The sequence below is a fragment of the Strix uralensis genome, chromosome 21 (assembly GCF_047716275.1).
Source record: "Strix uralensis isolate ZFMK-TIS-50842 chromosome 21, bStrUra1, whole genome shotgun sequence".
NCBI lineage: Eukaryota > Metazoa > Chordata > Aves > Strigiformes > Strigidae > Strix > Strix uralensis.
In genome coordinates this window covers 1,987,943-2,106,153 of record NC_133992.1, presented here as the reverse complement: position 1 = coordinate 2,106,153, position 118,211 = coordinate 1,987,943, and the positions used below count along the sequence as shown (strand labels likewise).

General features: G+C 49.0%; 9 protein-coding genes across 28 annotated transcripts; 3 read left to right on the top strand and 6 right to left on the bottom strand.

Moving 5' to 3' along the window:
• Positions 1–652: 652 nt before the first annotated feature.
• Positions 653–28,664, bottom strand: FKBP15 (FKBP prolyl isomerase family member 15). 8 transcript variants are annotated; one of them, XR_012631818.1, is made up of 31 exons: positions 28,539–28,664; positions 26,891–27,000; positions 26,487–26,577; positions 25,783–25,852; positions 24,417–24,491; positions 23,322–23,420; positions 22,708–22,857; positions 21,675–21,743; positions 20,190–20,333; positions 19,612–19,757; positions 18,813–18,861; positions 18,013–18,132; positions 17,651–17,750; positions 16,797–16,900; positions 15,174–15,267; positions 14,242–14,351; positions 13,736–13,846; positions 12,987–13,081; positions 12,197–12,299; positions 10,333–10,365; positions 8,577–8,748; positions 7,936–8,072; positions 7,450–7,605; positions 6,625–6,777; positions 6,179–6,271; positions 5,637–5,747; positions 5,019–5,126; positions 4,045–4,814; positions 3,553–3,643; positions 2,070–2,503; positions 653–712 (listed from the first exon to the last, which is right to left on the bottom strand). XR_012631818.1 is itself a non-coding variant. In XM_074891011.1 (30 exons), the coding sequence occupies exons 1-30, from the start codon at positions 28,589–28,591 to the stop codon at positions 2,429–2,431; spliced, it is 3,792 nt and encodes a 1,263-aa protein (XP_074747112.1). In that variant the 5' UTR covers positions 28,592–28,664; the 3' UTR covers positions 653–2,428. The 8 variants fall into 8 exon arrangements, 7 of the variants coding, with proteins under 7 accessions (XP_074747112.1, XP_074747113.1, XP_074747115.1 ...); XM_074891011.1 differs by having other exon boundaries at positions 653–2,503; XM_074891012.1 differs by having other exon boundaries at positions 653–2,503; positions 26,487–26,574.
• SLC31A1 (solute carrier family 31 member 1) lies at positions 28,561–57,103 on the top strand. 13 transcript variants are annotated; one of them, XM_074891029.1, is made up of 8 exons: positions 29,009–29,940; positions 30,562–30,705; positions 43,269–43,376; positions 46,545–46,693; positions 49,446–49,601; positions 51,903–51,975; positions 52,364–52,532; positions 53,198–57,103. In XM_074891029.1, exons 5-8 carry the CDS (start codon positions 49,491–49,493, stop codon positions 53,397–53,399), a joined length of 555 nt encoding a protein of 184 aa, XP_074747130.1. In that variant the 5' UTR covers positions 29,009–29,940; positions 30,562–30,705; positions 43,269–43,376; positions 46,545–46,693; positions 49,446–49,490; the 3' UTR covers positions 53,400–57,103. The 13 variants fall into 13 exon arrangements, with proteins under 13 accessions (XP_074747122.1, XP_074747128.1, XP_074747125.1 ...); XM_074891024.1 differs by lacking the exons at positions 43,269–43,376; positions 46,545–46,693 and adding an exon at positions 28,783–28,837 and having other exon boundaries at positions 29,832–29,940; XM_074891025.1 differs by lacking the exons at positions 43,269–43,376; positions 46,545–46,693 and adding an exon at positions 28,795–28,837 and having other exon boundaries at positions 29,881–29,940.
• A 1,962-nt stretch (positions 57,104–59,065) lies between these two features.
• CDC26 (cell division cycle 26) lies at positions 59,066–59,632 on the bottom strand. The gene is made up of 2 exons (XM_074891132.1): positions 59,499–59,632; positions 59,066–59,411 (listed from the first exon to the last, which is right to left on the bottom strand). The coding sequence occupies exons 1-2, from the start codon at positions 59,577–59,579 to the stop codon at positions 59,223–59,225; spliced, it is 270 nt and encodes an 89-aa protein (XP_074747233.1). The 5' UTR covers positions 59,580–59,632; the 3' UTR covers positions 59,066–59,222.
• Positions 59,633–59,859: 227 nt separating this feature from the next.
• Positions 59,860–68,976, top strand: PRPF4 (pre-mRNA splicing tri-snRNP complex factor PRPF4). The gene is made up of 14 exons (XM_074891163.1): positions 59,860–60,016; positions 60,762–60,939; positions 61,148–61,334; positions 61,563–61,650; positions 62,402–62,481; positions 62,736–62,829; positions 63,730–63,824; positions 64,125–64,183; positions 64,828–64,951; positions 66,187–66,276; positions 66,570–66,692; positions 66,835–66,942; positions 67,649–67,767; positions 67,943–68,976. The coding sequence occupies exons 1-14, from the start codon at positions 59,945–59,947 to the stop codon at positions 68,134–68,136; spliced, it is 1,611 nt and encodes a 536-aa protein (XP_074747264.1). The 5' UTR covers positions 59,860–59,944; the 3' UTR covers positions 68,137–68,976.
• Positions 68,977–70,353: 1,377 nt separating this feature from the next.
• On the bottom strand, positions 70,354–79,977 carry WDR31 (WD repeat domain 31). The gene is made up of 10 exons (XM_074891104.1): positions 79,936–79,977; positions 76,963–77,081; positions 76,157–76,286; positions 75,675–75,749; positions 74,496–74,640; positions 74,312–74,412; positions 73,643–73,710; positions 73,020–73,161; positions 72,169–72,331; positions 70,354–70,678 (listed from the first exon to the last, which is right to left on the bottom strand). Exons 2-10 carry the CDS (start codon positions 77,007–77,009, stop codon positions 70,518–70,520), a joined length of 1,032 nt encoding a protein of 343 aa, XP_074747205.1. The 5' UTR covers positions 77,010–77,081; positions 79,936–79,977; the 3' UTR covers positions 70,354–70,517.
• A 31-nt stretch (positions 79,978–80,008) lies between these two features.
• BSPRY (B-box and SPRY domain containing) lies at positions 80,009–90,989 on the top strand. Its single transcript, XM_074891191.1, has 6 exons — positions 80,009–80,115; positions 80,778–80,876; positions 81,487–81,717; positions 83,483–83,508; positions 85,463–85,587; positions 89,685–90,989. Exons 1-6 carry the CDS (start codon positions 80,065–80,067, stop codon positions 90,209–90,211), a joined length of 1,059 nt encoding a protein of 352 aa, XP_074747292.1. The 5' UTR covers positions 80,009–80,064; the 3' UTR covers positions 90,212–90,989.
• Positions 90,990–91,382: 393 nt separating this feature from the next.
• Positions 91,383–92,250, bottom strand: HDHD3 (haloacid dehalogenase like hydrolase domain containing 3). Its single transcript, XM_074891192.1, has one exon. The coding sequence runs from the start codon at positions 92,248–92,250 to the stop codon at positions 91,534–91,536; it is 717 nt and encodes a 238-aa protein (XP_074747293.1). The 3' UTR covers positions 91,383–91,533.
• Positions 92,251–92,701: 451 nt separating this feature from the next.
• Positions 92,702–102,230, bottom strand: ALAD (aminolevulinate dehydratase). The gene is made up of 12 exons (XM_074891190.1): positions 102,172–102,230; positions 97,951–98,098; positions 97,720–97,770; positions 96,872–96,968; positions 96,355–96,490; positions 95,797–95,880; positions 95,093–95,181; positions 94,726–94,781; positions 93,935–94,022; positions 93,297–93,383; positions 92,936–93,065; positions 92,702–92,835 (listed from the first exon to the last, which is right to left on the bottom strand). Exons 1-12 carry the CDS (start codon positions 102,227–102,229, stop codon positions 92,753–92,755), a joined length of 1,107 nt encoding a protein of 368 aa, XP_074747291.1. The 5' UTR covers position 102,230; the 3' UTR covers positions 92,702–92,752.
• Positions 102,231–106,405: 4,175 nt separating this feature from the next.
• POLE3 (DNA polymerase epsilon 3, accessory subunit) lies at positions 106,406–109,052 on the bottom strand. Its single transcript, XM_074891419.1, has 5 exons — positions 108,938–109,052; positions 108,781–108,856; positions 107,913–107,998; positions 107,130–107,248; positions 106,406–106,631 (listed from the first exon to the last, which is right to left on the bottom strand). The coding sequence occupies exons 2-5, from the start codon at positions 108,844–108,846 to the stop codon at positions 106,471–106,473; spliced, it is 432 nt and encodes a 143-aa protein (XP_074747520.1). The 5' UTR covers positions 108,847–108,856; positions 108,938–109,052; the 3' UTR covers positions 106,406–106,470.
• Between the last annotated feature and the right edge of the window lie 9,159 nt (positions 109,053–118,211).

Genomic DNA, 118,211 nt, shown 5'->3' with positions numbered 1-118,211 from the left:
CAACCTGGATGATTCTGGCATTCTGTGATTCAAGACTGGGCCCATCCATCCCTCCCAAAGCCTGCTGTCCCCACAGGAAACCCAGAGCTTTCCCCCATCCACCCCTCTTGCACTCAAGGTAAATATGGTTTATTTTAGGTCCTGAGCCAGAAGGAGCCTGTGGGCTCCAGGCCTACATCTAGGGAGAGGCCGCCACGCAGAATGGGCTGTGGTACCTGCTGTACCTGTGTTTAGAGGGACAGGTTTCAAATCTCCACTCTTGCACCCCAATCCACGCCCAGTGCAGACCCCTCCTGCCTCCCGGAGCCAGCTCAGCAGAGAGCAGGCTGCTGCAAACCCCGGCGAGCTGCCCGGGGTCTCTCCCCTAAAGCCTGATGGAGAACCAGGCAAGGGACTCCTGCCCCCATCACGATTATCATTTGTACTTCAGCTTCTCCCCCCAACACACCGCAACGTGAGAGCCTGAGGAGCTGCAGTCACAGCACAAAGGGACCTTCTCTCCTTTCTCAGGAGAGGGGTGTAACAGCAAGAACAGTCCCAGAAGAGTTTCTAGACCAACTTATTCCTGATTTGAGTCAGAGCTAAGTCAGTTTTCAAGTGCCTATAGATAGATGAAGCCAGACTAAAGTAAACCCCATGCAACCAAAAAAGATAGGTTCAATTGCACTTTATTTTTCAAGAAGTGAAATGTAAATCCCTCAGGGTGTCTAATCTGTAATGGGAAACAAGAAGTGGAATTTGTTAGTACTAGCAAGGACCTGCACTAGGACACTGCCACAGACGGGGTCCAGAGGCCACGTCAGGGTACCCACACCCAGACCAGCACAAGGAACGAACCCCCCAAAAATCCATGTGTCACATACTGTCAATTCTTCAGAGCTCTGACTCCTGCAGTGGCTCCCCGGGAAACCCCAGCTAAGTTTACCCTGCGAGACAAGCGTGGGCAGGGCAGCAGGTTGGCTATTTCACAGGCTTTAGTCTCCTCCACAATTTCAGCTGCATTTGGCAAGTCACCACGCTGCTACACTCCAGAACAGGAATGCCCAGCGCTTTGTGTTTTTCCCTCCCCTCCGCAAAAAAAAAAAAAAAAAAAAAAAAAAACAAACCACATTTAGGACATGGGTCAAATTCAGTTCAGAGATAAGAGGCAGTTGTAAAAAGTAAATTGTAGTAGAATTATTTTAAGAGCTTCCAGTTTATTAAGTGAAAGGGGGTTTATTTGTTTTAAAGACACAAAGACCTGCTCCTAGTTTTAAGCTGCGTTAGTGCCAATGAGTGGAGAAGTAAAAGTGCTGTGAGAAATCCACTGTGTTTGCCCACCTGTCTGCCCTCACTGCTTTTCCCTCTTGGCCCACTTAGACTGGAAAGTTACACCCCAACCCGCCGGCTGCCCAGCAGAGCCCAGGTGAGCTTATGTCCCACCATCATGAAGTTTTAACTTCTGCTACAATCCTCACGCTTTAAACAGCAGCAGAGAAGAAGGCACAGGAGATGGGCTTGGCTGCCTGCAGTAACTCTTTCTCGAGAGGAGCAGCACGTTACACATCTGTACTGCTGCTTTCACTGCCAGCGGAACAACCCAGCAAAAAACCAAAACCCCTCTGACCTCCGAATGCAAGCAGAGAGGAGACAAGCTGGCTGCACAATGAGTAACTTTTGTGAGGTTTCTCCATAACACACAGCTGAGGATTTGGCTTCTTACAAGAGCAGTGACTAGATGCTACATCTGTGCTCAGAGCACGGTCTAACAGAGCCCGGACTATCCGTGGCGCCACAGGGTGTCCCTGCCCAGCTGGCCATGGGCCAGTGAGCACCACATGTGCCCCACGGCTCTGCTGTGCCCACCCCAACAGCCCCAGCCCCGGGGCTTCCCCACGCGGCCTCCGCAGAGCCGGGGGCTCGCAGGAAACACCTGCCCGGGGTCTCTCGGCCAGATCTCCCACTGCACATTGCTCTGAGATGGTGTAGAGTCCCTAGGAGCCACCCTGGGGACTAAGAGAAATACTCCAAGGAGATCTTCACTGGGCAAGAAGATGAGATTTTAGTTTGTTTTTTTAAAAAGTAGTTACCTACTGCAGGGTCCTGCCAGACTTGATCTTCTGAAGCACTTTACAAAGTTTATATTTGCATAAAGTTTCGGGTTAATGAATCAACGGTTCACAGAAGTAGGACAGCAATACAAACGTGCAGTAAGACTGGTTGGTTCCTTCAACTCATCCCAACCTCTGCGCGTGTTTGTCAGGTCAGAGCGATGAGTCTGGGTGCAACAAGAGCCTCCTGCTCCCAGGCCCCGTCAGCCTGCAGTACGAGGGCCTGGGAAGTCCCTGGTTGTTCACAACTGTCCCACAGATGCAGCTCGTTAAGTGCAAAGTGCCCAGGAAGAGGCCATGCCCAGAGGAGAGGGCTCACAGGCTCACCAGGCAGCTCTTCATCCCAGCCAGTCCAGATCATCATCATCATCATCGCCAAAGAGCGGAGCTGGAGGGGGACGCCCCTTCATGCTCTGGAAGTCAAACCAGAGGGAAATGTCAGTCTTAAAAGCTCCCCAGTATTCAGTAACTGCTGCACAGTTCCAGCTCTGAAATCTCCGCCAGCTTTAAGGAGATGATACCAAGAAGCCTCATTACTGAAGTTTTTGTATTTCTCCCATGATGGTTTAATATTCCAGGAGAGATGCTCAGAGGCTAAAAGGGACAGGAGAGGGGCAAGACACTAAACCCCTTCAGTTAACCTGGCAAGTCTCAGTAACTGCACGGCAGCAGGAGTGTCAGCACCATCTCAGCCCAGACAACCTCTCTGTCTGGCTTTCAGCTGGGATATCAGCTCATTTTCCTCCTAGTGGCTGGTGCAGTGCTGTGGTTTGGATTGAGGATGAGAATCATGTTGGTAACACAGGGTGTTTTAGCTCCTGCTGAGCAGTCCTCACACAAAGCCAAGGCCTTTTCTACTCCTCACCCCACAGCGAGGGGGGTGGGGGTGCACAAGAAGTTGGGTGGGGACACAGCCAGGACAGCTGACCCCAACTGCCCCAGGGATGTCCCAGACCGTATCACATTGTGCCCAGCACATCGAGCTGGGGGAAGGGGAGGGAAGGGGGGATGTTTGGAGTGATGGTTTCTCAAGTCACCATTATGCATGACAGAGCCCTGCTGTCCTGGGGACGGCTGAGCCCCTGCCTGCCCAGGGAAAGTGGGGAACGAATCCCTTGTTTTGCTTTACCTATTAAACTGTTTTTATCTCAACCCACGAGTTTTCTCAGTTTTACTCTTCCCATTCTCTCCCTCCATCCCACCCGGGGGCGGGTGGGGGTGGTGTGTGTGAGCAAGTGGCTGGGTGGGGCTTTGTTGCCAGCTGGGGTTAAACCAAACACCTCCAAGCTCAACAATAAACAAACCCAGATACTCATGATTTATACAGAGAACACACAGGAAGCCCCAAGCTCAGCTAGCAGGAGCCAGCCAGTCCCCCACTGCCATGGGAAGGATCTCACAGACAAGCTACAGGTTAAGGCCTGAACCAGTTTAGTAGGAGAGGAAAGATACAAACACGTACCACTTCCTCCTCATCATCCTCTTCAGAGGGAACGCGAGGCTTCAGTGGTTTATGAGATGCTGTTTCAAAGAAGTTGTCATCTTCAAAGAGGCTAGAAGATAAAGAATTAACGGCTCGCTTGCAGATGATGGGATCTTGGTTTTACAAGTTATATTAAAAAATGATGGAAAAGTTTTGTTGCTGAGGTAAATTTTTAAGGCACGTACTATTCACCAGTGCAGAGCGGTATCAGGACCCGACAGCCACCAATATCAGATCCTAGAGAACCGCACGCTCCCCTCTGTGCTCGGCTGGGAGTTGGTGGCACCACTCTCTGCACCCACTGATGAGCCCGTTCTGCAACTGCTCGCCCCGACAGCCTGGCCTCTGCCAGCAGCTGGCTCGTGTCACCCAGTGCTGGCACCGTGACAGACCCAGCGCTCCAGCCCTGCGTGTGGGCTGAGCTGAGCAGCAGGAAGTGGGACTGTGGCTATCCCAGCAGTCACACCTTACCTGGAATCCTTTCGCCTGGGGCTGGAGCCCAGTTCGGGCTCTCCTGAGGTTTCTCTGATGACAGCTACGCTTGGCTCTGCTGTGCTGGATCCTGAGGCAGGTCCCTTCTGGGAGCCAGCTCCATCTGACAGGTCTGTGCAGTTCCCTCCCTCGCCATTTAAAGGAGGGGGCTCTAAACCCCCCACAGGCTCCTCTGCCCTCTGCTCTGCAGCTGGCTTTTCTGGAAGCACTGCCACATCCACTTCTCCTGGCTTGGCTTCTACAACAGAAGGTTCTGCAACTTCTGCCTGCAAAGATACCCTGGAGGGACTGCATTCAGGCTCAGCTTTCCTGGTGGGACTGCTCTCCTGCCTTTGCTCAGCTGGGACAGAGTCCTCATCCACCTCAGGAACAGGCTGTCCTGCAAGTACAGGCCCCTTATCAGGATCCAGGCAGGATTCAGCTGTGGAAGAGAGATGCTCCCCCTGGACCTTCTCCTCTTCTGACACCCCACTGCTCTGTGTCACCTGCTCCTCCTCAGGAGTTCTGGGTCTGGCAGACAGAGGACCAGACTCGCTGTCCTGGTCAGACACCGTGGAGCCTGTGGTTGCTTCCCCAGGATCAGCTGGGAACGCAACACTCTGCGCTAGGCTATGCTGCATGGGCTCTTCGTGATCAGTCGTTGCTCCACGTGATCCCTCCTGTCTTGCCACTCCTGTTCCAGAGTCCTCCTTTTTACTGTCATGATCTGGTTTCTCCTGCTGCCTGTTGAGTAGCTGCAGTGTTACGGTCTAAAAAATTGAGTAGAGAGAATGTAGGTTATACCCCAAAGAAACTATCACAGACCCCTGTATCATCTTCTACTGCTGGGCTGCTTTGCCACCCACAACAAATTTCTGCTTCGTTTATTTCAGACTCACAAGATAAAATTGTGGTTTTAGCCCAAGACTCATTCTCTCACACCGATCACCTTGTATCTCTCATCATGGCTGTACCTTAATAGTGTTCATGACAACACCCAGAACTGTCCTGCCACTGTATGTCTCTTCCAGCTCAAATTCACCCCGAAGAGATTGAAACACACTGTTCATGATCTTCTTTACCTGGAAAAGAGCAAGACAGGAAACAAAGATACAATTCATTAACATGTGAAGCAGTGGACTCAACGTCAGATACTTCTCCAGGTGAAGGAACAATAAATTCAAACATGTGGTTTTCAAAAAAATCCACTTTCAAATCAGAAATTCCCATACCAAAGGAGAATACATCACACCATCTTAATTCAGAACCATTATATATATATATACACACACCAAACCTCTCCCTCCAAAACTGAGGCAGGTTGCACAAACCCAAGGCAGACACACTTAGTTATTATTCTTTCAATTTAAAAATCTAAATCTCAAATCTTAAGTTTTAACCTAAAAAAAAAAAAGCAACAAAGTGGGCAGCAGGAAGATCACATCCTTTTTTCCTCTATAGACCCTGCTACTAGAAACACAGGTCTTTTGTGGAGAAAATAAAAAGTTTTTCCTTCTTGTTTCTGCTCAAAGAAATAATTCAAGGTAAATAGATTTGTTTAGTAAGGAGAAATATTGGATAGTCAGGCTCACTTCCTCTGTGAAGTCTGCAGGTGAAGATCCATCCTGATCCCTCTCCAGGTCTCGGATGCGTTCTTCATAGCGAGCCTTCAGCACCACCACATCAGACTGCAAGGCCGAATACTGCCAAAGGGAAACCGACTGTTAGAACAGCTTCAGACACCACCCCAACCAACCCCTGGAAACAGCTTTTTAGTGAGAGGTAAATGGCTGAGTGCACTTTAAACAGAGCTTTGACAGAGAGTTGCAAAAGACTTGGCTAAAAGTACCAAAATAAAGATATCCAACCAAGCCAAAACCTTGGAGGTCCGGAACTGTGTCATCAGCTCTTCAAGTTCAATTAACACCAAAACCAGGCACAGCATTACTGAGATCCCAGTGAAATGAGGGCTGGGTCTTACCACTGGACCTGTTCTGGTTTGCTGGAAGCAACGTGAAGTTATTCCTTCCCTCTCATATTCTGAAACTAATGTTGTTATTCTGGACATCAGTAACCTGAGGCTAGTGATTACTGCATTCCAGTTCATATTTAGCTGCTGTGTTATTCCCTTTACCTTCTCTTTGATAGGCTCTAGTTGCTCCAAACGTTGCTGAAACTCGGACAATTTTTGCTCCTCAGCTTTTTTTGAGCATTTTAGAGCTGCAAGCTGCAAGACAAGAACTAGAGCCCATCAGTTTAGAGCCCCTTTCAGTGTCACCCATTTCAAAAACAGTTTCTGCTCAAAATCAGTCACTCAGAACAGTGGAGATAAGCAGAAGAGATCGTTGCTGTTGCTTTAGTCCCAGAGCAGTGTCATCTTGGCTCTCCCTCATTCAGAACTGCAGTAGCCCACCAACCCAACGTAACAGATGCAAGTACAGACACATCCCGTGGACAAGACCAAATTCCTTAGCAGTCAAGAAATTAAAAAGTCAAGCCACGATTAGGTGGGAGAGAACTCTTGGTTAGTGTTACTGCTTATTTGGCACCACATTTCAGCAAAAGAGAACAGCCCTTTACCTTCTCTTCCAGCTGGGACACCTGCTGCTGCAGGGAATCTCTCTGCTCACACACCTCCTGGTACTGTCTAACATGCTGCTCCTTGGCTGAGGCCAGCGTACGTTCACATTTGGCTTCCCACTGGGATTCCAGCTCTGCCTGGATCAGTGATAGCTGCCCATCACGTAAGAGATCATTAGGAACACACACAATCTGTATTTGCACAACAAGTGGCTGAAAGCTCGGGGCTGGACAACATCTCCTGCCCTAGGCTGGAATCCTACGTGCAGATGGCAGCTCTGCTGCTGTCACCAGCTCCTGCCCACACCTCTCAGAGTTCAATTCCAGCCACAATCCCTCAGGCCTGGCTCCATTTCAGATCTCTTGGCATATTCCTAAGCAGCCTTTCACTCATCAGCAGTCCTGTATTCTTCTCTCTACTGTGAACTCAATTTGGTGCCTCTCCTCTGCTCAGTTTGACCCAGCCTGAATGTGATGCTGCGTGCCAGCCTGCATCAATGCTGCACCAACACTCTGCAGCCACGCCAGTGGCCTGTGATTCGAGTCAGAGAACGGCTGGGACCCGGCAGCCTTCCTGCCTACTCAAATCATGCACTTCCTTAGAGAGACATCAGTGTCAATCCCAAAGTCAGAAGCAGGGCCAACAAACACCAGGATATTTTAGAAAGACAACAAAGTGAACCCTGTGTTAAAAGTAACCCCTAAAATCAAGCAGATAATGTTTTCATTCGCCCACTACCTGAGCGCTTTTCACAACTATTTCCTACCTGTAGGTCCCTACAAGCCTTCCAGCTACTTGTTGGAGAAGCTCCCATGACTCCTCACCTGCTCTGCTGCGGCCTGGTCAGTCGAAGTCCGTGCCTTTTTCAGCAACTGTCGAAGCTTGTCCAGTTCCTGCTGATATGATCTGCGTATTTCTTCCATCTCTTCCTCTGCTTGAGCTCTCTCTGAGAGGGATTTCTTCTTCCTCTCTGCAAGATTCTGCAATACAGAACAGGACCTAGAATAAGCCAGGCTGCACCAAAGTAGCTTCTCTTCCTCGTGCAGAAAGTTTCTTTGAGCAGGGAATCTTATCACTTTAAAATCAAGTGGAGATTATTTTAGAGGTAGGAAGGTTAACACATTACTGGCTAGGATATTAAAAAAATAAATCAATCACATAAGCACAAAGGATCCACCAGCACAGGGAACCTTGCCTGCAGATGACTCAAGATTTACCCAACTTGCACGTTTACAAGCAAGAACGTTGGGTTAAATTTCAGCAGACAACTGAAAGCCTGCACGTCTCTTTAACGCTGGCACTGGACATACCCTTTCAAGAGTCTCCTTTTCCACCTTTAGGTCCGTTAGCTCTTCTTCCAGTGCTGTAATCTTCATGTCCAGCTGTTTGCGGCTCTGCTTCTCAGCTTTGAATCTAGTCTGAGTGTCCTCAGAGGCTTCCTGGAGCTCTGCAAAAATACACTTTACTGTGGGTTTCAGCACTACTTATATTTTAGGTTAGAGCATTTGGGAGCTGATGGGAAGGAACAGTGTCTCTTGCACAATGAGACCAAAACCATGTCTTGAACCTGCAGTGAGAACTAGAATTTATCAAGAGCTTCTTCTGTGAAATGGCAGTGCTTATATCTCAGCTTTTATCTTAACTTTTCAACCATTGGAACATCTCTGGTTCCTCTACAAGATGTTAGACAGTAATGCCAAGAGATTGCTTCTACAAAAGGCTGTGACAGGATGATGTTGTTCATTGATTTGGCCCACTTTCCTTTTAGTGGCAACAAGGACGCACACACCCTTCAGTCATTTCAGTGCATCAATATCCTTCTTCGATACCCTCGTGACTGATCCTAGGGAAAGCAGGAATAGATACCCCCGAGGAAAGGAAAAACCTATGACTTATAAAAGAGGAAAACGACAGGAAGGAGCTCTCATGGGACAGGCACAAGAAGCTTTACCTTCTAACTGTGCATGCAGTTTGTTGAGCTGTGTCTCATGTCGCTCTGCCTCCTGCAAGGCAGCAGACAGCTGCTTCCTCAGGTCCATCTCCTTCTTCTGGTGGGCAGTCAGCTCCAGCTGCAGCTGGGAAACCTGTGCTGTGGCAGCTGCTAACTCCTCTGCAACTTTGGCCTGTACCACAAAACGGAGCAGGGAAAAGGGACAAAAAACCCAATGTGTGAGTGCGAGGAGGCACCAGAACTGTTCTCACAGGAAGAACTGATAAGGTACTGGAGACCTTATCGGGGAAGTGCTGGGGTCCAGCACCTCACAGACATCTCCAATTGAAGAGGTAACAGTAACTTTTTTGCCATGTTACTCTAAGTTGTTTGGCTGTAACCTGTCCAGGCTGACTAGAAAGTTGCACCAACCACCTCATCATCACATTAGTCCAACTCGGTGAGTTTTCCTGAAAATCTTAAACATGTTTTTAAGACTAGTACCAGTGCCTGGTGGCTCTGCTCAGAGTTTTCAGGCTATGACGACATCTATTCAAGTAAAAGCCTGGGCTCCAACATCTAGTTATCTCCAATAAGGTTACAAATCACTGAAAAGCCACACAAAACACAGGCTTGTTCAGCCAAAAGAGCACCTTCCCTCCAGAGCACACAGCACGTAGCCACCTCAAGGTGCCCACACGGGCAAGGCTGTCATTTTGGAGCATAGTTCTCACAGTAATTTGTTGACCTGTTTAGATTTAGCATTGCTCAAAATCAGTGACTCATGTAGAACCAGGTACTAATACAGCTTGTTAGACAACTTGTAAACAGTATGTTAGGAGCAGCTCAAGGCATCAAGACAAAGACACAAAGTCACATTCCCAATCTTGTTGCATGAAACAAAATCCAGAGGATGCTCTGCAAAGACAGAACTACACCCCTCAGAAAACCTCACTTGCTGCAGGGAATACCTAAACAGCTTTGATATCTACGCCCACATTCAGATTCCCAACAGGCTTTCATGTTCTTGTAACTGATAAGTTCAGGAGAACTGGAGTTTCTTTCTGCTTTATCCCCATAAGAGGAGGTAAAGCACTTCCCTTCAGACTAGGACCACCACCTTCTGGCAGAGAAGAGCTGTGAGGAAAATTGTTCCAACTATAGCAAGGATGATACTGGCTGGGATAGTACACTTAATTTTAAAGAGGAGGCAGCATTTCAACAGAGACTGGCTAAAACCAGATCTGCTTTCCTCTTATGTTTCTATAAATGTCTCATTGCAGTTCAAGATACTAACTCCTAGTATGCTAAAAACACCACAAAGCCCCATGGCATATCTAAAGGTTATTTTAACACTTGACTTTGTCTTTAATGGCAAATAAAGAAAAATCAAAAGGAAATCCTATGCCAGGAACTGTTACTAAACTTAAGTTTCTGCAGCGAATGCTTCATATCTAAACTAGCTCAGCTCCAGCCTCCAGCTTTCAGGTACCAAGAGTCTTGTGTGATCTGTATCTGCTCTGACAATTATATGATCGTGACCTATTTCTCCCATGGGGGAGATGAAACGAGCAGCAATGTGACAAAGCTCTTTCAAAGTGCTCCCCAAGAAAGAGGGGGCCAGTTACAAAGCCCTTTTCCAAGTTGAAGATCCGTGCTAATTAAAGAGGCAATTCTTTTCATGCCAATCAGCTTCTAGCTAGTTCAAGAGGAAGCTGGGCTGGCACTAGGGCACAATTATCTATCACCTACACAGTCAGCAGACACACTGCCTCACCTGGTCCCAGCCCCGATCCACTGGCAGCATGTGCTAGGAAGAGAAAGCAGTGACAGGAAACAGGAAGAGTTAAGAACACAACTTGAAAGGCAGAGGCATTAATCATCATCAGAAAAGCAAAATGCTTCATTACAGGAGCCTAAGGCATGCCAGAGAAGCCTTTAAATTATTCATAGAACTGTAAAAGCTTAGACAGAAAAAGGTAGTGAAGCCTGGCTTAAAAAGAAAGCAGCTAAAAGGCATCCTTACAGGTACATACACACCCCAGATGTAGGAGTGGTCCTACTGTTTCACTGCACTGGAGAGTGCGGTGTATTACTTATCCTTACAGTACATGAAGCCTTCAGCTAAAGCTGTGATGGGCTCTGCCAGGGTTGAAGATCTAAAACCCAAAAGCAGCAAGCTCCTAATAGCTCTTCTCAGTGATCCTGGGTACAGATGCCTGGCCTGTATCATAAAATAAATTGTGCATCCCTATTTTTAAGTAAAGAATAGATAAAATAGCTTAAAATTCTCTTCCCTGATTCTGTCTGTCCATAGTGATCTTGGCAATTGCAGTCACAGAGCAAGGTTAGATAGAAGGAAGAGGAAGGAATACCAGCCTTCATATTTACAGTCAACAGTCTCACAAAAATAGGGGAAATCATCTCCCAGTGCAAGTCTTTTCTGGTCTAGCCTGAAGTCTGTTCATGTAATAGTGTTATCACCTAGGCAGTGACTGTGAATCAAGTGGAGTCCTGTTGAAGATGAGGCTCAAAAGATTCCTGAAGATCATATCTTACACTTCCAAAAGATGCTTCCTCCCCAAGTTACTTATCATGCAAACTGGATGTTGTGCTTACTGACAGAAGGGAATTTTATTTATTATTTTGATCTGACTTATTCCTGGTTATAATCTCTCACACTCCCTATGCATTACAGGTACATGACCTGGGCTCTCAGTGGAAAAATACAGTCCTCCTTTACTGTCTGCTCACACCAGCATATAATTATCAGCCATATATTGCTCTATTGTTTAGCATACTTGCTAGCACACTTTGGAAAGCAGCAGTTTCTGTTATTTTTAGGTGTGCTGAGTTATTGTCCTCATGCAGAGTAAGCATTTATCATCTCACATTTGAATTGGAGAGATACAAAACCCAGCAGGGGAGCATGGTGCAAGACTGAAGTTGGTGTAATTTAAGAAGCCAGTGCTTGAGAAAGCACAGAAGACACCATGAGACAGATCTCAAAGCTAGCCTACCTGGGCTAGGCTGTCGTAAGTGGACATTACAGGATATGCAGCCATGCATAAGTGCATTTAACTGGTTTGAAAGCTATTTCCCAGCAGCCCCTTTCACAAAAGCACAACAGAAATAAACAGCTTTTGATTAGTATTAAAAAAGTGCAAAAGTGCAATGAAGAAACTCTAGTAGGAAATATTTTTTTCTTATAGCTACATTCACTCTTTATCAGTTAAACAGAAGGAATAAAACTTTTCTGAAACCGTCAGTGCAACTAAATAAGTACATTTTGAACCCAACAAAGCCCTGTGATATACACAATTCCCCAACATCTTGGCTCTATACCTACAAAGTTAACAATAAATCAGACACTTTCCTGTAAGATAGGAATATTAAAGCTATGACAGCATAAAGATCCACATTTATACCCTCCGTGCTGCTTTTGTCATGAAAGCCATGAAAATGATATTCAAATTTTTTCTCAAAAAAGCTTTCAAAACATAAGGTCAGAACTACAGTTGTCTTGTAAGAGAACTGACTTAAGCCTTGCCTAACAAGGCTTCAGCATGTTTTAGTGCAAGAACCAGCCCCTTTCCTGGCTGCAGCCAGAGGTCTATGGCTCTGCTCATCGTCACCATTACCTTCTCCTGTTCTGCATGCAACACCCTTGCCTGTGTGTTTTCATTTGTTGTTTGCAGTGAATGGTTCCTCTGCTCCATTAGCAAATTACTTTGTTCGACGTATCTGTGAACAGGGGAAGACTGCATGAGTGTTTGCATAAAGACATGGACTTGGAGCAAAAGGCTCAGATAGAAAAGGTCTATTTCAAAGCAGTTTTCTTCTGGGGCTTGTCATGACAATTCTGCACTAGAAGGAGCCTGATCTCAAAAGGGTGGAATGGGTGTGCCTGGCACAGCAGAGATTATATCAGCTTGGATAAGGGCTTTACCTCTCTGCCACACATCTAATGTTCCCATCACATAGTCAAGAGTTTTGATAACCTGATATCCACTCATCTTTTCCACTTCCTTAAACAAGTTATTCCCCTTCTCAAAACGGAATGGAACACACACCCAACAGTGAAACTAGGGACACCACATCCCCTAGAATTTCTTCCACCTTACTAAAAAGCTAGCAAAAGTAACTCCCAGAAGCAGAGCAAGCATGCTCAAAGAAGATAGCATGAGGGTTTTTTCCCCTTCTATACATTCATGTTTATTGTAAACCACTGTTATGGGGATGTGCCCTGTGGGGGTGTGTGCATATGTGTGTGAACACCCACACTTTTAATACCATAAAAATCCCCAATTATAACCATCAGAACATATCTCTACCCTAAAGAACCCCCCTCCTAGTTATGCCTAACCAAGTGTCATGCCTAGTTATGCCTAACCTAGTAAGTGCAGAGAGGCTGTACTTCCCACTCCTTACCTCTGATTTCTCTCAATCAACTCGCTGATCTTCTCATTCTGCTCCTCAATCCGACTGCTCTTCTCAAATATCTCTTGCTTCAGTCTCTCATTCTCCTAAAGCATAGCACAGCATGAATATTCACTTTACTTGGACTTCCTGGCAGCAGCACCTAAACCTTTGTTTTGTGCAGATACAGTACAGTGGTAAAATTTATCTTCTGTGGTAACATCACAGGAAGGCACCGTGCTACCTTCAGCAGCAATCCTGGCACAGTGGTTGCCAAACCACGTTCTAGAGAATATTGGTCTGGTTGACTTTTTCACCCACAAAACCCAAGATTGTAAGGCTGCTGCCTAGAAAAACTACAAAGCATAAGACTAAGTAGTGAAAAACAGAAGTAGTTCTTGCAACAGGGTACTTCAGCTGTGAAACTCCGTTCTGCAGGATGCTATGGGTTAAGTCTATAACGGTTTAAGAAGAGGCTGAATTTCTCCAGCATGAACCTTTTGCCAAGGCCAGTGTATCAACTCTGGCTCGGAAAGTACCCAAAATACATTCTGTTGAGAAGGGCTTTTTTCAGGGGCAGAGTGGTGGAAATCATCGTGTATCTCATGCTCTTACCTAGGCAGCTGGTTTTGGCCATGCAAAAATAGAACACATGGGTGGATGGGTATTTGGGCCAAGCCAGTACAGCTATCCTCATGAGGAATCACGCAGTGGGCTCCAGTTCCTTACAGAAGTAGCCCAATAAGGCTGGCCAGGCTCACCTGGATTATGCGTTGGATATTGCTCATGATCATGGAGGCTTCCATAGTAACAGAGGAGATACCAGGCAGTAGTGAGCTGTTACCAGCGTTTTGTTTCTTCAACTCCTCCACCTGCAGGAATAAGCCATTCTTAAACCAGATGAAATAAATTTATGGGTGTAGGTAAGAGTCAGACATCTGCAAAGATCCATTTGACTGTTCCATCTGATCAGCTGTAGGGTATACACCACTGTATCAGCTGTGACATCTCCTGAAGGGCAGCCAGTCTCCCCAAACACAATGCATCGTGTGATATTTAAGACTGCAAGAGACAGCACCTCCCCACAAGTCTAGACTCAGCTTGTTCATAGTAGCTGAATTGCTACCACTTCAAGGTCTGATAATACTGGAATTTCCATCACTTACAAACTTAATGCAGGCATTTAAATAGAGCCAACTCCTCAGACTACATTTGGAGAGCGAATAGCAGTAGGTTCATCAACAAGCCTGCCTATGCCATACATTACCTTGGCAGCCAGATGATCCATTTTATCTACTACTTTGCTAACGGCCATTCGGATTTCAGTGTTGTGCTGCCGAGCTTCTGTCATCAAAAAGGAAGTAACATCCCCAGGTGCTTGAATGGAAATGAGAGAGACCTATAGTCACAGGGGGAAAGCGCCTATATACAAACATATCAAAAGCAATGCTTAGCAGTTTGAAGGCTGCTAGATACAATAGCCACTCTCTTCCCAGAAATAAAAGGGACATGGTATCTGGGAAACTAATAATGTAGGTATTTTCCAAATAACATGAATAGGCAGGTTTATGACTACAGGAAATTCTTGAGCCACGTGACAGCCCTTGGGTCAACAAGACAGAAGCCCCCAGACACACAGAACACTAGTACACAAAGAGGTACAATCAAACAAGAGGAATGGAGACTGGCTTCTGAAGCTCTGAACTGAAAAAAATGTGCTCCAAGAAAGGTTCAGCTATACTCCAGTCTTCACCAACAAGGATTACCTAAGCGGTTCTTTAAATGCCTTTAGTCCCTCCTAGGTTGCACCTTTTTTTTTGGGCTGTGTCCTCTCACTTAGTAAAGGCCTCTACATGTACACCTAGACTATTTTCCTGCCTGGTAGAATAGCTGTTTAACATTACAGTTATATTTATAACTGGAAGCACCAGCTACAAAATACCTTTAGTAATACAGAGCCTTAGGAATACACCTAGAAATTCCATCCCCTTTCACACTGCATGAAGTTCCTTAAGGTAAGAAAAAGATGGGTATTTACTGGGAAATGCTTGCCCCTATTTGGTATTAAAAAATAAGAATTTGTGAAACAGCACGGCATTACAGACAGGATGAATATGTATGCTACCATTGCTACCTAAAATAAACAGTTTACTGCAGGTATTGCAGCCTTTTGAAAAGCATGTACTTTTTTAAACATACCTTGGTAAGGCGTGGGATACATCTGTCCTACAGGCTGGAGTTGAGAAGCAGATGCAGCAGTTTGGGGGTAAGCAAATGCCATTCCTGGATATGCCTGGCAGAACAAGTTCAGTAGATTAGAATATGTTTTTTTATTTCCCCCCCCTCCTCACACTTAAGTGGTTTTCACATTTTTTAAGCCCCAGAACAGGGATGATATTTAGAAAGAAAAAAAAGAGAATTAAGGAGCGGGCAGTCAAATTACACAACAGTCACAGTAAAGGGAAAATAACAGTCACTCTTCTTTCAAGGCTTAGATATGTGTTCAAGTTACCACAGCTTAGTACGTTACCTTCTTCACTGAAGTTCAAGCAAAGGCACGTTACCCTGCGTTTGTGAGAGGCAAAGATCAGCATGTGAACAGCTCACTCTGAAGTTATGCTAACTTGAACACAAAGCTATTCCTAGGAAGGGCTCAAAAAGTGCAACACAACTGGATTGCAACTTTACTGCTCAGTGCTCATCAGGAGCTAAACAGACTGAAGAACACATTAATGCCACAAGTACCCCACTCATACCAATTTACTCTCTCAGGCAAGGAAAAAAAGAAAAAGTACAATACAACTCAGGCAAAGTAGCTAGAAGAACTCGAGACATCGGAGTCAAATTTTCAAAACAATATATCCAAATCACTGTCAGATTAAAACTTCACTTTAAATGACTAGTTTCTATTTCAACAAACAGAAAAGCTTATCTTGTTACTTGCCACACCTTCCTCATTTTCAACACCAGGAAAATGCAAAGCCAAAGGAACGTAGTGCCACACCAGTTTTGGGTTTTGTGTGGGGGTTTTTTTGGTGAGGTTTTGGGTTTCCATTTTTTTGTTTTGTGGTTTGTTTTTTTTGGCCTTTTTTTAAACATAGTGGTTTTATTAATATCAGATGTTTTCTTCCTCTGCCTGAATGCTTTAAAAATAAACAGTGCACCTATGCCACTGATTTCCAAAAGCTCCAGAAAACAGGATAAGTGAAAATAACTACAGAAAGCAGACAGCAAAAAGCTTGGGTTTAGATTTTACAGAAGTGTTTGTACAATAGTTTTGTACTAAGTCTTTGCTACCTGATGTGGAAAATACATTGTGTGTTTAGCCCCCAAAGTTTCCTTGTTAGCAAGCACGTGGCATCACTTTACACCAGCAGCACCACAAGCCTTTTAAAAGGACTTTTCTTTTGCTGGATGAAAACCCATGACTCACAAACACATTAAGTGTGCAAATGAGCTCTCACAGAAAAAACAGACGCTGAGCAAGAAAAATTCCAACCTAAAATGCTTTTCTTTTCACCTGCTCTAGAAGTACTGGGAAGTTTTTATTTTATCCATTAGAAAAGCAGACATTCAAGTCTGGTTAACTCTTAGTTCAACTTTAAGAAGCCATCAGCAAACAGAAAATTAGCCCTTTTTGATTACATTCCAAGAGGCACGTGACAGAAACCTGAAAATGCCAAAGAACAGTCACAGGAAACAGCCTGGGACTCTCATCCTTACATGCTGCTACAAAGTCCTTGCTCCCAGCAACGGACAAGACAGTAAGACTTATGAGAAAGGACAGAAGTGCCAATTTTGTCCTTCATTTCATTTTGGTACCTGAAAGCCCTGTGCTCCTCCAGGCAGAGCTGAATGGGGTTGGATTGTTGCAGGTATTAAAGCAGCAGAAGATACTGGGGGTGTAGAACCAGATCCTTGAGGTACTGAAAAGGAAGAAAGAAATTCAGCATGCCATAAAGTAGCTAGAAATAATTTACCTCATCCAGTGGGAAATGGCAAAAAAAACGTCACTAAATAGGCAAAAATTAACATAAGCCTGTCTGCAGCCTTGTGAAAATTAAATCCAGTCAAGCAAGTGATAAAAGGTCAAGAAAAGAGTAATCTTTCACAGAAATTCCACTTCTAGCTACATTTAGACAACCTCTTTTCATTCAAACAAAGGTAGCTCTGAAGTTTACTGACACAAGATGTTATTCAGACTGACTCTAAAGACTGCTCAGCTGACCAGCAGCTGACACTAGTATTCCATCATGGGAAGACAAGTCAAGCCCACTCCAGAGCTGCCAGCCCTCTGATGCCCATCAATCTTACTTCCATCGTTTTCAAACAAAAAAATTTTTGTTCACTGGGAAAGGATTTTTAACCGTTGCATTTACAAGTCACATGTCCTAGAAATCTCAGAGCCACCCAGCACACACGATGACAGAGCAGCTCATGCATTGTGGTAACTAATGTGTGCACAAGCTCACAACAAAGACATACTCCAAGGTCTTCAGTCTTGTGCTTTATGAATTAGTCTATCTATGGATCTTTGGATCAGCAAACCTTATTAGAAGCTATCAGTTCCCATTTCAGTTCCTGAAGGGAATCCTTTATTCGTAGAGCCCTTGTACTTGAAACCTGCAAATAAGTGAAATCTCTCCATACCAAGCCCAGGCTCACCAGCACATTACCTTGTGTGGACACTGTGGGCAGTACTGCATGAGCTGGTTGTGATGGTCTCACTGAAGATGAAGCCACTGGCTGTGCTGTCCCTCTCAGTGTATTTGGATCCTAAAAACATTTCTGCGTATTACAAGGCATGCTAAAGAACGAGCAAACAGTTTGAACCCAAGATCACTTGAGACTAGGTATTACCCAATTAACCCAACTGAACTAGATAGGAACAGGGGAATTGTTAAACCCTTTTGCCACAGAGTATGCTTGCCCTGTACAAAGTGAGAGCTATTGCTGCGGACTCCACTTTAAGGAATTCACACTATAGAAAAAGCATCAAAAAAAAAAAAAAGTCACATTTATGTGATTGGTGATGTACCTCTATTTCCGAGTCACTGGAGTCAAGTTGACTACCTGCTGTCCCGGCAAGGAAAGGCAGCATGGGCTGTCCCATTTTAGCCATCCGAGAAATTAGCTTTGCCTTTGCTACATCTGGATTCTAAAAGAAATGTTTGCAGTTACTCTTCCTTTGTCTCTCAGCCCAGGCTTTTCAGATATTACAGACACATCTGTCAGGATTAGACTCTTCTAAATTACTGCCTTAATTCTGGTTCTTTCAATTTTTCAATGACTCTGAAAAACTGTTTTTCAAGCACACAAGATGACACTGAGGATTTGTTAATCTGGCTTGCTTTATATACTCTCCTTCTGGGATGACATTGCTGTCACTACGTAAAAAAAAAAATCCATTCCTGCACAAAACACAGCAACAAGAAGAAAATGTGTTGAGGAAGCTGCTTAGCAGCTTTTTCTACCCTGAGGCACATGCAAAAAGTCTTCTTCTCATGTAGGTATATAAACTTATACTGAATGTCCCAAGTACTCTTTGTTATCCATTTAAAATTTGTCCATTTATCCAAGACAACAACTAGCCTTGTGAGTATCCACAAGGTCAAGGTAATTTTGTATGGAAGAGCAGGAACTGGGACTGAGGTTCCCCCTGTTCTGCTAATCCCTTCAGAAACAAGGCCCTAATCTGCTGTTAGTAAGGCGAACATTTAAGAGTGTCTTGCTTGCATGACATTCACTTTATCTTCAGCAATAACCAAATGCAGAGGTGAAACCAACCAAGCTTCCCTACTGAAGGCTTCAAATTAGTTAGGAAAAAACAACACTTACTGCTAGCTGTTCACTGATGGAGTTTGACTTGGCCCGAACAGCTGGCTCCCTGAAAAGCCAAATAGGTGTATACTGATATCAGAGAGTAACAAAACTGAAATTCAAGATCCAATATTCTGCATTTCTAAATACTGTCAAATACATCTCGCCTAGGAAAGCCATTTTCTTGTATCACGAACATTCTTTTAGCTTACTTTTGGAAGATTCTTTGCAACATTATCTGCAGATTTCCGAACATCATTATGGGCAAGTTCCATGGCTGTGGAACAGCTGGTTACAGAAGGATGATTTTTGTTGATTGCTGTAATGACCACGTTCTGCTTCAAACAATTTTAACCACTTCCAATAACAAACTACATATGGCAACAAAAAGAGCACTTAAACTTGAACTCCCCAAAAAGGGTGACTGACCCATTTAGTTAAATTAAGAAACAAATGACAATGTAAAATTTGCAATTAAACAAATCAGCCATGACCCAAGACCAGCTTATGACTATACTGCCACCTGAGATGAGAAGTGCCTGTACAGCTTAATCACACTAGAGCTCAGTAATGCTACAGAGGAATTACTTCTTGCATCTGTGCCCACATCGATTTCGTTAAATCCGGAAGTCAGTATTCAAGCAGAAGATCTCCTGCAACTCTTGGTAGCAAGCATTGCCCTGCACTGACAGCACTAGGCTGGCACACAGGGGACCCACATTTACCACACGATGTGTTAATGCAGCATTGTGCCACATGTTTATGAATGTCGCCATCTTTTAATACACCAAGTTGTTTTAGCTGTGCTGCTTCTTACCCAGGCTTTGGAGGTATCGTAGATGGAGGCAATAAACCAGTGTCTGCAGAGAAGCCATCTGCATTGGGTACTGGAGAAGGTGCAGGAGAATCCCTTGAACTAACACTCTGTCCATCTGAACCAGAGCATTCCTTTACCAACTTCACCTTAAAAAGCACGTAAGAAAAAAAGATGGGTTCCCAAGTTTTCAGCAATTTGATTATTTCTGATGACTACTCCTTTGTCAAGATCACGCACCTCAAGTAAAAGCATACAACTGATTCACAACTGGAGAAGCTGAGTCTTTACATCCTGTCATTCCTCACTGAGACAACGAAAAGATCCCAAGACAGTTAGAACAGACATAGCTCAGTAAGCAGCCTAGAGGGATTTTTTGGGTTTAGGATTTTGGTTTTGTGTTGTTGGGTTTTGGGAGTTTTTTTTGTAAATTAAAGATATGTATCTTCCTGAGGTATATGGTTTATAACAGTTTCTGAGCTGTAGTTCTTATGCCAACAGGTTTTCACCTTGCAGACAGACACTGCCACCCAACAGCCACAAAGCAGATGCAAAACAAACACTTGGCAGGAGACACTCACCCGCCTAACTTCAACCTCAAAAACTAAAGTAGAGTCTGGAGGGACACGGCCAGCCACTCCCTGAGCCCCGTAGGCCCATGCTGGCGGAATGATGAGATATCTTCGCCCTCCCTTCTTCATCCCCATCATTCCTTCTTCCCATCCCTGTGGTTTTCAGAGACACAACAAAAGAGAAAAAAAAAAAAAACAGTTTGATCAGTGACATTACAGTTTCTTTTAATTACACTGACTAAGACACCTTCAGGCACCAGTTATAGGAGATTCTTGTAAAATCCTATTCATTTTCAGTCTGCAGCACTAAACCTTTGTCTTACAATGAATTGTAGTGGCCAGTTATAAATCGCAACATTAACTTAAGAATAAAGACACAGCTCCCAACATGTTCATAATGCAATTGGATACAGCAATCTCGAGCACGAAGGCTGGAGGCTTCCAGGTCTCCGTATGGTTCCAGAAATCTGTTTCAAGTTTTAAATACTGTAACTTAAGCAGCTATCACAGATCACACAGATATCCTGGAGAAAAGAACTGCATGCTGTGCTGTGTGCACAAATTCTGCAGTTGCAGGTGGCTTGCAGGGCACACAGTGGTGACCCCTCTCAGCATTCAGGGAAAGAGCAGGACTCCATATCATTGAGAGATCACTTCCAAATCGCTATGGTTAGATTTACAAAGCACCCACAGAAAACAGTTGTAGTGAAGTTAGAACAATGCAAACTGTCAAATGGATGCCGGCCTTTAACAGGAGGCAACATTAATAAGAAGATACACATTAAAACAAATAAAGTAGACAAATAATCTTCAATAAAGGACAACTTGTAATGGGTCATATATGAATTACTCAGATAATGGAAGTGACTTGAACAGGAGCATCTCTGATTCACAACCAGATTTTATGGAATAATATAAGGGAGTATCATATCACCTGGACTGAAAAATTATTACACAGCCAAAACCCTCATGATTTGAGTTAGAGGGTAAAACCATTCTAGGCAGTAGTACTATTTTTTACTAGATCATCCTAAAACTTGACAGTTGTCCTCACCCTCCCATGCCCTTCTCCCAGGTGTTGTATCAGAGCTATCTGATGCTCTGCTTCTGAGCCACAATGAGTGGGGAGGAATCTGAACTTCTGACATTAAAATCCTCCTTCAAAAATAGGGTTCCTAGAGAACAGGGTCATAGATTAAGTGACTTTCAGAAAAACAAAGACAAAAACACCACTCTGAAAAACCCAGTTCTTGAAGACAGGAAGCTTCCTTTTTACCAAACAGGACAACAACTTCTTTCTAACACTGCTATTGAAAAGGAGACTGGGCTATGCTGTGCCAATTATGAAGAAAAAAATATCAGTCACTGTTACAGAGTGTTTCCTATCAAATGAAACATGACAATCAGATAGCATGCATGAATCCTGAACAAGATTTTCAGTAATTCAAAGCTCTAAGACTTCAGTTATTATAATGAAAGTGCCAGAAGTTCTACCTTGATGACCTTTCCAGATCCCAGCTTCAGCCGCAACAGCTTGTCTTTGTTAACATTTGAATCAAACACCTGGAGAGTTGAAGAACAAACACAAAATACATGGATTTCCCATCTGTTTCAAGATTCTGAACGCTACTTTACACATTCCATAAACTCCTACAGTCTCTTATGTGATACTGCTACTTCCAAAATTAATTCTCAACAGACGTAAGACAGAGCATGTCTACAGCTTCTAGTCCATTGCACAGTACAGTTTCTTAAAGTGAATGGTAGCTGGAGACTCAGAGTTTAAAACTGCTTTGAGCTTGATAGTCAGGACAGGATCGGGCAAAGTAAAACACTACATGACAGATTTATATTGAGCAAACAACTGTCTAGAAGTTTTGTACATTAAACTAAGACATACGCAGCTGAACAACTCTTTCAGGAGGTTAGAAATAAGCTCTGCTATGTCCCATTGGTACATAGCGAGAAGCATGCCAGGCAGATCAACAAAAAACAAAAAATTGTTTTACAGCAAAAAGAGTCAACTGCAGATGGGTGCAAATGCAAAACCCTTTGTCGTGAATTTTGCCAACAGTAAAACCAGTAGAAGTGCTTTAAAGGTAATGCTTTGAAACATTAAAGTATTTCTTTTATTAGCAAACTGGATTGGACGCAGCTGTAGAGGATGTAAAAGCGATCTCATTCTTTTAGTATTTGGAAATGCACTTTATGTCAGACAAGGCCCTTCTTATCACCTCCTCAAGCTGCTTCCAAAGGAGCACAGCTACCTTCATTGTCCCTTCTCACCATTTTCACTAATATTACTGTGTGAGAGTGCCTATGAAAGTTAAAAGTATTTCAATCACCTCCTCCTGAAGAGTAATGGAATCCCTTATTATTCTATAGGTAACACGACTTCACTTATGGTGCCATAAGTGACTGAAAAAATACCTTTAACATCAGCACCAATACTATGCTAGATGCGGCAGGTTCCTTCCAGCAACTGTCACACTCACTTAGATTTAGGAGGTGGCAGGAATGTCTTTACCTGTCCAAGCCCGTTGTTCTGGAACAGCCAGCCCGTATAGGCTATCTCCAGAGAGTCTCCTCCTTCTACTCCCTGCCCTTCTCCAAGAAGGAGATCCTGGTAGAGCACTGAATCGAGCACTGGGGAGCTGTTGCATTTGGCAATGCACACCTGCAGAAGAAAAGCCTATCAGTGCCTCTGGCTGTTAAAACAGACTGGCAAGTTCCACTATGACTTATTACAGATTTGATGCATTTGTTACTGTACTGATCAAGCCCAGGTTATAGATGCACTTACAAAGCATTCCATGTTTCCTTGGGCTGAATTTTGCTGAGTAAATTCCCTCTGCTCTACAAAACCACTGCTGTTACAGTACTTGAGAATCTTGATCAAAATTCCCATCAGAAGTGAGAGGCTCCCTGCCTCAAAGAGGCTTGTATCTAATGAACAAAACTCAGGCAGGCTCATTGCAGACCTGCCTCACGGTCATGCAGATACTCAAAGCTGAACTTCAATGAAAAAATATAACTGACTTAGAACCTTTCAGCGATAAGGTGCTCTCAGAGATACATCTTGGTTTGCCTGTTGTTCTAAACAGGGCAACAAGTCATGCCTTGCACAGAGTAAGTAGTTACCTGTTTACTGAAATCCATTGCTGCCTTTTCCGACTCAAACATGATGGACCAGTTTTGTCTCTGATCATCATAGAACGTACTGTAATTGTTGGGTTGAACCTGTGGGAAAGGAAATCAATCCTATGTTATACATTAAAAGATGCATTCAGCTAAAAAAAAAATTCACATCCAAAAATCTTAAAATAAGAGCTACTGAAATTAAGCAGAGGCAGAGGAAGAATCCTGCTGTATTACTGCCCAAGTTCAGAATGCAGAAATTATCTTTTATTTATGTGCTCATTATCATGGAAGAATTATTATAACTCAAATACTTTAGCAAATATTAAGTTCTTCATAGAAGCTGCAGCTTTCACAAGGTGGTGAAAGTTTTCACGTTTCTTTGAAGGTAGGCTCTATGACTATATAACCCACTCTTTCAACATGCACTTATAAAACTAAAGAGCAAGCTAGCATCCTGGTCAGAAATTTGGACTGAGATTCTACTGTTTCAGGGTAAAATGTCTATCTATCAAAACAAGAAATTTTGTGTCACCTGATGACAAGCTAGGAGCAACAAATCAACACACCAATGTTCTGTAAAACTGGCAGAAAATAGAACTTCCTGAGAGCCCATTTTATGACTTACAATGCTCCAAATAGTTCTCATCAGCAGGAAAATGCTGAGTGTCAAATTTCAGAGAGAAAACTTCCCTTGCTATCATTTCCTTCTGCTTGCTCAGTTGTATTCTCTCAGTATTAACTACAAATTAATAGCAAAAGGAATTTTGTTTTGTTACTATCCATTGTAGGGCTGCAAAACTCAAAACAACTCCTCTGTGATCTAGAGGTAATAATACACCTCCTACAGCGTACAAACTTGTGTTATGAAATCTACTGATGAAGTGTTCCGCAAAAGGCAGCTGCAAGTCTCTTGAGCAACACGTTAGGAGGAGCAGCAGAACAGTGCTCCCAGTCCCTGTGACACCTCTTGCTGTGCCAGTCAGATGTCTGATCTCAAAGGCTATAAACTAGGATTTAAGAAAGCATTTCAGAGTCAACTTCTGCTCGCTGTAAACAATACAGACCACTGAATGCTTTTCTAATCCAGAGTCTTACCGTGAGTACAAAGCCTGGATGGATCCTTGCAGCTGTGATCTGTTGCTGCTGACTGATGTAAAGGAGGATCCTGTACTGGATTCCACAAGGAATTGGGCAGGGGAAAAAGAACAAAAAGCAAAAACTCAAAACGTCTTCAGTTCTAGTGTGCTTTGTCAAATTCTGAGCCTAAGATTACAGTATTTATTTGTCAAATACACCTTGCAGCAGCATTTTTCACAGCAAAAATACTTAACACAGTTTTGTAATGCCTATTAAAAACCTCTTGAAAATATGTAAGCTTTATTTAGCTATAGGAATCAAACAATTCAAACTAATTATTTTACAATAAGCAAGATGCTTTAATTCCACATTTTTCGCAGTTACTACATAAGAAGATGGTGCACTAAACCTTCGATACATAAAACTCACAATTCACAGCATACAGGCATAAAACAATGTAACAGATTGAGTAATCATAAGTTGGAGAGATATTTCCAAGCACTAAACAATGCAGATACAACACGATATTGACATATTTGGCTCTACTAGACACGATCTACTAAGGAAGAGAGCTTTCCTTTATGTACCTGCACTCAGCACAGCCAGGTGGTGAACTGGGAGTAATCTGCTAACTGTTCCCAGCGGGCAGGCTGTGATATTACAGAGGCAGCCTGAGAAAGGCCACGTTAGCTTCCTTCTGCTAGTCCTGTCCTTCCCAGCTCCCCCAGGAAGGCCACACTTGAACACTTCTCAGATCAGTGACTCAGGAATTAGTTTACCAAGCTACTTTTTTTTTTGTTCTTGTCAAAGCAGAAGCAACTTAGTGAGACAACATGAACTGGGGGATAGGAAACACCATAAATACCGACATCAAGGACAGATAGGAATATCCAAACTATCTTTTGAACACACCAATCTACTGGGCATTCCAGTGCCGCATTCTTAGAGGAGTGCTTGGGAAGAAGAGATATTTGACACCAAATAACAAAACTTAAGCAAAGCATCTTGGTACTACTAGACAAAATTTTGCTTTATATTGATTTTCACACGTACAGATTGTGATCCAGTTGTCAAAGACGTTCTGAATAACTATCAAAATCACTTCCATAAACATTTTCTAGGGGCAGTGCCTGAAACACTGCAAAATATTTCAGTCACAAGTTGTAAGAGATCTTACAAACTCATGGATTGCAGAGAAGAAAGATGTCACCAAGTGAAATGGCTGAGCCATAAGAAGAGCCAGGAGAGCAGGAAGGCGTAAACAGCAGCAGAACTAAGACCTCCAACATCAACAGCAAAGACATTCTGGTGAGCTCAGAGAAACACTGCCTCATACCAGTGCACTCTTGGCATGAAAATGTTAAAGAAGTGAAGTGTTTCTCACCTCTTTAGTAGCATGGTTCCCCACTACAGCTGCTCCATACTTGCCTTGCTTCAAGTACTGCCCATTTGTACTGGAAGACAAGCGAGATATTCAGCTGCAGAACTATCCCTGCCTCAAATTTCTCTTTACTGTTGATGAGTTTTTCTTCTTTAGAGTTCAGGTCCCTTTCCTCATGCCTAAAATGTTAGGGAGCCTTTCTTAGCTTAAAGACATTACAACTTTCTTGCTTGCCCACAGATTACATGGAGTTTTGAGTTGAAGACTGCTCTTTTCACAGATCCAGTGCAAATGATGGCAGCGTCAAATGGACAGAGAATTTTACTGCTGTCACTCTATGCTCATGCCTGGGTTCTCCATGAGGGAATTTATGAGACATGAGCATCTCACAGAGTTTTAAGTTTTTTGCCTTTTAACAGTGCAAATGTCAGGCCCAGCACCCCAGGATGCAGCTCCCTGTAACAGCCAAATCCAGAATTTGCTATTTATTTGACAACTGCATAACCCAGAACTGGCACAGTAACTGAAACGTTTTTTTCTGAGCAGAAACTTGAATCAACTTGTACTTTTCTACCGTGCAGACACATGCCTATAAGCAATAGTCTCTTCCCACTCATCCAAAAATATCTTCCCTCTAATGATTAGGTCTTAAGCTCCCAGAGACACAGACTCTAACAGGTCATGCAGGAAACCACCACTGCACTTACTATCGATAAGCATGAACCGCAGTGGCCACGAACACTGATGGTGCTCCTGAAGCTGCAGGGGCCACAGGAGCCTTCTGGGCTGCCTGACCTGCTGGAGAATAAAAAGCAGGAATGAATACCTGTCAGTGATACAGAACTGCCACATGCACAGGCCACTGACAATGCCACGACACATCCTTTCCCCCAGGAAAAAAATAACTCCAGAAGAGGATTAAAAAAGAAAGAGTGATGTTCCAAAGACACCAAAGGCCACCAGAGTAAACAGGTATAGGGAGGCTCTAGAGGATCATATCATTCAAGAAAAATAAGTGAATTATTTGCACTGCTGTTCTTCAGAGACCTTCAGACTCCCAGAAAGACACACACTGCAAAGTTTTTCCCCACGCTCAAGCCCAGTTACTTACCAGCTGCCATTTGACCCTTCTTAGGCTGCTTCGGTGCGGTGTACTGGAAGAATTCATTCCCATGGCTTGAGACTGTTTGATCCAAACCAAAGAGAGAGGCCAATCTGGCACTAGAAAGAGAAATAAACTGTTTTACTTTACTTTACACGGGCTTTATAGGTAATGAACACCATTAATTGCAAGTTGTATCAAATATAAAGTGTTTAGCATCACTTTAGAAATAAACAAAGGGATGCACATTAAGCAGCTCTATTCTAATTAACCATTTAATTTTGAATAAGCAGAACTTTTAGATGAAAAGGCTGGGGTAAGTGCTACAATTGTGTTTCACTTCCTCAAAAGCTACTGTAAGGAACAAATGAGGACTGAAACTACACCAAAAAAACAAGTTACTTTAAAGCATTAACTAAGACTACCCTCATATGAAGTAGCTGATTGATACAACACTGAAAAAACTGCACGACAGCAGGGAAGTCACCAGTCAGCACTAGACTTTTTCTTCTTGAAATGTCCAGGAAACACATTCTTCCATTAAGTCTTAAAATGACAGATACTCTCCTGTCTAAGGGCAGAAGGTTTAACGTGATATGTTTAACAAGATACGTTGTTTGCAGTTTTACTGCTTTAAGCCCATTTAAGCTCACCTACTCCTGGCATCACAGGACAAGTGAGTAATTCAAACTATGAAGCAGAATCCACAAAGGACAACACCACTGTCGGTGGATCTGCAGCATTTTACACGAGATGCTTTAAAAAAAATAACCATTTGCTAAAAAGCGAGAGGTCTAGTTTACAAGATTTGTTAAACAGAAGCTCCTTGAAGAGGGTGATGAAAGAGCACAGCTGAAATTACAACTGCTGAGGAATCTTCAAGTGGCAACAAGTTACACAACGTTAGAAGAATTGAGTGCGCTACACATTAAAATGATATCAACAAAAACTGAAAACTGCTGAACACGCTTGAAGTACCCATCCCGGCTTAAAAATCCCCCAAACTGGCGTTTTCAAGACCTCCCACTTACACCCTATTTAAGCGAAAACCTCCGATTTCTCTCAGCCGGTCCCCTTCTCCTTCTGAAGAGCTCACGAAGAAAAACCCCGCCCGGGGCTCCAGGCAGGCGGACTCAGACCCCGGAGTCCCTGTCCCCGGGCCCGCCTGCCTCCCGCCCCGCCGGGCACACCGAGGGGCCCGCACCGACAACCAGCCCCTGCCCGGGGGCACCGAGCTGCCCCTCCGCCCCCACCGAAGCGGGACAGGAGAAGGGGGCACACACCGGGGACTAGACCCAGGCACGGAGGTCCGCTCCGCGCTCCGGGTCCGACCCCCGCTAGGGGGTTTCGCTGATCGGAGAAGACCCCGCGGGGCCGCCCGGCCGGCGGCAGGGCCCTGCCGGCACCGGGGAGGGCTCCGCAGGGCCCCGCAGGCCGTGGGCCCGCCCGCCGCTCACCGGGCAGCAGCGAGGCCCAGCCCCGGGCTGCGCGGCGCGGGGGGGCAGTGGGGGGGAGTGGCGGCAGCCCCGCCCGCGCGGGCCCCGAGCCTCACCGCAAAGGGGCTTCACCGGGGCCACTGCCCCGCGGCCTGCCCGCGCCGCCGCCCCCTCACAGCAGCGGGGAGGGGTGGCCCGGCTGTGCTCCACCGGCCGCTCACCCGCTGGCGGGGGACAGGAAATCCGCGTCGTCCTCCTCCGCCGCCCCGAACATGGTCACGGAGCCGCCACCGCCGTCCCGCGATGTCGTAAACACGTTGCCCGGCAGCGAAGCGCTTTCCGGCCGCGGCGGGACAGGACCGGTACGGGGAGGGGAGGGGAAGGAAAGGAGGGAAGAGGAAGGGAAGGCGCGCGGGGCGGGGCTTAGCGGGCACGTCGTGGGGGCGTGGCTTGACGGGGGCGGGGCTCACGGCGCGGGGCTGGCGGGGCAGAGGAGCCCCGGTCTCGTGGCGGTCGCCTGGTGAGTGACGTACCGGATCAGGGTGGCCTCGCGCCCCCCCGCCCCCCGCGCCTGAGCGGGCCCGCGGCCGCCGCCGCCGCCTCCCGGATGCCCTTGGCGGGCCGCGGGGGCCTCGGGCCGGGCGTGAGGCGGCCGGGGCGGCCTGTCAGCGGCCGGGTCACCGCGGGGGTATCTGAGGGGACAGGCAGCCCCGGGCCGGCCCGCGGCCTAGGGGAGCAGCGGGCCTCGGCGGCGCCTTTCCCGGGCAGCGCGGCAGGGGAGCCCGGTGATCGTGCGGGAAGCACCCCCGCAGCGGCTCCCCGGCAGGGGCTCCCGGTGGAGCCGCCGGCCTGGCTTTGCGAGCGGGAGCGTGTTTGCTCCCAAGGTGACGGCTGCGCGCCCTGGGTCGCCATGGGCCGCCCTTGCGGTGGAGGTGCCCCGAGGGGAAGCCGTCACCCCTCAGGGGCTCGTGGCCGGCCTGTCTCCATGGGGTGGTTTGGCTTTGCCAAAGGGTGGTTTCATTGCTCTGCTTGTGCCGCTTGGTAGTGACCCTGCAGACCTAGATATTAGGAAGCATTTCTTTGCAGAAGGGGTTGTTGGGCGTTGGAATGGGCTGCCCAGGGCAGGGGGGGAGTCCCCATCCCTGGAGGGGTTGAAGAGTCGGGTTGACCCAGCGCTGAGGGATCTGGTGGAGTTGGGAACGGTCAGGGTGAGGTTCATGGTTGGACTGGAGGAGCTTCAAGGGCTTTTCCAACCGAGGTGATTATGTGACCTGTGGTAGGCTCTCGCAGCAGGAAGGTTAGGGACACATGGGTGCTGGCAGGCTCCAGATTTGGTTCTCCTACTTCTCAGTTACCAAGAGGCGACAACTGCTGCGTAACACCCTTTCTTCTTAGCATCAGAAGAGTATATTGGTTTTAAAAACATCTGAGCTGGCCCTCGTCAAGCAATTTTCTATCTTTGCCTTGTAGCTTGAGAAATATGCGCCTTTTGTTGCTTTTTTCTCCTCGAGAAGCTGGTATCTCTAGGTGCTTTGTGAGACCCGCTGCCTTGTCTTTATTCAGGACTTCAGAACCAGATGATGTTGAAATGCAGCAAAACCAACTGCAGGGGAGAGCAAAATGGTAATAAGGGTTGAATAACTTCCTGGCTTTGAGTATACTCTGGCACTGACTGGAAATTTGTAATAATAGCTATTTTTAGGATGTTTGAATCTGAGCACAAAGTTGCCAGGTCTGTTTTAGTGCTGTGTTTGCAGTAATTTGGGTGTTTTATTGCAGTGAGAATGCAACATGATTGGGATATCAGTGATTTCAGTTCTAAAGGGAAAAGACTAGGGGTAATATTAAGTAGCTTTTTTATTGTGGAATGTGTGATTATTTTAGAATGAAACCTGCATGGGGTCAGAAGCCTTGTTTCTGTTAATAAAACCTACGCACACACATGATAATTATACAATAATTTGATGTAAATTCCTAATGGGAGCAGATTGTTCCTATCTTGATGTGGCAGGTGGACATTAACTTCAAATAGGAGGTGTGGTTCCTGTGTTGGGTAGATGAAGAGATAGTTTGTTGCTTTGCCTCCTTCCGTATTTCTATCAAGTGGGCAGTTAAGATAGATTTTTGGTTATTTTAAATGGTGAAGACCTGTATGGCTAAGTCCTAGTGTTGCACTTGAGTTTAGGGTTTTTTTAGGTACGGGTAATGTTATGCCTGTACCCAACTTTTTTTCTTTTTTTTTAGGACAAAGTTTAACTTGGAAGCAAAAACATAACTGTTCTGGTACAATCAAGGATTCCCATCCTGTGAACAACCTTTTAGCTGAGAACCTGATGTGCTTTCCCACACTGGGACCAGTGCTGGCAAGTCTTAATGCCAGTGAAGTGGGTAGGTAGCTCGGAGTACAGACTGTGGCACTATGGCAAGCATCACATCTAAGCCCTGTCTTAGCCACTTGTCATTTTTTTTATTTAAGCTTTGTTCATAGCCCACTCCTGCATTTGAGTTTGCAGCGGGCTTGTGGCTCCACATGAGTTCCCAGTCACAGACCAATTTTTCCCGTTTGTGCTCAAATTCCAAGCTTCAGAATGCTTAGTAGTATGGCATTTTGTGCAAAGGTGGATTAAACTCTCTTTGCAAGTATTTATTAAATTCACTTTTAATGCGTTTGATCTTAACTTGCCTCTGCTTGACCCTGAGGTAAATAAAGGTTTTGCAGTATTTTTCATGAGTAACAATATGTGATGTATAGGGTAAGTTAGTGTTCAATTTAATGGTCCCAATTCATATAATTGATGATGTAATATTTCCTGAGGCTTTCACCAAGCTTTGGATCATGCATTACTTTTTTTCTATCCTTCATTAAAAAGGGGACACTGGAAGTGATGTGTAAATATTGCTATTTACATGCATGTTGGCTTCATAACTGTGAACATGGTGAAGCTGACTGGGACTGCCCTGCTGCACAGTACAAAATTGAAGTGATGCTTTTTGCTACAAAGACAAATATTTTTGGAGTAAGCAGGTTTTTTCTTCTTCTACTCCCCCACTGTCACTGAAAAAAAAAAAGATTGAAAAGAATAAAACTAGCAAGAGTTGCAGGTTCCCACACAACTTTGTACTGAGGACTGAGAAATTTTGTATGGCTGTTTTCTACTGAGATTTTGCTGCTTGTTGGAAGTTACAGAGAATTATTTTAATTTCGTATGAGATTTCTAATCTAGAGCAGTTTTTTAACTAGGCTGAGAATTAGAATAATTTCTGCCAGTAGAGAGGAGGAATTAAATAAGCTTTCCAATAAGCTTTGTGCATGTTTGCTTTTTTGTGTTGTAAAGGTATAGTCCCTGCCACTTACTCTGACTTGCAATAGTGCAAGGACAAGAACATTAGAAGGTTTGTGTTTTTTTTTTTTTCCTTTTTAGAAAAGAGGTTTGGGAGGATTCTTCTCTCACCCCTTTATGGTGTAACTTCAAGTTTTAGATTAGTGAGACACTCTATCCCCAAACAAAAGCTTAATGCTTGAGAAGGGGAGGCGCTGAGAATACTGATTTTTAACAGTCTTCTAGTGCAAGTAGATGAGAAGATCTACCGTGTTCACACAGTGAGTTTTGAGTCAGGGCACTAAGGAGCTTCCTTTCAGCTATCTTGGTTTCCAATCAGACATTAGGTCAGAGAGAAGACAGAACTTTTTGTTCTTTGAACTAAAATGTAATATTTTCTCCTTTCCTTTTTGGTTTCTGTATTTTCTGTAAAGACCCCTCTACCCAACAGGAAGATCTCATGCCTCTGCAGACCTGCCTTCTCCACACTTGGCCGAAGGTCACCCTGAAAGCAGTAATCTGCATCAGAATTTTGTGAAGTTGAGCTGAAGCAAATTGCCAGCATGAACTTCTCTGAAAGTCTGCCAGGAAATCACTGGGAGTCTTGGCAATTTTTTCTTAGGGAAAGATGAAAAAGACTCAGTCTGGTTTATGTTGCTTTTCTCTGGGAAATCCAATCTTAGTTAATCTACTCCATTGCCTTTTGTTTCAATCTAATTTTCTGGAAATGTTCCCAATCAAGTCCCAGGGGACTCGAGACCAATGATTTTTCATTAACCTTTTTTTCAGCTGGAAGCTGGAATCTGCTAATGTAGAGAATAATGAGACTAGTTATTGTAAACAAATTAAACTCCTATTTTGCTGCACTACAAAGTAACTTTATAAAGCCTTTCATTTTCTGGTCCTGGAATTAGACTTTTCTGATTTAGAAGCCAATCTAGAAGCAGGAGGCTGTGATGAAATAGCTCCTTTTTGTCCTTCCTTCTCTGTTTCTGCAATCTTTAATGTCATCTTCCCAATGTAGGTTTTGCAATGTCTTTTATTCCCTCTGGCTCACCAATTCATATCTGCAAGGGTCCTGTTGGTTTCCAGTGGCACTTGAAGAACCGTGATTGCTAGCTAGAACAATTGCTTGTGTGGAAAATATTTTAAACTTTTCTTTTTGCTCTTTCACTCCGCATGTATATCATATTAGAAAATCTGACAGTCGTTGTACCAGGGATGTGAATGTCATTTATAATCTGTTTAAAAAGTTGTACATGCATATAATCTGTTCACTCTAATGTTTATCTAAATTAATATAGCAGACCATGGTAGCTCTAGATCACAGGCCAAAAATGTTGGAAGTGATTAAGCATCTTCTATTCTCACTGGATGCTCAGCACATCCTGGTATCAAGCCTGAGAAGCTGGGGGAAAACTAGGAAAAGAATACAGCTGTTCTGCCATGAAACTAACAGCGAGTGCACCAAGTCCTGAGACTTCGTGAGAGCTACTTCACTTTAACAAAGCCTCTGTTCCCACACATGCTCATTTGTTATCAAGGATTCATATCTCATTCTGCTGATGAAGGTTTATGAGCTTGGAATATGAGCTTTGTGATATATTTAGCTGATCTTTTGGCTAACCTGGATAAGAGAAATTCTGACAGTCTTCACTTTTTTTTTCTTTTTTCCACACTTAATGCGTCTCTTCTTAGGGGAAGGAGTGTGTGTAGTAAATACACTTTCAGGCTTTTTTTCACATTGGAGATAATATAATTGGACTCGGATCTGTAGGATTAAAAAGTACTTTCAGGTCACCTCCAAAGTGCAGTGCACTTCCTGAGCTTACAAGCTAATGCCTGTTAGCCAACTGGCTAGCCTGCTCCTTTGTGAGCTTGGAAAAGCAGCTACTTGAAAGGCGTATGGCTTCAGCCTCCCTGTGGAGATGCTCGTCCCTGTGACCCAACCTGCTCCTTGTCTGATTTCTTTCACATGGTAAATGCACTCTGTATGGGAGAATCAGAGCAGCTCTGGAGCAGCTCTGTGCCGTCCTGGTGCAGGCTGAGCACCTGGCCTCAGCGCTGTGCAGCTCAGCAGCTCCCTGCAGCTCCTGGTTGGGCTCCTCCATATTTTCTGGACGGAGGCTGCACTGAGAGCCAGGGATCTGATTAATCGGTTGCTCCCTCAGGTAACTTTTCCTGTTCTGAAAGGCATTGTACTAAATAGACTTGACAACGTATTGTCACAGCTTGACTGCATTTTCCAGCTTGCATCCTTTACTTGGGAAAGAAAAACACTAACAAACATGGAGCAGACTCAAAGCCAGTGCTCCCAGCAGGCAGGCGATCCCAGTTCATTCTCCTGCAGCCCTCGGGAAGCGAGCGCAGCGGCTGCCGTCAGTGCAGCGCCCCGTGGGAGGCAGCCAGATACCGTGTGCATTTCCGATATGGTTAAGTCAACCCTCGTACATCAAAGTGATAAGGGAAGTAGAAGCACAAGCTCCCGAGTAACACACCCAGCCTTGGAATACTGTGGAAGTGAAATGCAGCCAGCGTTGGTCTGGTTTTCTCAGTTGTCTTTTTAATGGTTCCCTTGTTTGTCTGATCGCCTGGTCTAATGGATTTGACAAGAGACTGAGTCATGATTTCTGGGTTCTCTGCCAGGAGAGTTTTATACAAATCAAGTTACCATTGGCTTTGGTGCCCTTCATTAACTTATCCCAAGACGTTATCTCACAAGAACCTTAATGTTTAAGGTGCCATCAGGTGAGACTGAAGTATGCTGGAGCAGTATGTTACAGGTAGTGTGAAACTGAAGCCTAAACAATTTAAAAGAAGGATAGTTGGGAGTTTTACAGCTGCCGTTGTGTTCCTGCAACAGGTTTGGTTGTACATGAAGAGCTGTTTTTGTGCTACTGTCTTCATACAAAGCATAAACAGAGAAGTGTCGATAGGATATCCTGCTATATGGATAGTAAAGCCTAATAGACTTTATTCTGACTGTTTTGCTTCTTTGGTAAGATATATAGTTTAAAAACCTTTTCTCAGCAGCATGACTTTCCTTAATTCCTTAAGTAAGCTGAATTCCTTAAGTAAAGCCCTCCAGTACCTCACAATAGTAAGATCACGTGCACTGTTTGCCAGTTGATCCCTTTTTGTGTAACTCTTGCTTTTGATCTTGCTTGAAACCACTGCCTCTGCAATAAGGACACTTGTATCGCAGAGCACAGTACAACTGTACTTCTTGCACTTTTTCTCCTTTGTCACATTTTCCATAACAATTGCTGACACCAGCTTTGCGATCAGAGAGGTCAGTGAGCCAGCTACCCCAACAGGATTTGTCTTGTACATATTGTTGAAGAATTTCTGCACGATTTATATCTGCCTTGTTACTTCTTACTGCTCCCCCAAGCTCCTAAAAACTGTCCTATAGCTTTGAAAACATCACTTTTTTTCGTTATGGGGTAGATACTAAAAGAAGCTAAGCTTGCTTTGTTACAGCATCCAAAAGTAAGCAGAACACTAATTTTTCTGTCAGAGAAATTAATGTTTGAAATGTGTTTTGTGTTTGAAAGTAATCTCTGCAACACATTTAATCTGGTCAGGGAGTTCTAAAATCTCTTTGCATCTTTGCAAAGATCTCATGAGGAAGACTCAGGAGTTACTTTCACTGTTACATGAATCTTTATGGGAGCATCCCAGTCCTTGGTCTGGTCCTAACACGATTGACTTATGCCTTCAGTGGGCTGCATAGTCCGAGCAGTAAATATTTATCTTGGGTCATATGAAATCTTTGGCTGTAACAATAGGGATTGTCAATATTTTGTGAGGGATGGTTTCACCATGAGTAGAATGTAGCAGAAATCCCCATTACTTCAGCCCTTACCCCTGTTTTGCACAGTTAGGAGAAGCTGCATATAGATATCTCCCACTGACCGTATTGCAAGTAATGGGTCTGGTTTGAAATAGGCTGCAGGTCGAGCAATAAATAGGCTTAAAATGGAGTAAAAGTGATCATAGCTAAATCTGAGCAGTAGTTAATGATTAGCCTTTGATATAGATAATGATATGCGTTCTGCTTGTCAGCATTATCTGAAAGTTTAGAAACTTTGATCCGTCTCAGACTTGTTGCCTGTTTGGAGAAGGCTGCTCTCCTGAAGTCAGTAGATGGAAAACCTGTCTCTGGAATAGTAAGTACTCAGCTTTTTTTAGCTCTGAATCATTTCTGCTCTGGATTAACAACTCTGTGGCAGTCCAAGGGTTTGAAAGCTAGATGAAAAAGGCAGCGTTCGAAGCTTTTTCCCAGAGTGGTTTATTGTCACTCATAACTAAAATAAAAAATTTGTTGATCGCTATTTGTTCTAGCTTTCCATGCCCTAGAGGTAGTCCTATCAGAAGAGCATCATGAGGCCAAGGCTCTTCCAAAGACAAGTTCCTTCCCAGAGAATGGCTTCGTTTCATTGCCCTTTCCCTCTTCTTAATATCCCAGGAAATCTCCTACCTTGCTGAGTTGAGTGAGGTGGGACTGTATTTTTGCATTTCCAAAAGCGAAAATGTAGAGGTGCTCTGTTCTGTGGACTAGGACTATGAATTTGTTCTCTAGACTCTTACAAGAATTTGCATTACTACCTGGAAGCTATTTATATATCACATGTTCCGTCCTCTTGCTGTTATCCAAGATCACGGAGCAAGAGTAGAAAAGTGCCTCTGGTGATGTATAGTTTGGTGTTAACCATCTGCCGAAACAGAGATCGACTTTCTGGGCATAATTAAAACCAGAGTGGAATGGATTTTGCTGATGATGACCTGTGTTCTACCTTGCATTTTGCTCAGAAACAGCTTCGGGCTTCTCGAAACAACAGGTGTTTTGAACAATTGAAGCACAAAAGAGTTTGATTCTTGGTTGTGGTAGAACAAGCTTTTGTTTTGAGGGAGAGTCATAGATGGTGATGCAGAATTATTTGAACACGCATTCATTTCCCTTCTGCAAGCAGGGAAAGCATAAGTATTCTTCTAAAAGTCAGTCTTGCGAACTATTAGGTCTTTAGTGAAAAGCCTACATTTAAAAGGTGACCCTGACACGCCAGAACAGGAATTGGAAGTCCCAGCGTATTCCCATAGGAGCTGACATCAACAACGCGCGGCTATTGCGGCAACGTCTGGCACAGGCTGGAACGTGACAGCTCCAGGGAAGGTGAATGGTTGAGTGGCCACCTTAAAGTGCTGCGTCTGCACATGGACACGCATCTAAGGAGTAATTATAGACAAACAACTACTTAAATCTGAAAAGAAATGAGTGAAATGTGCTCCTGGGATTGTTATTCAAGGAAGCTTTCACATGTGGAAGCAGATGCACAATGAAAGTGTTTCTCTGTGATGTGGCAGTACTGGACATGGAATAATGTATATGAATTGCTTAAACCAATGTCCCATATCATGTGTGTGTAATGGATTCCTAAAACTTAGTTAACAAGAAGTTCTGGAGGGTGGTTTTCTTCTCCAGATTCTCAAAACATACCTGAAAACCTGTTCAGAACTTGTACAAATGTTCCCTTTTCTGGGCTAAGTCTGGTTATGATGTTGAAAAACAGCCAGAGGGGAAAAATGAGCTTATTTTCCACAAGTGCAGGTTTGTGTAAATGGCTAGGTTGTTATCAGCTGATCCATTAATTTAAAATTATCTTTGTTACCACCGCAGTGCAGTGCCTCAGGCATTGCCCGAGTTCACTGGAGAATATTTCTCTGCCAAAGGATTCACAGCATGTTGAAGAACAGGAGCTTTTTAGTTCAACTACAGGATTTGTATCTGGGTCCATAAATGATGGCCTTGCTCTCCAGAGCACAGAGCAGCCCCTCACCATCTCTGCAAGAACCGATAAGTCCTTGATGTGTACAGTTATCAAACTGCATGTGCAGTCGTCGTGTTCAGGGAGTAGCAGGGCGCTGATTGGGCAGCCTGCTCCAGCCGAGCCTGCTCGGGATGATCTCAGGAGGTCTCTTAAACTTCAACGGTTCTGTGACTTAACCACAAGTCTTCCTGCGGTGACATGTGGAACAAGGGCAAGTAGGGTAAGATCTAGAAATCTTCTGTGAGTCTTTGAATCATCTGTGTTGATGGACTTTAGGCTCTGTTTTACAAGGCCTGTAATAAACTGATGCCATCCTTTTTTATTACCCTCAGTATTAGTTTTATCTACATGAGACAAAGGTATTTATGATGTTGCTATAGATAGCATCTGTAATCTTGCACCTGTATTAAAGGCCAGGTAATGCACTTTTAGGGCACATTGAGTCACATGGCATTTTTGCAGCTGAGGAAATTTTTGCTGGCTTACTTGGGAATGCACTTGCTGACTCCTGGTTTCATTTTGTGTCTCCTGAGATTATTTTACAGTCTTACAGGGCTTAAGGCTAGAAGGCACCATTTTAAATTGATCTGGTCAGAGCTGTTTATACTGTTTAGCCTGGTTTGTGTCCTTCCCACTTCAGCAAACCATGTAGTAATGGTTTATCAGGTATTAACTTGCAAGTAGTACCTTGTCTCTCATCCTGACATATCTAGCGTTCCTGATAGAGGGAATGCTTCTGCACATGGCCACTGAATGGTCACAAACAATAATACAACTCCTTACCCTCCGGACAGAGACACTCTTTTTGTGAGACAGGCTGGCTCCTTTTCAGACATACCAATGGTGCAAGTGGCGTGAACCTGCAGGAATCTGGATGATGAATTAGTGAACATAATGGCGAACCTTGTGCACAAAAGGTTTTTTTTCATTTTAAGATTTAAGTTTTCCCTTAATTTAAAAAAAGTCTATTGTAGGTAGAAGAATGCATGCTAGAAGCTGTTCTTGATTAGGGCGTATAAAATAGGAAGAGAAGTTCTTCACTAGGCCTGGGTTTTCTAAGGCAGCAGAAGTTATCTACAATACGGTTCCAAATATTTTTTTTTTTTTAGATTAAAAAGTTTTTGAAGAGTATTGCAAGGCTCAGGACTCTGTCCCACTTGTTCCTCAGCATATGGTGAGGCAGCAGGATGTTTCCTGCTCTCTGACCATATGGATCACATCTCCCTGGTCGCCATTCTTGTGCTCAGTTGTGTAATGTCTCTGCAGAAACCGCCACAGAGGATAAGAAAGTCTCTATTTATTCAAGAAGTTACATAATCTTGGAAAATACAGGTCACATGGCACTTCTTTTCTGTCTCCTCTTCCTGCTGCTGTCCTGTTTCTCTCCATGGGTAAGGAGGAGGGTTAGGTAGCTCTCTTCTGCTGACAAGCGAGCACTAAAGCGGTTTTTAGTGGGAGGGTCCTTGCATTTCTGGCCATGCATGGTAAGCAGACTGCACTCAGCTCTTCTGGCATCCCAGGGAAGCCTGTTAAGCCACTGGGATTTAAGCCATTCTGCCTTATCTCTGCTTAAACACAGCATGGTCCCTGGGGGGAAGGGGAGGCCTTCAGGTTTCTCCTCTCTGGATGCCAAATACTGTTTTTTTGGTGATGTGGGTTGTGCCATGGGTAAGTATTACTGTGTTACTGTTTCATACCCTTGATGATCTGAGGAAGAGAGATGAAGCTACGATAAAGTGGCCTGCCAGACTGCGGTCCTGGGGTAATTGCTTCAGAAGTCTTTGACATGCCCAGGGAGTGCTGAAGAGGTTCTTCTGTAGATGCCTCCTGGGAATTGCCTTTGATGGAAACTTGTTAGTACTAGCTCTGAATTCATGCTGGCGTTGGCTATAAGGAATTTTGGTGTCTGACATGCTTTTGTAGGAGCCCTTTAGCCTGGATGTTTTATAAAGAAATTGTAACGTAGCATCCTCTGTCAGTTTTGGCATCTCTAATGCCATCCTTCCTCTCCGGATGAGTGCTTGAGTCATCTTTTGTATGTCATCTTCTCTGCTTTGGGAGCTGTGGGACTGGCATTCACTCCTCAGCTCCTGCATGTTCTGAGGTGCCTCAATTCTGTTGCTCTCCAGAAATTTCTGTGCTGTTGGGTGTCAGAAAAGGGTCTGTTTCATCAGGCTAGACAGAAAGGAGAACAATAAACAGTGCAGAGCAAGGATCCCGAAGGCTAGTGGTGAAAGAAATAGAGAAGTGAAAACAGGGAGGGGGGAAATACCGCACACGTAGAGAACGGAAGAAATTGTGCTTGTGATGGGCTTGAGCATGGCAAGTTGTTTCTTCTGAGTGCAAAAGCCACAGGCCTGCTGCAGAACTGATCTGCTTTGGCTTTGACACCTGGTATGACACTTGCATGACCTTGTTTTCTGTGCCCAGTGAGAAGAGCTGGCTGGAGGTGGGTGCTATTCTGTTGTAGCTGGAGCAGCAACATGAAAAAGGGGACAGTTTTGTGACTTGGAGATGAACAGGCAAACTCTGAACTATTGAAGAGATCCTAACCACCTTTTAATTGGTATCGTCTTTGTCAGCGTTGGAGTTCACTGTCTGCTGATGTAGCATCTCACCTTTCTGAATACTGACTATAATGTCCATTGGTGTTTGTTAGCAGTAAAAAAAACAACTTGTGGTTGACATGTCTGTTCCTGGCCTTCTGCTTCTGGTCAGCGGGTGGGTGGCTCTGGGCCAGGTGAGCCATGCTTTGTTCCCTGAACTGCACTTTTGCTCAGTTTATAATAGTCTCTCTGACTGGGATTGTCAAAGACGGCCAAGGGTGGAATATGCTCAGATCCTTTGAAAGTGCCCACTGGGAACTGCAAGTTCCTTTGGGTTCACTCAGGTTGAAAGTACTCATGTGTTATCAGGATGGTAGCAAGTTATTGCTGGTGTAGTAGAATACTTCAGATCATGTCATTTATGACATCAGTTTTTCCAGAACTTGCTTGCTGTGTCCTGCCTGGCTGTCCTTTGTGTGGATAAGAGCTGTGCACACACAGTTCACCAACCATTCTCAGCCTCATGACAGCTTTTAGCATCTGTCCATCACTGAAAAATAACTCCCTTGAGCCACACTTCTGCAACAGATGTGTGCTCAGCAATGCTGCAAAACAGACAGACACTAGGCTGCAGTTTGCAAGCCTGTACCCTGTGGTGAATAGGAGCTGCCAGATCCAATTCCAGCATCATTCCTTGTATCATGCCTTTCTTACCCTTGTGCATTTGTCAGGTCAAGGACTGTGTTGTATTTACAACGACGTGAAAATGATCTAGTCACATGTACAGATGCCATATTCTGAGCTCAAAATCCTATTGTGCACCTTCAAAAACATTTTAACTTTTAGCACTCTATAGGGGATGGTAAGAAGCAGCTTGTTGCTGCGGTGCTGAAGGGATGGTGTTACTGTCTCACATCCTGTCAAGAGTGGGGCAGCCTGGAGAGCATGTGTAGGTGGTGACCCCGAGATTTGTCCCAGTGGTTGGAGGTGTGGATGGGTCTCTAAGATTGCAGTTCTTCTGTCAGTAATGTTCACTACTCTGCATGGGAATGTGTCCAGGATTCTCTTGTAGATGAGGGGAGTTTCTACTGATTGCTGTGCTGATGTAGTCCCCCCTGCACTGCTGACCTAGACTTTGTGAGAAAAAGACAAACCAAGAAGTGACAGCATTGGTTCTGTCACCTCTTGGTAAAGGTCGATGTGGTCGTTGTGGAAGTAATCCTGTTCTGCTGAGGCAAGGATTGAGAGGTGGCCAGCACAAGTGGCGGGTAGGGTAGGGTAGGATCGGATAGTTAAGTTGGAAGGGATGTACAACAGTCATCTAGTCTTAACTGCCAGCTTGTAGCTTGATTGGGAGTTTGGGACCCTCTCTGAGATAGTAGAGGATCACTCTTGGATCTCGATGCAAAGCTTTGTGTGCGTTCCACGTGGTTGAACCTGGGCTGTGTCAGACTTCTCTAGCAGAAATGAGGTTACAGCCAGGAGAGCGTTGGCAAGGACTCTGCAGTTTTGCTGTGCTTCTCAGGACTATCCTGCATTTATTGCTTTTCCATCTCCTGCAGTTTCAGAATGGCTGAGCAAAAAGCTTGTCAGGAGAGGAGTCTGTTGCTCTGCCTACCTAAATCACCATTATTTTCTCCATCTCTACACATCTGTTGCCAGCATTTCTCAGCCTTTCCTCCACTGTTATCAGTCTTACAGTCTTCGGTGTTCTGCTCTGCAGGGTTGTTTTCTGCTGCCTTTCACTTCATTGGGCCTGTTAGTAATGACATGGGCTGGCATGATGCTTCGCTTCATGAAGTTCAGTGCATTGTCCTGTAAAGAACAGTCTGTCCTTAGTTGTTTTGGGTTTTTTTTCTTGTTCAAAGATTTCAGAGATTTCCTGAGGAGTCTGCAGAAGTTGCAAGATGAGGAATGACCATCCCCTTCTAGGGAAGCAGATCAAGCAGGGTCTCTAACAGAAGGTGACCAGACAAGTTTGCTATGAAAATAAACTCCATCAAAGGGACGTGATTGTGGCCATGCTGAGAGGAAGAGCTCTGGCCCCTCCTCTAGTAATGGGGATTGTGCTAAGTGAATGCGACCCGCTTTGCCTTAGTTGTATAGCTGAGTGTTGCTTTGGTTCAAAGCAAAGGACAGGACCTTCAGGGTTGAACCCTTTTTCAACTTTATCAACTTCTTTTATTCTTCATCTTAATTAAAAGCTGGTTAACGTATATAACTGCGCCGAGCTGCCAAATAGTGTTGTGTAACTCCAGGAAGCCTGTGTGAGCCAGCACTTCAACTGGAATTCGTAGTCGGAAATTGGACCACTTCTTTCTTTCTTTTTTTTCTTTTTTTTTTTTTTTGCCATGTCCATGAGTGCTATGCGATAGTTACATGCAGAGGGTGCAGCCTGTCTCTTGGGGACAGAGGAGCCCTATAGTGAGAGGGACAAGCATGTATTGGTACAAGTGGGAAATGTGGGAAAGAAAAGGATTCGGTAAGAATAAAATGAGCAAACGGTGGCAGTGGTTTGCAGCTCAGATGAGTGTGAGAAAAAAGCAAAATGACTCCACTTGGCAGGGCTCTCTTGTGATCTTTGCAAAGACCCAGAGGCCCCCCTATGAGTTCCCCTGGGCACTGAGGAAGTGGCATGTACTCGCAGAGCATGATTATTGGCCCCAGCCGTGTGATCTGCAGAGAACCTGAACTGAACCCTGGCTTAATCCTTCACCCCCAAACCTCCCTGCATGGATGGCAAGAGACTTTGCTTCACACTCTCGTGGGTTAGTCTGGAGAAGAGGAGGCTGAGGGGAGACCTCATCGCCCTCTACAGCTGTCTGAAAGGAGGGTGCAGAGAGCTGGGCATGAGCCTCTTTAACCAAGTAACAAGCGATAGTACAAGAAGGAATGGCCTCAAGTTGCGCCAAGGAAGGTTTAGACTAGATGTCAGGAAGTATTTCTTTACAGAACGGGTTATTAGGCAGTGGAATGGATTGCCCAGGGAGGTGGTGGAGTCCCCATCCCTGGAGGTGTTTAAGAGTAGGGTCGACACAGCGCTGAGAAATATGGTGTAGATGGGAACTGGCAGTGTTAGGTTAATGGTTGGACCAGATGATCTTCAAGGTCCTTTCCAACCTAGTTGATTCTGTGATTCTGTGATTCTCCCCATATTCTGCCTTTAGGGTTTGTCAGGGTCTATCTCAGCTGTGACATGGCTCATGAACAACAGAGCATTTCTGATATGCCTTGTTCTCTGCCGTCACCTTCAGCATCCACGACTGCTGCAATGGTTCCAGCCTGGGATCCTTGATGGAGCTGATGACAGAGGATCAGTTCTCCTCCATGGATTTCTCCCTTCATGAAAAACTAACAGCCCTGTAGGTTATTTTTAAAATCCCATTCTTCTGCTTGCATTATACATGATAGCTGCTGAAGAGCTGGTCTCTACATGCTACCAGCTTGACTGTGTCTCCCTTCTAACATCCCTGCTGACAGCTTCCATCTCTGCATGTCACAGTCTGCCCAGACATTGTCCCCTTTCGAAGCTGAACACAAGATGTTGTCTGTAGCCCTGCTCAACTCTTTTTTTTGCCCATCATTCCCCATTCCCTGCACTCTACCCTCTGGCTATTCAAGCTGGACATCTTTCAGAGTACCTTCCTTCTTTCAAAAGCTTCTGAAACCCATCTGTATAAATAGCTCAGCTGTATCCCTTCCACTTACAGGTGGAGAGGGAGAATGTGCCCTCTGTCACACACTGTTTTTCTGCTTGACTCCGCTGATCTGGGCTGAATCGATTTGCGAGCTTCTCTGGTCGTGGACAAAACCCAGGAAATACAAACTAATGCAGCCTAACAACCTAACTCTCCAAATGTATTGGAGCTCCTCTCCCAAGCCATTCCCTTCCCTTTCTTGCTCTTTATCCAAACCCCTTCTTAGTGTGTTGAGTTTTTAGGAAGCCTTAAACTTCTGGTAAAAGCTTTTGATTGGGACTCTAAAGTGGTGACGCAGTACCAGGCAAAGACACACCGTTCTTCTGTGGCCTTGCAAACTGCCCTTAAATTCTTAATATAGCACTAAGAGCTCCTTCTTCAGGAGTTGTGCAAGGGAAAAACAGAGGTGTGCAACTACGAGGTGTGCTGGGTACAGCACAGTCCTTCCTTTTGTGTCTGAGTTCCAGCCTGAGGTTGCTGAAGCTGCTTGGGAGAGCTCCAAGGGGAATTCTGGCATTGGAGAGCAGCAGTGTGTATCTGTAAAACACATTATATTACATTACTGAGGAATGATCTATTTTTTTTCCATATCTTTAAAGTGTGTCTCTATAGCTTGACCCAGGAAGGCTTTGGCTGCCATTGCTGGATACTCCTACAGATAGAATTGGTCTGTCCCTCAGCTGTGTCTTTAAGCAGCTCCGGAGCTAAGCCTGGGATCCTGGAGGAATCACAGCAAGTCCACCCTTTGGAAAGGAAGCAGTTAAAGTTGTCAAGTTTGCCAGGAAATTGAGTAAACTGGAAGCAGTGCTTAAGTCTCATGATGGCTAGCTCAGACCATTCAGTGGAGACCACAGTTAGAGCCAGTGAACAGTGCCGTAGTGTCTGCAGACTCCCTGCTTCCCCTCCCATCTCCATTTACAGCACTTTAAAAAAAAAAAAAAAAAAAAAAAAAAAAAAAAGATTGGGCGTGAGACCACAAGCTCAGAGCCAGTGGAGCTCAAATAGTCTGCCAGCTGGACTTCTGTAAGTAGAGCACTGATAACTTTTGGTTGCCTTTTTCATGACTCATGTGGTTTATATGTAGCATTCCTTTGTGTCATGCAGGACTGAGACATACGTGATGTGCAAGCAAGAGATCTTTGCCTTTCCAACTTGCTATTTTTAATCTTTTTTCCTTTGGATTTCTCTCAGGAGCTTTCATTTTAATTCTTAGTAAACCTTACCAGGTCTTCTTCAGGGGAAGAGAGGGACCTCCTCTCTCAACCTCAAGAGCGTTGTTGGAGAGACCCTACGTAAGAATCACTCCAGCTCTGTTGAGACAGAAGTTTGGAGGCTTCCGTGCAGGAGGCAGCCCCGTCGGCATGGCTGGCGTGCTTGCTCCTGCTGCGCACTGGGCCACTGCAGCCAGCACCGTCTCTGTTGAATGAGTAACTAGCGTAAAGGAGGCTGAAGAGGTGCTTTTTAAGGCTCTGGTCCTTTTGGGCAGAGCCACTGGAATTAGTTTTATTTCTTGCTTTTTTAGAACTGGCGTGGGAAAGATGAGGCACTGTTTTGAAAAGAAGAGTTTGCTGCTCTAATGGACATTGATTTAGGGCTCCGCTGTTAATCCTGTTAGACTTCTGATTTGGAAAGGGGCTTCATTCCTTTTGAATGTGACTTTAAGGAGCTCTGTTTGCACACCATGTTTCATACCGAGCTAATTTGTAAAGTACTTTCTGGGAGCTCAGCAGATCCTTCCCATAGTCTGTCCTGTTTCTGCACGTCCTGTGTTTCTGCATTAAAAGCTGTATCTCCCCTGGATGTCTGGAAGGCTGTTTGCCACAGGAAAAACTGTGATTTACTGTGGAGTGTCGGGATTCTGGATTAACAGGGCAGAAACAATAGATTGGGAAACTGTGGTGGAGGTTATGTATGATGGCAGTCATTTTATGGCAGAGACTTGCTTGAGAAGACTGTTTTGTGTTTGGCATCTCACCAGGTCCAGCTCGTTTACCTGCTGTAAACCCACTGTTGCCAGTACACAACAGAAACCTACCGTTCCTCCCTTTCTCTGTGCCCTGGAGTTGTGAATGTGGCTTCCTTGTATGTGTGAGATGAAGCAGCACTAGTTAAATGTTGGTAGAGGGTAAAAGCAAGTCCTAATGCTTAACTTGAGCTAACAGTTTGTTGTCACATCCTGCTCCTGGCTGCACATCTCCCGGCCCCAGCTTGGTTTGCTGAGCTGCCAAGGTGGCATTGCAGCAGAGGGACACAAACCTCTACCTGACCAGAGCCCACCTATGTGCTGAGGGCAGCCCTGCTCCAAGACCATGACTTAAAATACGAGTCCTGTGTGTAGCTCTGAGTCTTGCTGTTTTCCTTACGAATTTGAGGGGTCATGAAATGGAGGCTGTGGCTCCGCTGACCTGGGGTGAGGTACTAAGAGGGAAAGAAACAAGCCCTGGAGAGAATTTCCTCATTCCTCTCTCCTGTCCCACCCAGTTTGTTTTCTTATGAGGTAGGCTACAGCAGAGTACAAAAAAAATCCTTGTGTGTGTGTGTCCCTTGGATGCATCGAGGCAGGTGCACCCTGAGGTCTGTGCCCTTTAGCTGTGCAAATGCTTCAAAATACCTGAGCCTGCTGCAGCCACAGTCTGTTCCAGATCCCCTCACCAGGGCGTGCTCAGGAATCCACTCCAGTGCCTCCCTTTCTGTGCAAACAGCAGTCGAGAGATCAAGTCACCCATTCAGACAAAAATACCTGCTGCTGAAGTGCTGGGTTTGTACAAGACTAAACCTATTTAAAGAATTTGCGATAATAGAAACTTACGTGTGTGGATTTTTTTCCTCCAGGTATGGAGTCAGACTTATTAAAAACAGCGCCCTTCTCCATGTCAGCTCCATGTCAGTCAGCTCGTCTCTTAAGAGTCTGCGCAAGCAAACCAGAGATTTACAGCTTCAGATATTACACAGCCATTAACCTGTTGCTGCTGCTGCCCTAGGTACTGGTTTTTACCCCAAGGCGTAGGTAGAGACCTCCTAAGTTGTAACTCAGAGTCTGATTGTTCTGGGGTGTTCCACTGGAAGTGATTTACTTTTAAACAGAAATTTATCCTTGTGTTGGTAACACAAAAGACAGTTGAAGTGGCTCAGTCTAGATTCCTCTTACGCTACTTAATATCCCATTCTTTTCAGGATCTCATAAAATATCTTTCAGTGTTGGGTAACTGCAGTAGGGGGTTGGATTTGGCGTTGGAGCACTAGTATAGCAGGGTAGGAAGGAGCTACACGGGTGAGCATCAAGCATGCTCTTGGTAACCTGTACTGAGACCCTGCCCATCCCTGCAGCCGCTTGGGAATACTTGACCTTGTTGTTTGTTAATACACAGTAAATACCTAGAGAACACACCCCCTGTTTCTCCCTTTTTGAAGACCAGTAATGATAAATTAGTGAGAAGTGGGACACAACCCAACCACGAAGAGAGTTTTTAATCTGGTAAACATCCAGGGCTCCTGTGGAGCGTATGGAGTCTGCAGAGTTTGGCGGGAGCATGAAATCCTAAAATGAATAAATAATCAAATTGTACAGTAGTCACTAGCAAAAACGTTGCATCCAAAGCAAAAGCGATACCAGCTGAAAAAAAGAAGAGGGAGGAGATGAGATTTTGGCTGGGTGAGAGGGGAGGTTCCTACGTTACTTCTTTCCTCTTGCAGCACACTGATCTTTGATCCTGTGGTGCAAAGCACTTCGGCTGTTCTTCCTTCCCTGCTGCAAAAGATGATTTGAAGTTTGTGTGTCTTGGCAGAGGATTCTTTCCTTTCCCAAGTGTTTGTATTTTGGAACATCAGTTCTAGTGCTTCAACATTTCATTTCTGGAACAGTATCATCTTCAAAGCTATGCTGTATGAAAATACACCATTCTGCAGATAGCCTTTGGTGATGCTTTTCTGGTCAGGTGAGCTGCTTCTTGCATTGGTCTCTCTGTTTTTTCCTCCCCCTGAACATTTTTCTGGTCTTAATATTTAAGCACAAATTGGGGGCAGAGTGAGCTAAAAAATACTAGCAGAAATATGGACAAGGGGTACATTCTGCTTTTAGCCAGTGCCACTCAGATTATATTACAAGTTAACTTTCCAGGGGAGTTACGGTGAAGTTTTTCTAATGCAATAGGAGATTGGCTACAAACTTCATCTGCACAGAGATGCAGAAAATACCTGAGCTGTGTATTGCTGGTGTAGCTTGTGCCAGCTGACTTGGGTGCATACAGGTGCTTCCTTACATTATTGAATTTCAGTGTTTGCAGGGTGTATTAATTCTTTCTCTTCACCAGCACTGCTGACTTTGATTCCTTATCTTCCCCAAATCTTTAACTTCTCTCATTGTTCTTTTTAACTCCAAATCCTTTTGAGATCACCCCGGTCACTGCTGCACTGACAGTTGTGTTCTGGGCCACCTGTGATTCCTGCCCAGCTGTGTCATACGGTCACTGTCACACACCAGCTCTACCATCAGCTGCTTGCCATTTGGGGTTTTGATTGCTAGTGCTGCTTCCAGTTTAGAGATCTCTTCTAGAGTTTCATTTTCCCTTTCCAAGCTAAATGTATTCATAGCTATCTGTTCAAACACCATACTGTCTTTTAGCTTAAAAAGCTTTTTTTTCCCAGTTGTAAACACTCCTGATGATTTATCTGGAAGGAAGTACATCTCTCTTTTTTTTTTTTTTTTAAACTTAACTTTGTTTTTTATTTCACTTGCTTTTACCTGAGTGCTGGACTAGACCGGGAGGGTACGCAATATTCCAGACAGGGTCCAGCACAACAGTGTCAGTACTTACTTATGCTTAGTGGTATCTCACCTGGACTATGCTAGGGTTGCCTTTGCCTGGCTCTGTCACACTGACAGATGCTGTTGTTTCAGGACTGACTGGTATTCCCAAGTTGTTTCCTGTTGCTGTTCCCACCTGGTGACTTTTCATTTCACATCAGAAATTGCCCCTCGTTCCATCCCAAATTGTGCTGGGGATGTGCAGAGTGCGGAAGCCATGTCCACATCTAGCCACAAGGTGTATTTTTATTTTAACACAGTGTGTCCAGACATACCTGATTTGCAGTAACCAGATTAGGGATTTGGACTGGCAGCCTTTTGAGTGTGTCTCTCACTGTGTGTAATGTGATTAGAGGGGAGATGTGACAATGTAAAACTCATGGAAATGAAATTGGTTTGCCTGTGGCCATTGCAGACCTTTGCCTGGTAATAGGTCTTGTATCACCTAACATAATTTCTTTGTTAAACATGTTCCCAATAAAATGCATAACTGTCAATTAAGAGAAATATTGTAACCTGATCCTTTAGTATATGCAATTTAAAATGGGGCTTGAGATATTTTTGCCTCTTGCATGCCTGCAATTGAGAAGAGGCTTGGGTTTTTTCCTCTTACAGATAAGAAATGTTTATTTATGCTGAGCACTTGTCCCCATGTGCTACCTCAATCAGATTAGGGTGCCTTTCTGGCAAGAATGTTTAGGATGGTGCAGCAATACAATGATGTAAAGCTCAGAGGGACACACCTCCTTTAAATTGTCCTGCTCACTTTGCCGTGTGTTCTCTGTAGTCAGAGTGCAGGACTGTGAGGATGCTCCAGAAGTTTATCTGCAGGCAGTAGTTCTCAGTGGTTTAGAGTCTTTTCTCTTGTAGTAGCAGTAGAGAGACCATATTCTTTTAGAAAAGTGCTTCTTATTATTTTTTTTTTTCAGGGTCCAACTTTTCTACGTGCCTTTTTGAATATCTCTGTTGTAAAGATGTCTCACGATCACATGAACAGCTCCATGTTGCCAGTCACGCATCCTCCTGAACATCACCATTCGACGGCAGCCCCAGGACATGGTCATGGATCTGACATGATGATGATGGTAAGTGGAAAAGTCATAATTAACCAGAAAACTTCTCCTTGTCTGTGGTTCAGAGTAACTTGTCACCTTAAAGGCTACAAGAACTGGAAATTAAACTTAGCTGTGGAAAGCATGAATCAATTCAGTTAAAATACAGACCCCACTGTGGCTCTTCTGGAATAAAGAAGTGGCATGAGGTGATATGCAACATGAAATGTATTTCAGAGCTGGACATCCTTTGGCAAAATGGTCTTTTCTTGCAAAAACCTTTCTAGCAGCCAGCCTGGTATCTGCTCTGTAGCCAGCTAAAGGCAGAAATGCAAAGTAAACATTTTCCTGCAAGAAATGGAGGTGGATGGAGTTCTTCGGGCCGTTAGTGTTGGCAGAAGCCTTAACCAGCACTGAGAGGATTGCACACTAGTATGATGGATTGTGCTGACCTGCAGGCAACCAACCTCTGTGCCCTTTTCCTCCTGAACTTTAAGTACGCGCTCAGTTTGGCGAGCAAAGTGCTACCAGGGCTCTTTGCCACGTTGGTGTTAAGGCTGTGTTGGTCCTGAATCCTGCTGCTCTAGCTAGCTTTGATTTAAACAAGTTCAGACTTGTGCGTGCTGGCATCACTGAAGCTTTGCAGAAATCCTGGCCAGAGTTCCCATGGAGATGACTGTAGGATCTGGGTTTGTGTGTAGCCAGTTCTAGGGACTTTTTCAGCTTTTTCTCCCTTTTCTGAAAAGTTTTGGAGTGAGTTTCAGGTTATTAAAACATGACTATGGTTAAACTTTGGAAGGAGAGGAGAGAGTGTTTCCATTTCAAATGAGAATATACTCAGGAGTATATTTTGCAAGCCTTCAGTTAAAGTTCACCTGCCAGCTATATGCCCTGAAGAAGGGATCGAGAATCACTGCTGCTTCTTATACTGCAAACAGTAACATAGCAGGAGAAAAGAGGGCTAGGACAGCCTTCCCCTTCGTGAACATGGCCCAGTACAAAGCCCATTAGTGCTGGTGGAACTTACAGTCCAGCATTGTCACTGATGTCTTTATCAAGCTCTTCATGTAATCTAACAGCGGAGTGTTGACTTTCTTTGATCTGTAAATGTTGTTTCTTTACAAGTGTCAAGTGCTCTTATCTTCAATGGATAGTTACAGGATCCTGCCTTACCCTACAACTAAAAAACTGTGATTGCACAAGATTTTGAGTTAACATTGCACATAAAACTGTCAGGGAAGGAAGTAAATAGGTACAGCATCTTAGATAACAGACTGAACACGTTTTAATGTATGCATATTCCCATTCCTCACTTGCACCGAGTAGCAGGCTCTTTCAGCTGTGGTTTATAAAACAAGGCTGTAATGCTCTTTGGTTTGTGTGGTTTTTGTTTTAAATGTAAAAATGTTAAATTCATTAAAGAAATGGAAGTACTCTCTGAAAGATGGTAATTTTTGCTCTGGGGATAATGAGTGTCTGCTGATTCTTATGGATGCTAAAATTAATCGTAATTCTGATCTTTAGCAAATAACCTTAATTAAGCAATGAGAGGAGTTCAAAGAGAATTTCCTCTAGCTTAGTGAGTACTTTACATGTGAAAACAGTGTATGCAGCTGCGGTTAAGACCTGCTAAACTGCAATGTATTTACCTGGATGGGAAGATTATATGTACTCTAGCTGGCTGGGGGATCAGAGCTTCCTGTGCAGGTTCAGGAGCCCTTATTTTCACCCAGGGGAAGCTGTGGTGCTGCCTTATATATATACTCCTTGTTGTACCTGTATTTAGGCCTCTATTTCCCATGGGATATGGCACTTCTCTGTAGAGAGACAATAGTCTGCTGGCACAGTGCAGGATGGGACCAGAGGATTCAGCTATACAAGCCCTTATCCATGTGAGCTCACAGGAGGTCAGGGTGAGAGAAGAAAGTGCCCTGTACCACAGCCCGTGAGTAGTCATGAGGAGGCAAGGAAGAGCTCCACAGAGACATCCCCAAGCCTTGACTGCTTCTGATGCTGAGGAGAAAAGGAGCTCCAAAAGCAAGGAGAAGGCACTTTTCTGTAGCAGGTACTGTGAAGGACAGTGCCTTCTGCCCGGGGACACTGCCTAAAAAGCTGCCCACTAGAAGCAGCTGGAACCTGGAGCATCTTTAGCCATGTCTCGCTTGTGTGCGTTACACTAGATTTACTGAAGAGTTTCTTCGAGTCTATCTGGTGACTAGCTGAAATGATCTAAGTTCTTGTCATAATACAAAAACCTTTGCTAAATCTTCTTGTGAGCTCCATCTCAGGATGAGCTATTCAGGCTCATCTTGATGTTCTTTATGTTTTGGGCAGGCAATGACTTTCCACTTCAGCTATGAGAATGTGCCATTGCTGTTTTCGGGACTTATAATCAATACTCCTGGAGGTTAGTAAAACTGTCTTGTCCAGTCCAAACAAAAAGTTTGCAACTGATTAATGTTTCAGGTATTATCTTGCTATTTATGCCAAAAATATGCAGGCACACTGCATTGAGTCTTTTAAATGGCATCTGTGGGGTGAAAGAAAAAGAGAGATGTTTGTATTGTTTGAGAATTTGGCTGGTCTTATTAGCAACAGTGATTGCTGGTTTCAATTCAGGGGTGAAATTCCCATTAGTGTATGGATGAAATTCCCATTCACTGTCTGTACATGTGTGCACACAGCCATAGCCTGTGCAGTGATGGGGTTGTTGAATCACACAGTGTCTCTTCTGACGTGTTTTGAAGCAAATGGCTTTTGTTGCACAGGTACAATAATGTTTCTTCTTTTGTCAGAAATGGCTGGTGCTTTTGTGGCTGTCTTCTTCCTGGCCATGTTTTATGAAGGCCTTAAGATTGCTCGAGAGTGTCTGCTCCGTAAATCCCAAGTCAGCATTCGATACAACTCCATGCCAGTGCCAGGTCCCAATGGCACTATCTTGATGGAGACGCACAAAACTGTTGGGTAAGAATTTCACTTAATTCTAAGACAAACTTCTTCTGCAGCTGACAAAGGCTAAAACTGGGACAGGAAAAACTTTATGCAGCCAGTATCACTCTCTGCAAAGTGTATTGACTCCAGATTGGAACACTGCTTGACACTGGAGGGCACTGTGCTTGAGTCACTTGGCCACCCTTTAGGAACAAAAGGAGGAAAGCAGCAAGGAGTCAAATAAGCTTGTTTTTTTTTTTTTCCAAAGCAGTAATGAACACATTTGTGGAGTTCCCAGGAACAGATTTGTGTCTTACAGCCAGCGATCCTGACAGAAAATACTCAGGATCTTTCTGTTGACAGGTAGTCAAAGCCTCTGCTCAGAAAAGAAGCCATTCTGCTTATTAAATGTGGGGGTACAATAAGCTTGTAGAAGTCCATTCCTCAGCTAAAAGTTTTGTCCTCCCAGCAAGTACCGTGCTTTCTTTGTTATCAGTCAGCTCTGTGGGGAAAAACACAGTTACAAGTGACAGATGCATGCAGAAGTCTATGTCCAACCTTCTTTGTTATCTTCTCTGCCATTTCATGCCCACCTTGGCATCCTGTCAGCCTAAGAGCTAAGTTTTCTCTTCGGGGATGTGCCTTTTCCCGCCTCTGTCTCGTGGATGCTGACTGTTCTTTGGGTTTTGTGTTTTCAGACAGCAGATGCTGAGCTTCCCTCACCTCCTGCAGACTGTACTGCACATCATTCAAGTCGTGGTCAGTTACTTCCTCATGCTGATCTTCATGACGTACAACGGATACCTCTGCATAGCCGTGGCGGCAGGGGCAGGGACGGGCTATTTCTTCTTCAGCTGGAAAAAGGCAGTTGTTGTGGATATCACGGAGCACTGCCATTAACACTGGATGCTGCCCAGAAGCCTCTCCACCCCACTGCTCTCTTGAAGCGCAGCCATCATGAGGACTGGATCATTCCTAAGCTGAAAGAGAATCAATCTGAAGAAAATCAACTGGAGTTCACCACAAGTTCCTAGCTGGGGTGTGGGGATGTGAGGAGCTGGGGTATGCTGCTCCCCTTTGCTGCAGACTGGCAGCAGGGCTGACTCTTGAGGGTCCCGTGGTAGCCATTCTTGGCTAGGATTTGCTTTATTCTTAGATTATGCAGTGATTGAAATTAGTTGGCTGACAGAAATGTAGAAATTATTCTTTAAAAAAAAACAAAACACAAAAAAAACCATTTTATTTTTAAATTGCAAATGCTCATCTGTGAGGGTTTTATGAACAGTAGGGTAAAGATTGAAGTTGCCAATGGAGCCTACGTGTGCAAATGGCTATTTTAATTTTACTTTTTTTCAATATGTACATAATGCTGGGGAGGAGATCTCCCTGGCATTGTGGCTTTTGGGGCCAATGACACCTTCTGATGCAGAAGGACTCAGCCTCTGAGGCAGATTTGGTGCTGCACATTAGACACACTCAGGTGTGTCCTGGCAAGGGAGTACTTTGACATAAGTATGTGACCCGTGTGCTTCAGGGGTCTAGATGAGTCTGTCCTCCAAGCCCATCAGAGTACGATGAGTGTTGCTAATCTTCTGATGTATCCAGCAGCTTTACTTGGCGTCAAGTGGTAACGTTTGGGTTTGGCTGCTCTCACTTCCCAATCATGGAAATATACAGAGTAGATGCAGGACAACAATTGTGTATTTACAGGGCAAAAAGATTTTAAATAAACCATTGAACCCTCATTTACTTCATGTTGAATTACACCTGGATGGATCTAGAGCTAGACTGTTGGTTCACTAAAACTAGTTCTGTAAATGAGGCAAGAGCTAAATAATGATTCCTTGATTGAGATGAAGGAAGTCAACCCTATTCCTGTAAAGGAGAGATTTGGGGAAGATAAGAAAGAAAAGATAGGACTACAGCAGCCTTTGGTCTCCAGTGAAATTTGGAGCAGTTTAGGCTGATGAAAAAGTATTCCTGACCCAGATGACTCCTCTTTGTCTTAATAATCATGCTGTGACCATGTTAGCTTGGAGATGTAAGAGTTATCAGTGCCAGTGGTGGGCAAGTGTTGTAGCACAGTAAAGAACTTGTTCCGTGCTGTGAGCTCGGCGCGTTTCACGGGCAGGACAGGCTGTGACACAGGCGAAAGCAGCTTCCTGTGTGTGTGATGCCCAGAACATGCTTTGGGTTTTCTAGGGAGCAGTTTTGGTTTAGCACTTCATTCTTAAACTGCTTCTTGTTGTAGGGAATGTTGTGCAGAGTATGGTGCAAAGTCTTCATTCTCCTCGGGATGCCCAATTTGTGCCTGTAACTGGCTGAAAGGGAAGATGGTTGGATTTTCAGAAAGGCACTGAAAAACAGACACCACTTTCAGGCTGGGACTGATGTCTGGGATGTGCCATGAGAACAGGGAATCCTTTTGAGAGGAAAGTATTCGGGCACATGCAGTAGCAGTTTTTTCTCCGAAGATGCTACTAGTCACACTGTTAGCAGTAGCTGTGTAGGGAAAGCTGATCTTTGAAGAGGAATTACATTTCTTTAGCCCATAAGCCTTTCAGGGCGAGGCCCATCCCTGTGTACGTTGCTCTTCGCTGTGCTGATGCTACTACAGCAGCACAGAGCCCACCCTCAGCCTCCCACCCTCTTTGAAAGGCAGCAGGAAATCTGTTACTGCCACTACCAGGATCTTGGATCGCACCATCTAAAGTCAACTGTCCTGGGTTGATGCCAGCTATTTATTTGGACATTTTGTTTTCTTTGGACAGTCTATTTATACAGAATAAAAGGAGATGAGTTAAAAGCAGGCTTAGGTTTCTAAAGAGCCTCTTTCTGTAGCAAATTTGCATCTGGGTGAAGGAGGCAAAGTTATTTTCATGGAAAAATTCCAGCCACCTCCTGATGAGAGACAGGAAAAGCTCTTCCCTGGTCTGGTTTTTGAAGGGAGTTATGTTTGTAGCAGACTGCAGAAGGAGATACAGATGCCCTCTCTCTGTATCCGTCACAAAGGTAAAAATCTTCTGTGCCCTCTAAGCAATCACGGCTCTCTGTGAGAATGGAAAACAGACCCCTCCAATCCCTGCGAGAGAGCTGTGAGGAAATCTTGGTGTTTGTCAGAGAAAATTGAGGCAGTTAAGTGCTGCAGATGGTTGTTTATGTTTTGAAAGCTTTACACTGCAGGGGCTTGATCCCTGAAGGAGTTCAGAGCTGATGTTGCCAACACCTCTTCGATCGGTTTCTCTTGAACGAGCTGGAGTTGTTGCCCTTACAGGGATGTCTGATTACAGGCTGTAGTCACGAGTGGCTTTGCGTGATGACAGTAGTTACTTCATATACCTCTTGCTGTGTCTTTCTCTCAAATAGAACCTCTGCTTGGCCTGACCCTCTCGCTATGACCTTTTAGCCACCTTTCCTTGTATTCAAGTGACCAGACTTGAATTCTCTGATTCAAGTGATCAGAGATGGATGACTTGGAGATTAGGCAATAGCTGTGGCTTTTCCAGTATAAACTTGGTTCTCTTTTTAGCTTTCTGCCTCATTCTTAATCTGTGCCCTTGAAATTGTTTCTCCCCAAGGATGAGTACCTCTGTTTTCAAAGGGTCATCTCCTCCCCACGCTCCCACAAGAGAGGGCACACAGCTTTCTCCTGTGTGCAGAGAGGGGAGTGACGCTGACCTCGCAGTGGTCACTTGGGGAGCAGGAACCTGGGCAGAAGTCTCCCAAGTGTCTAGCGAGTGCCCCAGCTGCCTTCCAGCAGCCTGTAAGAACGATGGTTTGAGCACTGGGCAGTACCTGAGTTAGAAATGGGAGCCCAGTACCTGAGTTGTTAGAAATGGGAGCCCAAGCTGGGAAGGCGGTTAAGGAGAGAAGCTGGAGGGCTGTGTCCTCTCTGCCTCTGAGCTCGCTGATACAGCACGGCACAACTGAGAAAGGGACGTTTCCAGTCCGTGTCTCCCTGCCAGCTTTGGCCATGCTTTTGGTTCAATGTTGACAATCCAGAGAAGCCACCTACCTCCCTGTGTCCCAGCCTCCCCCTGGTCCAACCAGATGCCACCAGCTGCCATGTTCTTGGCCCAGGTTGCTGTTTGCTTTACCAGAGTCTGGGCAAAACCTGGCCTCCCTACTGACTGCTTTTGGTGCAGTCCCAACCGTTCTGCTGGCTGTATTTAAAGTTGTCCTGATAACACTAAACTTGCATTAAGTAGTGCTTGGAGGGAGGTGAGGACTCTAATGATTACGAGACTTGAGGAAATTAAATTTGTATAACACACATGTAGCATGCTTGGAACGTGATGTCTGGCGTCTCTTTGTACCCTGATGTTTGGTCTCCACGTGCTTTGCTTCTGGATTATCATCCTGGAAGAAGTGCAAAAAGTATCCAGGCTGTGTTCACCAGCTGGCTTTTGTTGCTTTTCTTTGAGTGCCTTTTCAGCTTGTCTGGAGCCAGTCCCACCAAATCCAGCAGGATTTCTAGTTTTGTTTACAGTGGACTGTCTTTTTTGGTTTTACTCTTGCTCTTTGTGGAGGTAACTTGTCTAATATTACTGTGAATATCAAGAATCTCCTGTATATAATTAACCAATAAAATAGATTGCATTTTACTGTGGTGGATGTGTGTTTTGGAAACAATGCTCAATGCAGACTGCAGCTGAAGTGGCGGCTGGTGGCTCTTCCTGCAGCATTCAGAAAGTCACCCCGAGAGGAAGTGCCTGTTTTTATTAGCAAGAGGCCCTGCAGCCGGGCAACTCCAGCCTGGCCTTCCCCAGCCCCTTGTCTCTGGCAGGACTTTTCGGTGCCTGCTGTGACGTGGGGGTGAGCAGCAGGGGCCGAGCGTCCATCTTCGCGTGGTGGGGATGGGCATGAGGAGCTGCATCCTCTGGGCCCACCCCAGCCACCAACAATAAGCCCTAAAGCTGCCGGAAGAGGAATGTGGGAAGTGACTGAGGTGAGTCACCGTTTGTGTCAGTCCAGTTACACTTTGCAGTGTGAGGAAAGCCGAGATGGAAGGAGGAACTGGTGCCTCCCAGATCCGTTTTCCCCTACCGAGGGAGGAGTCAAAGGACCAAGTTTTAGGGAGCTGTGATAATAAGCCCCCTCAGTGCATGGAAGGTGTCTCTGCGCAGCAAGGAACACTCTGCCTCCCAGAGTTTTACTCTACACTGTATTCATCCCTACAAAAGAAATGAGGGGCTGGGTTGGTTTTTCTTCCCCTGTGCAGCCAAAGGATGCCTGGAATGTCCCAGAATGTTTCCCTGTCAGACCTGGGGTGTGCTGGGAATAGCAGAGCGATCCCTGATAGTTTTATGTGGTGTTAGACTGCTAAAGCAGCTCTGCTCTAGGCCAGACCATGGCTCTGTCCTGTCTGATGAGCAGTTTGAAAAGTTTTAAGTTCACAGAATCACAGAATCATCCAGTTTGGAAAAGCCCTTGAAGCTCCTCCAGTCCAACCATGAACCTCACCCTGACCGTTCCCAACTCCACCAGATCCCTCAGCGCTGGGTCAACCTGACTCTTCAACCCCTCCAGGGATGGGGACCCCCCCCTGCCCTGGGCAGCCCGTTCCAACGCCCAACAGCCCCTTCTGCAAAGAAATCCTTCCTAAGAGCCAGTCTGACCCTGCCCTGGCGCAGCTTGAGGCCATTCCCTCTTGTCCTGGCGCTGGTTCCTTGGCTCAAGAGACTCATCCCCCCTCTCTGCACCCTCCTTTCAGGGAGTTGTAGAGGACAATGAAGTCTCCCCTCAGCCTCCTCACGTGCCCAGGCAGCTGATGTTGTAAATCCAGATACGTGCTGTCAGAAATCTGTCCGACTCTGCTTTTTACCTGACACCATCTATAAGGAAATAGTTGGTGACCTTTGATCCAAGCAACAAATGTCACTACCTGGAAGTCCCATCTCAGAGTGACAAACCAGTGCAACTGGGGTGACGCACTGCCCAGGGCTGAATGGAAGTGGAACGGGTAAGTGTAAAGGAAAAATGGCTTAATCAGAAAATACAGGATATTGTTCCCCGTCCACGTGCCCAGTATGTTCTACTGCATCCAGGTTTGCCCTGCTAAGGACCCCATCCTCATCCCACGGCTGTGCAGCCACCCCTGTGAAACATATGGCACTAGGTGATTTTATCAGACATGGGGCTTCTCTCCTGGCCTCTCGGGAAAGGACAGAGCAGCATCTGGAAGAAGGATTGCCAGTTGCACCTGGAGCTGTGACACCCACTACCTTTATTCACACAGGCTTGTCAAACACTTATCATCAGACACTGCCCAGTACCTTCTCCTTAGTGAGGTCACCAACTTTCGGGGCTAAAGGTTTAAATGAACACATTCCACTGGCTCCCTTTAAGATTACTAAATCAAAAGATCCCCAGAAGATCCTTCTGCAGCGGCAGCGTGTCACCTCCTCACCTGCATCCATCAGGATGCACACAGGCAAAGGAAACACTGTGGTCTTGGTGCTTCCATCCCTGCCTGCGTGGTCTCCACAGCTATTTAAAGCAGCTCGTGTGATTTTTTTTTTTTTTTTTTTAAAAAAGACGTATTTATTTAAAACAAAACACTTGGCCATGGGGCGTTCACGGGCGTGTTAACGAAACTTAAAAAACTCAACAAAAAACAAACAACAAAAAGGAAGGGGGAGAGGCCCGTCCCCCAGCCTCGGGGCCCCTCCCGGCTGGCGCGGGGGGCTGGTGGCTCCCGGGGCGCCCTGTTCCGCCCCGCCGCTAGAACTCGAAGGTGCCGAAGTGGGCGGCGCGGCCGCCGGCCTTGGGCTGCGGCTTGTAGCCGATGCGGTCATTGATGATCTGCTCCCGGCTCTTGTGGTCGGCGCCCAGCGCGATGGCCGCCGCCGCCGCCGCCGCCTCCTCGCCGGCCGCCACCCCCTCCACGTCCTCCCGCTGCTTCTTGCGGCTCTGCGGGGCAAAGGGGCCGCGTCAGGGCGCTCCCGGGCGGCAGCAGACGGGCCCCCCGGGGGCGGCCGCGGACGGCCCCGCTCGCACCTCCAGGTCCTTCCGGACGCTCTCGAACTCCTCGATGTCGTCCAGCTTCAGCTCCAGACGCGTCGGCTTCCGCCGCAGCATGGCGCCACCGCTCCGCCTCAGCCGCCGCCGGCCAGGGCCCCGCGCGCCCGGGCCACACCCCCCAGCATGCCCCGCGCCCCCAGCCACACTTCCCGGCGTGCCTCGCGCCTCCTGCCGCTGACGGGCACCGCGCCTCCCGGCATGCCCCGCCGTCTGGCCACACCTCCCAGCGTGCCCCGCGACCCAGCCACACTTCCCGGCATGCCTCGCGCCCCTACCGCTGACGGGCACCGCGCCTCCCGGCGTGCCCCGCGCTCCCCGCCGCGCCTCCCGGCGTGCCCCGCGCCCCCCGGAAGCGGTTGTGAGGCGGCGGAGCCCGTGTGCGGCGCGTTCGCGGCTGGGTTCGGGTTGGCTCTGCAGTCGCTATGGCCTCTGCGCGGGCACCGGCGGCGCGCGGTGGCGCCCGGCCCGCCGTGCGGGCCCCCGCGCCTGCGGAGGTGGGCGTCTGGCGGGGGGGAGAGGGCGGCGGCGGCTCCGGGCCCGTTACCCGCCCGAGGTGGTACCGCCCCGCGGGCCCGGAGCAGTGGGGAGAGGCCGCGGGCAGACCCGAGGGCGCGCGTTTGCTTTTGGGCGTGTGGGCTTTGCTGTGGCGGGGAGCCCCGGTGCGGGGAGGCCCTCCCATGCCGTCGGTGACACCGGAGCTATTCAAGGGGCCGCGACTGGGCCGCTTACGTGTTTTCATGAGTTTTTACAGAATCTTTTAATTTTTCTTGGAAAGTTTGTCGTAAAGCTCCTTTCCTGGGAGGAAGGAGCTGTTCATCTTCCATCTCCCTCTGCTTTCCAGTGAGGGCACTGAGAGCTGGCAGTCGGCGTCCCTCGTGCCTTTTCTGGGGCTTGTTCAACAAGATTAGGAAAAGTTTTATGTTCTGAATTTAAAAAAAAAAAACAAAACAACAACACCGAAAACCCCAGAGCCTTAAAAATGAGGTCCAAGCAGATAATAAGAAACACAAAACAACACAGTCTAATTTAAGCAAATTATTTAATGTGACACTTTACTTTTAATCTTTGCACCTGAGGCATAGCCTTATTGTCCAAAATTAACACCTCACATAGAATTTTAGGGTTTCTTCATGTGTGTACAAACTTTCTCTAGCAGAGCAGTGCTTTCTTGCAATGCTAAGCTGTTTGTTGTCTCCTTTTTAGCCAAAACACACATAAAATTCTACCTTTACCTTCCAGGCCACAAAGAGCAAGCCTGCAGAAGAGAGCGATGCTCCTCCACCCAAGAGGGCCCCCATCTTTTATGGCAGTTTGGAAGAGAAAGAAAGGGAGCGTCTGGCAAAAGGAGAATCGGGGCTGCTGGGAAAAGAGGGGATGAAAGCTGCGATTGAGGCCGGCAACATCAACATAAGCAGTGGTGAGAATGTTTAACCACCGTTTTTTTTTCCCATCGGGCTCTGGAATGTGACACTTTCAAAAGTCTCTGATCATTTTTGAGCATAATTTAAAGTAAAAAAGGCGAGAGCGTTGCCTGGACTGTTGTCTCTTTGTTTGGATCTTCCTGTTTGAGAGGGATCTCTTGTCTGATTGTTGTTTTCAATCTGACCGTTTTGGTTTTTGTCCAGGTGAGGTCTTTGATCTCGAGGACCACATGAGCGAGCGGCAGGCGGAAGTGCTGGCTGAGTTTGAGCGCAGGAAGAGAGCCCGGCAGATCAACGTCTCCACTGACGACTCCGAAGTGAAAGCCTGTTTGCGAGCCCTGGGGGAGCCCATCACGCTCTTTGGAGAAGGTCCTGCAGAAAGGAGGGAGAGGTGCTGTGTCTGCCCCGAGTGTTGCAAACAGGGAACACTCAGCTTTTCCCTGTTTATCAAATTCCTGATGTTTTCCTTATAGCTGGGGTGCGGTGAGTGCTGCCGGTCAGTAATGCTTCACTACAACTCAGCAAGAATGCTGAGGAAGAAAAAATGGCAGACAGTGATTATTTGTCAGGTTAGCTGAGAATTCACTGAATGAATATGATTTAATATGTTTCTTTCCAGATTAAGAAATATCCTTTCAGTGGTTGGCACAGACGCATTAAAAAAGACCAGGAAAGATGATGACAGGTCTAAAAAATCCAAAGAAGAGGTAATGGTCTCTCTTGTTCTCTCAGTGCTGAGGGAGATATGTATGATACCCTTTGGGATACCTTACTTTGTCTCTACTATGTCCAGGACTCTTGCTTTTGGTCAGTCTGTGGATTCTTATGTCATCCCTTCACGCTCCTCTGTGTTGCCCATTTTAGCAAAACTGTGGCAATGTGTTACCTAAGTCAGGAGCGTTAAGTCTGGCTTGTACTGCAGGTCAAATTCCATGCTGGAGATCAGACATCTGGACTGTTACTACAGCAACTTCTTTATTGTTGCTTGTCTTCATACTTGGGAAAAAAAAAATATGTTCCTGCTACTACGCATCTGTTTCTGCCTTTGATTCTTCTCTCTGAATCCATTTTTTCCTTATCATTTTTGAGGGTCGCTGTAAGAAATAAGGACAGTTGCTGCAGATCTGGGGTTTCTTCTTACTGGGTGATGTGTAGGGAAGGAGGGAGCTGTATGTCACTAAGTAAAAATGAGATAGTGTTCAATTGAAATATTCTTGAGTGAGATGACAGCACATCAGGATTTGATCTGTAGGGCAGAGTTTGACTTGTCTCTCTTAATCCCTTTTTCTAGGGCTTATAGTTATGCAAAATGCCCTTAGAAAGAGGCCTTAACACGGTAAGATTTAAGAACAGATGGTGTGGTGGTACTTATGTGCTAAGAGGAGGTCATGTAAGGTAACTGAAGAGAAGAGCAGTATCACATCAGCTTTTTCTTCAGTTTTGTTCTTTTTCTTACAGTATCAACAAACCTGGTACCACGAAGGACCACGCAGTCTGAAAACAGCAAGGCTGTGGCTTGCTAACTACTCACTCCCCAGGTAAGGAAAAACAGCACAAAGAAGGAAGAAGATGCAACCTCTTGTAAATCTAGCAGCTAATCCCACTGTGAGTAGTGCAGGAAATTTGAGATCAAAGGAATGGGGAATGTACACTGGTAGACAGGTCCAGTGAGCTCAGAGTTTGAGTTCTCAGTGACTGACTCTAGCATTAGCCCGGTGTGGGGGAAGGCTTGTTTCCAGCAGCTGGGCAGGGAAAATGTAGGGGCTTGTTACTCCACCTTTGCTCTTCACAGGGCAGTGAAGCGGCTAGAAGAAGCCCGGCTGCTCAAAGAGATTCCGGAGGCAACCAGGACATCGCAGAGACAGGAGCTACACAAATCCCTGCGAGTAGGTTTGGCAGCTGCCCAGCTGCTGTGTTTAAAACTTTTTTTGCTGATCTCCAAAGAAATGAGAAAGATCAGCTGCCCGGAGGTGCTGCCCAGGTACACGTAGTTCTCTGTGCTGTGCCTGTCACCTGTTGGAATGCTCTGCTTTTTCTCTCTTTCTCTGTTCTAACTTTCTTCAGTGATTCAGAGAGATGTACTTCGGTTGTCCCCGCACTGCCTTGCCTGGAAGCTAAAGAAATTTATTCCTGGCTTTGTCACAGGTGTACCTGGCTAGGAAGGGACTGCTCACTTTCCTCTTCCAGTACCACAGACACTGGTGCATAAAACCAAGGGAAATAAGAACCAACACAGTAATTCAAACCATGTTTTAGGTGACTCCGAGACGCCCTTTTTGAGCATGTTAAGTCAGATTCTCAGCATAACTGAACAGAATGGCTCAAGCACACAGTGTGCTGCTGCTCTAATCCTGTTTATACCCAGAGGCTTTAGCTGCCAGAGGATTTGCTTCTCCCCTAAGCGCACCGCACTGCCTGCCCTAGTCTGTCTGGTTGTATTCATTGGATGAGTTGTGGAAAGAGGCCAAAACTACAGTAAGTTCTCTGTCAAACTGTGGTTGCAAAGCAGGTCTGCAGGGTTATTGGTGGCAAGTACCATGGGTGGCACATCGATGGCTAAGCTGTGCCCTAGGGCCGTGCTACCTTACATGGGTCAGGCTGGCTCCAGGGCCCTCCTGCTTGGAGCTGGAGTGGCTCAGAGGCAGCTGCTCCCTTCAAAAGTGTCTTTCCAAAGGCCTCTGCCTCCTCCGGCGTACCTTTCCCTCCTTCACCTCAGTCTTTGGCTGTGGCTTTCTCTAGGCTGTTTTACTTTACTCATTTATTGTTTTCTTTGTGTTTGGTTACAGTCCTTGAATAATTTCTGCAGTCAGATTGGAGATGATCGCCCACTCTCCTACTGCCACTTCAGCCCCAATTCCAAACTCCTCGCTACTGCCTGCTGGTAAGTTTTCTTTTACAGCACTTGCTTTAGGGGCTGGGAGAGCACAGCAGGAGTGAAGGAGAGGGATGTTACTGGAGGCTTGTGAATCATGAGAGTTCAGAAATGCTTTTTCTTTCTGCTCTGAACTCTCTCTTCACTTTGTGTAGAGCTTAGCAGAGATTGCAGTGTGAGTCAATTAGTTCCTATGGTTGCTTGCCCAAAGTGTGTGGGTATTTTAGCCATTCCAGAATCCCCCAGGGTGTTTTGATCAGTTCTTTGATGTTCCTGTCTACACTAATATCTATTTCTTGTCTTCAACAGGAGTGGATTGTGCAAGCTCTGGTCTGTGCCTGACTGCAACCTTGTTCATACTTTACGAGGTAGAGAGCAACTTTCACTGAGACTCTTTGCTTGTTTCTTTTGTTCCTCTCTGGGTTGAGTTTCCATATCTGAATTACTTTGTGACTCAAAACATGGTGCTCTTTGGGCAGATTTTATTCTCAGGAGAGCATCAGTCAAGCTTGCGGAGCACGGGCACGTGTCAGATAATCAAGGGGAAGCCCTGGCCTTTCTCTTAGACCTAAGACCTGAGTTTGCTGTTTCTGTTTCTGAATGGTGTTTTGTTTTGTTTCAAAACCTGGTTTGAGTAATTTTGAGCCAACTGTCAGCATTTTTGGCCAGATCACTTAACAGCTGTGAGGTTCTTTGAACAGTGGTCATGACTTCGACTAACTACAAATGTGAAGACAAATCTCTTGCTTGACATGTTGAATTCTCACAACATTCTGAGGATTACAAACCTTGGTGTTTGATGCTCTTAGGTGGGTCCTACTAGAAGTGCAGTTTAGCTGTTTGCAGGACAGATGTGTCTGGTAGTTACAAAGCAACTCCACCCAGCATGGGAGGACACAGTGAAAGTGTTCACTGGTACCTGACTAATTAGTAACAAAGAAGTGCTGCTTTTCTGAAGAATTGGCCAAGATCACGTGGCAGATTACGAGTTTTGATTTTCCTTTCTCTTAAGGACATAACACCAACGTAGGAGCAATAGTCTTTCATCCCAAAGCCACTGTCTCCCTAGACAAGAAGGACGTTAACCTGGCCTCGTGTGCGGCTGATGGGTCTGTCAAACTCTGGAGCCTTGAAAGGTCAGAATGATACCAGACATGCACAGCTGCAGCATTGTTGTTCTGGGGTTTATTTTGTGTTACTAAACACTGGACATTTACCATCCTCCTGCAAATATAACCTTTTTTTGTAGTTATACCAGTGCAATTCCTGGCCTCAGTATGTGCCACCTTCTTCAGCAGGAAAAGAGATCACCCTGATTAGGGGAATCAAGGTGAGGGGAAATCGTCTGAAAAGAATCAAGTCAGAATTGCTGCTGGGCATTGGTAAACTGCTTTGGGTGACGGATGGAAGATTTGGAGATTGTTTCATTCTAACCTTTCTTTTAGGAGAAAATTTCCCCTGTTGGATATTAAGAAACGAACTTTTTGAGTTATTGGAAAGCACCAGTATTCAGGGAGGGACTAACCAAATACGTGACCATGCACAAAAGCTTCAGCCTGTCATGAAAACAAGTGGCTCATTGCACAGTGTAGGTTTGGAAGATGCACAGCATCTCCCTCAAGCCGGTGAAGAAGAGAACGGTGTAGATACCGAGCCCTAGCATCGGCTGTGCTTGAAAAGTGGAGCCCTGCAGTGCACCTCAGGAAGAGGCAGGCAGCTCCGAGATCCTCAGTTGTTTATCCTTAGCTGAAAGTCATTTCTAATGGCAGAAGCGTACCTGTCCAAAGGGACAGGTTGTTTATTAGCCTCACGTGACCATGTCTCTTTAGGTAGCCTGTTAGAAAGAAACTAAATGCTGTTCAGGTCTTCTGCTGAAGGGTACTGACCTGCTGCCTGTAGTTCTGGGAGAATAAATATTCACTCTGTCCTGCCTCCCTGCAACTCTTCAGCACAGCAGGATTTGCTGTAGTTCAGGATGTGTTCTGTGTAGTCACAGTAAAACTCCCTGCAATTCAGGTAGTCTGTGTTTTGCTTCTGCACTTTCAAAGTGCTAATGACGAGGGTCTTGTTAGTTTTCCCAGAAGAACTTTATCCCAGAAGAACTTTATAACCAACAGTTATCCCAGATGTAACCAATAATTATCCCGAAGAACTTTATAAGCAGTATGAGTGCGGGTAGAGGGGTTTCACTTAGAGCTTTATCTGTGTGAACAAAAGGCAGAATTCGGAGTCATTAGTTAAAACTCTGATGCTCCTGTCTGGCTTGCATTTAATTAGCAGATCTTTTGCTGTGACCATCATGTTTGCAAAGGCCTGGCTAGAGCCAGCTACCTCTGACCAGCGTCCGATGATTTTTGTTTCTGTTTTGCAGTGATGAACCGGTGGCAGATATTGAAGGACACAGCATGAGAGTGGCCCGTGTGATGTGGCACCCGTCTGGGAGGTTCCTGGGTACTACCTGGTATGGAGATGTGGTTATTTGCTGTAAGCCGTTGCCATTAGCTGTCTCGCTGGTAGCCCAGGGGGGCCACTGCTTGCCTGCAGAGGAGCCCAGCATGGACAAGGATTGGCCATTCCTGGCAACGGCCGGGCTGTTGCAGTGTAAACCTCAGCACGGCATTGGGATTCCTTTCTCTGCCCCTTCTGTGAGACCCTGTTGGTCTCCAGTTGGAAATAAAACGCCCACAGTTAGTGAAATATCCTGTTATTCTCTTTGGAGATACATCTAGTTGGACAAATGCTTTGTTTTTACAGCTACGATCACTCGTGGCGCTTATGGGACTTGGAAGCTCAGGAAGAAATCCTCCATCAGGAGGGGCACAGCAAAGGGGTCTACGACATCGCCTTTCACACGGACGGGTCTCTCGCTGGCACGGGGTGAGTTTGCTTTGCGTCTGGACCGGATTTGAAATATGATCAAGGTTTTGTTGCTGACCAGTGGTTCCTGCTGGTGAGGCTGAGCGTGCTCTGGCAGTTGCTGAAGGCTCTGGTGGGTAACACTCGGCTTCTCTCTTCCTAGTGGGCTGGACGCTTTTGGCCGGGTGTGGGACTTGCGCACGGGACGCTGTATCATGTTTCTAGAAGGGCACCTGAAGGAGATCTACGGGGTTAACTTCTCCCCAAATGGGTAAGCAGAGAACTTGTATGGTTTAGGTGGAAGCTCTGAGTACAAACCCCAGCTCCCAGCATGTTCTTCCTCCTGAAACAAAGAAATTCACTCAACAGTCAGAATCCAATAGAACTGTTCAGCAGATATTCTTTATTAGCAGCGCTGGGGTCGCCCTGGGGATTCTCCACCATAAGGGCTCCCAAGAACCAGCAAGGGACATCAGTTTACATACACACAAATCATACGTATTCATTAGATTTCCTGGAAAAGGGTGTTTTATGATAATGAGTTCCCGGAATTCATTTACATAGTCTGAGCATGGTAGTAGAAATAGAGTGAGTGGTCGAGGGAAGAAGTACGTGGTCTTCTTCATGGTGTCTCCTCTTTCCAGAGCATGTGATGTGAAGTAAAGTCCAGATGTCTTCTTCCTAAATCATGGAGATCATCCTCCCTGGAGAGATCATCCTCCCTAGATAGTATCTCTGTGTCCTTTTGTTCGAGTTCCCCTTATCTTAGTTTGCCCAGGTGCCCATTGAAGGCTTTGAGGCTGCTATCAGTGAGTTATACAGGGAGCGTTTTACTTTTGTCTAGACAGACAAAGAGGCCTAGGGAAAACAGTTGAGGAGTCCTTGGGAAACAAACACAAGCAAAACTGTCATGCATCACAGTTTAGTCTTAATCAGAAATTCATTGGTTTGAGCCCTTTCACTCTGCCCTTTGGCAGATACCACGTGGCGACTGGCAGTGGTGACAACACTTGCAAGGTGTGGGACCTCCGCCAGAGGAAGTGCATCTACACCATTCCTGCCCATCAGAACCTGGTGACCGGGGTGAAATTTGAACGTAAGTACCTCCCGTCTGATGTTCCTTATCCCTGCCTCTCCTGCGCCGAGGTGGCAGGGTTGGGGCAACTCAAAAACACATCTTCAGGTCAAGGAGGCCTGTAGCAGTTAGCAGAGATTTGGCATGTTTTTATTTGCAGATCTCACTTCTCCCTTTTTCTCATCCTCTACTGCAGCCAATCACGGTAACTTCCTGCTCACGGGTGCTTACGACAACACCGCAAAGATCTGGACTCACCCCGGCTGGTCGCCTCTGAAGACACTGGCCGGTCACGAGGGCAAGGTGATGGGACTGGACATCTCCCTGGACGGCCAGCTGATAGCCACCTGCTCCTACGACAGAACCTTCAAGTTGTGGACAGCAGAGTAGCCCAGAGGTGCTGCTGCTGAACTGGAACGGAGATGTTAACGGCTTTCAACTAAGACTTGCTATTTTTTATATTAAAGAGGCAAAAAAAAGGAATTGCCTAGTGCAACACGCCTCGCAGCAGCTGTAGTCACTGGCTGGTCTGGGGCGGAGGCGGTTTCGAAGCACCTGTGTTTGCCAGGGCTTGGCTGAAGTCACATCTCGGGTGATGTTTTTCCACTTTTTAGGACATTGTTTTTATACTGCAGATACTGCTTTTGCTGTAATTTGGAGATGATCCCCCTGCTTCCACCCTCCCTTCCAAGTCAGGCTCACAGGTTTTCTCCAGTCTGTTTGAAACATTTGTGGGAAGCCACACAGCACCTCGGGCACGGTGCGTTGTTCAGCCTCTGGTCATACCCTTCTTGCCTTCCATTTTCCAGGAGCCTTTGGTAGGAGTCTGGGGCTTCAAACTGGATTTGCATTTAATGACAGAAAAACTAGCTGTAAAGAGTTATAGAACTGTAACTTCCCCACCCCCGCAAAGGTTGTCTCTGAATGTGGCGGTCTGCATCCCCTTTGTATTCACTCACAGTCGATGTTAAAGGCCAGGAAAATTTTTCTTTTCCATGTAGCATCTCGTGTCCAGCTCCTTGGCTGCTCTCATGAGCTGGGTGTTTCAAATCCGTGCAGGTGTCTCCTGGTTAAGTTTTTTCTGTCTCACCTGGGATAATACAAAGAAGGCTGTTTCAGGATTGTCTTGTTCTCACACTGTAGGGAGCTTTCTTATTTGTTGTTTATTCTTTAAATTCAGGTTTTGCAAATGCTGTGTTCTGGAAAATCAAAACATGTTTTGAACGTGCACTCCAGCCTCTGGGTCTGACTGAGGAAGAGAGAAATTACAGGTACTTCACAGCACGTAGTTTGATCTGTCTGCTGCTGTAAGAAACCTTCAGGAGAAAAGAGACGACTGATGCATCTCCCCGTTGTCAGCTGGGGGGCAGCTGTCTGTGCCCTGGGAACGTGAACACAGTTCTGTTCTCAGCACCTGCAGTGCCCTTGGAGATCGTGTTCTAAGAAATAAAACCCAAACCCGCTCACAAGTTACTTCTGACAAAGTGTGGGCCCTTCCACCTGGTACGGTGGGATCTGCCCCGTGCTGTGTGCTGGCTCTTATTTACTCCCAGGGACAATCCGATGGGATGAGAGCCCAGCAGCTAACAAAAAATACTGAACTGCAGTCCCCTCGTAGGAGCCCCGGTCCCCAACTCTGGCTGTGAGGACAAGCCCCCCTGGGGTGTTTCTCACCAGGTGCCACTCACAGGACAGTCCTGGCCCAGCAGTTGCCCAGCAGGCTCACACATTTCTCTCAGGCTTAGGATGAAATTTTGGACGCCAGTTCTGTGTTTACACTTGTGTTGTGCCTGGGGTGTAAATCCCAGTGCAGGTTTCTGTCTGGCCGTGTTCAGCTCTGCTCAGTGGGAGCCAGGGGAAGGAGGCCGAGCGTTCCCCGGCCCGTGCCTGGCGCCCTTCAGCTCTGCCCCTCGGCTCACAGAATCACAGAATCATCCAGTTTGGAAAAGCCCTTGAAGCTCCTCCAGTCCAACCATGAACCTCACCCTGACCGTTCCCAACTCCACCAGATCCCTCAGCGCTGGGTCAACCCGACTCTTCAACCCCTCCAGGGATGGGGACTCCCCCCCTGCCCTGGGCAGCCCATTCCAACGCCCAACAACCCCTTCTGCAAAGAAATCCTTCCTAAGAGCCAGTCTGACCCTGCCCTGGCGCAGCTTGAGGCCATTCCCTCTTGGCCTGCCGCTGGTTCCTTGGTTCAAGAGACTCATCCCCCCTCTCTGCACCCTCCTTTCAGGGAGTTGGAGAGGGCCATGAGGTCTCCCCTCAGCCTCCTCTTCTCCAGACTAAACCCCCCCAGTTCCCTCAGCCGCTCCCCATCAGACCTGTGCTCCAGACCCTGCACCAGCTCCGTTGCCCTTCTCTGGACACGCTCGAGTCATTCAATGGCCTTTTTGGAGTGAGGGGCCCAAAACTGAACCCACTCATCGAGGGGCGGCCTCACCAGTGCCGAGCCCAGGGGTGAGATCCCTTCCCTGTCCCTGCTGGCCACGCTAGTGCTGATAGCTCCTTGCAGCTCATCTCCCCCTCCCTCAGCCCAATCACGTGCAGCCAGCCTGCATGGAGGTTTTGTACATAAAACGCACAAGACTCGCTCAGAGCAAGAACTTGGCCTGAATGCATCCATGAATTGGCTTTTCTTCTGCCCTGCCCTGCTGAGCACACATCGCTGCTCTACAGGCACCAAGTCCCCTGGTGCTTGTGGTCAGGGGGAGGCTCTCAGGGAGTCGCATCCCCTCGCAGCACAGTCTCTGCTGGAAATGTTGCTGTGGTCAAAATGCTGCCACCTCCTCCAGCACCAGGCCTGCACCGTTGCTCATGCGGAGTACGTGAATTCCTGAGTTAAAACTGGCACAGAGCAGCGTGGAGCTGTTGCAGACGGCCAGCGAGGCCAGCGGTCCCGATCCCTCGAGGCACAAGGTGGCCAGGCAGGCTGGGGAGGGAAGAGAGAAGTCACTCGGGTCACTTGGTTTGCTGAGGTGAGACGTGAACACACCAACCTCCCAGCTCCCGGCTCTGCCCACGTGTGTCCGTCCGCTCGCCTGAGGCGGGTGAGCTGCACCCCTCGCTGTCCCGGGCCGCCACATCCAAAGGCATCGGGACGTGCCCTCTGGAAGTGACCCTCCACCCCCGTAAGCCCCATGGGGGGTCTGTGCGTTGCCCAGTCGGACAGTGGCCAGCTAACAGGGGTCCAGGCTGAGGTCAGGCTCTGCCCCTTCCCTGGAGAGGAAGCAGGGATGGATGGACAGACAGACCCCACTGAGCAGAGCTGCAGGGGTCGCATGGAGGCATTCCCAACATGCCTTTTTGTCCAAAATTGCTTATGGTCCAGAAAAATTTTTCCTAAGGTCTGTGCTACACTCAACGTGCAGTTTTGATAAGCCTCCAAAAGGGAAAGAGAAGTAAGATTTACACCATCTAGTGCCACATCAGCCCTTCTGTTTATGCCCATTATTTAAGCATCCCTGAGGCAGTATTTGTGCAGAGACCCCAACCCCAGGCTGAGCTGCTAACAGAGCCACGTTTGGCAGGGCCGTACAGCCGTGACCTACACCCTTCCAAGGGCAGCTGGATTGAGGCTGTGGAGGTCACCCAGTGGTGAAAGCAACAGGATCAAAACAAAGCTGCTGCCAACCCTGACACCATCTCGGTGTGCACAGGCACCAGGGTGAACGAAGAGGTAAGTGAAACAGAAGGTGAGAGCTTTTCTGTGGGAGATCATCAGGTTTCTGTTTTCATTCTATGTTAAATAAATGCATTTGGAGAGGTGCTTAGCCTCGGGAACCGTCTAATGCTGATGACTTCTACTGCATTTGGTGCATGTCTGTGAACCTGAACGGCTTCCCAAGAGGTCTCTGCCTTCTGCGCAAGGCGTACAACAAACCTGCTGCTATGGCAGGGCTTGGCAGGTAAACAGCCTTTGTGTCCAGCTCAGGGGAGGATTCAGCCTCACCAAGTCCTCCAGCAAGCAGGGTTAACCCTGAAATGCCCACGATTCCCCACAAAAGTGAGGGCAGCTGCTGACCAGCCCTCTATCCTCCAGCACAACTTCTGTTCTTTACAACTTTCCACTCGTATCTGTGGAAAGCCCTGGAGTTCCCCTGTTCTTTTTTATTTTTATCATTTGTCCTTTCATTGCTGAACTTGGATGTATCTTTAAAAGCCATCTCATCATTGCTTTCTTTTAGTTTAGGAAGGACACCTGTCATCTCTGATGTTACGCACCCAAACAACCTCCTTCACTGGAGGGCAAGCAGAAGGCCCTGGCTTTGCGCTGGGGCATATCTCCACCCTGCCCTGCAGCTGGATTAGAGTAAAACCCAGAGATTTCAGGCTTCATTGTGCCCATCACCACTGGGGACAGAAACGAAGGAAGCAGTTTTGTCATCCCCTGCACACTGAGTGGGCAGGACCCTCCCCTACCTCCAGTGTCTCGGTCCCAGACCTTCACTGTGCTGTCGTACGAGGACGTGGCAATGCTGGGGGCGAGAGCCGGGCCCCGCGGAAGGAAGACACATGAGGTCGTTGTCTGGAAATGCCCTTTGTACTCGCGCACTCGGCTCCTCGTCTGCCGTAGGTCCCACAGCTGCAAGGCAACACGCAGCATTTAGAGCTCAGGCTCTGTTACTGTCTCTTGCCAACATGGAGCTGTTTTACAAAGACAGGAAGACGGTTTGGGATAAAAAGCTCCTCACCAATCCCCAGAGTACAATGTCTACTGCCTGTGTCCCCTGCTTATGCTCAGTCCTGGAGAACTTCAAACCCCAAAGGATTTTCACTGTTGGTGACTATTTGAGCATGTGCCCACACCCATTAGAGCTGACAGGCTAAAACTGTGAGGGCGGGTAACCACGTCTCCAGCCTGCTCCCGTCCTCAGCCGGGCTCTCCCTGGGATGGGATGGTCTTATCCTCTTGATGCTCACACACAGGGCTGAGAACCTGCAGGACTGAATCCCTGGTTTGGAAACACGTCAAGCAAGGGGTCCCTTACAGGCTTTCTGCAAGAATCTTGTGCTCCTCGATGCCATTACTGAACTGAAACACAATCCCAGTGCTTTAATCAGGAGGAATATCCGCTCAGATATTCTCTGGGCAAAAGACTTACCAAAGGGCCAGGCAGGAACTAAGCTCTGGCCCTGGCTGGTGGCACCAGCATAAGGCCAACACAGCAGGAGCAAGATCCTTGGAGCACTGATCTGCTGCCCTCCACTGTATGCTGTGGACATTGGAGAAAAAAACAGAAGGAGCAGGACTTGCTGCCCAGCAAACTCACGGTGGCCTCGCCGCCCTCCCCAGCAGAGCCGCCGCTGCTGCTGAGGCAGTACTGCCCGTCCTGGCTCACGTCGCAGCATGTCTGAATGTGCTGCTTGGCTGGAAAGGTGTGTGCCACCTGCAGCCCTCGGCTGTCCCAGACCCTGGAAGGAACAGGAGTGGGGAAGGGGGACTCTGACGCATCACTGCCACGACCGGTTTCCCTCCACGTCCTCCCATAGACCCTCACTGCGCCCTGACGCTTTGCCCTTGCTGCTGTCCCTCATGGGGCCGTCCCCTCTTCCTCCCAGCAAGCTGAACTCTCACAGCTCTTGCTGCATCCTTGCATGTATATATCCTGGACCAATCGTGCTGAGTTTTTTTTTAAAAGTAAATTCTCCTTTTTACACACAGTTGCCACCCCGTGCTGCCTACAGCCACGGGTGTCCCCATACTGTCCTCCCCTGGCAAGAGACCCCGCTCCAGGACCCAGGTGAGCTGGAAGGTGGCTTCTAGCCACCCCAGCTGGGTATGGGAGACCAGGTGGTCATGACAAACAACCAGAGAAACAGCCCCCTGTGCACTGGCATCCTCCACAATCCCCATGTGCCCCAGGCCGTAACTCCCTTCTCTGGTAGAATTTACCTGACTGTTTTATCCTCTGAGGTCTGGATGATGTACGGCTCCCCAGGAACCCAGCACAGATGTGTGACCTGCCGAGGGGAAAGGATGAGCAGAAGCCCACCTCTGCCTGCAGCCCAGGCTGGTGTCCACCTGTAGATACACAGCTCCCATCCTCTCCCCTCTCCTGCTCGGCTGTGAGCAGGAAACATTGGCTGAATTTTTTTTCAGCTTCCCACCAATGCTGCTCCCCTACCAGGTTCAATCCCAGGATAGTTACTGGGGGTTATTTGCAGGGAGGTGCCAACAGCTCAACAAGACACAGCCATGGGAATAGGGGTACCATGGGCACCAGAAGATGGTACCCATATCAGCTCCACTGTTGGGCTGGTACGGGAGAGAATGCAGCCCCCACTGCACAATGTGCTTCCTAAAAGCCCTGAGTTAGAGCATTAATAAATCACTGTATGTCTCTTGGTACCTTTGTGCTCCTGGATTTGTTGTTACCTGGAGAACGGAGTAACCAGCCTCAAGCTTTGGTCTCCCCAGGTGCACAGGCCACCTGTGAAGTGCCTCAAGGGCTTCTTGTAGCACCAAGCTCAGAGAAATCTCACTCTACACGGCTTCATGTGTGAAATAACCAACTAGGCAGTGAGGTACCATGATAGGGTGCAAGGAACCAGCAGCTCCTACCAGATTCCTGGAGATAGTGGCTCTGCCCAGACACTCTCCAGTCTCTGTGTCCCACTTGCACACGGTGTTGTCTCGTGAACCTGTGCACAGCTGGGAGCCATCTGCAACCACGAGTTAACATAAAAGAAAAGTCAAGAAAAGTTGTCAAGAAATCCCTGGGGAATAGGAGCCTGTTGTTCCTCACCTGGGCTCACAGCCAGACCAGTAACGACCAGGTCATGTCCTGGGAAGTGCTGGCTTGGCCCTGGAGTCCCATGAAGCTCCCACATCATCACCGTCTTGTCCCGGGATGCGCTGAAGATTCTGTTTGAGTCAAGGGCACAGGTCACCTGCCAAGGACAAGATGGGAGAAGCCCGTTGGCCTCCCCAGCCAGCCCAGCTCTGCGTGGGGAGAGCACAACACTCCTGCTGTCATGTCAAAGCCCAAGACATGCAGAAATGTGTTGGGGAGACCTTCAAATGCTGTTTTGTCCATGCTGGATGTGTACGGGCCAGATTGCCCAGTGCTCACTCCTGCTTGCTTCTGCTCTGCTGGATCCCACCCACAGGCAAACCCCAACGCAGCGGGGCCAGGGGAAACCGCTCAGCCCGAGCACGGCTGCTGCAGCCCGTGTTGTGGCCGTGTGTGTCGTGGCAGGGAATGTTGGGCAGCTACTAGGGTGTGCAACCTGCTACCGGGACCCACGTCCTCTCAGAACCAGGGAGCTGGATGGTGGATGGGTGTTCTCAGAAACCATCAATCTCATGGGTAAAACTTCCTTAAAAACCCAAATGAGCCCAGGGCGCGGTTGCTTTGAGCACTGGGATGAATAAAACCCCCTTTGTGCCTCCAATACCCACAGCACAGGGGACCCACTGGGGCTGTCCACAGCCAGAGCTGTGCCAGCCACACCCCTGCACCTTTGCTCTCCGAGTAGCATGTTTGGCTTTGTAATCAGGATGCCAGAAGGAAAATTAAAGCTCTGCTGTTCCCAGGCGTGGCTGATTTGTAGAATAATGACAAATCTAGTGGAATGAGACCTGAGGAAAAGTGAACGGCATCTCTGAATCAAAAGTGACCTTATAATTCATCCTGGGGTTTTGCTACACGGTCTCTTGGAGGGGAAGATAAGCACATGTCCAAGCCTCCTGGAGCCCTGTTTAGTCTGGATGCAACCACTCTGTGCTGCTTTCCTGGACAGCAAAGTATTTGTTGGGACCTCGGGAAAAACCTAATGCACGCTGATAACCCGGTCCCTCTTCCTGACGGAGCAAAGCGAGCCCTCTGTGGATGACAAAGCGTCGCTCCACCATTCCTGGTTCCCCAGTTTCTGACAGGTACCAGTACAGGAGACCCCACTGCACGCGATAAGTTGCCACTCACCTTGGTGACCTCCCGCTCGTGGCCGATGAACCGCCGCAGCACAGCCCCGGATCTCCAGCTGCAAACAGCCACGCTCTGTGGAGGGGCAGGGAGAGGCCGTCAGCAGCGGCAGCAGGAGAGCAGGCCAAGGAGAGTTATGCACGTTCCTGGTTACGTTATATTGAGACCCCATGCACAGTCCAAGCTTGGAGAGGGAACAGGTTCTGGTTTTGAGCTCCTACAGCATATACAACTGTCTTTAGAGCCCATCCATTGCCTGTCCAGTGATCTGAGCTCAGGAGAGGTTATAAAATTTGATTCAATGTGCTTCAGTCTGTGCCCTCACTCTAAGCTCGTCTTTTCTTTCTGAATTCAGGAACTGACAAACTTGTTACCATTCATGGAAATGTTTAAACTCATATTTAAACCTTATTTTCCTAACCTGTCAATACATTTTCCTGCCTGTGACTGTGCTTTGTGCCCTGTGGCGAGGGGTACCTCACCTTATCCCTTCCTCCTGACACACAGAGGTCTGGGTTGAGAGCAGCCACACAAGTGACGGCATCGGCGTGCACGGGGCCGTGCTGCTGAACGGCTCGAACGGGTCCCGTCTCTTCCACGGGGTCATCGGCCCTGGAGAATGACAACATCTGCCTTTAGAAAGCCGAAGAGATGCTGTGAATGGACAAATGCATCTCCTGGACTGGGTGAGATGGAGTAGACCTATTCCAACTCTAGAGCTGCTCAATATTTAGATGTTTACTTACTTCACGCTGGTACAAAGAAGAAAAGAAATTTTGATCTTGCCAGCCTCCACTTCCACTAAGACCTTTCAGGCTCTGCTGCTCTCCTTTGCTCTGACACCTTTGCCAAGCACGTTGAGTCCCCCCTGCTGCCACCCTGTGCTCTCAGCTGATCTCCAGGCAGAGATCACCCACCTTGCTGCCAGATACCCAATTATTTCATCTTGCCAATAAAAGCTGATGACAGTCTCTGAAGAGATAATGAAGCAGTTTAGATATTTGGGCCAAACAGCCACCCCTGGAGCTGTTAGCCTTCAGAGATCTGCCTTAGCCACCACAGAGCACAACCAGCCACGTTTACATGGTCGGCTACATTTTGGATTTCAGTCCCCCAAAGAAGCTGAGCAGACTTGAGAAGCGAGGGTCAAAAATGAAACTCTCATTCATACATTCGATAACGAAACTAAAACCACGTGCCTGCTATATTCTCTGTTCATTTGCTGTTCTCTATTCACTCTCATAACTGGCTTATTAACTTAAAACATGATCATCTGGGGTTGTTTTACCTGTATTTGGAGGTGTGGAAGCTGATTTTACTCTGGAGTTTCCCCATAGCCCTGCTGACGAGCACGGCTCCCACTGCGGCCAGCCCCGGCGAGTATCACATCAGCATCTCAGGCATGACCTGTGGGTGAGGAGACACAGCACTACTGGAAATCCAGAGAGGTTTCTGCTTGTTACATATAAGGGATAAGGTGATGATAACACGTTATCTACATCTTAGCTTCATTTAGAATAAGAGGAGAAACCTCAGAGGAGGGGACATCTGGGGCCCCCTAGTCAAACCTTGTGCTTAGAGCAGAGCCAGCGTCAGAGGTGAGGTTATGGGACCTTACAGCTGAGCTTTAAAAATATCCAAGCTTGGTGAGGCCACAACAGAGATGGAGCTGCTGCCTATAATTCTTCTAGTGCCTTACGCCTCCTCTTACTCCAGTATCTGCTCTTGACTTCCATGTTACCCGGAGATCCCAGTCTCTAGACTGGTGAATGCAAACCCCTTCAGACTGAAGTTCATACAGCTGGCTGGTAGGACTGTATGTTTAGACCAAGATGCAGTTACAGGCAGCCCTAATGTAACTGGACCAGCCTGACTTAATGTAAAGCTTGAAGTGGTCTTTCCATAGGCTGAGGAGTTTGGGAACAGCAGCTTCTATGTCCAAACCCCACTCCCAGGTCCAGGCTTGACAAAACCATCTTCATAACCCAGATGTATTCAGCAAAAAATACTTGCTGCCCGGCTGAGACCAGCCTGCCCCGTCCCAGGGCATCCCTCACAAGTGGCATCACGACAGCCGTTCCCTGCATGAGCTCCCATCCGGGTGGAGAAGCTGCCGGTGGAGCAGGGCTCAGGCCGAGGCAGCATCTCTCCCTCTTACCTTTCTCCCTCAGACTGAGCAGAAACCAGTTTCAATGACAGTGAATTGCCACGTACAGTAATTGGCTTCCTCTTAGCTCAAGACACCCTAATTGGATTTAGCCTGTACTAGCTGTGTTAGCATTCCAGTCTTCTGGGTCAGTAGTATTTTGCTAATAAAAATCAGAAAAAACATCCCACCTGCCTGTTCCAGCAAATAAAAAACCTGCTTCAAGGCTCTGCCCACAAAAGCTTGAAAACCAAATACTGGAAGCACTAAGCAAGAGGGGTTGGGTTTCTACAAAACATTCCCTTTCTAATTTTACCCTGCACCTTTGTGATTAGCAATTAGTAACACCCAGTTAATCTCCACCTGTTCTATCCATGTTTGCATGTTCAAAGGATGTGAAGAATGATAAATCTCACTGTTGAGGGGCAGGGATGATTTGGCAATTCACTTCTTTCAATCAGACCGAGTGTCCAAATTGTTTCAGTACATTAGGAACAAACATGATTTTTCTTTGGCAATGGAAGAACTCTGGAAGTTCTTTCTCCTGCCAAACAAGATTCTAGGAAAAAGCTAAGATGTAAATTCTGATTTTTTAATTATGATGACTAGTCCATTTCCCAACCAGCAGTTAGTTTCCCCACTCGTGGTTAATGTACACGTGCAATTGTCCCTGCCTGCACATCAGCTCAAACCGAGCTGGATCAAGGCTGACAGCGACCGCGGGAGGCTGCAAGGAGAGCGGGAGGTCTGTCCTCTGCTAGCTGCGTTCTCCTGCCTCTTGCCCACTGCCAAAGAGTAGATTTTTCTGAATCCTGAACAAGAACAGTAGCTGCCAGGGCAAGATGTTCATCTGAGGTTTGGCAGGCTTCCCTACACATGTTTATTGGGAGCCTGGACCATCACAACGCTCTCTTGGAACACAGGGATCCTGCAGCGACTGGTCCGCACAAAGCTACACCTCCCAAAGACTGAATTTCATGCTGGAGGCTCTCCTGTTCTCCCTTGCCTCAAAATGTGTTGCTTAACAGAAATCCAAAGCATTTTTTTATTAAATTGTTTTTAAAAAATACCCCATGCTGCTGCCTGAGCCCGTTTGGGCACCACAGTGAAATCTGTACCATGGAATAAGGAAACAACAGAATCCCAGAATCATCCAGGTTGGAAAAGCCCTTGAAGCTCCTCCAGTCCAACCATGAACCTCACCCTGACCGTTCCCAACTCCACCAGGTCCCTCAGCGCTGGGTCAACCCGACTCTTCAACCCCTCCAGGGATGGGGACTCCCCCCCTGCCCTGGGCAGCCCATTCCAACGCCCAACAACCCCTTCTGCAAAGAAATCCTTCCTAAGAGCCAGTCTGACCCTGCCCTGGCGCAGCTTGAGGCCATTCCCTCTTGTCCTGGTGCTTGTTCCTTGGCTCAAGAGACTCATCCCCCCTCTCTGCACCCTCCTTTCAGGGAGTTGGAGAGGGCCATGAGGTCTCCCCTCAGCCTCCTCTTCTCCAGACTAAACCCCCCCAGTTCCCTCAGCCGCTCCCCATCAGACCTGTGCTCCAGACCCTGCACCAGCTCCGTTGCCCTTCTCTGGACACGCTCGAGTCATTCAATGGCCTTTTTGGAGTGAGGGGCCCAAAACTGAACCCATTCATTGAGGGGCGGCCTCACCAGTGCCGAGCACAGGGGTGAGATCCCTTCCCTGTCCCTGCTGGCCACGTCAGTGCTGATACAAGCCAGGATGCCATTGGCCTTCTTGGCCACCTGGGCACACTGCTGGCTCCTGTTCAGAACACCCACCATACCCACAGCGGCGGGCACAGAAATCACGGCAGAGCTTCCTCCCCCTTTTCACGGGGTGTTAAACACCCCTTAGAAGGGGGGGTTGACCCCCCTCTGGGAGGACGCCGGTGCATCCCGGGTGCCCGTAGCGGGGGAGCCCCGCGGGGGGATGTGGGGCGGCCGGGCGGGGGCAGTACGGGCGCGGCCCAGGTCGTTCCAGCCGGGGCAGCCCCTGGGAGGGGTCCCTAGAGCGGGACCAGCCCCGCGGCGAGGACACGGGGCGGCGCAGCCCAGCCCAGCCCCGGGAACCCGCCGTGCGGGGCCGCCCCCGCCGCGCACTCACCGGGGGCCGGGCCCCGCCGCCCCGTCCCGTCCCGTCCCGCCCGGCTCCTCGGCGGCGGCGGCGGCCGGGGCGGGGCGGGGCGGGGCGGGGCGGTGTGCGCGGCCCCCGCGGCAGGTGCCGGGGCGCAGCATGGCCCAGCGGGGCGGGCGGGCGCTGCCGGAGCGGGCGGCGGCCCTGAGGGTGAGCGGCGGCGGCGGCGAGCGGGACCCTGCCCCGGCCCCAGCCCCGGGGGGGGGGCTCAGCCTCGGGGCCCTTCCCCGGTGCCCGCCGGCGGCCGAGGATGGCCCGCGGCGGGGGGATGGCGGCCGCGCCTGGGCCCCGGCGGCGTGTGGGGAGCTCCGGTGGGGCGCGGGGCTCGCCGGTGGGGTGTGGGGCTGCGTGCGTGGTCCCCGTGGGGAGGTGGGTTCTCCGCGGGGCGCGTGGTGGGGTGTGGAGCCACGCAAGGGGTCCCTGTGGGGAGGGGGAGGCTCTCTGTGGGGACCCTGGGGGGGTGTGGGGCCGTCTGAGGGGTCCACGTGGGGAGGGGGAGGCTGAGGCTCTCTGTGGGGACGTCCGAGGGGTCCCCGTGGGGAGGGGGTGGCTCTCTGTGGGGACCCTGGGGGGGGGATGGGGGCTGGCTGGGGGGCTCCTGGCAGGGTGTGGGGCTCTGTGGGGGGGCCTTGGTGGGGTGTGGGGCCGTGTGAGGGGTCCCCCGTGGGGAATGGGGCTCTCTGGGGCTGTGCACAAGGGCCCTGGGAGGTGTGGGGCCGGGTGGGGACCCGGTGGGGTCTGTCAGGGCGGGGGGCCGAGGGCCGCCATCGCCGCGCCGAGGCCCACGCACTGCCCGTGGCTCTGCCTTCCAGAACAAGATCGTGGACCGGTGTGAGCGGCTGCAGCTGCAGAGTGCCGCCATCACCCGGCACGTGGACGAGGTGCTGCCCGCCAAGGACCAGGGCGTCCTGGTGAGTCCCTGCCGCTTCTCGCAGCGCGGCGTGGAGCTGGCCCCGTGTGCTCCCCGGCTCGTGGTTCCTGCTGGAGATACGGAGCTCTCGGGGGGCTCATCGGTGTGCAGGGGTTGTCCCCCTCCTACCCCACAGCTCGTGGGAGTGGAGTGCCAGGGGCGCGCCTGCGCTTCCTGCTTCATCTGCCTAAAAAATGTACATGAACAATATATTTCTTGGTGCTAGCGTACGGCCAGTAAACATCCCACTAGGACCAGTCTTAACAATTGCTGATTTTGTTTTGTGCCTTGCTGTCACCAAGGACAAAAGACGGTTCTTGTGGTGGTTGTTTCCTGCTAATAGTGAATCCAGGAAGATCTGCTGAGGGATGGGACTCTGGTCTCTCGCAGGTTGTCGCTTAGGTACCAGACTTAGGCCAGGAGGCAGTAGGTAGGCTTGGGACTGGTTGTCTCGTTTATCTCTGCTTGCATCGTCATGATTACTGTGACTTGGGCTCAATTAGCAGAGTAATCTTAACAGCTGAGCCCGCAGAAAGCTGGCAGAAGCGGTTGGTGCTGTTGTTGGGGTTGAAGCAAGGCTGGTGTTTCTTCCTCTCTCCTTGCTCTGGCAGAACGCAGCCAACGCGGCGCGGGAGCTGGTAATCCAGAGGCTGATCTTTGTGGGGAACGCGTGTGAAAATGAAGAACAGCGGTTGCTGGAGAAGGTGCACACGGAGGAGGAGCGGGCGCACCAGAGCATCCTGACGCAGCGGGTGCACTGGACGGAGGCTCTGCAGAAGCTGGCTGCCCTCCGAACCTACCTGGTGGACATGATCACCAACCTGGATGACCAGGGCCTGGTGGTGAGTACTGCGCCTCGTACCGAGGGGCACATCAGTCAGCCCAGAAGTGACGTAGACTTTTTGTCATGGATATTATGGGACTTCAGTACAGTGTTGAGCAGCTTGCTGCACTGACAGCAAGGAGGCAGAGTTGGACAGGACCTACATTTGCAGGTCTGGCTCAAGGAACCTCCTTCGCCTGGTCCTGACAAGCTCCTGTGGTTTCTTGGTGGTTCCTAGAGCATCTGCTCTGCCTGATTCTGCTTTTGCTTGCCGTGAGGTTCAGAACCACCCAGACTCATGTCTCCAAGCTCTTGGCTGGAATGTGCCAGCTCAGGACATCTACAGGTTGAGGACTGCTCTTACAGCAGTCAATTGCACCATCACTTTTCTAGTGTTCTGTCTAGTTTTAATCAAAACATGACCCTTGGGAGCCCCTGCAGCTCTTCTTGAATGTTTGCCCTGTTGTCTGTCACACTTCTGTTTGGGATATTTACCATGCAAAGCAGCCCATGCTTCCCTTCACTCAGTTTCTTTTCTGGCCATTGAATTGTCTCCGTTTACCCAAGCGATTCCTCTCATTTTAGACACAAGCGAGCAGGCAGTGCAGCACCTTCCTCTTAGCCTCTGCTTGCCACATGTAACTTTGTGAAGAGGTGGGCAGCAGCTCTGCTCGGAAAACAGAACTGATCCCATGGACAGAAGGTAGCTGGCTGTTCCTCTGGTGGGAAACGCAGCTTCTGTCCTGCCCCAGCAGCTTGGCTGGCTGGGCTGTGGCCTCACTGCAGAGAGTAGAGGTCAGAAAGCAAGATCCATCAGATGCCTGTGGCAGAAAACAGCAAGACCCTTAATTTCTCTTTTTGCCACGTAGTGGAGGGAAAATAGGGATCATACGTTCTCCACCCTGGATCGTCAGTGTTGGTAGTGGTGTCTATTGGGAATCGATACATGTCAGAAGTGAAAGGCATGTAGAGCACCCTGCAGCTCATATTTGAGCAGGGATCAAATGTTTTCCTTTGATAATTGGGCTGTACCTTGAGAACGCTCCATTGCCAGCGGGTGCAGAAACAAGTGGGACTGATCGCAAGGTTGTCTGACTCTTGGCTTAGGTCCTCTGCAGCTTCACCCCTTACTGAAAGCTCTGGGGGTTGTTTGCTGCCAGCACAGGGTGTTCTTGCAGTGTGCCCTAAGGGGGTGGGGGAAGAGGGGGGGACCTCAGGGCTGGGGTTCTCACACTCTGGGCAAGGCAGGGTGCAGCAGTAAGAGCTCCCAGATGCAGACAGGCTGGTGTCTACCGGAGGGTACGGAGTCTGAGCTGGTTCTTTGTGGGTTCAAGACTTCCCACCTGCCTCAGCTCTCCCACGTTTACCTTGTGCCAGACAATCCAGCTGTGCCTGCGGTCGCCTGCTCTCACACTGCTTACATGTGCAGCACAGTGGTGGCAGGCTCTGTCTGGATGCTCCCGTGCCCTTCTCAAGCTGTTTGTCACCCAGCCACCCAGTCCCACTGGTGCAGTGGACATTACCCCTAGCTAGATGTAGAAGATGTATCGCTCTCAGCCGTTCACACTCGTTTTCTGAGTCAGGGAGTGCAAAGTGCTGCAGCTGAAGAAAATAGATGTTGGATGCTCCCCAGAGCCAGTGCTGGGGTGAGGGGTGGTTTCTCTGGGTCAGGAAGGAGAACAGTGCTACCTGGATCCTGGGTTTGCTGTGCCCCAGCCTGTGTTTGAGATTTTATTGGTGGGGATTTCAGCTGTGATGACTCTTTTCTCTCTCCTTGTCCCCAGAGTGCAGAACAAGAGATCTTTGAGAGGTTAGTACCTGACTGCTCCGGGTCCTTTCCCTGCCCGCTGCCCCAAGCTTGCCTGCACCCTCCGTGGCTCCCTCGTGCTGTGAGCAGCATGCCATTGCTCAGGCAGCAGGTGACACCCCCGCTTTCCTCCCTCGCGCTGCTTTTGTTGAATCACAGAATCATCCAGGTTGGAAAAGACCCTAAGATCATCCAGCCCAACCATGAACCTCACACTGACCCTTCTTAACTCCACCAGATCACTCAGCGCTGGGTCAACACGAATCTTCAACCCCTCCAGGGATGGGGACTCCCCCCCTGCCCTGGGCAGCCCATTCCAACGCCCAACAGCCCCTTCTGCAAAGAAATCCTTCCTAAGAGCCAGCCTGACCCTGCCCTGGCGCAGCTTGAGGCCATTCCCTCTTGTCCTGGCGCTGGTTCCTTGGCTCAAGAGACTCATCCCCCCTCTCTGCACCCTCCTTTCAGGGAGTTGGAGAGGGCCATGAGGTCTCCCCTCAGCCTCCTCTTCTCCAGACTAAACCCCCCCAGTTCCCTCAGCCGCTCCCCATCAGACCTGTGCTCCAGACCCTGCACCAGCTCCGTTGCCCTTCTCTGGACACGCTCGAGTCATTCAATGGCCTTTTTGGAGTGAGGGGCCCAAAACTGAACCCACTCATCGAGGGGCGGCCTCACCAGTGCCGAGCCCAGGGGTGAGATCCCTTCCCTGTCCCTGCTGGCCACACTATTGCTGGTACAAGCCAGGATACCATTGGCCTTCTTGGCCACCTGGGCACACTGCTGGCTCCTGTTCAGCCGGCTGTCAATCAACCCCCCCAGGTCCCTCTCTGACTGGCAGCTCTCCAGCCACTCCTCCCCAAGCCTGTAGCGCTGCTGGGGGTTGTACCCAGCACTTGGCCTTACTGAAACTCATACAATTGACTTTGAGGACGAGGACAGAGCCCCAAGATGCCAGTGTGGCCTCTTGTCTGGTTCCCATGCTGCACTGCAGCTCAGGATGAAGTCTTGGCACCTAGAAATGCTCCATGTGCGATGTCTCCCCGGAGGCGTTGCCAGACGTGCTGGCCCTTGCTTACAGGAGCCCTTCTCCAGCTCCTTAGTAAAATCCACAGAGATGGAGCCAGCCTGTCCCTGGCCTCTTGGCAGGAGGTAGCATTGTCCTCCCGGAAAGCTGGTGTGCTCTGTGCCTGGGGGCTGCTGGCGCAGCCATCGCCCGGAGGGGCAGTGTGCTGCCTCCTCCCCAGCCAGTCATCATCAGGGACATCAGGCTGCCCTTCCCTCAGAAGGGTGGCTGCATTTTTACAGGTGTTTATTGCCGTGGCTGCAAGGGTGCTAGTGAGCACTGGTTGGACTCTGCTACCCAGAGGACTTTCAGGAGTATTTTTGCCTGGGACTTACCTGTAGAGAGTAAGAAATCAGCCACAGCACATCCCCAGCAGCCAGTGCCAGAGCATTTACTTACAACAATGAGTTCACGTGCGTACTGCAGGCCACAGGAACCCAGCAAATCCTCAATTTCCTTGCTATGCTGTATGAAACTCAGAGTCCCAGCTTGCTCTCCTGTTGTATCCCCCTTTGCTCTGAGAGCAGCCTTTGTTGATAAAGAGGGAAATCTGATTCCCTCACTGCAGCCTGTTCTTTGTGCTCCTCTTGTACCTTGATGGCCACTCTCAGACGTGTTTAATCTGTGTCTGCTGAGTGAGGAGGCTGTTGACTCAGGCTGCTGGGATTGTATTTTGAAACACTGAGGTCCTTTCAGAAGGGCCTGTAATCAAAGCCAACCGAAAGTTTCGCTTGGGAGGAGTTTGTCCAGAAATCCCCAGTGCAGTTTCTCTGCGGCAAGTGCTCCTCCTACAACTGCTCCAGCTCATGGATCTGTCATACTTCCTAGTGATCTTAAACACCAGCACTGGTCAATAAATCATTGTATTTTGAAATAACTCTTGTGTTCCTTTGCTAGGACAGAGGTGGCGGAGGGAATCTTAGAGCCCCAGGAGTCCCCGAAGTTAAACTTTAATCAGACCTGTGTTCAGAGTCCACTGCTGCATCGACTATGGGCCTCTGCGGTTCTCTGCTGCATCGCAGGTCAGTGTCTCCCTCAGGTCTCATGTGCTCTAGGGATTCCTGCGTGTTTGTTCCTGTTGTGCCCAAAGAAGCAGTCTGATGCTGTGTCAAAACATCCTGATGCTGTGTCCTGCCTGAGACATGGGGCATCCTGCCCTCCTCTGCTGGCCCAGCCCCTGCTAGCTGTTTGGAGCCCCCCCCAGGCAAGGGGGGCAGCAGCAGCTGTAGGAGGTTTGGGAGGGGGGACAGGGGCTCAAAGCAGCTGGTTGTGGCTAAGAGGAGAATAGGGATTTGAAAAGACTGTGTCTTTGATCAGCTCTGTTGATTAACCTCACTTGGTTTCTTTTGCTATTTCCTGGGTCACTTGGTGACAGCAGTGAAGCTGATGCTGCTGTAGGAATCTCTCACAGAAATCCCTCTTTACTGCGTTTAGCATTGGCCTGCTGGTGATTTTAACAGAGGGTGAACTCACCCGTGTGGTGTCTGTGAGACGCTCTGACGTGCTGGAACGAGAAGTGAGTAAATGCAGTAGCTTTCAGATCATAAGCTGAGATTGTGGCTGTGCACGAGCTGGTGGTTTTAGAGACATCTGTGGTCTGGTTCAGCTCTTGCTGTACAGCTGAGGTTGTGTCGGAGGCGTTTGTCAGGCCAGTGACATGCTCTGGGTACAGTTTTACCAGGTTGGTGTTGACTCTGTTGAGCAGGGAGAGACGTTCTTCCGGCTGTGATCTGCTTGAATTGCTGATTGTGAAATGTTTGCTTTTACTCTTGCTTCCAGGCCATTGTTAGAGTATTTCAAATGTATTTTTTGTTCCTTAAAGCTGGCAATATCCTTCAAAATTTGAAAACGTTTGTCCTGTGTGCCACCTCATGAACAATCCCTGGGGTCACCTTCCCAAAGCTTTTGCGTTACCTTTGATCTTTCTCATCTCGCTCTTGATGCTGATGAGCAGTTCACAGTTTTCCCCCCGTTTCTAGGTCCCTCTCCAAGGTATGTGCTTCTGGCTTTTATTGCTCTTGTGTTTTCCACTATTAGCTTGAGAATTTGTGCCTGCCAGACAACACTGTGTTTCTTCTACGGCAAACTCTGATGTTGCTCTCCCTTTGTGATTAATTTCCCTCTGTTTTGAGTCTTCGAGTGCTGGCAGTCATGCAGGCTCCTGCAATTGTACGTTGGTAAAGTTGAGCAGGTTCCCAGCAGATGTTCAGAGCTGTCAAGTCATGCAGGAAACCTTTCCCTAATTCTCTTTAATGTGACATGGTGTTTTTATGTATTCCTTTCCCAATAGCATCCTTGTCAAATGCAATGACTCCAAGGCATTTGATCCTAGTGGTGGGTCTGTTGGTGCTATTATTACACTCTGGTTTGTTGTTGGGGTTTTTTGTGGTTACATTTAACATGTCATTATTTCATGCTGAGGATGTCTGCCATATCCTCGCTTATCTCACTAGTCATCACTCACCCAGGACCTAGCCGTAGCAATTTGATATTAACTGCAGTGGTCCTAGCTTTCCTTAAGACACAATAATATTATGTTTCGCTTGGTGGTCCCTCCTCCCAGAGACAATTGAACAGGTAGCAGTTTTGTTTATTTGCTTGAAAAGGGTAAATTCCTAGTCGAAAAGAGTAAATTCCTAGTCGAAAAGAGTAAATTCCTAGCCTTGACGGTTTGCCCCGTAGCCTCTCAAAAACTTGGAAACCAGCAGGCAAAAGAACCTTCATTTCACTCTCAAAAATAAACACGACTCCTTTGATGCCTTCCCTTGGCATCCAGGCTTCTGTGTGGCTTACGTTTGGGGTTGGCAGCTTCTTCCTTAAGCCAAGAGCTGACGCAAATCTCGTGGCACTGTTCTGGGAGGGATCGGGGTTCACGGCCACCCTTGTTAGCCCTGCTGGGGGGCAGGTCAGTGGTGATGCTGGCTGGAGACCTGATGAAGGACCCTCTGCAGGGGTGACACAGACTGAAGCTGTCCCAGCTGGCAGAGACCTTGGGCTGCTCCATGGTGACCTTCTGTCCCACGGACCAGGCTGGGTCTGGATTCTACCTTGGTGCTTAAATCTAGCTACGAGGATTTTAATTTCAGATCTGTGAGTTTGGAAATGGGAATGTGGAGTTTTAGTAGTAGTAAAATGTGCTGCAGCTAACACACATGCTCTTGACAGAGATGTTAACCATGTTAACTTACCTGCTCAGCATCCCTCGTCTCTCTGAAGTGGCAGGGCCACTCTGATGGGTGCTGTACACAGAGGAAATAGATTTTGGGCTGAGGTGAATTCCGGGTGGAATTGTTCATCAGAATATATGGGAATATCTGGAGGGCAGATTTAATCATGACAAAACACTTGTCTGGTGGAAAATTTGCTGATCTGAATTACTCTGCTGTTACTCTGCCAGTGCTCCCCCTCCCTCAGATGCTCCCCTGTAATAATTCCACAGCGAAGCTACGTGGGTGTCATTGGGGTGGTATTTCCTTGTGCAGATGATCCCTGTACATGAACACCAGAATGCAGCCCTGTACCTAGGTTTTAGTGCCCTTCTTCTGTTAGAGGGAGATAAAGTCTCGTACTGCTTCATTTCCTATGAATTCGTATCAGTGTTTGGCTTCCTGGAAAGGGGACAGTGTGGTGGGCAGGCACTCTGCAAAGCGTTTGGCTGCTGCTCAGTGAAATAATTCATCAACAAGATTGTCTGCTTCAGCTGGAAGGGGATGCTGTCTTCAGCTCCTCTTTCTGCTCGCTGCTGCCCACAATAGCTTCCACCTGACGTCCAAGCCTGCGTGGCACTTCCACATTGTGCAAACTGATAATTCAGCTTCGGTTTGTCTCCTGCTGGGGAGCACCAGGGCAGGTGCAGCCCTAGGAAACCCCTCGACCAGCACTGCTGTCAGAGGGATGCTGACCTGGGTCTGTGTAGGTGCTGGAGCAGGATGGGCTCTGGGGCAACCCTGTTCAGGGTGCAACGTAATGGTATGATTCTTTAAGGGCCTCATCCTGCCACGTGCTGGATGCCGAGCTGAGGGTGCCTGGGAAATTGCCGGAGCAGGCATGACATGGTAGAGCTCTTGCTGGAGGTAGGGCTGGGAGAGCAAATGACTCACCTGCTCCAGCCTTGTTTCTGTGGTGGTTTAAGACCTAAAATGAATGAGTGAGGGTGGGGGAAGGCAGGGCAAGGAGGGGCACTCGCAGGTAGAAACTTGGTCTCGCTGGGAGCAGGCAAGTCTGCTGGGCACTAGCCTTGTCTCTTTGCTTAGCAAATTATAGTGAGGGAAACAGTCGTGCAGTTATTCAGCGCTCGCGTACGCTCTGCAGACCCGCTGAGGGGTCTGGTGGGGGGAGCGTGCAGCCAGGGCAGGGCAAGGGGTGCTGGGTGCTGTCAGCCTGCGGTCTGGAGCGGAGCAGGCGCCCTCCACCAGTCTGGCTCTCACCCTGGGCTGCAGCTTGCTGGGTTTGTGCTGTGGCACAAGGGCAGCCCCTTAATTCACAGCAAAAGCAAATCGAGTCGTAGCTGAGCTCATCTCTAATGCCGGTGCCACCTCCCTCCCCTGCTCCAAACACTATCAGAGTGTGCAATGACTTGAGGAAAGGGTTTTCCCCTGCCCAGCCCTCTCGTTCCTCCTCATTCCTGTATTACCAGCTTTGCAGGTTTTCTGCAAACAGCCCTGCCGCCCTTGTGAAGGCCCTTAACTCGCCTGGCTGGGGGGGGAGAAGTCAGGTCCTACTCACAGACAGTGGGGGTGGGAAGGGATGAGGGCTGAGGTTTGAGTCTCTCCCAAAAGTGGGATAAACCAGACCTGCTGAGTTCTGTTTTGTGGGGATTTGGGCCAGGGTCAGAGTAAGATGACTGACTTTGCAGGACTTCTAGCGTGAGGGTGGAGAGGTGTCTGGTGAAGTCTGGGCTTTGATGAGTCTCTACATTGTTCTGGCCCTGGCTTGAGAGGGGAAGCTGCGGGGAGCTGGCACCCAGCCCAAGCCCCTCACACCGTGTCACCCCAGGGGAGCAGGGAGTGATGTGTGAGGAAAGGGTGGTTGTGGTGGTTTTTTCTGATGGCTGTGACTTCTTTGGGTGGTTCAGGTGGGGGCCACCGAGTTGGTGCTCACCACACGGCTTCCCTTGCAGGCTCACAGGAGATTCACATCGATGAGAAAACCGTCAGCCCCCACCTCAGCCTGTTGGAAGACAAGAAAACCCTGACCTTCAGCCCCAAGAAAGCAAAGGTGGACTTGGACTGCCCCGAGCGGTTTGACCACTGGCCCAATGCTTTGGCTACTGCAGCTTTCCACTCGGGAGTCTGCGCGTGGAAGATCAGCGTGGAGAAGAGCTGCGCTTACAAGCTGGGGGTTTGCTACAGCTCCCTGCCGAGGAAGGGGTCTGGCAACGAAGCCCGCCTGGGCTTCAACGCTGCCTCCTGGGTCTTCTCGCGCTACGACAAGGAGTTCCGGTTCCTGCACGCCGGGCACCCGCAGGCGGTGGAGCTGATCAAGTCTCCGGCCGAGATCGGGGTGCTGGTTGACTTTGCGGGAGGGGAGGTGCTCTTTTACGACCCTGATTCCGGCACCATCCTCTTCTCCCACAGGGAGACTTTCCAGGAGCCCCTCTATCCTGTCTTTGCTGTGGCGCACCAGAGCATCTCGCTTGTCCAGTGAGCGAAGCCCTGGGCTCGCTGCGGGGGTGAGCGTACAGCTGTATATACAGTCAATGTATAGACACCATACAGTACCTTTATGGGGGGAAGGAGCCCAGGCAGGGCTATGGCTTGTGTACACTGGCGTTCAGACAACACCTGCCTTCCAACTACATCTGTTCTTCACATATTTTACAGCTGTTTTCTTCTCTTCCAGGCTACACCCACCCTGTGTCCACCATGCTGGGGTGAGGGTAATGCCTCACTCTGCCAGCTGCTTTTATGTGAATCATTTAATATCTCTCTGACCAAGGGCAGCTTTCCAGTCTCCCAGTGGGCTTTAGAAAACAGAAAAGATATTAAGAGATGTGGTTGGAGAAACAGCAGGGAGGAGGCATGTGGAAAGGGCCATCACTGGGACACAGCTGGAGACACTTTTGGGAGGAGCGCAGGAGGCTGTCACCCGTGGGGGACCCATGCTGGGACAGGGACATCCCTGAGGGGCTGTGGCCTGTGGAGGAGCCCATGTCAGAGCAGAGTAAGAAGCAAGGAGCAGCAGAAAGAAACCTAAGCTGAGCTGCTCCTCACCTCGCCCGAGGGAGTGGGGGGTCAAGTGTAACGTGGTGAAAACGCGGGGAGCTGATGTCAGGGAGGAAGGAGAGGTGTTGGACTGAAGTTGAGCCAGGGAGAAGGGCAGGAAAGGTGCTTATCTGCTTAAAATTAGTCGTCTTTATTTCTCAATACCCGGATCAGTGAGGTCTGTTAATTGGTAATATATTAAATTAAGGGAAATTGCCCAACTCCAGACTGTTTTGCCCATAGTGGGAGGCCTGCAACTGCCTCCTGGCCACTGATGCCAGGAAGCAGGGCGGGGGGGGGGATGCTGGTGAGGTGGCAAACCTGGGGTACACCGAGGCATGCAGGGTCTGTGCGGGGGGTTTCTCTGCTCGAGACCTTCCCTGGGACGAGACCAACCCCAGCTCTGCTGGTGCGCTTGCACAGGGGATGCTCGAGTCTCTCCCTGGGGTTACTGAGAAGGGATAAACCTCAATGTCTGCCTCCATCCCTCCTGCCAGGATGAGCCTTCGGGAGTGCAGCTTAACCCCATCCCCAGCTCCATTAGGGGGAAGACCCCACTGCTGACCCTCTTCCATAGTGTTTTTTAGAGCTATGAAAGACAGCAGCAGCGATGCTGAGCGTCAGATGCATTTTATTGCTCCGCAGGCAGCACTGCTCCCTGTGCTCAGAAGTGCTCCCTTCTTTTCCCTGCCCAACCAGCAGCAAGAAATCACACGCCAGGACTGGTTCGCTGCTCGGCAGCAGCGCTGCTCCCCCGAAACACAGCTACCCCTTCTCAATCAGAGCCAGGAGGTGGCTGAGCGTGGGCAGGACATGCTCGGGGGGCACCTCCGGCTCCTCGCCCTGCCCGGCCACCCAGAGCAGAAAGCTGTGCATGCCCACAGCTCGGGCTGCCCGGTAATCCCGGGTGTAGTCATCCCCCACATGAGCCGCGTGCTCTGGGGGGACCCCGCCAAGGCGCAGGGCTTTCTCAAAGATCCTCCCGTCCGGCTTAGCGAAGCCCACGTCCTCGGAGGTGAGGATGAATTCAAAGTGGTGCCGCAGGTTGCACTGGGAGAGGATATTTTCCAGCCGGTTATCGAAGTTGGAGACAACCCCCATGCGGAAGCCACGCTGGCAGCACCGGCTCAGGGTCTCGCGGGCTCCCGGCAGCACCTCCCAGTTACGGGCACTGCAGAAGTCATGGTAGAGGGTTTCTGCCATCAGTGTTAGGACTCCGTCGTCGTGCACGCCCGAGAGCCTGAAGGTCTGCTTCACAACATCGACCCACCACTGCCGGGAGCTGAGCCCCTGCTCCCGGCCGTAGTTGGGGAAGTGCCGGCTCTGGGCTCCATACGCCTCCCGGAACGACCGACCAAGAGCCTCCGGCTGCACCCGGACCCCGTGAGCCCAGGCCTCAGCCGCGTAGCGCTCGCCCACCGGCTGCCGCAGCCGCAGCAGCGTGTCCTTCACGTCCCACGTTAGTAAGCGGAGCCTAAGCATGGGCTCAGCAAAGCTCAGGACTAAGGGAAACCTAGAACAAACAGGGAGGTGAGGGCCGGGTGCTCTGCTGGAGGGAGGCGGGACCGGGCGTGGCTCACACTGGTGGGATCAGCGGGGTGTGGGCACCGGCCCTGTGCCCACGTCACACCCACGGGTGCCAGTGTCCCTCGTGGGGGGCTCTGCAGGGCGATACGGCGGGGGAGGGTAGGCCCCGCTCCCGCTCCCGGGGTGCAAAGTCTCCCAGGCCGGGGCAGCTGCACCGTCCCCCCGCCGTGGGGCGGGTGCACCTGGGGCCGTACCCACGGTGTGGCGGGGCTGGGGGTGCGGGCGATTGGGGCCCAGGCGGGCCACCGCGGGGCTGGCGGGGCGGGGAGGAGCCGGGCGGGCCGGGCCGGGGCCACGCGCGGTCCCGGGGCCCACGGGCGAGCCTGCACCCACCTGCGCCGCGCCACGGCTGCCCCGGAAGTCCCGCCCCCAGCCCCCGGAAGTCCCGCCCCCCCGCTCAGGCCCGTCCCGCCGCCGCCGCTTCCTCCCTCAGCCAGCGCAGCAGCTGCGGCGCGAAGTACGTGATGATGGCGTCGGCCCCTGCGGAGAGACGAGACGCTGGAGCCGGCCCGGGGAGGGGGGACAAGGGGACAGGGTCGGGGAGGGGAGGGGGAGCAGGCCCCAGCGCCGCCCGCCTCACCTGCGCGCCTGAAGGCCGTCACCGCCTCCCTGACGGCAGCCTCCAAGGTGAAGGCCCCGGCCTGGGCCCCGTGCCACAGCATGGCGAACTCCCCCGAGACGTGGTACACGGCCAGCGGGTGGGTGGGGTGCTGAGGGCAGCGAGGGAGGTCAGCCGGCGGGGGACACCCCTCCCCGTGTCCAGTGTTCCCGCACACCCCAGTGCTCCCAGAGGAGCTCCAGCACCCACCTCCACACAAACCCAAGTCACAGCCCCTCTGGTTTGGATATCCAAACCAGCCATCCTGAACACGCGCCTCTCCCCCTGCCCTTCCTCCTCCAGGGCCGCCCCGTGCCCTTGCTGGCATGCAGAAGGAGCTTACTCGAGCCTTGACATCCCTCACAAGGTCCAGGTAGGGCATCCCCGGCTTCACCATCAGCATGTCCGCTCCCTCACGCACATCCCGGTCCTGTGAGGGGAACATGCACGTGACCCTGGCAGCTCGGGGTCGAAAAACATTTTCCAGCAAGTCCACGGTTGGTTTTCCCCAGAAGTTTGGACTTGGTGGTTGTTTTTTGCAGAGGGATCACAGAAGGATCACTAATGGCCCCAGGAGCCAGGGTCGGGCTGTGATGGGCGAGAGCCGACACTCCCCTCACCAGACACCCAGCGCCTGGGGAAAGCCAGCGGCTGCGTGTCCCTGGCCCTGACACCCCAAGCCACAGCAGGGTATGGGGTCACCAACTCCACAGCTCCCAGCGCAGTCCTCGGGCCCACGCTAGTGACCAGCTCTCTGGCAGGCCAATGGGCCTCACGTTTCCCTTGCTTGTGGACAGGGAAGACCCTTGACCATTTTGGCTGGCGTGCCCCCTGCCCCCAGCTGATTCCAACACCCCTGATCTCGCTCTCCCCAAACCTTGATTCACTGCTGGGTGTCAGCCAGGCACCACGTGAGGGGTTTCCAGTCCCCACAGCCATAAACCCACCACCCTTGGCGCTGCCCGGGGCAGGCTCACTCACCACTGCACGCATGGCCAGGCCCCTGGCGCCCGGGGGCAGCTGGTAGCATCGCCTGTCTCCGAAGGCGGGTTTGGATAGCGCGGCGTCCCTGGTGACAGGCAAGGTAGAGGGCGGGGGATGAGGACCAGCATGGCTCCCTGTGCCTCTCACCTCACACAGCTTCAGAAGCGTGAGGACAGACTAGGACAAGTGGCTGAGCCAGCGGGGCCTGGAAAAGGGGGGCTCTCCAGACCCAATTCAGCCCCCCAGGATCACTCTGGGAAGTCTGACGGGCCCAGGCTGTCCCTGGGAGCCGTGCTTCAACACCCGCTGCCCTCCCCATGCCCAGAATCTGGGGTAAAATCAGGTCAGACGCTTTCCTTTTTTCCAGGCAGATCCCTCAGGGACACCCCGTTGGGGTCAGGCCATTCTTGGGACAAGCCAGCTGAGCTGAGGTTTGTCCCTGAACCCACCCTTTGGGGCAACACTGGCTCCTGCGACTCCTGTCCTCACTGCTCCTGGCAGCTGCAGGCAGCTCCCTTTCTGCCTGCCTTGCCACCAGCACGGGCAGGTGAAGGGGTGGGACAGATCACCCGAGGTGATCTTCCCACCAGCCAGCCTCTCCTGGGCAAGGGACATTTGTCTCCCTTTTGCAGCAGGAAGCAGGAGGAGAGCACTCCAAAGCGACCAGCGTGGCCCCAGCTGCGGCCCAGGCTCTGGCTGAGGCCAATTCCTAAATAACTACACGGGGACACACGTCCCGGACGGAGCAGCCCTGGCTGGGGACGCTCCAGGCTGAGGGACAGACCCACCTGAAGGGACCGTAGAAGCACGAAGCGAACTTGGCACTGTAGCTCATCACCGAGACCTGCAGAGGAGGGCGGAGCCGTGAACGCCAGGAGCTCGCTGCTGCATCCCAGCACCGGGGCAGGAGTGATGCTCTCCCGTGACTGTTTTATACTCTGCCCCACATCCTCCTTCCCCTGCCAGAGGCCTGGCACCTTGTTGTCCCCATGTCCCATCAAGGACATTTCCTTCCTGTGTGCACTGGGACAGGGAAATGCCCGTGGCACATCATGGCCAAGGTGGGGGTTTGCTTCTCCCACCGCTTGCCCGGTCCTGCTGGGGTGCAGCCTCCCCGCGGACGTCACCCCTGCCTCTGGCACAGCCAAAGCTCACCTTGTTGCCCAAGTCATTGGAGATCAGCGCTGCCTTTATGGCCGCGATGCGCCCATCCATCATATCTGAGGGGGCAACGATGTGGCAACCTGCAGGGAAAGAGCAGAGATGCTGAGAAGTGCCCGAGGCTGTGAGTGCCTGCAGGAGGAGGTGACCCCAGGGCCAGAGGGGCCCCGGGTGCCCGCAGCTCTGCGGGGGCAGCGCACGGAGGGCAGGGGGAGCCTCCCCCAGCCTGGAGCAAAAGCACTCCCAGTTGGAGCCAGGCCCAGTTTGCTTTTGGGCCTGTTAAAAGTGAGAGGGGGCAAATCTGTGTGGGAATTAAGAACTGGTGGTTAGCGAAATGTGAACTGAGCTTGAGGTTTGAAGAATGATTGGGGGAAACTGAGGCAGCATTACGTAACACCGTGTTGTGTGAAAAACAGCAGTAAAAAACACCCCCTGCAGAGTGTGGTGAGCATGTAAGCAATAAACAGGCAAAACCTGAAGGTCAGTAGGATGTAAAAGTAAGAACAAACCTATGTAATCAGGTGATAGTAAGTTGGGAGATTGCACAGTGTGGCGGCATTTGCTCTTGGCAATGTCCCCCCTTCAACAAACTGGTGTCAGTTTGTCTTTCTTCTGTGCATCGCCCCGATCCTGGCTGGACCGAGACCGACAAGTCCGTGAGAGTTAAACTTGGGTACCACTGGGAGGAGACTCCCCACCTGCTTTGGCGTAGGCCAGCGCCACTTCTGCCAGCCGCTGGCAGCTGATCTCGTTCTGGATGGTGCCATCGTCACGCAGGATACCTGGGAGACAAAGCCGGGGTTACGCGAGGGGCCGGACAGCCGGTTGCCTCCATCCCTGGGGTGGGGAGCGTGGCTCTCGGGACAAGCTACAGAGATCCTAACAGCGGGGAACATGTTAAGGGCGCTGGGTAAGGAGCAGGAGACCAATGACGCAGCCCTCCAGGGACTGGACACAACACGTAGGTGCTCCAGGGAAGGGAAGACAGAGATGGGGACACAGACAGGTGCTCAGACAGATTCAGATGGCTGGAGTGGGTACCTTAACCACCCGTGCCTCCCACCCTGCTGTCAAAACCCAGGAGAGGTCTCCCCGACTCAGCTGCACCAGTACTGGGAAGCCAAGTCTTGGGGCAGGAGCTGGCCAGACCCCACCAGTCCATGGAGCTCCTCAGCAGAAAATGGAAAATCCCCGAGGACTCCCAGCGCCAGGAAAATGCCCGAAGAGCAGCCCTGGACCCCAGGCTGTGCACTCACCGCAGTGCCCGTGGGAGGTGTAAGGGCACAAGCAGACATCACAGGCAATCAGCAGCTCCGGGAAGGTGGAGCGGATCTTCTTGATTGCCTGGATGGCAGGCGTGTCCTCCGCATCAGCTGCGGAGCCTCTCTCATCCTGCGAGAGGAGAAATGCCTCAGCACACAGGGCCGAGGGCTTCCCACCGGCTCCTGTGTGGCAGCAGTTCTGCCCTGGAAACGTTTCCTGAACCGTGAGACCCTGTAACGCCGGGCGGTGTGATCACCCCCGACGGAAAAGAGCAATGGAGTAGTGCCTCTGAGTAGTGAGTGCAGGTCCCAGGGCCACCTGCAAGAGCTTTGGGAGCTTTCTGAGTGTCACTACAGTCTCCCATCCCCATCCTGCTCTGCTGAGCAGGGTGCAAGCATGCCCAGAGACCCTGACCTGCTCCTGTTTGATCAAGAGACCCCCCGGCCCCACGCTGCTCTCCCACACCCCTGTGGCTACCCCAAGCCCCCTGCCACCACCACGCACACTGACCTTGTGGCCCTTGCTGGGCACCCCGAAGATGAGCACACACTTCAGACCGTCTCCAACAAGGGGACGCAGCATCCCCTCCAGCTTGTTGACTCCATACCTGAGAAGAGCAAAGTGAAGGGGGCTGCCAGGCACCCAGACCTGCTCCGTGGGGTGAGCTGGTCTGCGACTTGGATGCTGGTCTGTGAGCGATCCAGCATCCACAGGGATCCACACCAAGCAGCAGCTGGAGCTACAGGGGAGGTGTTGCCTCAATGCTGGGAGGAACAATCTGAGACCTTATCTGGGGCTACAGGAGCGTTATCTGCCGGGCACTGACACTCTCTGCTCTGAAAGGACGAGCATGCCCTGCCCTTGGATCCCTTATCTTGGCATCCCTGTTGTAGATCCAGCCCCCCTCCCCACAGGACCCCCCCGCCCTGGCGCCTCTCTGACCACAACCCCGCTAATGCAGCAGCAGATGAAGACGGGACCTGCCAGTCCAGCAAGATCTGATGCAGGACCAGAGCCTGTATCCCTGCACAGGTTTTTCTAGCTGCTGCTGGAAACCCCATTCGCTTCCAACTTTCCCACGTGCCCAGCCCACACAATGTGTGACTGCTCTGGGACATTGCAAGACCCTGGTACTATTGCTGCCAGTACTGGTACCTTCCCAGTATCCCCAGTATAATTCCTTCCACTCCCTTGGCAGACAAATGCTCCTGCCCCGCCTGACACTGGGGGATCCCCACGGCACAGACAGCAGAGGGTTGGAAGCATCACCCCTGGCCCATGCTCATCTCAGGCCACACATCAACCCTGCTCGGGCACGGCAGCGACCGGCATGCAGCTCAGCAGGGCTGGATTCTTACCTGCCTTGTCCAGGGAGGCTGGGGATAGGCTCCACCGCATCAGGGCTGTCACTGCAGGACGTGGATGGGACAGAGACGTGAGGACTCGGCATGAGAAAGAAGCCCCTACCCCAGGCTTCTCCACGGGGAGTCTTTTGGGAAGTCTGAACCTATCTAAGAGCTCAGGGAGCACCTAAGCCAGTCAACCTGAGCTTGGCCCATCCCTAACCCAGAGAGCCAGGGCTCACTCACGTGACAAAAATGGGGTAGATGAGGTTGGAGGCATCGAGGGTGGTTGCCGTACACTGCCAGGAACGTAACACCGGGTGGAAGTAGCCACTGTGAAGAAGGGAGTCTGCCTGCATCTTGGGCCTTCTCTGGGAGGCTGTGGAAGGAGACTCTGAAACACCAAAGGAAACCAGCAGGCTGATGAGTGGGGGTGTCCTGGTCAGCCGCTGCTATTGGCACACGCGAGGTGGGCGCTGAAATCCCGGCAGCCGCTGCAGGACCGTCCCTGTCCCGCCCCAGGCCCATGCGGGGAGCATGAGCTGCAGCCCAGGCGGCTTCATCCCAACTTCCCAGGGCACTGCCCTGTGCCCGGCGGGTGTTGCAGGACCCCGTGTCAGCCGTCACAGGGCAGCACTTTCCATAAACAGGGATGATGCTGACTCCTCCCCACAAAACCTCCCATTTCTGTGTGTGAAATTACCAATTTACAGCCCCCAGCCTCCTCCTCCAGAACCACGTTCACACAGTTCAACGCTACCACCCTCCTCAGGCTCCCTCTGTTTTAGCTTGCACAGCTGTAACAGCAGTTTTCTAATGACAGGATGGTCATTGCGTAATTCCTTTTACTTTTCCTTAATGCTGTCTGTGTGATACAGCTGTTGTACATAGAGTGTCAAAAGCTGCTCTGCGTAGCACAAAGTATTTATGGCCACAGTTTTAACGATGCAGTTACAGAAGAGTAGGGGCACAGGAGGGGAGAGAGGTGCAGGATCATCCTGAAGTCACCAGAACTTTAAACCCCCAGTCACACAACTCCAGTGGCTGGATAAAGAAAACTTGGGAGTTGGGCAAAACTGATTTCAGGGGTAACAAAGAGCAATTACCAAACATACATAAATCAAGTGTTAGCTATGTTATTGTTGAAACTTTTTCTGTAGCAATATTTTCTTCTTCTGTAACAGTCAGATCTAGTAATAATTCTGTGATTAGACCGTTAAGATTTAAATTTCCACTAGTGCTAAATTCTAACCAACATGCGGTTGGTGAGAGCGTGGCGGAAGGGCTGCCCCGGGACGAGCCATTTGGCTGCAGCACAGAAGACAGCAGCTGTTACAGCGCCGGGAAACGGAACCTGAATGCTGGACTGTCTGTACAGAGCAGCCTCAAGGACTTCTGGCTGCGTGCACAGGACGCACCCCACAAACACCCAGAGGAGCCAGGGGTGCCCCGGGAGACAAACAGCAAAGTCTCTACTGGAGACCACAAATTTTGTTTTGAGAGCTGAAACCCGAGGGAGGCGGGCAGGAGGAGAGCTGGAGACGGGCTTCTCTGAAAAAGCAAGTGGATTCCTCTGCTAGTACCCCTGGGCAGGGCAGGGCTTTCCCTGGGAGACAGAGCGGACACGAGGATGGGACCTGTCTTGGGGGAGCAGCCCTGTGGTCCCCAGTCTCATCGCAGGAGGGATAAACCCCAGGCAATAAACCTCGCCGACGCCCCACCTGCACCCGGCTCTGCAGAGAACAGACACAGCTCAGAGCATCCCCGGACACAGTCCAGGGGAGAAAGTTTAACATCAGCACCCACGACACCAGTCAGCAACACAGCTGTGCACGAAATGGCTCCATTCTTCTGGAAAACCTTTAATCTGAGGGTTCACCTATTTTACACACTCAAGATCCTTCAGATATTCTAATGCTAAGCAAATTCTCAGTCTGTATCAGGCTGCCCCAGTGCATAGGGCATTTGTAATACAGGGGCATCACGTTCAGTCCAGGGCTTGAACTGAGTCTCTCATACCCCTAGCAATCACCTCTGCTTGGGGATGGGGGAAAGGGCACCTCTCACTTACTTACAGGCTTACACCTATAAAAATGATGCATAAAAAAATCAGACAGTGCTCGTGGGGGATGCAGACCAGCTGACAGGCATGCTGGCAGTGTCATGGCATCACTTGGCAAGTAATTTTTAGCCCTGGAAAGCTGCCGCTCCAGTCCTTACTCGAAGGGAAGGGGACAGCCCTTGGGTGAACTGGAGTTGGCAGCTGCAGCAGGCAGGGCTCCAGGCAGGGCTCCAGGCAGGGCTCCAGGCAGGGCTCCAGGCAGGCAGCAACCAAGAACAAAGGGCTTGGTGAAAAAAACCCACCTCGAGAATCCAAAAAATGCTTTAAACAGTTAATCCCACCGCGGGGGAAGGGGAGGGGGGACATGGGGTGGGAGCAGAGGCACCTGACTCTGCATGGGACAGATAGAAACCTCAGCTCCAGAAACTGCCCTCCCCGGGCAAGGAGGAGACGGGCACCCGGCGGAATTGCAGAGCGGAGATAACGGCCCGGACGGGTGGGCCCGGCGGAGCACCCGTCTGCTGCGAGGCCCGCGGGGCCGGGGCCCTCCGTCCCAGCCCCACGCGGGGGAGAAGCTGCCGCCAGCCGAGGGCTGCGGGGTCCCCTTGCCCACGTGGGGCACCCGGTCGGACGAGGGCACCGGGGTCTCACAGCCGCAGAGCCACCGCACGCCCCGCAGTGCCCGACCGCCCGGGAAGGACGGGAGGGATGCAGAGCAAGGACTGAGAGTGCCGCGGTGAGGGGACGGTGCACCACAAACTCTGCCTGAGAACGGGGCGGTTTCTCCCCAGATGCCTTTAGGGCTCCCAGGAGAGCACAAGCGCCTCTTTCTCTGACATGAAAGGCCCAAATCTGTGTCTTTCTAAAGCATTTTGCTTCATGCACACCAGAGCATCAGTAAAGAGGAGTTTAAGAACAACCCTGCAGCTCCTGAGCAAACAGCTCTGCTACAGAGTGGCTTCACCTTTGCTCCTCCATGCCGGGACTGCTCGAGGACCAGCCCAAAACCACAGCACCCAACCCTGCGCCTTCGTCCAGCCCGGGCCCGCCGCAGTGACGCAGGTGCCTCGCCATGTTCGAGGAAAGGCCACAAAATGAGAGACCCATGCACACACCACACAAATGAAACAAACTGGGTGGACAGGCTGGAGCCAGACCCAACACATGCCAACAGTGAGCTGCAAAGGTCACAGAATCATCCCGGTTGGAAAAGACCTTGAAGCTCCTCAAGTCCCACCATGAACCTCACCCTGACCGTTCCCAACTCCACCAGATCCCTCAGCGCTGGCTCAACCCGACTCTTCAACCCCTCCAGGGATGGGGACTCCCCCCCTGCCCTGGGCAGCCCATTCCAATGCCCAACAACCCCTTCTGCAAAGAAATCCTTCCTAAGAGCCAGTCTGACCCTGCCCTGGCGCAGCTTGAGGCCATTCCCTCTTGTCCTGGTGCTTGTTCCTTGGCTCAAGAGACTCATCCCCCCTCTCTGCACCCTCCTTTCAGGGAGTTGTAGAGGGCCATGAGGTCTCCCCTCAGCCTCCTCTTCTCCAGACTAAACCCCCCAGTTCCCTCAGCCGCTCCCCATCAGACCTGTGCTCCAGACCCTGCACCAGCTCCGTTGCCCTTCTCTGGACACGCTCGAGTCATTCAATGGCCTTTTTGGAGTGAGGGGCCCAAAACTGAACCCACTCATCGAGGGGCGGCCTCACTAGTGCTGAGTACAGGGGTGAGATCCCTTCCCTGTCCCTGCTGGCCACGCTAGTGCTGATACAAGCCAGGATGCCATTGGCCTTCTTGGCCACCTGGGCACACTGCTGGCTCATGTTCAGCCGGCTGGCAATCAACACCCCCAGGTACCTCGTGTCCCCCCAGGACAATTCCGGCATTTTAGGATATAAAAACAGACACGGCCTCATCGAACGGTGCACAACTATTTACCTGAAGCCCAAGCGGGAGCAGGGACGGCCCAGAGCGAACCAGGAACACGGAGCTCCCCAGGGTGTTTTTTAATTAAGAGCCGCTAACAAAGGTCAAGACGTTATAAAAGATTTCATCTTCCTCATGGGATCTGGAAATGGGGATGCTCGGGGCGGGGGGGGGGGGCTGTAATTACACCGCTGGACGAGCGGGCGCTCACGACCGCCGCCAGCCCGCAGCATCGAGCGCTGGTCGGTGACTTCCCGACCGTAACTGCGGGCTACCGGGCAAAAAAACGGGCTGCCCGTTCCTGCCCGCACCCTGCCTGCACCCCAGCGGTGCCTCCTTGCCCGGTCGGGCCCTGCCCTGGGGCTCGTCCCGGCCTTCCAGCAGCCCTACAACAGGCCGGGGTCGGGGACCGGGGGGGCCGGAGCCGGGGCTACGCCCCGGCTCCGGCCCCCCGCGGTCGCCGACCCCGGCCCCGCACTCACCGATCGCCGCGTCCCGCTCCGACCGTGCGACTCCGCTGCTAGCCCTCGCGATTTGCATAGCCCCGCCCTCTAATTAGCATATACCCGCCCGCGGGATGATGGCGGGAAGTCTCGCGCGGCGGAGCGCGGGAAAGGGCTGGTGGAGGCGGCGCGGCGCGGGGGGGGGTGAAAGTGGGGGGAAGCAGAGTTTTGGGGGGGTGTAGGGGCATGGAGTGATCTGGGGGAGGGATTTGGGTGCTATAAGGTAGCCATGGAGCCATGTTTTGGGGTACAAATGCAGGTTTTGGGGTGTTGCGGGGCAGCGGGGGACACCTGGAGCCAGGCTTTGTTGATGAAATGTTAAAGGTTAAAATAAAAGCATTTCACAGGACAAGGCCTTGCGAGGGAATAATAGGCTCAAGATAGCGGAGCCTTGCAGAAACAAAAAGATAAAAAATGTAAAACCTTGAGGAATAAGAAAACCTCCCCTGGTCATGTGCTCAGAGATACCATAAAGAACGTGCAAGTTGTGTCCTATAGATGAACTGAGCTCATTGTAATGTGAAAACCACACCTCCTGGTGAGAAGCAGCCCCCTACTCAGGTAAGACCCTCACCCTTTGAGTTTGCACAGAATAATTCAAACACACGGTAACTTTAAATCGAGACAACGCACATTGTTAACCAGTGAGGGACAAAGTGATAAGAAACTCCCCCGTGGTCATTACAGTAAACGTGTATCCGTGTGGTTTGAAGTGCATAAATACGTCACCTGCCTGTGTCTGCTGTGCCAGGTTTGTGGAATTACCACCTAGCACCCATCTCTGTGCGGCTATGGGTTAAAAAAATATCTCAACTCTGCGTTTTTCAGCTCATTGCACACTGGGTAAAAGAACCCAGATTTTGGCACAACACTGCAGGGACATAGAGCAGGGCTGGGGGTGCTGGGAGGGACTGGAGCAGGACGTTAGGGTGCTGTGGGGCCATACAGCTGGGTGTTGGAGTGCTGCAGGGTGACCTGGAGTCAGGTTTTGGGGTGCTGGGGAAGCTGGAGCAAGGCCTTAGGGTGGCGTGAGGGGTCTGGAGCAGGGCTCTAGGGTGCTGGGGGGGGTCCAGAGCATGGCTTTGGGGTGCTGGGGGTCTCAGAGCATGGCTTTGGGGTGCTGCGGGGCTCAGAGCATGGCTTTGGGGTGCTGGGGGGGCTCAGAGCATGGCTTTGGGGTGCTGCAGGGGCCTGCCAGGCCAAGGGAGGCTGGAGCCACGCTGCAGACCTGGCAGCACACATGCAGGACACACTATTTTCTCCATCTCATCGGAGCATGGGAGATGCACGGATCAGGTTTACTAGTCTTTAGAAAGATCAAACAATAAAGCATTTTTCCCAGAAAAGGGGCTTATTCTAACATACTTTCTCATGGTCTTCTATAGCTCCTACACAACAACCGCATGTCCAACGTTAACGGGATGGGCTTCAACAGGGCCAAGTGCCAGGTCCTGCACTTGGGCCACAACAACCCCCTGCATGGCTACAGGCTCGGGGAGGTGTGGCTGGAGCTGTCTGGAAGAAAAGGATCTGGGGGTTCTAATTGACCAGCAGCTGAACATGAGCCGGCAGTGTGCCCAGGTGGCCAAGAAAGCCAATGGCATCCTGGCTTGTGTTAGAAATAGTGTGACCAGCAGAAGCAGGGAGGTGACAGTCCCCCTGTGCTCTGCACTGGTGAGGCCACACCTGGAGTGTTGTGTTCAGTTTTGGGCACCTCAACACGAGAGAGATCTCGAGGTGCTGGAGCGAGGGCAGAGGAGGGCAACGAGGCTGGGGAAGGGCCTGGAGAATAAATCCTGTGAGGAGCGATTGAAGGAGCTGGGACTGTTCAGTGTGAGGAGGAGAAGGCTGAGGGGAGACCTCATCACTCTCTACAGCTCCCTGAAAGGACGTTGTGGAGAGGTTGGTGCTGGTCTCTTCTCACAGGGGATTAGTGACAGAACAAGAGGGAACGGCTTTAAACTGCAACAGGGGAGGGTCAGGCTGGACATGAGGAAAAACCTTTTTCCCAGAAAGAGTGGTCAGACAGTGGAATAGGCTGCCCAGGGAGGGGGTGGAGTCCCCATCCCTGGGTGTGCTTAAGGGTCGTTTGGATGAGCTGTTGGGGGATGTGGGGTAGGGGAGAACTTTGTAGAGTCAGGCTGATGGTTGGACTCGATGATCCCGAGGGTCTTTTCCAGCCTGAATGATTCTGTGATTCTGTCCTCGTCCTACTGCAGTGCAACACCCCGACCCAGTCTCTCCCCTCTCCCCCCAGCCCAGTGCCCCTCACCAGGAGCGAGGGTGAGCTGAAGGCTCCTTCCACCAGGGATACAACCACCAGCACCCGACCTCCCCTCTCCGATAACCGGCACTCCGCTGGTGCTCCAGGTCTCTGTGCTTCCCTCACTCCTCTCACACAAAGGCTGGGTTGCAGCAGCCTTCATCCTCCCCTTGCTGTCAGCTGCTCCGTGAGCAATTTCAGAGTGAGTTTGTTTCTGCCATCGCTGCACGCTCAGACGCATACCCATGCAGTCACAACCTGCTGATTTTATTAATTATTAATGACAGAAATAAAGAGACTCCATTTCTTTAAAAAATCTGGCTTTTAATTAGATATTGTTCCCTTCCAGAATATGCACCCCAGATATGTGCTAGAAGAGGAAAAAAGAAAAAAAAAAAAAAAGATGAAAAAGAGCTAGAAGGAAGGCCTTTTTTGTTATTGGAGATCTTGGGAAGACATCGTCAACTCAGTTTTTTCATTTGTTGCTCACTGCCTGTCAGTAGAAACCAGACAGCTGAGAATCTTTTGCTGATTGAGTCCCTTCCAGGAGCTGGGCTTCTGTGTGTGAAAAGCCATCATGCCATAAAAGCATAAAGACAGGGTAGCTCTTGTGGGTAGCTCTGCATCAGTTTTTTGGTGAAAAGGACATACTATTCCTCACAAGTGCTATTTTAAAACTGCACATCAGCAAGACTCATGGGTTTTACTTAAACATAGCTAAAACTTTCCTCGTTTCCGTCACCAGATGTCAGTTAAGTTCAAATACTAGGTTTACTAGTCTTCAAAAAGATCAAACAATAAAGCATTTTCCCCCAAAAGGAGCTTATTCTAATAGTTACTTTCTCAGAGAAGAGAAAGGAAAGGCATCAAAACTACAATTCAAGTATAAAAGGACAAACCTATATGACTACTAGGAGTACAGCTTGTTTCAACCCATCCTTCTTGAAGGAGCCATTTTAAAAAACTCAGGCTGGCCCTCCCAGGTAGGAGCCCGTCACACTGCGAGGAGGTCACATCTCTGAACAACTGTCGAAGGCTAACGAGGGACTTCTGATGTAATGAGTCCATTCCAATTGGGAAAAGAAAAAACCAAACTGAACAAGATCCACCACTCTATTCTACCACGTGTAAACTTGCTGCAGTCGCCAACCTGTCTGCAGGAACTGCAGCTCTGCAGAGGGAAAGGTGAGACCTGCAGATCCACTGGTGCCCACTGCTGAGCTGCAACAAACGGACCACTTGGTACAGCCGCCTTTTTTCATTCCTATCACATTTTAGTCGTTCATTTTGCTTCAGATTCTTAACAAAATTCCTCTTGATCTCCCAGGGTTTAAAGACACAAACCAAGCACTTCCGGTATTTACATCATGAGCGCTGCAAAGTTTTTTGATTTAGGCTGATCTGGGCGAGAGTCAGCCGAGTGGAACACTGATCCCTGTACAGTTGTATTGTATTGCTGCATAATAATGTATATAATAATGTAAGGTTGAAAGACACAGTATCACTGTCACAGTTACAGCAGGAAGAGAAGGCACAGCCAGAATGCAAGAAAATGAAGAAAAAAACTAAGTCACTTGAATAAAAAGCTTAAATATTCAGCTTCTAAGCCTCCTGATATCACGTAGATTCTAAACCCCAAAGGGTTAATGACCTATTGATTCACCCCGACTTGATTTCACAAGATTATTCAACAGTCTCTCAAGTTCTCCTGGCCAGCTTCTGTTTCTTTTTCCCTCTATTTCAGAGCCAACCCCACACAGAAAGCTCGGTCCCGTCGCTGTCTGTTCAGAACCCGGGGAGGGTGCCAAGCCCCCGTGTGCGGGGAGGAGTGGTCCTTCCATGAGAAAAGCTTTAGCAGAAGTCCTTTATGTACAAGTTAAAGCCAAAAAGGGACAGGCCGCAGAGGAGCAGGACAAAGCTCTACTGGAAACAAGAGGGCACACAGCAAGGTTGATTTACAGCGTTTATATCCCTCTGAGCAAAACCCAGCCCCTGCACATGTCTCATCAGCAAGCTCAGTTGTCCACTTCTTCCTCATCATTTTGCTCTTCTTCCTCCATCCTTTCATCATCATCATCATTTTCTTCCTCTCGACTCTTATCCTGCTCCTCTGAGTCTGCCTTCTTGTCTTTATCTTTCCTTGCTTCTTTCTTTCCTTTCTGTTCCCGCCTGTAAACTATAAAAAAAAAAAGAGAGAGAACACTGAAAACTTGCAAGCCAATGTTTCCACGGCATGGACAGTACAGTAGCTGAAGTCCAACGCCCACTTGCTCTCCAGGCTTACAAGGGGAGCAGTGAACTCATAGCAGCAACTCACCCTATTATTTGAGCTGTGCTGACCAGCTCCATAGGAAATCAGGTTAAGTTTCAGCAGAAAAATGCTGAAAAGGACGCAGGAGTTCACATTTACAGGCAGCACCTAAGACTTTCCTTAGATAAACATAATAGGGGAGTGATAGCAGATGAGACTTTCTCAATCCTCATCAGTTGTGCAATAATGTTATCCCAATCCTGTTAAGGTGCACATTATTTATTCCCCAGGCAAACTGCAGTGTAGGATGCTGGGCAAAGAGAAGAGAAACAAGACAGGCAAGTAAGTGTTGCTTGTCCAGTGTTCAAGAAAAACAGGACTTGGTGCTACTTAGACTCCATCGACACGAACTGAGGACGATACCTTCCAGTGATTCTTTCAAAGGAGCTACAAATCGCTGAAACTCCATTTCCTCCATGGCAGAGAGAACATCGCCAGCATTCAGCGTTTTCCTCTTCCCCTTCATGGCAAAGTTATTTGCACTAGTCAAAAACAAAAAGGAAAATAGAGTTGATTGGTAACTGTCATCCATTTTAGTCTTGTTTATTAGTCACAAGCAACTTAAAAAAAATAAGCCGTCTCCGAAACATTTGGGGTTTTTTTAATCACTTACTAATAGTAGTTTAGATACCTTGTTTACATTGGCTGTTTGTGCTTTCATCTAGTTGCACTGCTTTCCCACAGCATTAGTTTTCTGCTTGCATGGACCTTTTCTACAACCGGGGGGAAGGAGAAAGTCTGAACGTTGGCCACGTCAGTACTTAACACCAGAGAGTGTGCTGCCTGCACAGCATATTCTGGGCCACCCCAAAGACAAGACTGTGTCCTCTGTGACCCGCTCCAAGGCTGACTAGCTTGGCTCACACTCGCCCATACGCAGCGATGCGGTGAGCAGCCTGGGAAGTGAGCAAAGTGCTCTTGCCTTTGCTGGGAAAAGCCATACTCCAAGGCTAACGGCAGTTTGGGACACCTCTGTGTGCAGAGCCAAGCTGCCTTCCCCACGGGTTGTTAAGGGCAGTCCAAACCCAACTAAAGATTGCTTTATTTATATAAACTGACAATACCGAAACAAATACTCCAGGACAGCCAGCAGAGAGGTGAATTATAAGTCAACTGCGCTGGTTTTCAGATGCAACAAACTCTTACCATGATGTTGCATAAAGCACAAACACACTTGCCGCACGGGATATCGCGCTCCGAGCTTCTTTGGAAATGTTTACTCCATCAGGAAGCTGAAAAATAAATTCAACATTTATCAGCACCTGCTATAAATGACTTAAACTTGCAAAATTCACATGTCAGTTCTGTTAAGGCATTGAGAGCTCAGCACAATTGGAAACTAACTGTTGATCTCGGATGCTATTACAGAAACGTTGATGCCAGCTGAAAACCAACCAGAATTTGACCGAGCTCTCTCAAACGCAATAAGCTACACAGAAGTAAAGTAACTTCTGGGTCAGTGGTGGGTCCAGCCACTATCTCTGGGGCAATTCATCTGATGACTACCAAGCTCCTGACACAGACCAATCACCCTGCCATGTCCAGATCCATTCAGCAATGTCTCGTGGCTCAAGACCAAGCGTCTCATTAAATTAATGACTGGAAATTATTCTAGATTTTTGTACAGACAAGGAATCACTTCTGCTCTTTGTTCGTGGACCTGGTTCGGTTAGTCCCACTGCTAGAGCTCCCCTGCCTTTGAACTTTACTTGGACCATTACTGCGGGGTTTTGCAGCCTGGACCGTCGCTGCTGGCGTCTGAGGGCCACAGCAAGAGCCCAGGAGGCCTCGGGGACACAGCACGGGCAGCCCGCCGGGGGAGGCTCCTCCCGGGCTCGGGCACGTTCTGAGCAGCGAAACCGCGGAACAACGAAGCCTCAGCGGGGGCTATCCGGGGAGAGGGAGGGCTGGCCGGGGAGAGCGGGGCCGGCCGGGGAGAGCGGGGCCGGCCGGGGAGAGCTGGCCCGCCCGCAGCCGCCCCCCCGCTCGCAGGGGCCGCGGGCCCGGTACCCACCGCCTCCTTGATGATGCGAGTGATGACGGCGTTGGGCAGGTTCAGATCCTCCGGTCTCTCCGCCATCCTGGGCTTCCTGCAAGGCAAACGGGACGTCACCAGGCGCGGCCAGCGATGGGGGACCGGGGGAGCCCGGGGGAGCCCGGCCCGGCCGTACCTCGCCCGTACCGGCCCCGCCGCAGCCCGCGCAGCTCCGGCCCGTCCCGGCGTGCACCGCGGCCCTTCCCGCCCGCCACCGCGGCCGCGTTGCCTGGAGACGGGAGGGCGGCGGGGGGGTCGTGAGGGTGGGAGAGAGGGACGGGGAGTGGGGGCCTGGGGGGGGGGGGGGGGGAATGGGAGCCCGGGGGGGGTGGAGGGGGGGGAATGGGAGCCCGGGGAGGCTGTGTGGGGGGGAATGGGAGGCCGGGGGAGGGTGTGTGGGGGAATGGGAGGCCGGGGGGGGGGGTGGGGGGGGGAGTGGGAGCCTGGGGGGAGTGTGTGTGTGGGAATGGGAGCCTGGGGGGAGGGGGGGGGGGAATGGGAGCCTGGGGGGGGTGGGGGGTGGGGAATGGGAGTCTGGGGGGATGTGGGGGGAATGGGAGCCCGGGGGGGTTGTGGGGGGGGGAGTGGGAGCCCGGGGGGGGGGTGTATGGGGGGAATGGGAACTGCGGGGGGGGGGGAATGGGAGGCTGGGGGGTGTGAGGTGAGGAAATGGGAGCTTGGGGGCTCTGGGGGGGCGGGTGTACGGGTGCAGGCAGCGGTATAAAGGGGAGACTGGGGAGTTAGCGGGAGCCTGAGGGGCTGTAGGGGCTGAGAGCAGGAGCCAGGGCAGAGGGTGAGAGCCTGGGGGGGCCAAGCTGGTGGGAGCCCTGAGGGCAGAGGGCTGGTGGCCCTGGGGCAGGGGCTTTGTCCCCTCCTAATGTTCTCTGGCCTCTCCCCGCAGCATTGTGTGAGGGCACGCAGCGTGTGTGCCCCTTCAGCCAAGTCACTGCTGCCCCACAGCACTGCACCTGACCCAAACGTCCATTAATTTCGTGAGACTTTATCCCTATTGATAACCTGACAAGGTAATTAAATAAGCTCAGAGTGCAAGAAGGGAGGAGATTAATTTGGCACTCTGTTGGGGTGATACTTGAAATTGAGAATAGTGTTTGTCAATGCAGCTTTTTTCTATAGAAAGTATTTTCCAGTAGCAAGGGCAGTATTATTGTAATGGGGATAGTTTACTGACGTTTGTGAGACACGCTTATAGGTAGAGGTAATTGTATCAGACATGATAGATGCCAAGGATATAGACAGCATTTTGAGTACACAAAGGTCAGACCTGAAGAAAGGCTTGTGTGCATGAGAGCTTGATGACTTCTCCAGTTACAGTGATTGGATTAATAAAAACCGACATTGCGTGTACAAATCATGTCTCTCGAGTCTCATTTTTAGCTCCTATTAATGTATTCTGTTGGTAACTCTGTGTCGCCTCAGGGCTCTCGGAGGTGCGATGCTGCAGCGCGTGTTGCTGAAGGCAGTGCCTGGCTGTAACCGGAACAGACGGTGCTAACGTCGGCTGGGTGCTGTCAGAGCCCTCTGAAGCCGCAGCAGCTTGTTTTGTTTTCTGTTTTGCCAGAGGGCGAGGTTGTTTTGTACATGACTTGAGAACAAAGCGAGGCAGTGTTGGGTTACTGTCTGGTGAAGGGGGGAGGATGGAGCAGAAACAGGGATGATGTATGGCCCAAAGCTCCCCTGCTCCCCAGCAAAGACTGGGCCCCTACTATCAAGTTGTGTGTATCTTCCTGATAGAGCAGGCTCTCTTCTTTCTGGGATGCTTTGGTCACTGGTGTGTGCATATATTTGTTTTCAATTACTGTATCTGGAGGGTCGAGGTACATCTATTAAAGTATTTGTGTTTTCACGAGGTACAGAAGAAAAACACTGTGTTTTCATGAGGTACAGAAGGACAATATTGTCTCATGCTTTTTCCTTTTCCACTCAGACTGGTTTAGTCAAGCAGCTGCTGTATTTATTTATTTATACATGTGCTACAAACAGCAATTTTTTTGTATCAGTGTGAAATGTGACTCGTCGTAGTAAGCTTGACTACTCCAAGTCACATTTAACAAGTTTCATGTTTTACACATGACGGCTAAATGAGACTAGAAAGCTGTTTTAACATAAAAGCTCTGGAGCTGCAGGTTATCAGCCTACAATGACTTAGGATGTACCCATACCTGAGGACAACCTGATTCCTCTGTGATTTTGTTCTGTTAACTTTATTTCACACTATATACATCCCCAGTGTTTTGGGTTTTCTTTCCGCCAAGTTAATTTGCACAGATTTTCTGTTTTGCAGAGTGTTTGAATAGATGATACCATCTTCCTGCTCTCCCTGCTGCAGTGGTTGCAAAGATGATGACTGCAGATACGAGCCAGTGGGATGGAACTGCTTGTGGTATGGTTACTTGTCAACATCCACAGGGCTGGGATACACTAAACAGAACTGAGGGACATCCTCGGATCGGTTTAGGAAACTCTGATTCAATTTTTAGAGCCTTTTTGGAAAGGGAAGGGAAAGTTATGGTTAAATTCTGATTTTCACTAAATAAGGGAAAAGAGCGTTCTTACTCTTGAGATAACTAACTTGGAGTCCTAGTGAAGTTAAGGCAGGTTTTGGTTTTCACATGAGGTAGCTAGTCAAGTTGAACACTGGTCACAGATTTTTAAAGCTGGAAGTGATCAATAGGTTGCCCAGTCTGACCTGTATAACGGGTGACTTCGCCAGAATTCACCTCAGTAGCTTGTTCAAATAAAGCCTCTCTTCTGTAAGTAACTCAGCTTGCATGGCTGACATCAAGAAGAGAGAACGTGTTACTTCCCTTGGCCAAGAAGTATTTCCTATGGCAGGAAATGGCTTGTTAAATTTTAGTGCTCAATTTCCAACGTGATTTTTTCCTCATGTATATATGTGCATATAACCTCACTCACTAATGATTTTACCTGTGGACCTCAGCAACTTTCTCTAGTTAAGTCCTTGTAAGTGAGGTTTGTATATCAGCTGCCTGGAGCTTGCTTTATATACTCACTGATCACTTCTTTCTAGTGTGTGCCTGTAGGTGTGATCTCCTGTTTAACCAAGTGATTCATCAATATTAGACAAACCTTGCCCTCCTATTCTTAAAGGGTTTTCTGGCTGTCAGCAAGAGCTGGGTAACTATGGAGTGATGATTAAGAAGAAAGAGCTGTTATACTTCCCTTACTAGAGTGTCTCAAGATACACAGCAGTCCGACCACGTGCCCTCCTCTTCTGTAGCTGGAGAGAGCCCTTTAATGGTGATTGTGAGCAGCAAAGTGGCCATTGTGGTTGTGGTGAGATGCATTTTTGGCAGTTAGGCCCTGGGAATGTGGTCTGCATATAGGAAAAATTGTACTGGCGATAAGGTAAATTCTTGTGGTTTGCTTAGCTAGAAATTCTGGTTATTGTTAAATGGAGGCATTGTGGCACTGCACTCTATAGTTTGTAGTTATCAGATCCTCAGTGTTCATCTTGCATTTGCTTTACTTTTCTTAGATGAACTTCCAACATTGAAAATAGTAAATATCCCCCCCAGCCATACTTCAGGGAGGTAAATTAGCTGTTCTGAGTGTCACAAGACTCCTTCCACCTCTGCTGCACCCTTTCTTCTACGTTCTCTAATTGAAGAATGCTCAGAAGAAGCTACTGGTGTCAGGAGAATTACACTGAAGGCCTATCTGTGAGTTTTAAGCCTGCAGTGATGGTGGGCACTGGGATGATAGCCTGCTTGTTTTTCTCAGAGTTTCACAAAAATGTTACATTTATGGTCCAGCTGCAGTAGACACAGAGCTTGCAAAGTGGTGTTTGTACTGCACAGAACACACTGTACAGATGGGTTTCAATCTTGATTAACTTGACTTCTGTGAAAATGATACTTCAGTATCATCATGGCCAAAGGAATAATAATAATAATAATAATTTTTAAAAGTACAGATTATTCCTGTATAGAGCAGTCATCATGGAACACCTATATTGTTTCCATCGTTCTTGCAGCTGTATTATTATAAGTGTGATACAAGTCCTGTAATAAAGAGGCTCTTACTGCAATAGATTCACCTCTTCCTCTTCTACAAATGGGGGGAGGAAGGACGCCAGAAGGTAGTCCACATGCAAGTTGATGATCTGATCTGCAAAACCTTCACTCTGGGCACTGAAAACAATCCTGTTGGGTCTGCTGAGAGTGCTCAGGTTGCAAAATTAAACGTAGGTGTAAGGTTCTGTGAGGTCTCGAGCCTGAAAATCGTTAAGTGTGTAGGGGAGTCAGAGGGGACAGCAGAGTGCCCAAGGCCAGAGTCAAGTGCATGGCCTGTTAGCTGTCAGTGTTTGTAACAAAACAGCAAGAGGCTGAATGTTCACAAAGCTGAAGGCAGGGACACAGCTACCCAGGTTGAACTGGAGTGGCTTCAGTGGTGTGGGATGTTGTTATGGGGATTTGCATTAACTAGTTTAAATTTGTCTGGGAGACTGTCCATGGCTGCTCTGCTGCTTTTTTTTTTTTTTTTTTGGTTATAGAAGAAGAATGAATTTAAACACTTGACAGTATCCTTTTTAGAAGGAAATAAACTTTTACTTTCTCATTGTATTTTCTAAATTTTCAAGTGCATCTGTCCTCAAACATAGCTCTAATGTCTGGAATCATTCCAGCTTTCCCTAAAGACAAAACATACACTGCAAGGAGGAGCCCAGTTCCCAGTGGAGTGTGCTGCCATGTAGATGTCACTCACACACTTCTCTTCCTACCTCAGGTCTTCTCAGGTTAGATCATCTCTGACTAAGGCCTCCAAATACAGCAGTTTCATCCTCAAAATATCTTCCTGGGATCCTGTTTTACCATAAACTAATTCAGCAGTTTTGACTATCAAAAACTTGCCAGCCTAAAATTCTACTGATTGAGTGGACTTTCCGATCTGACCTAAGAAAGATATTTGGACAAATTTTGTGTACCAGTTAAGGAGCTATTTTCAGCTGCATGGACTATTACATTAATGCTAACTTTGTTAATTCATTTTGGGAAGTGCTTTGAAAAGGAAACCTGTAGGGTAACCTCTGATTTGCCTTTCATACTGTTAATTTGAATTTGTTTCACCATGAATCGTGCTTCTGTTTGTATTGCAGTTCAGAAAGACCTGTTTTTCCAGGCCTGAACTCTGCAGCAGGGTCAGACTTTATCTCACCTGGACAGATGAACCTCATGCTCTTTAATAACGTTGTAAAAGTGAGTGCTTTCAGTTTGGAGGGAGGGGAAGGCCTTTGACTACAGATAATATAATCATTGTGAAACAATATATGCAATAACCAGGCTATGCTCTGCTAATCGATTCAGAATGCAAATTAATTCACAGAGGTGGCTTAAAGTGGCCACATTAAGGCTGAACTAATGGTGTGCCACCACCTAAGTGGGATCCAACTCCTATGCCTGCAAATGTACACTAAAGTCAAGTTGACCCTATTGTAGTGGAAAGTCCTTGAATTGAAAATTGTTAGGGGCTGGGCAACTATTCTGGGAAAATGTCTCATGTGCCTGCACTATTGTGTTGAAAGAACGCAGAGGGAGCCCAGCCATCATTTAATGCACAAAGACTCAACTTTATTAGTACTCACACTTCTTTTATATCTACAATAATTAGTTCATACATATTGCAAAAAGCAAGCTCCTTATAGGTTGCTAAGGTTAGATACCTTGGTTGCTAAGGTTAAATACCAATCCCACCCCTTATGATTTCTACAAGGCCTTCTACATAGACTTGCTTCTGTTCTTTGTTCTTCTTTGATACTTTTCGGTATTTTCCCATCACGTCGCCGTTGTCAGCAGTTCCTCGGTGCTGTGCCCTTTCTCACGTAGCCAGTTGTTAGCAAACTGCTCCACATCTCCCCCGTTTTCTTTTTGCACTTGTACTAAAAATATTGCAGAGGCAGTCTTCTGCAGGGCCCTTTGCAGAAGACTGACAATACATGGCAACATCAAAAGTACAACCACAATTACCAAGATCACTACCCCTATAGACTTGATCAGAGATATTAACCATCCTGAAAGTCCCCATTCTTTTAACCAGCTTTCAATCCCTAATCCATCTACTTGTTTCAAGCTGTGCAGGCCCTCTTGCAATTTCCTAATCTTTGCATGGACTGAAGAATAACTGTCTGTCAGGTTCATGCAACACATTCCTTCAAACTCCTCACATCCATGGCCTTGTGCTAAAAGCAAAAAATCAATAGCTGCTCTATCTTGTAATACTGCATGGTTAACACTTTCTACATCTGCTGTAAGCCGATCTAAAATTTCAGAAGTGCGATTAAGCTCATCTTTTGCCCAACATCCTATCTGTTTTGCTAAGTTCATGGCTTTATTAGCCGCTCCTCCTGGCAAAATAGTTGCAACCAACACCTGTGTAAATTCTGTCCAGAATCGTGGCTCTCCTATCCCACTACAATCTAGTTCATGTATGGACCGCTGCGTCCTGGTTCTGTTAGTAAGTTTCATCAAGGCAGACATATTCGGGTGAAATAAACTTAGTCGTCCCAGGTAACAGGGACCTCCCTGTGGATGTATCGGTATACCATTCCAGGCTCTGTCACCACATATTAAAAAGATTCCTGTTGGTAGCTCTCTTGCTGTTGTTATGTTGCTACCATTACAGCTTGAATATAGTTGCTCATACACACTACCAGGGTCTAATGCTGAATCTAATGAAGCCCACATCTTCCTGTGTATATTAAGGTGTTCCTGCCTTTTTGGCAGAAAGCTGACCCATTTTCCAGTTCTTTTAGCTGTCATGCTAGCATTTGCACTTCCAAAAAGCTCCAATTCCTCAGGTGGGGATTCTAATGTTGTATTTAGTGATAATATAAGCTCACACTGATGTTTCCCATCATCCTCTGTATAAGCCGCACTGCATAGTGTCTGATTCACAACATAACTACAAAACTCTCCAGGTTTCCACACTGGAAGTCCAACCAAACAAGTACGGAATGGATGGCTGATACTTCCTAAAGCCAAACAGAGTGATGACTGTCCTGTCAAGTTGGCCAACGTTACCCACACATTTTCCCTTGGCTGACTAAACCTCATCAATGCATCTATTGCTCCACTTAGTGTGAGGATGTAAAGACAAATTATACCTCTTTGTTTCATTGTTTTACCTTTTTCCCTATTGTTAGATATCGTCTCTGCATCTGTCCTAAGCAAACATGACTAACACTTGTCACCCTAACATTTAACCATTCAATAATTCTCCAAACATCTGACAGCGTTGCCCAGTAAAGTGGATGTCCGAGTAGACTCTCAATCCCCGCTAGAACCGGCTGAATCTTCAGTCGCTGTCGATGAGCTTGTCTCTCTTCCGGCGTCATTGGGAGGTGCGGCAGGTTTCGCCCATCTCGCTGGAACCCATGCGGTGCCTGTTGGTGTAGAAACACAAAGATATCCCCTTGAAATGACAGGTGAACAGTCTTTCTGGGTCTCGTACTCAGATTCAGTGTTAGCAGGGTCAGGCTTCCTGTGGATCCGAAGCCTTTATTTCCGCGACTCTCCTCAGTTATTGGTCGTATTGTTTGAGTCATTTGTGGCAGGGGCACCAGCTGTGCAATCCGTTGTCCCTGTGCAATCTTTACTGGTGGATTCAGTGTATATGCCATAATATAGATTTCACCTTCATAATCTGCATCAATAACTCCCGGTAAAACAAATAGTCCACATTGTGATGCCGATGATCTTCCTAATAATAAAGCTCCCATGGCTCTCCCATTAATGATGATAGGTCCTCGTACGTTCGTAGATATTGTTTGAGGATTATTTGTTAACAGGGTAACATCTACTGCTGCTGCCAGGTCCAACCCGAGACTTCCCCGGGTGGCGGGTTGAAGGACTGCGCTGCGGCTGCAACTTTCGTCGTCGCGCGGCGGCCGGCGAACGCGCTCCGTGTGAAGTTTCCCGACCGTCTGTGACAAACCCCCTCATTATGGGAGTTGGATCGGCAAGTTTGACACCATACGTTTCTGGCTGTACAACTCTTTCGTACATGCCCTGGAGCTCCGCATCGGTAACACCGCAGCTGCCCCTTTTGAGGTGTTTGCACTCTACCTGCTGCCGAAGTCTGGAGAGGCGCAAGGGCTGCCATAACCTGACTTTGAGTAGCCTGAGCCTGTTCTTTCATTCCTTCCCCTAATTTCTTTATTGCCTCTACAAGAAAAGCCTGAGGTCCAGTGGGTATCGATGACGCCTTTTCAAGTACCTCCTCTACAGTCCAATTTGCCCTTAATGTATTCAGTAAACTCTTTGTAGCAGGATTGCCATTTTGTAAAATACATTGTTTTAAGAGAGCACCCTGCATGTAGATAGGTACTCTTGCTCTTTCAATTGCATTTACCAACTTATCTACAAAACTGCCCAAAGTCTCTTCTCTTCCTTGCTTAATCCCCATATACATTGGAACTCCGCCTGGCTCTTTCACTTGCTCTATGGCTTCTCTCACTAACCTCATTGCCTCTCTCACCTTATCTGGACCGAGCAATGCTTGAGCTTCTACTCTAGCATAAGGTCCTAACCCCATTAATTCATCCATTGTGATCCCTTGTAATGGATCTCCTGCTTGCCGCTGTACCGCTACCGATTCTAATACTCTCGCTTGCCAATGCGCATTAAACAACAACAACTGACTAGGAGAGAAAATTAACTTTGCTATACCCCGACAATCTGCAGGCAAAAGAAGTTGAGTGCTCCAGAGATAATCTAACATTTGACGAACCGGTTCACCAGTAACACCATAAGAACTCACTGTAGAGCGCAATTGTGACAAAAGCTTCCAATCTAATGCCGTAACAGTAGCATTTATTCCACCAGCTGGGTTCGGCTGAAACTGAACTGGAAAAGCCTTTGCTGTCGCCATCTGAGTCATCGCCTCATCCCCTTTCTCTAACCCCTCTCGTGCCAATGCATTCCAAGCCCGACACCTTTCTTTAGCGATCTCTATCCCCAGCCCATCTTCTGAGCCAGGAGTAGAATTCTCGCTTTCCGGCGTCACAGTGTGGCTGGACGCGTCAGGGCTACTCAGGGTAGGGGCGGGGGGAGCGGTAGGGAGAACTCGTTCTGAGCTTTCCTGTCCCGTCTCTTCGGAACGTAAAGGTGGTAAAACAAGCTCACGAAACGTAGGCGGTAATGGCCACCTAGTTTCCTCCTCCCCATATCTGGTGTTTTTCTCTTTTGCCGCAATTGCGCCCTGTGCAGCTCTTTTCTCAGCCTGATACCTTAGCAATTCATTATGAACCACCCTCCATAACTTTCCCAACTTTTTTGCTGTCTTATCATCGTTCAATGTTAATTCCCATAATTTATCTCCAAATTTTCGCCATTCCGATAACTCATGAACTACATGTGGATTAATAAAACAAC

Excerpts from the sequence above, each read along its gene's own strand:
- WDR31 (XM_074891104.1), bottom strand. The coding sequence starts at position 77,009 with ATGGGGAAACTCCAGAGTAAAATCAGCTTCCACACCTCCAAATACAG. Across the intron at positions 74,413-74,495 it reads TGGTCTGGCTGTGAGCCCAG|ATGGCTCCCAGCTGTGCACA; the intron begins GTGAGGAACAAC and ends TCGTGGTTGCAG. Across the intron at positions 73,711-74,311 it reads CCACTATCTCCAGGAATCTG|GTCACACATCTGTGCTGGGT; the intron begins GTAGGAGCTGCT and ends TCCCCTCGGCAG.
- CDC26 (XM_074891132.1), bottom strand. The coding sequence starts at position 59,579 with ATGCTGCGGCGGAAGCCGACGCGTCTGGAGCTGAAGCTGGACGACATC. Across the intron at positions 59,412-59,498 it reads GCGTCCGGAAGGACCTGGAG|AGCCGCAAGAAGCAGCGGGA; the intron begins GTGCGAGCGGGG and ends TTTGCCCCGCAG.
- FKBP15 (XM_074891011.1), bottom strand. The coding sequence starts at position 28,591 with ATGTTCGGGGCGGCGGAGGAGGACGACGCGGATTTCCTGTCCCCCGCC. Across the intron at positions 26,578-26,890 it reads GAAGGGTCAAATGGCAGCTG|CAGGTCAGGCAGCCCAGAAG; the intron begins GTAAGTAACTGG and ends TTTATTCTCCAG. Across the intron at positions 18,133-18,812 it reads CCATCAGTGAACAGCTAGCA|AATCCAGATGTAGCAAAGGC; the intron begins GTAAGTGTTGTT and ends CATTTCTTTTAG.
- HDHD3 (XM_074891192.1), bottom strand. The coding sequence starts at position 92,250 with ATGCTTAGGCTCCGCTTACTAACGTGGGACGTGAAGGACACGCTGCTG.
- POLE3 (XM_074891419.1), bottom strand. The coding sequence starts at position 108,846 with ATGGCGGAGAGACCGGAGGATCTGAACCTGCCCAACGCCGTCATCACT. Across the intron at positions 107,249-107,912 it reads GTGCTTTATGCAACATCATG|TGCAAATAACTTTGCCATGA; the intron begins GTAAGAGTTTGT and ends GTTTTTGACTAG. Across the intron at positions 106,632-107,129 it reads TTTGAAAGAATCACTGGAAG|TTTACAGGCGGGAACAGAAA; the intron begins GTATCGTCCTCA and ends TTTTTTTTATAG.
- PRPF4 (XM_074891163.1), top strand. The coding sequence starts at position 59,945 with ATGGCCTCTGCGCGGGCACCGGCGGCGCGCGGTGGCGCCCGGCCCGCC. Across the intron at positions 60,017-60,761 it reads GGGCCCCCGCGCCTGCGGAG|GCCACAAAGAGCAAGCCTGC; the intron begins GTGGGCGTCTGG and ends TTTACCTTCCAG. Across the intron at positions 61,335-61,562 it reads CCTGCAGAAAGGAGGGAGAG|ATTAAGAAATATCCTTTCAG; the intron begins GTGCTGTGTCTG and ends GTTTCTTTCCAG.
- ALAD (XM_074891190.1), bottom strand. The coding sequence starts at position 102,229 with ATGCAAATCGCGAGGGCTAGCAGCGGAGTCGCACGGTCGGAGCGGGAC. Across the intron at positions 95,182-95,796 it reads GCTGGCCTACGCCAAAGCAG|GTTGCCACATCGTTGCCCCC; the intron begins GTGGGGAGTCTC and ends CTTTCCCTGCAG. Across the intron at positions 93,066-93,296 it reads TGAGGGATGTCAAGGCTCGA|CACCCCACCCACCCGCTGGC; the intron begins GTAAGCTCCTTC and ends CGCTGCCCTCAG.
- BSPRY (XM_074891191.1), top strand. The coding sequence starts at position 80,065 with ATGGCCCAGCGGGGCGGGCGGGCGCTGCCGGAGCGGGCGGCGGCCCTG. Across the intron at positions 80,116-80,777 it reads AGCGGGCGGCGGCCCTGAGG|AACAAGATCGTGGACCGGTG; the intron begins GTGAGCGGCGGC and ends TCTGCCTTCCAG. Across the intron at positions 81,718-83,482 it reads TGGATGACCAGGGCCTGGTG|AGTGCAGAACAAGAGATCTT; the intron begins GTGAGTACTGCG and ends CCTTGTCCCCAG.
- SLC31A1 (XM_074891021.1), top strand. The coding sequence starts at position 28,590 with ATGGTCACGGAGCCGCCACCGCCGTCCCGCGATGTCGTAAACACGTTG. Across the intron at positions 51,976-52,363 it reads TATAATCAATACTCCTGGAG|AAATGGCTGGTGCTTTTGTG; the intron begins GTTAGTAAAACT and ends TTCTTTTGTCAG. Across the intron at positions 52,533-53,197 it reads GAGACGCACAAAACTGTTGG|ACAGCAGATGCTGAGCTTCC; the intron begins GTAAGAATTTCA and ends TTGTGTTTTCAG.